At 38.3% G+C, this 144,179-nt stretch overlaps 1 protein-coding gene across 1 annotated transcript; it reads right to left on the reverse strand.

The window, feature by feature from the left end:
• Positions 1-17,036: 17,036 nt before the first annotated feature.
• Positions 17,037-114,371, reverse strand: LOC131986987 (seizure protein 6 homolog). Its single transcript, XM_059352129.1, has 18 exons — positions 114,045-114,371; positions 60,225-60,938; positions 59,638-59,759; positions 44,559-44,751; positions 35,703-35,888; positions 34,602-34,770; positions 33,908-34,074; positions 33,629-33,823; positions 32,728-32,866; positions 25,133-25,329; positions 23,685-23,879; positions 21,752-21,943; positions 20,878-21,072; positions 20,149-20,187; positions 19,931-20,039; positions 19,745-19,841; positions 19,096-19,167; positions 17,037-17,392 (listed from the first exon to the last, which is right to left on the reverse strand). Exons 1-17 carry the CDS (start codon positions 114,127-114,129, stop codon positions 19,141-19,143), a joined length of 3,021 nt encoding a protein of 1,006 aa, XP_059208112.1. The 5' UTR covers positions 114,130-114,371; the 3' UTR covers positions 17,037-17,392; positions 19,096-19,140.
• Positions 114,372-144,179: the final 29,808 nt, after the last annotated feature.

The raw sequence follows: 144,179 nt of genomic DNA on the forward strand, positions 1-144,179 counted from the left end.
CACATGATAACATATACACGATAGTCTCTATAAGCCTTCATGATGTCTTAATGACATTTACAAGTTGGTTTTTCATTACTGAAAGATGATAATTCACAACACATCTTGTGATCAGTATGCACAATTTCAGTGATTACCTTGGTACGTATACATTTATTTGCCATTATTGGGGAATCAGGCTTGTGTGCAATAGGAATGTGTGCATATCATGCTAGTGTCCTTTCCCTGGCACTGCACTCATCTTTATGTACTCCCTGCAACATCAGTATAGTCCCGCAACAGGGATCCGGTTTCCCAAATTATCCACTCTCCCATTATGACAATATTTATAGCAAGATTTCTAATAACTCTGCTAATTATCAAGCAAAAGGGAGAGGGAGCCTAATTAGGTTGTCTTGGAAAGAGCTGTGACAGCTAGAGGAGTGTGGCGTTCTGGGCTGTAAAAGCAAAAAGGTCAAAAAGGCATTCTGTGTGAAGGATCTTTGGAGATACTCATGTTTTATCATTAGGGAAAGTCCATTATCAAAAGCTTAGAACTGTGCAATTAACCCTCCAATCATTTATTTAGGCTCTATTTGTGTGCGACTCATACAGTACTTAACCCCCTTACTATGTAGTTAAGCCAGGGCATCATTAACTTGGCTTGTCAGGAATCTAATCTGGCTCATCTTCTAGGCCTCCACTTCTTAACAGTCTTTTATCACAAGTTAAATTAATAAGCTTTGATTTAAATAGTTGTACCACCAGTGTGATCATGAACCAACAATGTATCCAAGTCTCCATGAAGCCATCCATCCGTTGTCCACCAGGTTATCCATCGCAGTGTTGTGGGGGGCTGTGGGGCTCATTAGGCAAGGCACATTCACACACTAATAGTAGAAATCGAATATTAAGTTCATGTTAGAAAGGAGAATTAATGGAAAAAAATACTGAGGTAAAAGGAAGAAAATAATGTTGGGTAATATTTAACGCAATATTCATGTTTTTGTTGTTCAAAGAAATAATTGATTGTTCAATAAAAAAATAAATATTGATAAAGTCCTACTTACAGATAAATATGTTGAAATTTCCCAGCTAAACTTCCTGTGGAAAGTTTCTGGAAATTTACCGAAGATTTTCCACCCCTTTGCAAGCCTATAATTGACAAACAGCATGTCAATTTATATAAATGTAAATACTGGTTTATTTTATACAACTTGGCATCAATGGCAACATAATCTGTGTGTATTTGCTTTTTAATTGGATGCTTCTACATGTTTTGTAAACGGGTGACACACTTTTTTAAATAGCAATTTTACAAATGACTTGGGATGAATGGATATTCACAAATCAGTTATTTTTTTGGCCCCTCTTCAGCCCTTATGAATGTTGAATTAACATCACATCCAGTAAAAAACTCATAAATGTTCAGAATTGACAAAAATGACAGAATATTGTTTCTACTAAATAGAGACAAAAGAGTTCAGACATCCTTTGTAAAAACAATAAAGAAAATATAAACACTTCTTTGACAGTACATTGTAGATTTTGTGCCATATTAATGTATTCCTAATGAAACATTTTTGTTGAATAAAGAATCACATTCCCTCTATGGAAATTTCCTTCAGCTTCTCCTCATACATCTTCAGCCACAATTGAAACATAAAATGACTAATTATAGTATAATTTGAAAATGCATTTGCTGGTTGGTAATTAATCAAGACACTTGTAAAATATGGTCCCGTAGGGCCTCCTGGTTAACATATTAAAGAACATATTAAATTTTAATGCTTAATTATAAAAAGATCTCAAATTAAATATTTATGACTTTTAATGATTCAGGTAGTGATTTTATTCTTATTTGCAGTGTGTACTGTATGCTGCATGCACAGCTGCCTTTGAAAAACAAAGATATTAGTTGGCACACATACCAATTTAATGATTGTAAAGCTATAAATCTTTATTTTTAAATTAGTAAGTCCTTCAATAATAATTCAACCATCCTACAAATATATTTTTCTTTGCTACTGTTTCGATGATCCTCGCCTCAAATTGGCTACAGTCCAGGTGCACAGCAGTGTGTACTGTATGCTAATGCTTTAAATGTACAACACTTGACAAATGAACTTGAACTTCAAAGCAACAATGGAGTTATTAATGTTTAAATACCTCCAGCAGGGTTAAAGTGATCTGTCCTCTTTTTGTCGTTTTTGCTCCTCGTCACCTGCTGTAAGACATCCCCTCACCTCAGGTCCATTGCTCATCAACTTTAACGTTTATGGGATAGTTTTTTTGAAAATTCAAGATGTTATTAGATGAGAAAACATTCATTTCCTTGTATACAGCCACTTTATTTAGATGCTGGATAGCACGTCAAGCCTCGGTTAAGCACAAACATTTCTTTGGTTTTGGAAGCGGAAGGGCAGACCAAAAAATGAAGTGCTTGCTTAAGATAATTGCTTTTTTCTTTATCTTTTTTTGATGGTTATGAGTCTCTGAGTCCCTCAGAATTTACAAGCAGTGCAGAGCACAAACAAGCTCTGCTAACTCAGTCTTGTTTACCCCTCTTTGTATCTCGTGCATCTGAATTAAGCCGTGTAAAAACAAACTTTACCTTGCATCCAACAAATTCCAAATCAGTAATGTTTGATAATGATTATGCATCACTGTGCTGAGCTGAGATGTGGGCAGGAGGAGCGAGGAGCGACTGAAATCGATATAAACAGCACATTCTTCCTCTCTGTGGCGGAAAGGGGATCTATTATGGAGAAATCATGATTTATGTCAATGGTAGGAGCGATGTCAGGTTGAGCAAGGGATGGTGGTGTGAGCCAATAATGATAAATGCCCCCCATTCACGTGCCCACCCAGCCCCCCAGTACACTCCTCTGTGACCAGAGGTGAAGCTCTCCAGCACTTGCCTTCTTTCCATCCTTCCACTGTGTTGGTTCTCTTCAGCGTTTTCACCAACACACCTCATCCAGTCTCGTGTTTCCATGCTCTCTTGTTATCCATGCCTTTTTTCCCACCACTTATCAGATCTCCTGTTCTTTTCTGTTGTGTTGCCCATCTGTTGTTGTCTCTTCCATGTGATCTGTCTATATGGAGACCAGTTCTACTGCTCATGATGGATTCCAATGATCCGGCGCTTTAGGGAACAAGGAGCGAGGCAGTCACCTTTAAGCTGTGGCTGAGCAATCTGTCTCTGTCAGACATCCCCCATACATGCAACATAGACCAGACAGTGAACAAGAGGAAGAGGAGGGGACGAAGTACAGAAATGGCCAAGATAGTGCACAGGAGACGATCAAATATACTACATGGAGATGAAAAATAGTTTGTCTGGTTCCAACATGTTAAAAAAAACATCATCTTTAAGTTTATTTGAATAAAAATATCAATAGTGCTGTGCTTAATGCACTGCATGGATTAAAAAGTTTATTTGTGTTGAATTATAAGAATAAATTAACAGGAAGATTCTAATTTCAGTTGTATTGCTACAACACGCTACAATGCATCCATTTTAGTATAATTAGCTATCAGTCTAAAAAACATGATTGTGAGTGGATAGCGCTAAAACGTTGCATTACATAAGTCAGTGACATTTTTAGAGTTGTAATGATTTCATTGTAGTTTAGTTAGTATTGAGTTATGAATCTATAAAATCTGATAGAAATGACAGCTCCATTCATGACAGAAGTACACTGAATTGGCCATCAATGGGAATTAGCATTAAACTAAACAGGATGTTATCATTTATTAACACATATCAATAGTGGTGTTGCTCTGAAATGATTTTCTTTTGAGAGCTATTTAAAATGTATTGGAAATAAAGCTCAGTGATTACTGTGGCCACTCTGACCTGTGTTTGCATGTTCTTGCAGGTTGCGCCTCCTCCTAAAGTCCAAAGCAGGTCAGGTAAAGCCGATGCCTGTAAGACTGACTGTAAGTGTGAGTGAGTGATTGTCTATCTGATCGACCATCCAGTGTCTGCTGAGATAGACCCCTCCACTCACAGCTCCACCTTACCAATGGAGCTCAATAGGAATAAGCAGGTTAAGTCAATGAATGAATGAAAGCATTGTATCTTAAAGCCAACACTGCTTATGCCTCACCAAAATACCTGCTCTGCGCACATTCAGCAGGTGTCTGTTGTGAATGTGTGATAGGATCTTCCTCACTGAGTGGTAACAGGAGGCCAAGAGGCACCTAGTGTGTAATTGACAGAGACAGATAGCAGTCAGATGTGATTAGCTCTGGCTAGGCAAGCAGTCCATCGGTGGCCCGGCTGACAGAATAAAACAAGACAAGTGCAGAGGCAGCAGTGGTAGCTGTTTAGACAAAGGACAAACAGCCATGCAGGCATGCAGCATACTATATCTCCCACAAGATTACTGAGATGGGATTAGAGGTCTTAATTTCTGCTCCTATTAAATGATTATTACATTTCTCCCGTTGAGCAGTAGAAGTTCATTTTGACCTAACATGATATGTGCTTTACTTTCCATTACTTTGCACTAGGGCTGGGCGATATGGTCCTAAAAGAATATCACGATATTTCAGGGTATTTTTGCAATTAGGATTTTCTTGATGATATTACAAAATACTGAAGAATATATAGGAAATATGATTTCTTAAAAATAAAAATCAACATTAAATCTAAAGTGAAGTGTAAACAGATGCCATATACAAAAAAAAGTACTCTTGACTCTTCAGTGCAATTTTGACACACGTCTTCTTAACTTGTGTATTTCCATTTATGTAACTTTATACTTTGACTTCACTACAGTTTAAATACAAATATTCACTACATTCACCTGCCAGCTTTAGTTACATTTAGGTACATTTTGTAGCTGGTGCTTTCGTTCTTTTCGACATCACTATGTCAAGAAGTAGGAATGTTGCCAATATTGTGATGTGCATTTTTTAAAATATATATATAAAAAATATACTTGTATTATCATGAACAATATGTTATGGCACACCCCTACTTTGCACCTGCTGCATATTCAGTATCAGTAAATACCAGCTATATGCCTCATATTGACTTGGTATTTTGACCTCCTGTTATGCCGTCTCCAATATGCAAATAGTCTAATTTTCTATATTTAGATAACCACATTTTGGTTTTCACAACTATGAATTTACATGTTAAACTGCCCCAGTTGATTGGCAAACAGCGGAAATAAAATCAACTTAACATGCCGAGGTGCATGAGTAAATAAGACAGCCCCAGCCTCCCGCTCCCTCTCAGTATTTGCAGTGTTGTACACAGACACCTCCCTGTGCTTAAGCTTCTAGCAAACAGGATTGTCTGCTGCAAATTTACATATAGGATGGATAAACTATGATATCTAATGCACCTGTGTTAAAAACAGTCCATATAAGCTATTACATTTCAAGTATTAGGGGGAAAAAAAGGGATTTCCTTCTCTTAAGCTCTTCAATAAAAGTCGAAAAAAGCCCTGACTCATTTAATTTGTCGTATGTTTCTAAACAAAACAGCAACAAAACATTCAAGACCCCCAGTAACTGTGTTGCTTTATTCATAAAGCACTTTTCATTCAGCCAAAAATACTTCACAGAGCAGAATTGAAACAACACAGACATATTTATATAAAAATAAACAACAATCTGACATATACGTATAACTGATATCCTCCCTGATCCTCGCACGTCAATTTAAGGTGACAGTCTACTTTTTTACCCACTTACATTAAAGAACTATTCAAAATGGTGTGGTTATTGCAAAAAGAAATATTTAAAAAATATTTGTTACATATAGAAACAATGTCTCTCTCAACTCTGCAACCTTTGACAAGATGTAGACAACCCTTTTTTGTTTTTTTTCTATCAAGAATTACTATTAAATAAAGTCCCTGTATATGTGTAAGTGTTGGCTTATGCGATTCATTTATAGTAATGTATTGTAATGTATCACATTACAGCAGGTTTCCCTATATCTCCTATCATCCCCTTTGTTCAATTTTGTATCTTTTTATTTTTTTATTTTTTTATTTTTATTTTTTTTAAATTATATCTGCTTACCTCTGTTATTCTTATTATAGGCATGTTATATGTATATACACTGAAAATCTTTAAATAAAATATTTTTGAGAAACAGCAATAAATGCAATATTGCAAGATTAAAATGATCAACACAATAACAAGACAATGTTAAAATAAACACATAAATGTCAGTAGAATAAAGTAAACACCATTGGTAACAAATAATGCAAAATGATTATTAAAGCTCAATAACTGGGGCTGTAATATCACTTCAAAATAAAAGCCTCATTACAAAAATCAAATTTTCTTCTTAAAAATACAAAGAGAGCTTGGCTTTTTAAATCAATAGGCAGTGAGTTCCATGTCATTTCATACCGTATCACCCTATTTATAAGTTTAAATAATAACAAAATGAATGATATATCTAGCTACAATTTTAGGATAAAGCTAAAGAATAATCTTGTTTTATGTACTTGGTAATTAGAGTTATTATAGTGTAAAGATTAGACTTGTAAGTTTCATGTATGCGGGTGTAGCCTGAACAATAGCAGAGGTACTGGTGCACAAACAGCTGACAAAATGTCTCTGCTGAGCAGGAACATGATCTAAATACTAATCAAACATCATTTACAGCTGGCTTTATTTGAGGCTCCTGAGAGACTGTCCCATCCCGCTTCTTCGCCATGGTAACCAGGGATTCATTTCAGAGGTGTCATGCTGCATTATCATCTCACCAGCTCATCCACTCCCCTCCGCCCTCTGGCTCGCTCGCTTTTGTCCCCCCTCTGTTCAGACCCTTCAATCTCAAACCTGCCCAGCATCCTGGAAGGAAAACATCTCCTATCTTGCTTCAGCTCAGATAATACACCAGTATGATCTCTCTGCCTTACACACACACACACACACACACACACACAGGCACTTGCAGGTGCACATGCATATAGAATAGACTGTAGACACTTTTATTTTTACATACAAAACACAGTTGCTTGAGCAGCTACAGATATCCAACCATCATGCCGCCTGTCCAAGCAGACCAACATGTAATGTTGTCAGCACATTTAAATAACAAGGGGCACATCTGAAAGGTTCTTATGCAGGCTGTGCTGACAACTTTCTAGTTCCATCTGAAAGTTGCCAATCATAGCTGCTTTATTCACCCTAAATATTGTGAAGATTTAGGTTCAGGAGCAAGGGTCATACCTCAGCAACACTAGTACATTCTCCCCTATATCCAGTCCAGGCTTAGCCCAAACCTTGGGAGGACAGGGGAGATTTTTTTCCTATTTACAGCAGCTATATGTACTATTTTTCAAGCCATGGGACAAAAGAATGGCTAAAAAATCTGGGAAAAACATGATATTTTCAAGGGAAAACAACTTATTCTGTAGTGCAAATGGTTCATTTTAAGGTGAAATTAAGAAGTTATTTTGATCAAATATTGCAATTTTAAGCTTCTGTTTTTTTTAGTTTTTCAGACAGAAGTCACACATGATCTGTTCAAGGACCGCTGGACAGTTGAAAATCAGATAATGATGCCTGATTTTACAGGTAGATAAGTTTTGTGTTTTTCTGGCGATTCTTTTTTCAAGAAAGCATATACTTTTCGATCCTGCTGCTAGGTTTAAGGGTTAGAGGATAAAAATGTAGATTTGGAGCTTTTGACATTCGTGGCTGGAGCCCCAGAAGCAAAACCCCCCCAGCTCCGCCCCGATCTGCCTTCCATGCATCCAACTCAATTTTGTGCATACCTCTTCAATCTCTCCTCCGTGCTTCTGCAGACAGACAGACAGGCTGATGGGTCATTTTCTTTCTGACACTCCACATGGCCATCCGAGTCCAACATTTCCTGCATTATTCATCCTCACAATCATCTCCACCCCCCCGCTACATTAATTCATTTTAACACCTAAATGCTCCCTTTACACTGTTTAAATCTAATCATTAAGTGCCACATGTCATTGCCAGTAAACACATCACTTCCACTTTACATTTAAAAGTGCAAGTTTGTTCTCCTTTCTACATTCCACTGGTAAAAACACATTTTTTTTGTGCAGGAAAAGGTCAAGTTGAACCATGGTAGGAGCAATGTGAAGTCAAATCTCCTCTGAAATGGAACACATCTGATATCAGTGTAAAAGTAGAGATGATAATCTTCTTGCCCTTCATTCTTTCATTTAAACAAATCACATGAATCAAGATGAAACTGTTCTTTTGGGGCACATTTTCATTTCCCACAGTGCTTCAGTTGAGAATGTCTGCTGGGTCCTTCCCTTATAAGAGACATAAAACATAATTCAATATGTAAATAAATGCAAGAGATGGAAATGTATTTTTCTGTATGACTAAAATAAGCCATGGCAGCAGTGGGTCCAGAGGTTGGAGATGGAGATAACTCAAGCACTTCTTTGTTTACATGAGTCTCAGAGATGTGAGGGCATTAGGGAAGCCCTGACCCCCTACATATGCTGGAGAGTGAGGTTTGGCATCTCGCCACATCAAGCAACACCAGAGGCGTGCGGAGGGTTTACCCTTTGTTTTGTGCAAAATGGCTTCCTGAGGCTGCAGTTTGTAATAACAAAGACAGCGAGCCCTGTCTGTGCGATATGACATGGCTGCCTGCCTCATCAGCCATCACTCCCTGGGGACTGTAAAAAACAGTAAAGTATAATACTGGAGAATTTGAAAGGATTAAGAAGCCAATGAAGAAATACATTGTTTCATATTGAAATATTCAGGAGGGAAAAAAATTCCGGTCCTGTCTTTTACACAGTATTTCACTTATTTTCAATGCTGAAACAGTGAAATGAACCACTGAGTTCCTGCAAAATTATTAATTCAATTAATTATGCTGTATTTTCATACCTGCACATTAGCCCTCAAGTCATTGTTATGCTATAAGATATTACACACAGTGCTTCCTATTTGAGTCCTAAATGCATGCATACTATATTTATGACTATGTTTATGTTTATTACAATATGTAGTCAGTGGAAATAAATATAATAATTGCATGAAAATTGTTCCATAAACTGTCATTAAAAAGCCACTTGATGTCTGTAGGTGTAATAACAAGACAATAGACGTCTAAAAAATAAAACCTAAGCACAAGGAACAGAAAGGTGGCCCATGAACTGCAGGTCTGTGTGAGCAAAGTTCAGGCTTGTGAGGGTCAACAAACCCCAGCACCAAGCTTCATTTCCCCTGCACCTGCTGCTGCCTTCTGAGCTGCTATACTGTCTTAATGGCACGTTAATCAGATTAATAGAATCCTGCTTTAGGGAGGGAGAGCTTCCTGTCAATCTTGGCCAAAAACACAGAAGTAAAAAAATGAAGGAAGTCTCAGTGATAAATCTGATTAAACTTCAAATGTAAGATCGAAACGGACAGGAAATATTTACATTTTTTTTTTTTTCAAAAATTAGAAAGGGATGAAATAATGCTACATTGATTAATCTGTTCAGCAGTAAGACTGGTGGAAGGGAATAGCTGGTGAATCAATCATCTGGGAACTTATTGCTAATATTAAATGGCAAACCACTGGGCCTTCCCTCTATAAATATGTTCACCCACGTGTTTTACTGAGCATACATGCTGCTAAAAATTCCTAACTGCTAAAACTGGATGCATACTGTACACTAGAGCTTTTTGAACGGGTCATTACATTAAACTATCTCTCATAATTTTCATCCCACAGCCCCATGGTAAGCGTACTGTACGCCCTGGGGCTGCCGACACAGACAGGGAGGTCTAATGGTCTGCAGTATTAGTGGGTTAATTGCCATGTCCTGGTCTCCATTGGATTGTGAGTAGGGCGTTTTAGTTTAATTGTGAACTATCCTGTCCTGTAAACCCCCACACCAAGCAGCCCAGCACTAGTGCATGCTGGTATTAAATGTAGGAGATGGTCTTCATGATGCACTTGAGGCAGCTCAGTGCCTTGGACAACGATGTTGGTAGAAGACTACCACCTACTGGCACCTTAATATAACTAACCATACCATGATAACAATGGAGCAATGGATTATTGAACAAAATCTGGACTACATAACACAGTAAAAGTTATTTTATGTACTTGCCGGTTGTTTATTTTTACAAACAGAAATTTGACTTCACACTTTGTGGGCATTTAAAAAAAAATCCAACATACTATACCAAATATGTTGTTTCTTTTGTTTTGGACACACTGCACTATGACTGTTTTTTGACATTTTCAAAATAGTATACTTTGTCATTTGTTTCTTTTTTTGGACACATAATACATTTATTTTTATTTATTTTTATTTTTTTTACATCCTATTACAGTACAGACATATGATACATACTGTCCATGCATATTGGACTAATATTACTTACTGTACACAGAATCTATTTAATTTTAAAAATAAAATTTGACAAATTCAAGCTTAGTTGCTATGACTGGAACTGTGTTTAATTTGTAACTGTCTCATTAAAATGTCAAAACTCTCGTGTTTTTACAACCTCCTGCATTAACTCTCAGAAACAACCAGTTTTATAGGATTGAACCAAAAACTATTGTTTTGGGTTGTATTTGAATTGTTCATTGTGGATATTAAGCCTCAAAATTCACTGCACCTTATAGGGAACTAACAATGTGGGAAAAGGAGTTGAACATCACAATTTCAGAAGAGGAATTGTATTGTATGTGTATAGCACACCAGAGTTCCACAAATTCACATAGCTGGAGAGAATTTAATTGGAAAAATCTTTTTCGTTTCTGTATCACACCGAATATAAAAAGTAAACAACTCTCAAGACAGCAAACATGTCGAGGAAATGTGGGCATACAGATGCTAACCATTCAAATATCTTCTGGAGCTGCCTAAAAATAGAGTCATTCTGGGAAAGAGTGAATGCAGTATTGAATGAGGTATTAGGGTATGGAGTTCCCAAAAAATGTTTAGTGTTATACCTAGGGAATATAACTGATGTGGTATTAAAGGAAGATAATAACTTAGCAGTATTGCTCACAGCTAGCAGAAAAGCTATCACAAGAAATTGGCTTGAGGTGGACCCACCCAGACACAGTCAGTGGTTAGATATAGCACAGGAATTATTTATAAAGGAAAAAATGACCTATTCTATAAGATTGAAGAAAGATGAGTTTAACAGAAAATGGGAACAATGGATTAGGTTTCAACATGAAGACATCAGTGATGTATAATTAAATTGATGATAATGTAAACTGGTGAATTGAAGTGTTAAGTAAATAGTGCAATGAAATGTATTACTGGATGTAAGCTGTAAATACCTTGGAGTTGTAATTAGTTGTGTTATTTTGTGTTTCATTTATATATTCAAAAGTCAATAAAAAGCAAATTGGGGAAAAAAAGTCTATCTGGAACACAGCAATAATATCTGGTGTAAATCTAAAACACTTGAATGCAGACTGTGTTTTTTATTCACTATTGTTATTCTATAGTTATCACACTATAGTATAGTAAGTACCAAAAGTAATCAGGGTTGCATAATTACGGGAATTTTCAAAGTTGGAAACTTTCTGTGGGAATTAACACAAATTTATGGGAATTAACAGGGAATTTACAAAACTGAAGGTTGGCCCTTAACAGGGGACTTAAATATAGTTGGGAAAATATATTTTAGCACCATGTTGACTAAAACAACCAGATTTCATGCAAGTACATATAAAAAATATATATTTGGAAAATATTGGGATACGTATATTTGATGTATGGTATCAATGTTTATCTTGCAAATAGCACATGAAAATGTATTCATACAGTAGATAGATAGTTGATAAGTTAGTTGTTAAATAATCTATAGCTAGCATCATTTAATTGACCACTTTATCATGATGCTGTCTACCTCAAATGTAATGCTGTTTTTTCCTGCCTCCTGCAAAATGTTTTTTCTTTTGAAGACCATAACTCTTTATATATCTGCTCATGCTATTGCATTAATTTTTTTTTACAAGCTATCTTATTCTACAGAAAAATGCACCTTCCGATGGAATATTTCCAAAATTCCCAAGCTTAACTTCCACCCCTTTGCAACCCATATGCAAAATGGCCCATTCAGAATGATGTTGTATTACTTTATTTGAACTATATTGTTGAATGAATGTGTACATGAATTGAATGTTGAAGCTAGTAAAATTGCTCACTTAAATGTCTAGAGAATGGAATTTCTTAAGAATGCTGGATGCTGAATACCTGATGCTACACTGCAGTGAAGAGGGTGAAGTAGTGGGAACAAGAAGTTGAAGTCGTCTGAATAGCTGGAAAAGTGGGAATGGGTCTTGTTAGTATGAATGTCATTCAAAAGTAGGATAATGCCAATAATGTGTTAAAAATTGTGGAATATTTGAAGTATTTTTGTATAGCTGATGCTACATTGCAATGCTGGCTAAAATGGGTAAGGAGTTAGTTGGAATAATTGGAAAAATGGGAATGTGTTAAATTAGTATGAATGGGATTGAAAAGTTCACCAATAATATTTAAAGATGGGGAATATATGAGTGGACCATATTTCTACATTTGTTCAGATATGGTACACAGAATTTGTGTGAAGTTAGAAATGTAAATGTTTCTGTGGAATTCATTGGGTTTGGGTTTGGTCTTATCCGATGCATCAGCTTCACAGTATTATCTTTGTTTGCAATTTCTCTTGTAAAAGTAAAATATCAGATTTGTTTTCCTCTGTACACCTGGATACAGATCTCAGGCATCAGCTCTGTGCTCAGATGTTATTGCAAACTGAACTGCACGACCGATTAGAAGTCAGCCTAGTCTTGACAAAGTTCACAATCTTTTTAGAACAGACTCACTGAACACAAGTGAAAAATGGTCACAGACCCACACTTTGTAATCAGGAGGTAAATGTATGCATTCTTTCATGCTAAATGTGTTAATCAGATTGCAAATTGTGACATTTTTAACACAGAAACTTAACTCAGAAGAGAAAAACACCAGACTGACAGCAAGTATCTGGACAGTTGGGCTGTGAGCGCCCCCTGGTGGATATTTAGAGTTATTGACTGGCCAGCTGAGAGCAAACAGACCTGAGGTTTAGAAACATCTGCTGCAGCATAAATATATGAAGAAATAACTCACTCACATGTCATTGATGTGCTGACAGTATTTACTGTCTGCTCCAGTTGTTGTTCCACCACAACAGACAACGCTGAGCTGAATTTGGAGAAAAAAAAACTTAAATGTACAGCAAATATACCACACAGTTTGCTTACATACTGTATCATTTTTTTTTGTTGCGTACTTTAAAGTTTTATTTTGAATCGATTTACTGAAAATGTGCTATAATACCTGCGTTGACGCTAGTTTGACAAAATGAATATAGCAGTTCCCTGTTGTGACCACACAGTCTATGGACCACACGCAGCCAACCAGGTTCAAATCCCTCGTAAGGCCTTAAGATGAGCTGTTTGGCATTTTTTGAACAAAAACACCTTTTTCAACATACTATACTATGATGTAGTACATCAACTATTTTGTTTTAATAAGCAAAATTGACATATTAATGCTTAGTTGCTATGACTGGAACTGTGTTTAGGCCTACTGGCTCATTAAAACAACAATATAGTCTCGTGTTTTTATAACCTCCTGCATTTACCCTCTGAAACAACCAGTTTTCAAGGATTGAAGCAAAAACACTTTGTTTTCTGGTCAGTGTCTTATCTCCCTGAGCAACTATTGTTTTGGGTTGTATTTGACTTGTTCATTGTGGATATTAAGCTTCAAAATTCACTACTCTTCTTTTTGGAATAGACTCAAATTTTCTGTACCTCTCCAAGGATGTACAGTAGGCCAACACAGGGAACTGACACACTGAACACAAATAAAAAATGTATGGCTGCTTTGAAGTGTTTTAAGATTGAAAATTGAGAGACTGACAGCAAGAACAGTTGGGTTGTGAGCGCCCCCTGGTGGATATTTAGAGTTATTTAATGGCCAGCTGAGCGCAAACAGACCTGAGGTTAGGAAACATCTGCTGCAGCATAAATATATGAAGAAATAACTCACTCACATGTCATTGATGTGCTGACAGTATTTACTGTCTGCTCCAGTTGTTGTTCCACCACAACAGACAACACTGAGCTGCATTTAGAATTTATGGGATCAAATAAGGGAAATTAATATTATGTCGTTTTTTATCGTTTCAAGTGTATAAACAGGGTCAACTACTCAATTTCCGTGTCGCATCCACAGACTGGAGATGTGTGTCCATCATAAATCTTTATTATATATACACAAAATATTTCCACAACTAAAAAAACTTCCACACGTGCAAATTATATTTCTGTGCGCAAAATGTTTTCTCACATTGACAAACTATTTCTACAGCTGCTTTAAAACAATTTTTAGTCATTCACAAATGTAGATAAAACAGATAAGCTCAAGAAATTAATTACCCTTACTTCGTCCCATTTTATATATATATATATATATTTTTTTTAAGATTGATTAGCTGGTTCTCATAGCACATGAACTGACAATAGAGAGATGATATACCAGTGTGGTTGCAATGGCTGATGATGCATACATTTAATGTAAAAAGTTAAAATTGTCCTCACTTCATTAACAATTTATATTTTCCTACTTTTGCTTTATTATATATTTTTATTACATCTTGGTGGTATTCTTAATTTCTGTAACAGCGGACACTGATTCGGTCTGTCAGTGATTAACATATGGACAAAGAGAACGAGATGACACATGCAGGTCCACAGTTGTGGTCCTTTTACTCAACCTTGACTGACTGCAAAGGAAATTTACATTTAAATGGCTCAAATTGCTTGGTGCCTCCTGCATCAGAGTGAAAGCTCAGCTGAAACTGCGTCTGGCTGCCCCCTAAACGACCCACTGAGACAAACCAGCATGCACACGCACAAAAACAAAAACCTTGACATGGTCATAAAACCTTTTGGCTGCACTTCATATAGTCAATATCTGCGTCAGCTGTATTCTGGCATAATGTAGCCTACATTTTACCACAGTGCCAGAGCCCCTGGTAATAATAATGTGGCAGGACACATTGAGATCATCCAGATGAACATACTGTAATAATTACGACCTGTAAACATAACCAGAAACAAAGTAGAATGTGGATTATAACTTTTCCAGTGGTAGAATGTAACTAAGTACATTTACTCAAGTACTATACTTACGTACAATTTTGAGGTACTTGTACTTTACTTGAGTATTTCCACATATGTGATATTATACTTCTACTCCACTACATTTTAAATCCAAATTTTCTACTTTTTCCTCCTCTACATTTTGCCAACAGCTTTAGTTACTATTCAGGATCGAGATTTAACATAAAAAACATGATCATTTTAAAATGAGTATGCATGTTTATCAATTAAACCACATACAAGTATATTAAGTTGGTAAAATGAGCCATCAGTAAGATGCTGCTCACATGCATCAACAATAAAAATACAATGATATAAAAATAAAGTTGGAATAACTTTGTCTTCAGACGCAATCCTGTGTTAATTGTGGTTTCATTTTTATTGTGAAATGTTTGGAAGAGATTGAGTAATAAAGTTTTGGTTTTAAAGAAGATATACACTTTATCTGTCAAGATTAAATCACATTGTCACAATCATTTCAAGAGGTAAAAAATATTTAATTCCAACTTCATGAGCAACTGTGTATAACCATGTATTTACTCATTAATAAGTCAATGACAACACGTTAAACAACAATTTATTTTATTATTAATCAGAGGATTATAGATATGTGAAGGTGATTTGGTTTCCTGGGTGTGGTTGCACCAGCTATGATGCTGAAAGAAAGAGTTATTAGAGTATAAAGGATATGCACAAAGGATATGAGGTCTATCTACAAATTTAATACAAGTAGATGCACCACATCAATGTGACCCGGAAGTAAAACCCCATTTGTTACATGAGAATCTACCCATTTTTTAATTTCTTGATTGAAATGCACAAACCAATCTGTTTGACTCAAGCATCACCAGCTAAACCATGTGCTTACTTTATGCTAGCACTAGGTTTTATCTCAGGGTCTGATAATGCTGAGGTGCAACCACATTTTGAAACACACAAATGAACATAGTTCTACTTATCTTTTGAGGCAGACTTTACAGTGTGACATAAGAACAAAGGTATGCATAGCTGATGGCTCCCATGTGAAAAGAATGTGTCCTCTGTTGCTATGTGCAGCTGGAACCACACATTAGCTCGTAGGAAAATATCTGTCTATTTATTGTTTTTGTTTGTAGAAGAGAAACCATGTGATGGAAAAGACTGAACACAGTGTGGTGTGCTAAGAATGTCAGGCCTACAAATACAAAATAATAGATAACGAAAGATATAGTTTTACAAACATTTTCACATGTGATTTCTCAGGTTATAGTCATGTCGTGAGGCACTCGTATTGGACAGGCAGTTTATTTACAAATAGCAGACTCATACACACAAAGAAAAGAATAATGCCAAATTTTCAAATAATGTTGGGCGATGAGGAATTTACGGTGGCCCTGAGAGCTCACAGCGCTGCAACTTAAGAAAACACATGCAAATACACAAAACACAAGCAAATTGAGAAAACATTTTCATCAATTTGACAACACAAGTGCAGCATTTAGAAAATGCGCTGCAAAGACCACAACACAACACAATAAGACCAAGACCGACTCGGTGCCATTGAGAGAGACCAGCTAAAACGTGTATCATTCATTTATTTAATTTGTTTAACTGCAATGTAATTGATAGGGTCTAGCGGGCTAACGCTATATATCACCACGTTATAACATGAAAATATCATTATAATGAAATAATGTGATAATATCACAAGTGTGTCCAGACGTGTGCATCACTTTTAAGTGTCCTCTGGAAACACTTGTGTTGTGTTGTGGTTTATTTGCAGCGTTTTTTCTTATTGTGTTGTGTTTGCAGCGTCTTTTCTAATTGCTGCGCTCGTGTTGTCAAATTGATGAAGATGTTTTGTCACTTTGCTTGTGTTTTGTGTATTTGCATGTGTTTTCTTAACTGGCAGCGCTGTGAGCTCTCAGGGCCACCGTAGGAATTGGTATCCAACAGATCTTAACAATCAAAGCATCACTTTCTTCAGTCTCTAATTGCTACTGGATAGGGCATCAGAAGTACTCAAAAACATACAATCACCAACGGTCATCACCATTTTAATTTATAAAAATATCACCATGGTGATCCACAGATTCACGGATTTGACCGCAGACAGAAATAAATATTTACAGTAATCCACAAAAAGGGGAACATGGAAAGAAATAATTTGGAAACAGAAAGGTTGGAGGAAAAAGATGAGCAGTGCAGAGACGGTCCAAGAAGGCAAAGCTTGAGCAATTGTTGCTTTAAGGTCTCTAAATGGACACCTCTTAATCTTTTTCATATGTCCTGTAAAGACCAGACAAATCAATCTGTTAAAAAAATTCATATAGGTTGGGTAGTACCATTTATGATGCACAAATTCAAATAGAGAAAAAATACAATATTACAATATTAATACAAATATGTTCTGTGATTTGACATAACAATAAATGATACAAGATACGGTTTATCAACATTGTCTTGCACATTTTAATTCACTTCGAATGAAAAAATATACACAAACAAATTGGTATGAAATAAAAAAAATAATACTTATGACAAGAGATATTGTTGGATACACATTTGGATTTATCAATTTTATCATGGCAGTTCTTTTCCAAAATGATCTCTTTCCTCTAACTTATCTGCTAGCAACTAGGTTTGCAATATTTGGGATTTCCAAAGTTGGAAACTTTCCATGGGAATTAATGGTAATTTTTGTGAAAAAAGCGGAATTTACAAAATTGAAGGTTGGCCATTAACAGAGAACTTGAATATATTTGGGGAAAATGTATTTTAACTTAATATTGACTACTTAATTTTTGAATGGGTGGGGTAGGGTGAGTAATATTTAACTAAACATTCATGTTTTTGTTGTTCAATGAAAGGGTTGATTGTTCAATAAAAATAAAAGGAACTTGATAAAGTTGTACTTACAAATGAATCTGTTGAATGTCATGTCATTTTGATTTTGAATATTTCCATAATTTCCCAGCTTAACTTCCCATGGAAAGTTTCTGCAAATTTACTGGAAATTTTCCACCCTTTGCAACCCTACTAGCAACTTCAGTCATTTTCTTAACAAATAAAAAAAAATACATTATAGGCAATACCTTAAAGTGCTGCTTATAAATGCTAATAAGACAGTCACACATATTCAAATGTTATTGTACCATGTTAGCAGAAACATCGTCTTTACTGAAAGGTTAGAATGATAGAGATGCAAGAGGGAAGAGGGGCAAACAAATTCAAATAAAAAAAAGTTGGAAATAGTAAGTTAACCCTTAATAGGGCACTCATTGAAATACTTGCAAATTCCAAATTTCAACCCTAGAGAATATTGGAGGATATTACATTCAGCCAGAATGTGTAAAAAAAAAAACATACAGACCCGGGGGAGGGGGGTAATATTTGAGAAAAAAAGTTTACGAGATTAAGGTGTCAAATCTACGAGAAAAAAATGTGCAGATTTATGAGATTTAAAGTGATGAATCTGCGTGAAAAAAGTTGTTTTTTCCCCACTTTCGTCTCGTAAATCTGCAACTTTTTTCGAGCAGATTTGCCACTTTAAATCTCTTAAATCTGCACAGTAAAGTAGTAAATTTGCAACCCCCCGGTTTGTATTTTTATTTTTATCCATACTTGGCCTTAATATGCCGTCATAGTCAAGTTCTCCTTGTACAAATCCATGTGGTTCTAGGACCTCACAGAGAGACATGGGGACCCCATTTTGATATCCACTGAAGTTACCAAATATAGTTCTTCGCCGGATAAAGGGTTAAAGCTTGCTAGAATTAAACTGTTTTTAAAAAGCTTTAAAAGTGTTTTTTTGTATATTTATGGTACTCTATGAATTCAAAATGTTTTTTTGTCATCCAGTGTATATAATAGAAGAAATAGCAGAACGTTCAATCAGATCAGAATGTGTCACAGGTTGGGAAACGTAGTGAAAACAAAGGGTCAGCTGACAGTGAGTGGGTTGTGCTCTCAGCATCAGAAGGAGATCTCACCTCATAGTTCTTCAGCAGTACAGCGAAAGTGGACAGACTGACTGTTTAGTATCTAGAGTGAGTCTGCCAGTGCTAAAGGAACATGGGAAAGAGACAAGAGGACGCATTTGAGACCAGTATATGAAAAGAATAACAAAGTAAACACAACTTACATCCACATATTTGCTATTGACATTAACACCTTTGTGAAGCTATTTACTTCAAATCTAATACAATCTAAGAATGAATAATACTGTTTATAACAGTTTGTGCAGACAAACATAAGAAACAAACATACAAACCGTATGTGATTTCAGTATACAAGATGACACATTTATATGACAGGGGTATGACATGACATAGCACGCTGTGAATAATGAACACATTACTCTCACTCCTCCAAGTTGATGGAAATCCGAGATACAAAATGAGTTTGGTGAGGAAAAAATGTACCTTTCTCTCTATTTTTAGGAGCAACATCATCAGCTAAGACCTCTAGCTTTTACTGATGACAGACATGGTGATGAAAGATGAGGTGGAGGAGGAGAGGTGCCCTCTGCTGGTGAACCACAGGATGACAACAGGATGACAGCCAGACGGGAGAGGATCATGACAGCACACTGGTGTTCTGTGAATCCACGTCTTGCATGTTCATGACATCTGTACTCACTCCGCTCTCGTACACAGGGTTGTCGAAAGCTGACTCTTCCGTCATGTTGTCATACGGCGGTGAGGATGTTGACATTCTGATAGTTTTTCCTTGGAGTCTGGGTAAAGAGTACAGAAACAGTGAACATCCTGTAAAAGCTCATTTGAGTTCAACCGAGATAAAAACAGTTTTTAAGTTGCTACTTACTTTGCAAAGTAGACATAAATCCCAAGGACTACCACCAAGATGATTGTAGCCGGAATAAAAACAGCAAGGGCGATATTGGTTCCCTCCATGCTATAATCCATATTCACAACTAGAAGGGGAAAAACACAAAAGAAGGTAATGTTTCTGTGAAATATGCACAAAGAAGAGAAAAGAAATATCAATATTACTTTACTGCAAGGTTTCAAAACAAGACTCACCATCTAGCCTGCGTTCGTTCACATATTGGGTTGAAGATGCTAAAAAGACACAATTCTCTCAGTATTTGTAACACAAAGCACAGTGCATTCTTAACACTTACATACAAAACAAATCTTTGCATTCACAAGCAGCAACAAACCAATAGCACATAATAAAGTCAAGCCTTTAATGGATTATTAGACAGTGGGCCTATGGGCAAAGACATGTAAGAGCCCCCTCCCACTCTTTCACCACAGGAACAAGACTCAAAGAGACCCAGTCTAATTTCATCTATTTTTGACGGTTTTGTGTCTCCATATGGTTGTTTTATGTCTATTTTTGCACTTTCTTATGGTCATTTGGGGTTTTTTTGCCCTTGTTTTAATCATTTTGTGTTGCTTTTGCATTTATTTTTAGCCATTTTGTGTCTCATTGTAGTGACGTCAGGTCTATTTGGAATCCTTTTGCTCTATTTTTAGTCATCTTCCATTTCTTTGTGGTTCTTTTTTGGTCTCTTTGTAGTCATTTTGGGTCATTTTTGTTGTGATGTGTTGTGTGTTTGTTAATGTTTGTGGTTCTTTGTGATTTACAATATGTAGGCATTTTGTAACTCAAGGCCCTGACCCCCCCAGGCCCCTGGCTCTGTGCCTGGCAGGCCCATTAAGCAATCTATTCATGAACCTAGGTCACACTGAATTTCAAAATGTGACAACTGTAAGAACCAAAATGCTTTTGAGAGCATGGTTTACCTCTGCAGGCAGGGGGAGTGCTATTCCACTGTGACGGATGTCCGGGGATACAGTAGATAGAGGCATCACCCTGCAGCTCATAGCCTGGGTGGCAGGAGAAAGTCAGCCTCTCTCCTGCTTGGTAAAAAGCCTTTTCAGAGCTCTGCACACTGGTGGAGGCAGCTCCAGGGTTCCTGCATGGCTCGTACTTTTCAGCTGAGAGGCAGGACAACAAAATATGTCACAAATACATTGTTATGCATCTTTTTCAACAGTAACACTGACACTCATATGAACACAAGGCAACAAGAATACATTATTCAGTATACATGGATAAGTTGTTTGTCACCAAATGAAAAAATATCACAATTTGACTCAGTGATCTGATTTTAATTTGAGTCAGTGATCTCTTTTAAATCTCTTCTTAAAACATACTTTTATCGAAGAGCCTTTCCTGATTTTACCTGAACTTTACCTTCCCTTGAACTGTATTTTAATTGCACATAACTATGTCATTCTCTAACATTATTTTCATGTATTATTTTTATTACATTACATTACATTACATGTCATTTAGCAGACGCTTTTGTCCAAAGCAACTTACAATAAGTGCATTCAACGTGATGGTACTAGACATAGACCATAGGAATCAAGTAAGTACATAACTTTGAGAGCTAACTGTCATCGCTAAAGGAGTGCTATATGTTAAAGAAGAAAAGAAGAGAAAAGAATAAGATTTTTTTATTTTTTTTAGTTTCATGTCTGTTTTTAACTTGTCTTTGTAAAGCACTTTGTAACATGCATTTTAAAAAGTGCTCTAAAAATAAAATTATTATTATTATGTTTAAATCATATATTCAAAGCACTGAGTGTGTAACGGACTCAGGTGACTTACGGGCACACTTGGGCAGCCTCTCGTTCCACTTGGGTGTAGCAGCATCTCGGTTGTAGCATGTGAGGATGCTGCTGCCAGACAGGATGTAGCCTTTATTACAGACAAACTGCACTGTTGATCCAACGGTGAAACGGTTGCCTGTGATCACCCTATGACTGTGCTCCACGTTTCCAGGGTCCTGACATGTCAGGACTAGAGTGCATCACAGAAAAAGAGAAAGTGATGATTATTTGTAGTCATTGGTGATAGCAGAAGTAGTCATAAAATGTTTTTGAAACAAAGGAAAAAAGGATAAATGATGCAGAAGATCTAGAGGTATTGTATTTATGATTTAATATTTGTTTTGTTTATTTAAACTGCTTAAACTGCTTCTGCTTTTATATGGAAGGGGATTTACGTGCATACTCACAAAAATGGCTTCCACAAAAACACTAAGTAACCTTGTGAAAAACACTTTGTGTTTTTTGCATAAAGTTAATAAATTGCAGGTTTACTGCATTACATACCAGCTCTATATTGTTTTTGTGGCTGTAATGTATGTTGTGCTTAAATTTATGGAAAAGTGAGATAAGTCAGATTTTTACTGCTGTATTTGATTTACTCCACATTAACATAGTCTTATCATAACATGTATTCTTACAGGTAGCAGCTCAAAACCAGATAATTTACTGCATTTATAAAGCGATGAAATTAATATTGAGCAGAATTTAGTTTTCGTTTAGTTTTGAGTTTTGGTCCAGCCCTCCACAACCTTCACAGTATCTCATGTGGCCCCTTGGGAAAATTAATTGCCCACCCCTGGTCTGGAGCCACAAAAGGCATCGTACAACTTTTCACATATGCAGTAGACCAGTTATTGACTTTGAGGTGTAAAATCAGTAATGTTCCCCTTTAAGTTAACAGTCGCATCAGCTGCTTCCATTGAATTATATTTCAACTATTAGAATTCAAATAAAATGCCTCCTGCTTCAGATTTATGACTTGGAAAGTTGAAAGAACATCGTTAAGTAAGTGAAAGCTGTAATACTGTTTATTAACACATCTGTCTTATGCGTGTCTCATTAAATCATTTAGTACTGTCCAACATCTATTTGTGAAAATTTGTGGTGGAATGTAACTAAGTACATTTACTCAAATACTGTACCTCAGTACAATTTTGAGGTACTTTACTTGAGTATATCCATTTAATGTAACTATATACTGCTACTCCACTACATTTTAGAGGCAAATATTATAAATCTTACTTTTCAGGTCAATATATTTAACTTGAGAAACTTACACCTCATAACTGTATATTAAGTAATCAAAATGAGCCCTACCTTTATAAAAAAAAATACAGCAATCTGAGTGGGACAATTCTGCATAACAAGTACTTTTACCTTTGATACTTTAAGTACATTTTTATGCTGATGCTTTTGTTCTTTTACTTCAGTAAGTTTTGAATGCTGGACTTTTACTTGTAGTGGAGTCATTTCACAGTGTGGTATAAGTACTTTTACTTAAGTAAAGGATGAATGAGAACTGAATACTTTTTTCCTATCCTTGTGGGCATATTGCTGCAGTGTTTGAATCTTACTACTTTTTGTACTGGAACATAGTCAGTACTGTGGTATTAGACTGCTAAAAAGAGACGTGCTTCAGCAAAAAGACGAAGACTGCTCAAATTAAAATATGACCCACATCTGGATCAGTTTTGCTGTTGTGAATCAGACACTTTAAAATGAAACAGCCTTTCTAAAAGCTAGTGCTCAGCAAAGTAATATGCAGATTAAACTCACCAACTGAATGAGTTTTATTACGTTATCAATTCTACTCACTAAGATTCTGAAGCCGAAGGATTCTGAGAGCGTATAACTGGTGACTTCTTACTCTCACTCACTCTCCAAGTGTGAACAAATGGAGAAAGAATTAGATTTCCTGTGCTTCCTCTCACCTTCCTGACATTTCGGCACATCACCGCTCCAGCTGAGATCCCACTGGCACATGAGGATCTCAGAGCCCACCAGCTCATACCCTGGATAGCACTGGTAGGTGATGACAGTGCCGTGGATCAGGTCAGGGTGGGATGTGCTCTTCCAGCCGTTGGTGATCTCCGGCAGCTCAGAGCAGGTGTCGTTCCTTGGCACCTCTGTTGGTGTTGGAGCAGTTGTGTTGGAGAGAGGACAGACAGAATGGAAACTGGAAAATTACAGATGGCCTAGCTATTTATGTTGACACAATGAGGAAAGACAATGGTACTGGGAAATAATGTTACTTCTGCTGTGTAACCTTCATTCATTATATGGGATTGTAAAGAGACACGACATGTTACTCAAGGAAATCCTGACACTGAAATATAACAATCTCTTCTGCAGGGAATGAATAGAGCGGCAAAATTGTCAGCTCTGTGTTCACTAAACAGCAGCAGTTTGGGAGGACAATGTAAATAGAGGCTTGTGATGTGTGCTGGGAGGAACACAGCATGTGGTTTGGCAGCAGTCAATCTGTGCCTCCCTAACTGCAGCATACGGGGCCAAGAACACAAAGCATTGGGCAAAACCAGCTGATGTTGAAGTGTACCCTATTATTTTGTTTCTGTGTTTGTTGTTATCTCATCCTGTGCACCTGGGATAAGCCAGAAGACAGACAGAGGCACATCAAGAGAAAGAGGCAAAGAGAAAGGAGAACAAATAGACTATTTTTTTTGAAAATTGGCAACCTGCTCGGTTCTACTGTAGGTATGACAAACATTTTGCATTCTACGCTGGGTACCATTTTTTGGATTATTGTCAATCTTGCAATGGGAATTTTACACTAGGTATCATACATTTTCTAATGGAAAGCTAAGGACTACAGCTAACAAAAGCTAAAAATCAAGTTATTATATTTCTTTTTAAATCCTAATTTAATCGGAACCAGAGTTGCACGCTGAGAACACTGACCTTACCTAAGACCAATGGTACATTGCTCTTCAGATGGTCCGATTTCCCAATTAACAAGTCATATTTTATTTTAATGTATTGTACTCGTATATATAATTTGTCACATCGTTTATACAATGCGTCGATTGCCATTTCTAGAATTTGCGTGACAATAACGAGCCAGGGAAATGGATCAGGTGAGGCATCAGATATGATCGGGAACTGATTTTTGTGATTATTTTAACAGCACATGAATGCAGCACAAATGAGCAATCTCGCAAAGTGAAAAAAATATTTGTGTATCTGCCCTGTGATTCAGATTTGTTTCAAAATGGTATAGATTTCCCCTTAACCCATGCTCACTTCTACTAATTTTTATGAAAATCGGGCCAGTAGTTTTTGTACAATCCTGCTAACAGACAAAACACTACAAAAACGTAACATCCTTGGCAGAGTCAATAAAACTAAATGACAGTCTTACCAAAGAAGTGGACCACAAATCCGTTGTTGTAGCCATAGATGTTGGTGGCAGGATCCGACTGAAATTGAATAGTGACATCAGCCATGGACGTATAGAGCTTGAAGTGTGTCCGTGTGCCACTGTATTGGCCAAGTATATTCGCTGTCAGGTCATCACCGTCATAGAAGGTCAGCAGGTCATTTTTACCAATATGGAGACTAGAAGAGACATAAAAAAAGTTAAATTTCTTCCTTATGATATGAATGAAGGTGTGCATGTAAATTACAGCTATACAGAATGCCCCATATCTGTCATTATGTGGTATGTTTGCTGTGTATTTAGCAAAGAGTTTTAACAGTTAAGTGACTCATATCTTCCTCGGAAGATGAAAGCAAAAGCTGATGGAATAAGACGCTGTCAGCACAACATACTTGAAAAATATTAATTCTGTTTATATTGGATGGATCTGATGTGAAGTAAACACTAAATAATTCATGATGTGTGCTTCTTCACCCCCCCATATTCTCATGAATATGTACTAAAGTGTACATGTGCAAATATATTAGCATATTATAATACAATATTATATAATATTATCCTTTAGGTGACTAGATCTATACAAAAAAGCAGCAAGGCATGACAGAAAGGGACCAAAGGTCATGTATAAGTAAATAAATATCTAATAGATCATTTCAATATCTAAATGTTAGATATAATGTTAATATAAAATTGAATAGGAGGCTGCAAAGAAACAGTTAGACAGAATCGCTGCTGTCAATGATTAACTTAAAAATACATTAACCTTTTCCATTTGGAGATTCAAATGTCTATGCCCTCTCTATAGAACATCAGTAAAGCCTGACATTTATTTACACGCTGGGGATGGAGAATGATAAAAAAAACACAGGCTACAGAAGTTGTAGCTCCCTGCTGATATAATAAGCAGGGGGAACATGTTGCTCTTTATGTGCCTCAAGGCGGATGTCAAACTAGCAGTGCACATTGGCTGTGTGATTGTTTTGTGTTATTCTCACAAGCTGTGCTGAACAGAACTTAACAGCTATAATGGCAACATGTCGTTCTCCATGCATGCATGTCATATGTAGGAGGTCGGCTTTTATAGCTATGAATCACCTGACCCTTGCATAAACTCTATAAACCAGCATCTGACAGACATATATAAAATGCCAGAAAGGTGATTCACTCATGTGACTGGGTATTCAACGGAGAAATAGAGGTTATAGAGAGGACGAACGTTGTCGGGAAAAAACATCTTCAAACATCCATATGTCCTCATTCTAGGAACCAACAAAGTGTGTCTAATAAAAAAATAAATCATCCTTTAACAGCAATGTGCAAAGGCATTTATTGATATGCAAATGGCAGACTAAACAGCTGAGTCCTAATATTCATGTTTTACTTCATATGAGTTGTATAATTCTCATTCACATCATCAATATATATTGTAACAGCATCTATGTGTGGACTGTAAATTACTATTCTATCTTACTGTATGTAACATGTACAGTGTGGCTGACTTTGATTTATATGTTATCATGTATCGTAATCAATTCAATTCATCATATAATGTGTTAAATATTGTATGTCATGAGTAGAGCCAGGAGGATTAGCCATGGCATCAGCTAATGGGGATCCCTCAGATAACTTAATTAAATCTTTATCTTTATCACTTCGGTGTAAACCCACAAATGTTTTTACTCTCTGATTTTTGCCTTAAGAATGACTTCTCTAAAACCTCTATGTCTACATTCATCATGTTGATTGCTTTGTGAGCTCACGGATATGAATCACCTGTCTGACACACTATGTTATGTGATGGCTTTTTTTTTTTAACTTCAATTTGTGCTGACACATTGATGCACAGACTTCTTGCATTGTTGTGAACATTGAAGCTCTTTTTTCTTTCTTCTTTCCCAGGCATTTTCAGATTGATCATCAGAGCCCATGAGACTAGACCACTAAACATGAGATCTGAGTATGCACAGACAACACTGGCGGGACTTTTATATCTTTGTTGGTGCAAACACAGTAGTGGGAGTCTGTGATGGAGCTACTTTATCTGTGATTGACAGATTTTGATTATGATAGAAGGAAACGAATGACCTGAGTCTGTTTATCTCTTTCCAATATTTTACTCACAACCTCCCACATGAATTTCCACAATAAGAAAAACAAGCATGCAAACAAAATGCACCATCTCCAGTTGTTGTTGGTTTTTCTAACCCAGACTGGGAATAAATCCACCTATTCATGTTGACTGTTGGCATTAACCAGTCATATTCATGGAGCACTAGTTGAGCCTAGCAACTGCAAAAAAGCAAATGCAAATGCAAATGCAAAAAAAAAGGAAAAAGGATGGGTTCAATGCAGAGGTTGAATTTCCCCATTGTGGGATTAATAAAGTACTTAATCTTAATCTTAACTCCCTGAACACAAATGACAAAGACAATACCAGAATGAGTGAATTCCACTGTTGCCTTGTGCAACGTGCTAGTACTGAAATTCATCGCCAAACCAGAATTTCATCTCCTCCTGACTGACACACATAATAGATGCCAGCTGCATGAATGGGAGTGAAAGAGGTACTGAGTGACAAGGTGCTGCCTCTGGTTAGTTTGACAGCTATGGGGACAATTTACAACTCCATGTTCTGCAACAATCAGCGGCTGTGGTAAAAGTGACAGGAATTCCTATGCCAGCTTCCATTTCAAAACCACCATGAGAACACTTCGTATATATATATATATGCAAATGATGCATCTTAAAATGACATTTGTTAAATTGTGCAAAAAAGAAACAAATTAAATTCTCACTCTGTAGGCTCCCTTTTGCAACATCTTTTTTTTTTTAAATGCTCCATGGATAAGATGCACCCTGCACACACTTAGTGACTGCATGGAATGACAGTTAATGGGGATTTTATTAGTAGTAGTCGGAGTAGTAGTGCCACAATAGTTGAGGCAATAAAACATAAGTGAAATCCACAGAGGAACACCACAGCCCGATTGTTTGCATCCTGTATCTCCACATCTTACACTTCACTTGTATTCAAGCTCTATCCTCCACCTGATGGCTCATGTCAACAACACCTTATCATTGCACTGTATTTCACCTTATCTCCTCCCAAAGGTCTCCCTGCATTTAGACTACCCTAGAAGGAGAGATGTGGCTCTGGCTGTTGGCAATCTTTTACCGTGTGATTACCTGCAGTCTCTGCATTACATCGAACTCGACACAAAAACGCAGCACCTGCTGCTCTATTTTGCTACATACAGTACAGGGTTAGCCGTCCTCCAGAGGGTTTTCACATGGATCTATTTCTTCACTAGGCCTACTTTTACTGTAATGGATTCTACTCTCCTTCACATTGATGTATTTTATCACACCCCACCACAACCTGCATTATTTATCTTGTTTCATTAATCTGTGATAGAACTCAATAGCACTGCTGTTGATCTTCCTCCTTTCCTTACAACCGTATACCACTAACATGTTTTTAGTCTTGATAGAATCGGCTTACATTCTTCAGTACCTTTCAGAAGTCAAAGCAGTTCAAAAGCCTGTGCTTCATGTGTCTCATCTTCAGAGTTAGCCTGAGAATTGAAATGTGTCTTTTGGCCTTTGTCATGCAAAATCATTTGGCTTTGCCATGCCACAAACCAAACTAAATTAAGAAATGTGTCCCTTCTTCTGCAAAAATGTACATCTGCAGTAGTTATTCCACAACGGATATAAACAATGACAACCTTGATCTGATGGTAGATGCAATGCCAACACTGCAGCAATATCGGAAAACATCAGATTTATAGCCGGCAGCATTGGAAAATCGTACACTTGCCCACTTGACACACTGTAACCTTTCCTCCAGTCTGGGTTCCTAAATAATCTCCTCAGTCGCTCTAACTCATCAACGATGCTGCAGTCTAGCCTGGTTTTAAATTTTCCCCGCTGACCCCGTCCAATCGCTCCACTGTCTGCCTGAAGAGCTCTGAAAATCCTGCTGACAGCACAGAAGAATGCCAAACACACAGTGCCTTCAGTCCAGACTTGCACAGCACTCTGTGGTGAGTCACTACAGGTCGCTCAGCTGCCTTCTCTGTAGCAACCTGGCAATCACTCCAACCCAAATGTCACTCCACCTGGCTCTTTTAATAGTTCCCCCTCCAGATAGTAAAGCAGTGACTCCCTGTGTTATGTTGCAAACTGAAAAATAATCTTCTCAAGAAATATTTTTACTCCGTCTCCTGTGTTTACTGGAGTTTATTCTTGTCAGGGGACTACAGTTCTGGCTGAGACAATACTTTTTTTGTTTTTTCTTAAAGACAAATAAATTGAAACTCAGCTTTTGTTTCTTTTCTGCTGTATGTTGCTATTGAGAGGCACAAAAAAGGCAAACAGTCAAAAATAAGATTGGTACAGGTCAATAATCAACCTTAAAAAAAAAAAGAACAGAGAGAGTTCTGGGTGTATAATTGGACGGTGCCTAAATGACTAACTACAACTAAATTGATCCCTGAACAACTGACAGCGAAAGAGATGACAAAATGTCGATGTGTGAGAGCGATTTTGACCACGCTCAGAGAAAAGGATGCACAAAGCCTTTTTCAAACCAATTTAAAGGCAATACTTAGGAGCTGTCCTGTTCGATTAAACGTCTTCTTCATCAACGTGACTTGGGTGTTTGTAAGTTCCAGCGGTCTGTTTGGAAAAAAGACTTTCTAAAAACCTCCTCTGCAAACCAATGGCACCAGCTCAATCCTGCAGATGAGGGGATGACAGCTGTGTTTTGTACGAGCCTCTAGGCATTTTGTCACCTTCACTGACCTGTCAACTCAACTCGACAAATATCCAGTTACTCTAACAGAATGGAAATTGCTTTCAATGTCAAGCTTTCAAAAGGCAACCTGCACCATCCCTCCCTACACATATTTGACATTTGAATTGTTCTGCTCAGTGAACAAAGTTTTTCTTAAAATAAAAATGACCATTTACTTTGCAGGCAGCAGACTTGCAAATGGCATGCAATGTTCTGAGTCTCCACAAGAGGACTCTATAAACCCAGTTTGGCTAATCTAAACGGCTCTGCTGCTGTTCAGTAAACTGACAAAAGCATTACAACTGTAAAACAGACTCTCCTAACTATGTTGAAATGTGTAAACACATTAGATAAAATAAACTCTGAATACTAAAATCCACATGTGAATCATTTACCTTGTTGTGTTCCACAGGTGGGGATATCAGCTGTAACCTCTTGTCTCCTGCTCTTGCTCGAGCCATGCTCCATGCTAATTAGCAGAGAGCCAGCCCTCCTGTTTGGCCTAAATTAATTAATCAGTCCTCATTATGCACACTGCTCCACTGTAATTGCCAGCACAGGCACAGTGATGAATGATAATACAGAAAACATTCTCATTAATGTGGAAAAGTGTGTGCCCACCCTCATAATGAGACAGCTCTCATCCACAAGAGCCTTTTGTCACTTCAACACGCATAACGTGTACACACAAACACACAAATTCCATGTTGACCTAGCCTTTAGGAATACTATTCTCAAGATGAGCGGACCAGACATGAGGGTAATGGGAGGGTGTGCAGGGATCAGACAAGCTGTGGGTTTCTACTGCCATGAAGGCCATGCATGACCAACCTTGAGATAAATTAGAGTTGGCCCCAGCACCATTAATTTGCAGCGAGCGGCCTCATGTGGCTCGGATTAAAACAAATATAAGGCTGGTGCAATTTAAAAGGAGATCTCTGAATGAAAATCAGTTTACCTCAAACATACTTGTTTACTCATTCTTGGGAAAAAAAATCCTCTCTGATCTGTTTTTACCCTAGGTGCAGTGGTTGACTTTCAAAATCAGACATTAATCACTGAGTCTTAATCTCCAACTAAAGAACAGAAAGGCAGGCAGGGTCACATAGTCCCCTGTGTGGTATTCAGATGTTGTGTATTTTTTGTAACCCTGGTTTGCCAATATTCCCTTTGATCTGTGAATAATATTTGACTGATGGCTCATATCTCAGTTCCCATAAGCCTGAGAGATAATGATAGGGGCATTGTGACCATGCAGCAGCAGCATTTAACCAGAAACCCTCCACATTTGCACCAAACCATGTGTTGACTCTGCAACAGCTGTAAGTGAATGCCTGCAGCTATTTTAATCTGCATATATTATTCTTTATTGTGTAAAATCTAGAAAAATGGCTGAATATTGTAATGCAATACAACATTTTCTGATTATATCTTTTGTCATTATGATAAATCTAATGTTATCCCAATTTTTATTTGTTGAAATTATCACATTAGTATGAATTCTTATCAGTGTAATTAGTCAAGAAATCCAAATGTACTCTTTAGTAACTCTGATCACTGGAGGAAGTGCAGCTTCTGCTCAAATTATGTATCAATTGAAGTGAACAGGAAAGACTTGTTCTTGTAATTATACAAGTCAGTAGTCATTTGTAGAATGCCACAAAAAGATGATCTGTTATACAAAAAATACCCAGCCACATAAATGTGAATATCTGATTAAATTCTGCAATGATAGCACATAATATTATAACTTGTTGTTATATGCCGATGAACTTATTCCATTTTAATTTGTATTTATTCATATTTTTAAAATAAAAATTTAGTGTTTTCACATTGCTTTTGTCCACAAACACATGTTAGGTAATGTGAAAAATAGAGAAATTGAAAGGGTGCAAATGTCAGCATGCATAGGTGACCATCATGAATAACAGCCAACAATAGCCTCACTTTAAGATTTGTCAGTGACTCAATTTTTCTCCAACCTCAGGCAATATTCCCGCTGGTTTAATTTTAACCTCTCTGCATCCTCGTGTGTGCAAGTGCTTCAGGCATCAGCTCTTGTGCTGTAGTTTTTGTGTTTCCTACAGAATGCGTGTTTATGGAATTATTGAAGGAATCACTCAAATCAGGCAAACAGATTAATCCATATAAGATAAACAGACAAAGGTTTAGTTTCTCTTGAACATATTTGGATAGAAGAAAAAAAATGGTGTAACATGATGAAAAGAAAATAGCAATAACTTGGGTAAGGAAGTCCTGGTGTGTGTGTGTGTGTGTGTGTGTGTGTGTGATGGAAAAGACATTCATCTACAGTGATTGGTGAAGCAGAAATGAGTGTCCCTGTGTCTTTTTTCACATCTGTGTGCATGTATGTTGAATGTGTGTTGCATTACAGTTGGGGAGGCTGGATAAGTGGCTCAGAGTTGTTCACTGCCAGAGCATATTCATTTCAAAGCCAACTCTGAGACACACACCAGGGAAGTGGGAGCAGGGAGGCTTACTGGCTAATCTGGTCAGAGAGCGAGCTGGAAGCTACACAGAATTCTTAATGTAGCGAATGAAAAAAAAAAATCTAATTAGTGACTGCAACCACAGAAACACTTCCCTGTGTGCGTGTTGTGGCGAGTCTGTGTAAGTGAGAGAATAGATGAGAAAGAATCTCAGTGCGAGTGTATGTGTGTGTCCGGAGATAGAGTGTTTAACATCTTGAGGTCAATCTGACCTCTTCTCTGATCCCCCTGTGTGATTTCTAGTCTTACACCTGAGTGCAGTCTCTTACACTTGGATGTCAAGCATGATCCTCTTGTCCTCTTCCACATGGATTCCCCAGATGCAGTCCTGCCCCTTGTCATAGGCCTCAGGCCAATTAGGAGACAGCACCACGCCGGCAGAGTCAGTGATCTCTCCGCTGCACACAGCTGCAGAAAGCAAAGTAAATATCAAATCTTGCCTTTTGTAATGTGCAGAAAGAAACTAAAAATATGTTGATACTTGACCTAAGTGACTTCATAGGATGGAGCCACCATCTCAGTGCTTAATAAAAACAGAGCTGAAATCGAGCGTGCAGGCTCCTTGATGTGAACCTTGTAAAACTGCAGACTACCACTGAACCGCTTGATGACCGTGACCCGCAGGAGCAGAAATTAAATTTTCTCATATCTAGTTTTACAGTAGAGCTTTTCAATTTTCCTGTATGGCAGAATGACCATGCAGACAACAAAGACAGGGTAAGGCCAGCGTGTCATGTGTGTGATGAGTGTGAGAGAGAGAGAGCAGAAGGACAGGAGGGCTCAGTGGTAGCTATTAAGTATGGTGCATAGTCTGTGCAGAGTGCTAGTGTTCATATTGGGCCAACTATTGTATGCTTTTTTAATCTTAAGCACTTCTAAAGTCTGCCCCGTAAGCACACATATCAAAGTACATCATTGTTACAATTTTAAGAGGACATTTATCATGGATCAGAGGAAAGAAGCTTAGGAAGATATAGTTAACTGCCAGTGGTCTTTAATATTTGAATAAAAAAAGACTTCAGTAACTCCTGCAATGATCAAGCAGACAATGAAAGCCTTGAATCCTCAGGTCAGTTATATTTGCCTCGAAGTTCTGCTCCAGTGGAAGCATATTTTTAAAAAGACTTCATATTGCACAATTACTCTAGTGGACGATATCTGTTGACTCACCCCTACAAGCCGGCTCTGTCTCATTCCACTGTGGGTTTTGTGCGTCCACGCACTCAATCACCACAGAGCCTTGCTCCAGCGTGTAGCCAGAGTCACATGAGAATTCAGCCACTGCGCCTACACTGTAGGTGGAGTCACTGCTGCTGAAGTTGCCGTACTTCACAAAGGGCTCATAGCACATACCTTTAGCAAAAGCTGTGGACACAAAATACAAGCCATCATAATAAATGACAAGGTAGACAATACTATTAGTTAACTCAAAGTGCACGATCGACATACCTTCGTATCTGATGGCTGCACCAGTGGAGGTCATTGTCCCATCTGTGGTGAACTCTACAAACAAGTAACGTCCAGTACTGAGCACACCCTCATTGGGCAAATACTCTACCTCATAGGAGTCGTACACTGGGGGAGAGTCTATGTTGTTGCCATTCTTTATCAGCAGCCTAAAAAACACACAGAGAGAAGGAAGACAGTTTTAAAAAAGATGTAAGTGAGCCTTAAGGTGAGAGAAACATAAAAAAGAAGTTACAAGCTATCCGAGAGCTGCTCACTGTTCCAGTTGTGGCTGTAATAACTTTGTGATAACATTCTCCACCACTCGGTAATGAGGTAAATGGCCATGTGTGACGATAGCCATGTGGATCAGTGGTTACTGAAGAAAAATGTAATGCAATGGCTGTTTCCCACCTCTCACTACCCTCTGTAGTCCCTTCAATTCATCCGCTTGATAGAACACTGTTAAAGGATTATAATGATAAAAGGTCCTTTCAAATTCATCTGTCGCTCCCTAAAGATTTGGGTTATTTATAGCCTTTGAGGGTTTTAATGGTCTATCCACAGGCATACTGTTATTCAGAAAATGAGTTCAAAGCTGGGTGCCATCTATTAGTTGAAGACACACGCACACAAACATTCACACTGTACACACTGACTCAACGTGTGATGGATTTTATCAGTTTGCATACACCACCTGTCATCATCTTCTGCCAGAGCCACCTTCTCAAAGTGAATGTGGAGCCGCTGGCCTTCAGGGGCCTCCAGGACCCAGTGGCACGTTAGATTGTTGCTGTAGTTGCCAGGGAAACCAGGAGAGACGATTCGCCCATAGGTGGCATTTTTAATCATCCCCCCACAGGATGCTATATGAGAAGAAGGACAGTGAGAGAACAAAGGGAAAAGACAAAGAGTTGAAGGGTAAGACTAGATGAGAAAAGTAATGACACCAAGTATGGTGGCTGTGGTGGTGGTGGGGGGATTTCCTGTCTGAACATAGATTGCATCAATATCCAGAGGATTGTGGCTGGACTACAGTAGGTGGCTCATCTGGGTCTAAGAGTGTGTGATGTGAAGAGAACAGGGAAAAAGCGGCAGTAACACTATCAGTTCAGAGCAGCTGCAGGCAGGCACGGAGAAAGACAGCAACTGGCAGATGAGCCTTTACCAGCAGGAGAAGGATAGTCATGCAGCCCAGTTCTAATTAAGGCAACCAGGTCCAATGGCCTTGTTTTGCCCCGTCTCCAAAGAATAGCTCCTTGTGCTGCTAATCACATGCAAACACACTTATTTGGCCTCTGAGTGTAACTAATCAACTTAGTAGGAGACAACCCTGCGAAGGCTTTCATTAATCAAAATCACCTGTATTCTAAAGGAAGAGAAGTCTCACAATATACCTCCAGTTTTTAAGTTTAATTTCATTTGCATATTTTAATTGTAAAAACTGCTTCCGTCAGATTCTAAAGAATATTGATTTGACAAAAGTTTCTTGAAAAACATTTGGAGAAAAATTAATTACAAATGCAAGTTTGCTTTAGAAGTCTGCCCCCCAGTCAGTGTTAACTACTAGAAGTAATTGGGTACAAAAAAATAAATTAAATTTCAAACAATAGATCGGCAAGCATCCAAAATACCCTGAAGGTATGAAAAAACCTACCATTCTCCAGATTTAATTTTGTTTAATTACATTTTGAGCTGTTTTGTTGTTGCAGTTCAGTAAGGGGTTACCTCACTGCCTTGAACTACTTCTAGTATAAATGAGCTGACATGCGTCTTGCAGTGAACCAGTTTGCCTTACCCACACATCGGGGCTCCTTTCCACTCCAGTAAGGTGTCGTTGCATTGCGACAGGTGAGCATTTTGGGGCCTTGCAGCTTGTAGCCGGTGAAACAGCGGAAGTAGGCTTCTCCGCCAGCGTGGAGGTGTGTCACAGAAACTTCTCCACAAGCAGGCTCTTTGGGGAACGCACAGCTCAGCACAAAAGCTGGAAAGGAAGGAATTGGAAAAAGGAATGGAAAAAGGGAAAGGGCAAAGGTCACAATTTAATTAAGTAATTGAGTAAGAATGAGTAAAAACATGTTGTAAACGTGTTGTTTCTGCCACCTCTGTGGCTTGTATAATGTGCCAATTTTGTTTTGCCAGAATGTATTGTATGTTTTTTTGTCATCATGATTCCAATTTGTAACCTGCAATGGACCAACTGGAATTTTCATACTTGATTGTGTCTTGTAGTTCCTGAGATTCAACCATTACTTATCATACTATATTCAGTCTTTGGGCACATGGAAGTGTTTTTTCCTGAGATATTGCAAAAAAATATATTGCAAAAACTGTAGTCCATGCCTTCAAAAAGTATGATAAGAAAAAACTCCCTACGCCAAATGATTTGACTTCTACCAAAGAAAATTAAAAATTTCCAATGCAGGCAAGAATGGGTTAACAACCAGCACACGGTTGCTAAAATGCAATTCAATTATATGGAAAGTTAATTAATTTGCTAATTTCCAACCCCACTAATGAAAGTGGAAATAACTTCATGTATGTGGTGTTGATAAAACACTTCATCAAGAGACCCACTTGGTCTAACTTTGATTCACAATTTTAAATATTCTGCCAGTGTTCCAAGGCCTAAGGGAGATTTTCAATGTGAAAAATGACAAACTAAGTTTTTAGATGCATAATTTCCCAGGACTCAATGTTTCATTCTGAACAAAAGTCCAATTCTGGCCAAAACAAATGGCCAACAATGTTAACTGGCTCCACAACATAATCCTCTGTGTCCTGCATTGTGTATAACCCCTGCTGTTGTGTTGCATTGTTGACCATGTTGTCTCTCCTCCAAAATACCACTGAGCACCAATGCACATTTAGATATAAATGGGGAAAAAACAAATTGTTTTTCCATTCTAATATGCCATCTTTTTTCCTCTCTCTCTCTCTCACACACACACACACACACACACACACACACACACACAACACACACACACACACACACACACACACACATTGAGAGATGCTTTATAACCAGCTTTCCATTTTGCTTATAAACACCCCCACCTCTTAATTAATTGCAGTTTACCAGTTCATGCAGTATGCAAATGTACAGAGACATGTTTGCAGCACTAGAGTAATTAACATCACTGTGTGGTGCAGTGTCGAGCCACCGCAAATACTTTGACAAATGGAAAGGCTGCTGATCAGTTGAACATCATATGCCTGTAATGTGATAGCTGGAAGAAGAATTACCTCTGTAGTGGTTGTCAAAGAGTCGTGATTCCAGCAGGCTAAGATCAATGTTCCTGGACTTGCTTTGCATTGTTGTCCTGTCTTTGTTTTTGAATAAATGGTGTAGGATGGGATGGAGTTCACATGGATAATGGAGTGAGCTAACCAAGTCTATAATGGAAGCTATTAAACAGCCTTCTCTTTCTGTCTAACAGCCGCACTGTTCTACCTCATTAGTGTAGGAACTTTAATGACCAGACTAAAACTTTTAAACTTCTGGAAATGTGTGAACAGCAAAACAAGCAACATAATTGGACCCACTATGGACCGTGTTACAATCACAGTGTGATTGTGCACTGGGAAAATTAAGGAAACCTTAAAAGAGCTCCAACTTAAGTCAAACTTTGCAAGTTGCACATCATGTTTCTGCTTAATGGAGTGTATGCTAAGCCTTAATAAGAGCTAATAGAAGGAGAAACCAACAAGGGAAAGGGCATAGTGAAGGGCCTGTCTGTGCTGAAGTTGTACTTGCAGTCATAAAAGCAATTATGATAATCGAGCATGGGCTTTGTGGTGTAGTAACACCTTAATCTACTTATGTAAATATGATTAATGATCATTTATGAAGGTATTTGTTGTTTACAGAATCAACAGCATCATTGAAGAGTTGTTTGATGTAAGCTGTTCTATAGACATGTGTGTGTAAGTCTAACTCTTTAGCCTCTTTATGTTTAATCTTACATCCAGGTGTTCTGCTTGATTCTTATCATGTGGACCATCACAGAACTGTAGCCTATCACAGAGGCAGAAGCCACTTATGCATTAACATTTTTTCTGGCTAACTATTTCACCCGTTTATCCATTAATGTTACTATTTCAACTGTTTAGTCCGTGGGTTAGGAATCGGGCTTGTAACTGGAGAGTCGCCGGTTCGAATCCCGGTACTGACAGGTCTAGGACTGAAGTGCCCTTGAGCAAGGTACCTAACCCCCCTGCACAGCTTCCCGGGCGCAGTAATGTGCTGCCCACTGCTCCTTGCATGGTGTGTTCACTTGTGTGTAAAAAAGGATGGGTTAAATGCAGAGGTTGAATTTCCCCATTGTAGGATTAATAAAGTAATCTTCTTCTTCTTCTTTAGCTATCCATTATTGTTACTTTTAGCTATCTAACTTCATTCTTTCCTACAACCTGCCAATTGTAGAAGTCGGCTACCCCCAGATACAAGTATCAAGTACAAGTAAAGACCAACTTCTAAAGACCTTCTAAAAACATAGGGTCCACGACAAAAAAGCTAAACAATGTTTAGAGCTGAATCATGGCCATATGTAGGAGGAGAAAGTTGACACTTGATACACACATGAATACTTTTACCTATATGAATTCTGCATCTGAATGCAAAGACCTCAGAACAGCAAAAAAAGATTAGACACCCTGCAGTAGGTTCGTGCTTTCATTTCAGGCGGTCATTTGTAGACGAAAAACAACTCTTTAGTGATGTTTTTAACATTACCTTGAAGCTAAATAAGATATTCAGAAATGTTCTTATATCAATCTTTGAACTTGAACTCCAGGGAAAACAGCCCTAAACGCATAATGGCCATAAAGGCTTGTAAAGCTGCCGCCATCCACTGACTTTGGGTTTTCTTTTACACAAGCCACTGCTTTCTACCATAATGAAACAGGCCTTTCTATGCACTAAATCAGTGAGCCACAGGGACGAGGTACACTGCCCCTGGGTCATCCATTCAATTCATAGTTTATCACTAGCTCCAATGAACCTAGCTATTGCCATTATCATAGCAGCATTTACATCCCTATTGAGCATGCAGCGGGAGAGCCAGAGGCAAAAATTGTGGAGCCAATTCCTGAAGTATTAAATTACGTGCGGCCCCCATTCCAGTAGATGTGGTGCTGGGCCATAAAGTCTGATTGTTTTGCCATTACAAATAATAGATCCACGGTGCAGACAGCCAGGAAGATTAGCTGATGGTACTGTTGGGCCACAGCAAACAGATGTGTCTTTAGTTATTGTTTCCTTGTAGAGGAGAGGAAATAGTCACATTGGTGATACCTTCAGTTTCACAGCATGAAACCTATTTTTAAACAACCCTAAACAAAATACCAATATATGTCAGCTATTATGGATGTTTGTGAGACATTCGAGCATTCATGTCAGTAATAACTCCTAGTTTTGAACTGTGATGTCCTGCTTTATCTACAGAGTGTAATTTTGAAAGAGTCATGGGAGCACTGTGAGGTACTAAGTCCTTCCTTCAGTAGTGTTTTGTTGAAATCAGTTCTCTGTGATTCAGAAAATGATCACTCGAACATCCTGTCTGTAGTGGACACTGTTCAAATTGTGTTTCTCTTAAAAAACTGATACTCAAATGCAGTGAGGAAAAAATAGATAAAAGCTTTTGGGCTTTAAATGGCACAGTATGAATTTAGAAAATTGTTTTTTGTGTAGCTTGTCATTACCAATACATAATCATCAGGTTTCTGAACATGGGCTAAATGGTTTCTTTTCACTTTATTTTTGTCAAGAGTTCAAGAAGAACACATCCTGTCGTGCTTTCTTTCTTTTTCTGTCTCTCTTATCTGCGCAACAGCGATGGATTTGTCCTGGCTTTTTTTGAATATTAAGTATTGCAGTTTGTAGTTCTTCCTGCCTTTTCTCACCTGTGTGAAATTCAACGATTTTGTGTCCACAAATATACAATCCATAAACTGTATTTCGGATCCAATAATTAGTTGTGGTTTCGTCAGGCCTCTCGGTCAAAAGAGTCTCAACTTTTGGAAATCATTTTAAAAAGTAAACACTTGGTCTGACTCCTGCATTTGCTCACAAACCTTCCCCATTAACGAGGCTTATTTTGCTGTATGCACATTTTTCATTTGCCAAATCGAGAATGCTGCTCCTCAACTAATAAAGGACAAATAGTGTTGACGAGGGCACAATAGATGAGGTGAGGAAGCCAGTCAAGCTATCCACCTTATTTGGACAAACAAATAAAATGCATTTCAATTTAGGTCTAATAAACTGCTGCACTGCTGTGTTCCACATATTGCCTGAATCTGTTCAGGTAGAGAGCTGGAATGAGATCAAACCTGGCACGGTGAGGGCAGGAGATAATGAAAGAGGGTGATAGAAAACAGAACACTAATAATGAATGTAGTGCCGAGAGTTATTATTATATTTAATGACAGCGTATTTGGAAAATATTACCGGTATTCACAATCAACATTTTGAGAGGAAAATGTCTTTCCAAGGAGAGAAAATCCTGTGCTGATGAGTCAGTGGTTGTGTTGTTAGAGATGATGGCAGTCCTGCAGTTAGCAGGTGACTTGTGGGAGAGAGTGACTCTCACTGTATCCAAGCTATGTCCTGGCTGTGCACCAAAGCATTACCTTTTTTACAGAAAGATCAATAGTGTTGTCTCTGGGAAAGTGATTCAGTTGTAGAAAGTCAGACCATAGTTCTGCCATGATATGGTCTATTGATATTTATGTGGTTGGGTTAAAAACTCGATTTTAATGGTCATTTACTCAATAAAGGCTATTAAAAAGAAATAACTTTGGACTGGAGGCTGCATCTCATCAATGCTACTGAGAAGTTGAGGCAAATTGGTGGACTGCCAGTGGCAGAGGTCTCCTGGCCACCTCACTTGTCAGCCACACTTATTAGTTACAGCTAATCAATAATTCCTGCATAACCTCACTACAATTGGCAATGCCATTGATTATGATATATATATATATATATATATATATATACTTCACTAGATCCTGAATTGACAACTCAAGCTCACCTGTATGTATTAGCAAGTCAGATATGATGGGAATAATTTCACAACAACAACAACAGATTTGTTGTTTAATTCCACCATCAATTTATTTCAGTTCAAAGTTTCAGACCTTTCCTTAGTGAGAGTAAAACTTTGCTACATTTGCATGTGCAGTGTGACAGTTAATTATTAGTAACCACATTGCTCATGCATATAAATGCTTTCTTTTTTAAATAAATGGCAGCATTCCTTGACCCCTCTCTTAAAAGTCACTTTTATTCATAGAATTCTACTTTTTGCCAAAGAACTCTTTTACATGTCAGTTCGGTAATTAACCCATCATTATGCTTTTGGGGAGAATTGTAGTGATTCTATTGAACTGTTCTGTATTTAGTTTGCTCATCTGAGTGCTAACACTTTAGTATGAAGGATCCTTTCAAATTGCCTGCACAAAAAAAATTGCAGTTATTCGCTATTTCAAAAGTAGTATGTTGGTCATTTTTCATACATATTGCAAATATATACATTATTCAATAAAACCAGGAATACTTATGACACAAATCATTACAGTGTAGAATAAATAGCCAGACCTGAATCTGCCACAATATGTTCATATTTATATGATTTCCAAGGTAATATTGATGATGATGATTTCTTTTCTCTTTTATACGTGGGAGTGCATCACTTTGAAAAAGCCAGAATGTGAAGCATCAGCTTATTTTTCTCTGTGAATATACAATAACGATAGTAAGTGAAAAGAATTACCTGTGTATATATACAATGAATAGATGAAAGTGCTACTTCACCAGCAGAGAATACTGATTGTGTGCATGGGTTACATGTAATTTATGTTTTATACATGGTTCTTTGTTAGTTTCATGCATGCTGTTTTTCATATATTATAGCTGCAGTAGCTGTCTCCAGACATTATTGTTAAATGGACAATTGATGTTGTATGAAGATGAGGATATGTGTGTGTTGAGGACAAGATAAAGGAAAGTGGTATGCTCCTCTTCTGTCCCCCACTCTATACATACAAACAGTAAAACACACCTATAATCATGTTCCAAGTATCAGTCTCAGTGCTGATGTTATAGAGGCATCCATCAGTCTGCCATCACAGGCAGAGCCAACGCTGTAGCAGATATTAATTACCCTGAGCTGAGATCCATCTCTCCACAGTTCTGTCTCCTTCTCCACGCTTGTCCAATCACATTTCTCACAGCCCATTATAAAGGACAAGGTGATACTCTGCTTACCAAGGGGAGAAACACAAATTGAAATATCTTATGTGTCACCGATATGTCTAGTCTTCTTCTAGAAATCTGCTCTTTGCATTTTTTCTCATTAGTGTAACTAAATTTGTCCCATCAACCTCCAAAGCAAATAACTCGATGGACGACTTACACCACACAGCTGACTGCAGGGTTTTTATATGCAATACAGAAAGTTATCTATGTGCAAGTGTTTTATAAGGGTTTTATAGGGTCTTAACAATTGATATCATAAAGTGGCCAGGGAAATCTACAGCTGCATCAGACACAATAGGATATATGTAAAAAAGAAGATTGAAACTTAAATGAAGGTTCGATTTCACTTCTTTCATCCTGGCTCACTTTCTGTTCTGTGCTGTCACAAACACATGGTCAATTGCCAATGGGTTTTAAATTCACACCATTATCCCAGTCGTATCCTGCTTCTATTGATATTCAGGAAACAATACAAAATGTTAGAAACCCAATTATTCAAATCTATGTGTATGACTGTTCTGCTTTCTGATTGTTTCTGAAGAATTGTATTTGACTCCTCAATGACATTTATAATATTTCTGTATCAAGATGCAGAGATTATCAATGCCTGAATTCCTTATGGATATCTTGGCCACATTTTATACTCCAATATTCATATAAAAAGACCAGCATAAAATTAAGTACAGCAATTGTTATTAGCGTTATGGATTTTTCCGTCTCTTTTCTGTGGCTTTGTGTTTTACAGAGCTGGGTGTTTTTGACAGCTGACATTCCAGTAACAAACATCTGACGTTACATCCAGTACTGTGGCGATATTCATCATAAAAGTCTGAATAGTTTGATTTCAATTTCTGGGTGCAAAAGTGACCCTATGGTAGATAAAACATGACACAGTGCCCTTGGGGGTTCCCTTGTAATGGAGAAAGGAGATGCAGTGCACTAATTTGTGCCCTTAAATAGAGAAAACATCAGTTCCCTCTACATTGGCCTTGAAAAATGGAGAAAACATGATGCAGAGCTATACAAGCTGCTCTAAATGTTAGAAATGTTCTGCACACATGTGCCCAACCACATGCAGCTGGTGCCCTATTTATCCCCCCTCCTACCCTTGAGACAGCCTCTGTCTGTCCGCCACTGATTACCATTATATATTTTCATAACTGAGTATGTGATTGATGGGGAGGACACACCTGCACACATACATACACAAAATCCTGCTTATGAGTCTTATCTCAGTTTTTCATTTTCATTCATTTCATTTAACATATGATGTTTTGCATGATACATAAGGAACCACTTTATTATTCATGTTCTTTATGAAGCGATGTGAGCAAATGCAGCATGGGTTGCAAAATAAGCAGAAGCCAGCCGTTTCAATTAATAATATGACTGGCATCAGCACCCAGTATGTCTCCTTGTCTGTCTGCAGAACCCTCTCAACAGTAGGTGCATAGTGCAGTTAGTATGACCATTAGGTTTATTTCAAAGTGTATGTACAATTGATGGAAAGATGAATGCTAGATGAATAGGTCTTATTTAACAATACAAAACAGTTGAGGAAATAGCACAGGGAGTCCACATACATTCATCAATAAACCTATGAAATACTGCACACAAAATTTTGCTGACTAAGATCTACTGAAATGCAAAAAGGGGAAGGGAAGGAGAAAAGTACACCTACTGACAGTGTTATATGTTCCAACTATTTGTCACCATCTGTCCCCATCTATGCATCACCCTGTATGATCGGTGCTGACCCCTTGCTGTCATCATTCAGCCTGACCACACAGCAATATTCACACATCCAACAGCGACAGGCTGATTTATCTCACGTCAGCAGCACTGTTTTGATGGTCGCTTTCATTTTGGAGCTGATGAAAGTGCCACAGTAATGTGGTGGAATGAATGTTTTGTCCACCGGCTTCCACCATCAGCTCAAATCGATGGGGCATGTAATTGCAGGCCACTTTGTGTGATTGCTAAGATAAACAGACATTGTTGCGGACATGGAAGATCAATGTCACGCACCAAACAAGCGAGAGAGAGGGAGGAATTTATGGGGAATCATACTCACTGAAAACATACAGTTACTGTTTTTGCTGACAGAATTTGCTGCTGGTGCTGGTCTCTAGTTACTGTGTTGTCACATTTAAGAATTCTTTCTGAATTGTTTTGATCTCTGCTATGGCCCTGCTAATGGAATTCAGCACTCAAAAAACTATCAATGTGTTAATTTTAATGGCAATTTCCTTCCTGCCATGGAACTAGTAAACATGGAAATAGCCTGGACCAGTCCAACAGTTTATATGAAAATAGACTTACCACTACTTTATTATGTATTCCTGCAATTAATATCTTGCTGTTGTATGATGTCATCTAGGTTAGGCTCACCTTGGTAATGTAGTAGGAGGAATCCAGAGTTGTGCTGTTGGTCACTACGAAATCGGATGGAGATCTGGTTGCTCCAGCTGCGTAGTACGAGGCCTCTGATCAAGACTGACTCATTAGCAAGGATGAAGGGTTCTCGGCCACCCGTATCCTCCACTGTCACCTGCTCACCCTCCAACACACTCACATTTAACACCTGAAAAAAGAAACGTACGATTAAACACAGGTCTTTATAGCTGCACCTTGTATGTCATGTATGATGTCATGCAAGCAAACGGTTCACTGACTGTCCTACCCTTTGCGAGGGTCTTATAGAGTCAAACATGGCAGGGTCACAGTCAGTGCATTGTGGGTTTTTTTTTTAGCACATTTCTTTTTACCCTGTCTTTAAAAAGACAAATAGGAGAAATTCATAGACTTTTAACTCCAACACAGAACATAAAAGAAATCCCATTGCACCCATACCTGGTGACTAACTAACTTATGAGGTCTCTGTTCACACCAGATGGGATCTTAATTCAGCACCCCCCACTGTTGTGTTTCCATTTAAAGCCAAGTTTGGTCTAATGACGTTTCTCTGAAAAATGGGTCACCTGCTGTGTTGCTTTGCTCAGTTGTCTACCAACACAGTTGCACAGGGATGTGTTTGGTTTAGTCATTTCTTTGTTAAGCTGCTCCTAAATTGCAGACATGTTTTTGAATAATTGTAGAATCTGTCTGGGTCATTTAGCTCGTGGTTTGTTGAATGATTGACTCAGTCTCTTTCTGTGTTCGCCTTGTGCCTGTAAGCCACTCAGACAGCAGTGCTTTATAACTTCAACAGGTTTGAACAGCATCTGCAGCTAAATCTGGTGAGGGAACCTCGGGAGGATTGCATGTAGTTAAACTGTCTGGATAATGGAGCACTGACACATTTTGCAGCAACATCTTGATTCATTCCCTATAGAACTATAAAAGAGGCGCGTTAATGCAACAGCAGGTCATGGTTATTATTCTGTATTATAAAAATAAAAAGCTTTCACCTTCACTTGTTTTTGCAGACTAGGGATTTCTGACTTACTTCCAAGGTGCCTGGAGGAGGCAAAATGTCTTTACTTACATCTGTGCGGCAGTCATACAAAACTAACTAAAAAAAACATTTAAAAACATGCAACAAAAATAGAGTAATTTATATTAAATAAAATATAAAAACATATATTTTTAAAGATAGATAATTACCTATGTTTTTCTATTTTCTATTGTATTTTTCCCCTTATTTTCCTTATGTTTTACAGACTTATTATCTTACATGCCACTCCTATGACTCCACGTCTCATATCTTGAATAACAAGCACACCATCAAAGCTAATTCAACCACATCAATTTCAAGCTCTCAGTGATATTCATAACATGTTCTGAGAGCTAATGCTGTCATAGGTAGTGGGCTCAGGTCTCAGGTAGGCTGTGAAGCAGAAAAAAGGTTACCCTCCATAGGCCAATGTCCCTGAGGTAATATGTGTGCAGGAGTGTTAGTGCAACAGCCTGGAAAAGCTGAGACAGTGGGCAGGATGAGCACATTGCACAATAGCGGCAGCAAAATGAATTTGGCCAGGTTGGCTAACTGTCACTCAGTCGAAGGGGAGCTGACAATGAGTGCAGAGAGGCTAATGGACACTCTGAGACTGAGCTTAGAGGTGACTTCTTCCTGAATGATCCATGAGGTCAGACGCTTTGATTTGATCTTTATCACAACGAGAATTAAACACAAGACCACTCTGGAGGTTTTCAGACTAAATGAAAACACAGAGAGCAAACACTAGATGGAAATAGTCAAACACTACATATGCCTATGCTGTGTATGTGTATATGTGTGTGTGTGTGTTTTAAATGACCTCTGCATGCTTAATACAAAAAAATCTCAACATTGTAGCGTGCAGAGTTGAGATGTTGCAGGAGCATTAAACAAATGTGCTATGGTGAATAATAATAAAAAAAAATACCACATGCTTTTAGAATCCTTGTTTCTTTGTTTCTCAAGGGCAACAGCAATGACAAAGCCTTAGGCGCAGTCCCCCCCCCCCCCCCCCCCCACTTCTGCTTTTTTGTCTCTGGATTAATATGGAGGGCTTGAATGTGTTGCAAATCAGGTGACTTCAGTTACTTGCTCATCTTATATCTTCATAAATCAACCCAGAAATTCTCCTTCAATTTAACATCTATACATTTAACGAATGAGTTGGCGGTGAATGACAATATTGAATTGAAATTTCACTAACCATGGGTTTGATTTGATTGTCTGACAAATGTATACAACCATGGACAATCAATTCTAAAATTACATCCATGATTGATTTTTATCGATTGGCAGCCTGAATTGCAGTCTTCTATTATGTTGCTTAAACTTGAAACATTTTTCAAGGAACCTCATAGAAAAAGACATGTACTTCACATTATTAAGCAAGGTTGAATTTTCTCTTTCAAGTCAGGTTGTATTTTTTGGGGAATTCAAAGTAAAAAGAAAAAAAGACCAGGGACTATAATTTCCTTCCTCTTTGAAAATCATTCTCAAATTATTATTCCATGATGCGTTTCTGTTGCCTTCACCATTATGTAAAGCTGGTGAGTCAATGAAAGGTGGCTAATATTCCATCACGGTTCATAAATATTCCAGTGAAGCGTCTCTCCCCCCAAAAAAAAAAAAAATCAGGTTAGAAATCAAATGTCTATCGTGCTAAAACCCTCCATGGAACTGGAGGAAAGCCTCTTATCCTTGCTCCATTCACCCTCTCCTTTCCACAGTCAAAGTCGATCATTTTGTGTGCCATAATGATATCAGATGCTAGATATCAAAACACTTCATAAAATGTAATTTTGATTATATCTAATGAAAATATATCTAAATACATCATGCTCATTGGACTGGCAATTTCTACCAGCCATTTCAACAGCAAGCTAGGCTGCTTCTCAAAAAGTATTAGGCAGACTGTTATAAATCATGTTTTATTTTGAATATTCATGGGTTTTTTTTCCAACTCAAGAAAATGATTGTTGTCTCCTGCCGACACAAACTTGTTCATGCTTTTATTTTATATCGCCTTGAAAACTGTAATGCATTTCATGTTGGTATCTCTCAGAGCTTCCTCCACTGACTCATATTGGTACTTGAATCATAACTGGCACCAAAAGCTATGAGCATTATTCCTGGACTGGCCAACTTATGTTGGCTCCCTGTACTGAATTGATTATAAATTCTACTGCTAATTTTCAAAGTGTTAAGTTAATTTACTCCACACTGATTAGTTGACTCCTTACATGCCTTGGCGTTCCCTCTGATGGATGGGGCTCATCCTAGGTCTTAGTGGGTAACTAAAGGTGGCCAGGCATTTGTAAATGAAGTCTCGACACTGAAACATCTATTGAGATCAGACAGGATACATCTTTGACGTAATCGCTTTCTTTCCTATCATAACTAAGGCCCCGTTTACACGAGGACGCTCGCGGGTAAAAACGACAAAATATTTTATCTGAAGTGCCTTTCGTTTAGACGGTGACGGCGTTTTGGGGGTTTAAAAACGCAAAAATCTGAAACCACCTTCCAAAGTGGAAAAGTTAAATACGCTCCGCCGTAGCGTGTCCGTCTACACTGACAAGACGCAAAACTCTGCTCAGATCTGCTCACGTCACGTATGTGTTTACGTCACATACATGCTCCAGTACAGGAAAATAAACAAACGTGGGATTATTTCCATGCGTCGGACCTTCAAGCTGCTCTGGCAGCTCTAGTAAATTTACAGGAGTCTTTCCACCAAATGTACAGGATATGTAGAGATAGTATTAGTGAACAGAGAAGGATCTGGAATTCCCCATCACATTTTGGATGCAGCAATTTGTCGGAGGCGAGCCAGACGGCTGTGAACGAGACCTGGGAGATCTAGTGGATGGTGGAGAACTTCGTGGAAGGAGTAGCTGATGAAAATGTGTGGCGTGAAAACTTCTGCATGCCCAAAGATGCTTTTATCGCTTCAAGTGATGCCGCCTGGCATGCATACAATCGAATTTCACACACTTTTGCGTCACCGTATGCATGCAGATTTCCTCCCGAAAATGCTCGTCTAAACGAGGAATAAAAAGTGAAGACGCGACGCCACTTTTGCGTCTTCTGTTCAGACCGTCCTCGTGTAAACGTAGCCTAAGACTGTGAATATTTTAAGTTTCCCCTGTTTGAGTGCCCTTAATTATTAATCTGAATATATTATTCAATCATACATGATCTGTAATCACTTATCCTAACGAGGGTCCCGTTGGCCCTGGAACCAGTCCCCGCTAATATTGGTCAGGAAGCTGGATGCACCCTGGACATGTAAGACGATCACAGGACTGATGCACCGAGAAAGACGACCATGCACGCTCACGTTCACACCCACAGGCAATATCATTTTATTATTGTTATCATTGTGTTTGTACCCATTTATTTTGATTTCAATAATTTAATTTTCATTGAAATTTTCTCTGTAAAGCAACTTTCTTTCTTTTTCATAAAGAGCGCATTGTATAAGTGCCAAACAGTGGTGGAAAAAGTATTCAGGTCCCTTAAATTAGTAAAAGAAAAATACCACACTGTGAAATTACTCCAGTACAAGTAAAAGTCCTGCATTCAAAACTTTCTGAAGTAAAAGTACAAAAGTATCAGCATCAAAATGTACTTAAAGTATCAAAGGTAAAAGTATTTGTTATGCAGAACTGCCCCACTCAGATTGTTTTATATATTCTAAATATGTTATTGATCCATTTATGTAAGAAGGGTTTTAATTTTGTAAAGATATGGCTCAATTTAACTACTTAAAATACTATTATGAGGTTAAAATTAAAATATATATATATATATATAAAATAACTTTTAATTTATCACGTTTTTATGTTAAATCTCGACCTGAAAAGTAACTAAAACTGTCAGCTAAATGTAGTGGAGTAGAGAGTACAATATTTGCCTCAAAATGTAGTGGAGTAGAAGTATAAAGTTAAAACAGAAATAGAAATATTCAAGTAAAGTACAGGTAGCTCAAATTTTTTTACTTAAGTACAGTACTTGAGTAAATGAACTTAGTTACATTCCACCACTGGTGCCAAACAAATGAAGTTTCTTATTAATCATATATTCTATTTTATTAGTAGCATACTGCTATTTATCTGAATGCAAATTGCACAAAAAAAACTTGTATTTATGATTTATTCAGAAATCCTCACATTGAGCTGGTGCTTATGGCATTGTGTCCATATAATATATGGTAAGCTCTCTGATATTGCAACAACTTATAATCATATCCAGTGAGGTCAAACAGATTGTTGGTTTGTGACCGCTTGGTTTACATACACTAGGGAGGCGCATGAAGGACAGGTGAGCAGATAGTGGACAGTGAGCTGTTGGACTGATGGATAGTTTGGCCCCAGAGGGCCCTATCATCTGTCATCCACCCTGGGACCTGTCAGTGCAGCCAGCAACAGCTGTCCTGCCTCAATTATGAATCATTGGCCATGTCAGGAGACATCACACTACCTTATCTTCACCGGTGCTGCAGCCAAATGCCCAGAGGGACTTCTTTCTCACTGTCTCTCTCTCTCTCACACACATACACACACATCCATGTACATGTGTATGTGTATGTGCACGTATGTACACGCACATACATCTGGACTGTAATGAGAGCAGGCTTATTGTAACTCCTAGCTGGAATCTCTGCCTCAGCAGACACATTTGTGGGACCGAGGATTTGGCTGACCAAGCACACTTCTGCACCAACCACAACATTATCAGACGATGCCATCTAAACATTGTGCAGTTCCATTTTGAGAATTGTGTTGAGAAGAGAAAGAATGCCTGTTCTGTGTTTTTATTTATTTATTTCATCCAGGTTACTAAAGGGGAGCTCTAAACAATGCAAAAAAGCTAAGACTGTCCTTGAGGTCCTCTTTCAAATATCAATCGTTACCCTGAAGCATTTCTTTTTTCCTGCAACGGTTCCAGTATAATATTTCCTGAACTCAATCAAAATGAGAGGACTAGAGGAGAGAGGGTCATATCTCTCCTCCAGCCACTGTCTTTTCAATCAAACCACAATAATGAACAGACTACCCTGCAAGGCCACAATACAATTGACAGGCCACAGCTCAGCTCAGAATACGGAGGATGGGGTGAGATTTCCAAAATAAAGGTTTTAAAGAATATTTTCCGGGGTGAACACCTTGATTGCGCAGTGTGTACCGTGGTCTTTGTAGAATTGGGAGCTGCCAGGCTGCTGCAGAGAACAGCAGAGGTGAAGATTCATCTTATCACATCCAAACAGAGAGCAGGCTGACATGGCTTTTAATCTGTTACTGTAGAGTCACTGCTGCTATCTGACTGTCCACAAAACAGATAAACAAAAAAATCTGTATCATGCAATTAGGGAGTTACTGTCTACTTAAATTGAAAAACTAATAAAAATGCAGTTTGGTCTTAAAAAAAAATATTTCTCATGGTGCTTGGAAATAAACAATCCGTCAAACAAATTAGCCTTTTTACACATGGCATGTCATCTTTATTCACTCATTTATTAATCTATCCGTAAGCACACTGTATGAGTTAACTGTCCACAGAGGCCGACTCTCACTGATAATTTACTGTTGAAAACATCTGGTGGTGCTCTGCAATGAACATTTACACTGACTCACAGGAGCCATTGCTGATGCAGAAATGAGCAGTATGTAATCAAAATGATCCCACTATACATGGAAATTAAATGACCCTGCTGCTGGGGGCAATAAATCAACAACCATTGGACGCAGCAGCTGCAGTGTCATCATTACTATGGCTGATGCAGTGGAGCACACTGGTAGTGTACCGACCTCATCGCTGCCTTTCTCAGGCTCATATTTGGATAATCTTGGCACACCACATCCAGTTGGTGTTTTTGTGTATCTCCTGATAAATTCTTACAGAAGAATTCTCCCTGTGCTCATTATATGGAAAATGTTATCATAATTGAACATTCACCTCTATATAAAACGGCCAAGGCCATTTCCTGTTTGCCCCGCTGTCTAAAACAATGGATCCTTACCAATCAGCAGAAGCTGACTGTTAATGAAAATGTGCCGGAGCCGGTGGCTAAATACAATACTAACTTGCTCATTGTCACTTATGTCACATTTTTATGTAAGATTTATGCTCCTGAGAATGTCAAATGCCTCCACCAGTGAAATCACTTTTCTACCAGCACGGAACAGGTTGTATTCAATTTGTGAACTGTTTGGAGCATTTCAAGCAAAAATAAATTGGTTTGGAATGCGAAAAGGAATTTTTAAAAAATGTCTGGTTATCTTTGACCTTAAGTGCAGACCTTGAATACATCAGTGGGGTGTGCCATATTCTACAGGTAGGAAAAAGAGGAGGAAGTCTTGCATGTGAAAAAGTCTTCTATGTTTTCTTATCCTCAATTGCTTGTCCTTGCTTTGTTTTGGATAAAAACATATATTATCATTATTATTATTATTATTATTATTATTATTATTATTATCAAATGCTTTAATAAACCCACAATGGGGAAATTCAACCTCTGCATTTAACCCATCCTTTTTTTTTTTACACACAAGTAAACACACTATGCAAGGAGCAGCATATAAATGGAATAACAGAACAAAAGCTCACAGGGAATCAATGCAATCCTGCAATCTTTCTGCTACTGATAAAGTCTGTTGTGCATTGTGCAGTGCCCTCCAATAATCAGTCAAAACTAACCCACTTCAATTTGATAGAAAATGGGTAAAAATGATAATTTTCTCAAAGATTATCTTCACCCCGCCCCCAGAAGCTTACAGTAAAGCATATTACATTATGGCTTTCAGCATTTGAAAAACGTTGATGGAATGAGACTTTTGCTCTTTGATAAATCAGCCTCACTCTCTGAGGTGCCTCTTGGGCCCTGACATCTCCATTTATTTGCTGCAGTGTGCATTTTTGCATAGATTTAAATTCATGCATTGCTAATTACTCTTCATATTTTCTAGCATGCATCTTTCCTCTACCAGCCTCAATGTGACACTGAAAGACTTGGAGAGAACATAGTTTTCAGCCAGACAGAGTTTTCTCTCTTCCTGACAGCTAGCTGGGTGGAGGAGCAATTAGTGTCACCTGAAAGCATTCCTCTCAGGATGACTAGGCCCCATGAAAACTCATCTCAGAGAAGCCCTGACACCCTAAAAAGCTCATCAAGATCAAACTGGCCTTCTTTATGTCCTGCCTTACTCCCCCAAGGCACAACATGATGAAGGCTTCCCTCTACCTCATCTCAAGTTGATTAAAGGCAGCAAGCCTCTCTTGGCCTCCATTACTCAGTCAGGCTCGGTTTCTCAGCGACATATCTGCTATGTGTTGCATCGTTTGTGCTGCTGGGGAATTACAGAAACATCTGCATTGTTAAAATGCCATTTTTAGTACTGTACATGAGAGGCGAGGAGGGAGGATCACTGCAATCGTTTTTAAAGGGAAATGTTTTACAAAAGTGTCAAGACTTGGATTCAGTGGAGATTTCACAACGCTTTATTGTGGCCCTTTCATTTGAAGAGAGCGCTAGCAGTCACTGAACACCAACAAAACAAATTTAATTCCCTCCCTCATCAGCCACGCTTGGCCAGGGTCAATGCCATGTGCATTTAGCTTCTTTTGTAAGAAATACTGGAATTAAAATGAGAGTGCAAGGATCAATATAGCAATTCACCCAGCACAGAGAGGAGGCTGTGTGTCAAGTATTGCTTCTGCTTATTAACATGACTATTGATTGAGTCAGAGGAGCGTGGTCACAGAGGCAGCATCAAATACCAATCGTTAACCCTAAAGTCGGGGTTAGCTATAAACACTTAGCATGCTCTGTAACATCTCAATCCTTAAAGGGACACTGCACTGACAATCCACCTTGACTGTATTTTTTCCCACCTGAGATGTAACTCATTAGCACATGCAGCCTTGAGCTCATTAGATGTTTGTTTGGAAACATCTGAAAAATTCACTCATGTGAGCATGAAAAATTTGGAGGCTATAATTTTCCCCACTGAGATTCAAGGCATTCGTTTGATATTCATAAGCTTTAATTAAAGAAACAAACAAGTCAAAAGTTTTGTGTTGCCTTTTAACTAATGGCCACTTGCTGTTATAACCAACATAATCATGAGAATAAAATAAAAAAGAATTAATGAGAAAAAAATAATTATATAGATGTGTGTAAATTCATTCCGGTGTCCTGCAGATTCACCACAAGAACTGAAACTGATTGGGACAGGGTAGAGGATAGACAAACAGAAATACTGATAAATGAGAGCAGGATGGAAATAGAAAAAAAGGGTGGAAGAATTGGGAGAGGGATGAAGAAAAGCGAGAAAGAAAATGAGATATACAGTATTGACCTCAAAATCCTCTCTCGCCATCTTTTTGAATGATGCTGCTTTAAACCTGTCAGAAAATGGAAACACTCTCCCAATCAGCCTTTGTGGCAGTGGGAGAAATTGGCCATGTCTGGGCTCATAACCCCTGAAATGTATCAACCACTCTCAGTCCTCCCAACACAATGCATTCTCTTTTAGCAGCGAGTGTGGGGATGTGACCACCATGAAACAGAGCTGGAACAACCTGTGCAGAGCCTAAGACGGTAGCTCCTTGAGACCCAGGCAGGTAGATCAGTGTGCAAAGGAGACGAAGAAATCAGAGTGGGACAGATGGCCTGGAAGGAGCTGATAGCTAGCTAACCCACCGGATTTATTTGATCAAATAAAAACAGATTTTAGGCACTTTAATGCCACAGCCCAGTTTTGAAAAACCTCCATCTGTCCTCTACTAAAACCTTATTGCAGAAGTGCCTGCGGAGAAGAGGAGGAGACAGATACAGTAGAGGACAGAAATGAGATGTGCTTAAGATATCACAAAAAAAAACCTTTTCACATGCGTGACACAGCTGTTTTGACATGGTAATGAAATAAATGACTGTTAGATATAGATATATATATATATATAGATAATTAGAATATGTCTATTTTTATAAATAATAATTCCTCCTGCCCATATATATATATATATATATATATATATATATAAAAAGATTTAAAGGATCAGTCTTATCACCCACCTACGTATATTTCTCATGCCCATATATATATATATATATATATATATATATATATATATCTTATACCACTTATATACTATACTGCGTATATCCTCTGCATTTCTTTAAATATATTTATTCATTGATGTTCATACTACTACATCTAACCACCTATTTAACCTATTTAGCATGCTAAAATATATTTTCTCTAATGTGCAATAAATGTAAATGCTCCCAGGAAAAAAAAACACAAAAAATATATATTAATAATAAATGCAGCCATATAAGTAATTTTTATATGAGCTGTAATTAATGTATGTATGTGTCTTATTTTTTATATTCTTTATTCTGTTTTTTATACCTATATGTCTGTATCTTGAGCTTCTGTGATGACTAAATTTCTCCACTGCGGGATAAATAAAGTCTTATCTTATCTTATCTTATCTTATCTATATTTTGCATCCTAACAAATAATATAATATAGTTTGGGCTCTGTTAAAATGTCCTGCACATATTTATGTCAGATTATTGTCAATTGACTACATTGACAATATCACAGATCCCTTTAAGGTTGTCACAAAGCTTAAGTACTAGGAATTTAACACCTCACTGTGCATGTGGATCCCTGACGTCCTGACATACAGACCCCAGGTGGTGAGACTGGGGTGACACGCCTCTTCAACAGTCCTTCAACAATCCACTGGAGCACCCCAGGGCTATGTTTCGATCCCCCCCTGCTGTGCTCCCTGTACACACGACTCTGTAAACATTTTTGTCTGAGGTAGGCCTGATCACAGATCTACCTAAAGGAAACAGAGAACCTGACCAGCTAGTGGCAGGGCAGCTACCTCCTCCTGAATGGGAGCAAGGAGATGATAGTGGACTTTGGGAAGTTGCAGGGAAGGAACTATGTGCCTCTTATTATCAATTAGGATTAGGAAGACAAGACTGGAATCGGATGCTTAGGAATTTCTACTCGTGTTCTATTGAAAGAAATGGGATAGCCATCGTTGGGATGGAAGCAGCAGAGACAGGACTGCAAAGGTGCTAAGAAGGTTTATTTATTTAGCTGAATCTATAATAACCCAGCCAAATGTAAAATACTGCTGTATTAAATGCAAATACTTTGCAGTGATTCATATTGTTTTTTAACATGTTAATTAATAAAAAAAACTGACTGAAAGCACATCTACTCTTTATCCCTCAATCATAAAGTGTGAATCTGTCCACCACCCTGCCCACCAATGCTATTCACACTAGGTTGACTGGTGAAGGAGCAGTGCTAGGTAATGGGTAGATTTCTATTTACAAGCTTGTTAGCGTGTAACTGGCAGTGGCTGAAACAGTGTTAGTGGTTATGAAACATACAACAATATCTTCAATGTTACAGTGTGTTTCTGCTTTGAGATGGTAGTTTCGGTTGTTTTTTTTACAGCATTTGACTGGCTTTAGAAGTGTTAGGAGGGTATTTACACCAGGGGCTGCAAGAATAAGGCCAATCATTGAGAACTCCAGCTACGCGGATAAAAGCTTTCCATCCCTGTTGAGGTCAGGAAGAAGGTACTGGAAACATCGGACCTGCACTGAGAAGCTCAGGAGAAGATTCTTTCCTCAGGTCCCTTGGATCCTAAATGAGGATGATGCCTTAGGCTTTATTGCACAAATTGAAAGAACTGATGGGCTTACATTTCACTGAAACTATACCTAAATTATTGATTGATTGACTTCTTGACTGTTTGAATATTTAATTATTAAACACCAATGATGTAACACCATTGCAAAAATATCTTTCCAGCGTTTATTGAACTATTAGTTCCTATCCGTGCTAAAAGTTGGTGTTACATCAGCTTCCTAATGTTTGTGCAATTATTCTGCAAATAAATTGTAATGCAGCCAGAATCACCAGATGGGGTAATGCATTATATGCCGTTAGCTGTGGCAGAGGGGTTGAACAGTCAGGTTGAGGGCAGTAAATTCTCCCGATACATTTTTCATCCTCCCTCTCCTGCAAGCTGCCAGACTGCTGAAAGGAGCATTGACTAAGCACAGAAAGGTCCGACCTTACTTATTTATTCCCAACCAATCTATGTGATGTTTGAATGCTGTTGGAAATAGACAGGGTCTCTGAATGGTCTGTGTCTATATATAGATACGTATACAATGTTTTACATAGGTACACTACATCAACATAAATATTTATTATACAGTCACCTCATCTGTCAGTTCTTCTTTCAAACATCTCCCATCCTTTGCCCTTGCAAACTGCTGTTCTGTCTGCTATAATGATGACACTTTCATAATGGAGGGCGGCTGCCAAAACAAGAACATGCACTTCAACCATAATGTCCCTCCCACGGCTCCTCTGCTCGGAAGTGTGGAGCATAAGTTAAAGTTTGGCACAGTATGTGGTATCAAAACCCAGCTGATCAAAGTGAATATTAAAAATGAATTTTTCGATGCATGGTACATCACAGCTTCTCTCAGCTCAACTCACCCTTTTTTTTAGTTTTCCATTAGCAAAAGGTATGAATAGTACCTGGTACCTATTACTATTTTTTTAGTACCAACTAGTAGAGGTTCCAAATGAAACTAGATGGAGGAGTTAAAACACTGCAGACAACTGATTAGCCGGAGAGAATCATCACTAGCTTGACATGAGACATCCTGCCAAACCTGCCCTTTAAAGTAGCTAAGCTACTGCTATATGCTTTAATGTGCTTTAAAAAATAAATAAAAGGGAAGGCTGATTACATATCACCTATAAGGAGCAGTTGAATAAAGTGAGATGTATATTTTCTCTGTTTCTAATATATATATATCTATATATATGACCATTAATTGACAAACTGTCCATGATCTGACTAGAGAAGTAGCAGGGGGCCTCTGTGATCCCTCCAGTTATCGTTGTGTGACGGAGACAAATAAGCTCATCAGAAAAGTGGAAGCAATCAATTCAGCCCCTACAACATCAGCTCATTTTATCTCTCTTTTCTCATTGGATACTATGATTGAAAAGATTAATATCTTCAAAATTACATTAAACATGATGAAAAAATGGGAATCTCACAATGAAATTATCTAAGCTGTTTAGTTTAACAATTTGCCGTGTTTTCTGTTATGCGAATATAAAAGGAATGATCACATTGCATGTTGCTCAGTAAAGAATCTGTTGTTAATCACATTATCTTTACGACAACTACACACTGCAGCCGGGTGCACAAATCTAATAGCAAAATACAAATTAAAAACTGTCTGTTCTTTTGGTGTTTTAATCAGTATTGTACAGTCAAAAAATACAAAAACAAAAAGGATGGTGGCTTCCAACAATTCCTTGTTTTTCAGTGCATTGTATGTGTGATGGGTGTGTGTGTGTGTGAGCCTATACGTGTCTTTAATGTGTCTTATCAAATAGTAAATCCCATGCGACAACAGCTAAATGTGTGCCCATCTCTTCCTACAGGTAAGTGAGTGGGGTTATATTTTGTTGAGAACTAAAAATCATCTGCGTGTAATAACATTCAAAATGTGATGTAAAATGTGTCCTGCTTGCATAATACTTTCTGTGCACACTGCTCCTCCACAAGTCTACTTTCTGATCTCCTACATTCCTTAAAAAACCTTGGGACCTGGATCGCCTCCAGGCAGAGGAGCTTCACACATTGCTGATGAGAAGGTATGACACATACTTGACTTAAATTTCTATCTTTCTATCTTCCGTCGCCAAGAAGAGAGACCAAGGTTGCGCATTCTCTTTAGCCGTGCCAAGCAGTTGTCTGTATAGTTTGCCATCAGATCACTATCAGTTAAGCTGTAGGAGGGAGGGAGACTGTGGCCCCATCTGTTCACATGGTGCTGCTGAAAAGCACGGCTTCCTCCCGTTTCTTTATTAGGCCTGCTTGGTGTATTAGGATGAAATGATCAGAAATTCCCTTCCTAGCCTTGCTTTTTTGTGAGTCTCAAGAAAAACTTTCTACCAAATGCACTGAAGAAGTGCATATATCAAATATGGGGAAATGCATATGTGTGTGTGTGCATGCGCTTGTGCAGGTTAAGTGCGCCTGTGTCTATGCGGTGCAAGATTTACTTACTTTACCCAGAGAAAGCTTTCAGAGAAAAACACACTCTCAAACATATACTCCGTCAAGACTTATCTTAGCCCTCCAGAGGCAGCAAGACAAAGCTCACACATTTTAAAGTCTCCAGTGGTAAATGAGGCGTTTGAGAAATTGCGAATGCCAGAGAACACACACACTGACAGTTAATTTTTATAACCTTTTGTGAAAAGACTTACCAAGCAAACATTTCAACCTGAGACAGACCCCATCACTTGTGCCCCCCCATCCACCCACTCACCCCAGCAATTTGTTGCCTGTCTATCTCCATCAACCCACACAAGACCAGTGAATACTGTAATAGCTAAGACTAAACCAAAATATGTCAATGCTTTTCAGAGCTTGAATGGAACTCTTTTGTGCAACATTATTTTACCTCCGGACAGGTGTCACCGGATTCTGCCGTTCCTCTCAGCTTTACTGAGCTTTATAGGATTTTTCAGCTCATTGTTTTGGTTTTATAGCCCAACGCTTTTTTTTTGGTTCAGTCTCACATCTCGCTCTGATAAACCCAGTATACAATACCAGTCCAGCATTGGGAACGCATTGGACCATTAAGCTGCTATGGAGCTATACTATTTCTTTTGGGTTAGTTGAGACTAAAAACAGAGCTGAAAGAAGAGTAATTTTGGACTTGCAGGGGTAATGCTATTTTAATGCTAATGTTGCTCTGTGTCTGCTGGATATAACCATGTGCTTGCCAGTCAATTTAAAATGTGATAAAATATTAATTCTATGAATTATTTACGGTGCCCATACAACTGGTTAATGTTGCTTTAAAGATTCAAATTTAAACTTAACTGCTCTATTAGAAATGTCATACATAGTTTTGCTAATAAGGGATAGTAAGCCTAAAGCACTGACCTGAACCTCAATGCCATATCCCAGGTAGACCGTAACCAGGTAGTTACACTCCACTCCAGAGTCAAGCTGCTGCAGGATTTCGATGTTACCCTCGGGGTCAGTGAAATTCAGGCTGCATGGCTCTGTGGGAGACAGTAAAAAGGCAAGTTATTCCCTCTTACCCGGACCACTGATCTTTCTGACAGCCCACCTGTGTCACTGTGGCCCCGTAACCTTCTAACTATCTCTGCAGATTTCCTATCCGACACTGCTCATCTGGGCCGTAAGCCCTCTGTGGCCAGTGGAAAGGACAGGCAGGACACATCAGGGAAAGTCAGATTGTTTCTGACACATGAGTGACTCCGTTTTCCCTGGTGGAGAGCTGGATATCGGTGTGCAGCATGTGAAATGAACAGCAGCAATGTTAATGAACTGATGCTTAATTTTCTTGTCCTCAGGGATGGGTGAGTTCAATCTTGAGGGAAGGTACTCTCACTTTTGAATTTCCAAAAAATTATTTGGATGCTGCTGCTATTTATTTCACAACATTGTTTGAATGTTCTGCTCAATACATACTTGAAAGTCAGAGAAAACATGAACACGCCTACCTGCTGTTTGCATGGTGGTGATGGTGGTGATAACCGTGGTGGTACCCTCTTCTTGGGAAGTTGGGTTGAGGAGTGGACGATCAGAGCTAGTCTTGTTTTTAAGTGTTGTTTCTCTGGGCTCCTCTTTCTCCGTCTTCATTAAAGAGGGTGCAGCGGTAGCCTCTGCAGGAGAAGCATGCCAACTATGAGGCCAGATTTTCCCCACTGGGTTTTCAGTAACTGAACCTTGATTATTTGGTGTCACTTGAGTGGTGAGAGAGTCTGTTGTTGGCTCAACCCTGTCTGCCACCTTTGGCTTAGAGGACTTCTTTTGAGGGAAAGGCATCGGTGGCCTTGGTGTTGTCGGAGAAAATGTGGTTAATGGGAAAGTGGCAGCCGCAGTGGCGGTAGTGGCAATGTCTGAGAAGGCCGGGGCGTCCTCGTGGGGCACCAGCTGAGTGACAGGGTCTCCTACATCTGAGGCAGAGACCGAGCCTGGCATGGTGGAATATGCAGCCACAGAGCCATCTCTCCCGAAATAGTGCTGGTCCCCTTGGAAATCCCTTGTAAGTAGGTGCTCATGAAGCAGAAGGCCCTTGAGGACAGGCTGGTGGTTGGGGATGTTCACTGGTGAGACAGTGGTGACAGAGTAGACTTCACTTTCCCTGTCCTGTGGTGACGAGCCCCTGTCTGGTTCCAGTGTCCTCTTACTGATGCCATTGCTTTCATGTGGAGCTAAGAGAAAGAGGAAGAAAAAAAAGGAATATGGTTGTGTTAAGAAAAATATTACAGGCCAGCAAGCGACAAAAGCAGCATACAGTACACAAGAGCAGTATGTCTTTTTGACAGTTTCATTATAGAATCGTCAAGACTGTCGGCCTATAATCTACCAAAATTATGCCTAATGAGGTGAGAGGCTGTCCTCTTGTATAATTCTTCCACACATTTTGTTGCTATTTAAATCAGTTCATTATCCAGTGTGGCTGTGTGTGTGTTATGTGCATGCGTGTGTGTGTGTGGTTTTCGGGGGGAGGGGCAGTGGCATAGTGAGTATAATCCCCTATACTATCCATTCTAGAAGCTTAAATAATAGGGAAAACGCCTAATAGGTTGACATATATAGGTCACTACAAGTAACATACAGCACACATGATATACAGCATCGAATCCTATGTAAGGACACAATTTATTTTTAAGTGTGTCTTCAGTCATCTTTTTTCATACTATACATTTCATTGAACCAACAATCTTTTAAGACTTTAATGTGTGGCTGATTAATACTGACAGTGGTGAGCAGCTTGCAGAAAGCTGGTTTATTATCAAAGACAAATTCCACAATCACACCCTGCAGGCAGTGAAATCTCAGAGCGGAGAAGCACTAAGCAGAAATAGTCTAGTTACATGTAAGATAAAAAGGTTTAAAAAGCACATATTTTTCTAAGGCTAGTATTCTTATTCTCTCTCCTTTTTTTTCGACCTCACACATCACTCAAACACAGTGCCAGGATTGTTAAAAGTTACACAGGATAGGCAACTCAACCAGGGAATAGTCAGAAAACCAGGACAAAGAAAAAGAAAAATACATTATTGTAAGTCACAAGAGACATTAGGTGTTTAAACATGGAACTTTTATATGACATGTCAGTGTAAAAATCAAAACAAAAGATGTTCTCTGTTCTGTTCTTTCTTGCTGTTTTGACTGAAATTAAGTTTGAATAAAACAGCCATAACACACAGTTGGTGTTTCGTAACAAATTAATCACCGACAACAAACAGATGCATGCATTTAATAATTGATTAAACAACAACTTTCAATAATAAGCTATAACACCATTAGGAAGTGAACAACACAAATGTATTAAAAAATTAAAGACGGGAAGGATTAAAGCTGCACATGTTGGCTACACCTGTTTTTGTCACACATATCAGCTCTAATTAATGCATAAAATTAGTGACAGTACAAGAACAAGACACAAGAGAATTTGCTTGTGGTTCCAGATCTTCCCTTATAAAAAGGGACAAACCAAATTTAAACTAACAGTACAGCCCGATATAAATCTCATTATCTAATCACTTCTATGGCAGTTTAAACATCAGCATATCTTTTAACAGCTCAGACCGGCCAATCAGCTCATGCAGAGTAAGTGTTTTTCGTAGCCAAAATGATTGCACAGTGAGTCCAAAAGTGCCATATTTATCCCATTATCTGCTAAATGTTCCTCACGTTGGTTGTTCGGGGGGAAAATCTAATGAATTGATGGTTCCCGCAACTGCAAACCTCCAGACAGTGTAAACATTAGCAAAGACAAACTGATTTTGTATGTCCTTAGTGGCTTTGACAGGACCGCTATCCTGAAATGATCAAATGTTCTCCGGCTGGCTGCCAGTTATACATACTCAGATGACAACACATTTTATTTTAAATTCAAGTGCTGACTGGCTCTTTTAAGGTGTGTGTTGGCAGGATTTGTTTCATCTTGTTAGGATAGAGGTAGAAATACAGCTGGGCATAAAAACAAAACACCATCTTTTTAGGACGGTTAGATGAGCTGACTACAATACAGCTGACTGTGAATTCTTTCTTTCATTTAGGCATCAATACAATCTCAATCTTTCTGGGTTTTTTTTCATTTCACACCATCGAAACATAAAACAATTCTATGTTTTTTTGTATGGTGTAAATAGGTAGGTTTGATAAATATCAAAAACACTGAGCGAGTTCATATAATCCTCTTCTGCGTCTACGTTCATGTGTCTACATGAAACAATGCCGTCTGCTTTGACACATTAATTACCTTGCCTTCGTCCTTCTTAATGAGCCAGAAAAGCTGCCAGCACACTTTTCATGCTTATAAATGAAAGCATGCTGTTGACACAGGCAGCAACTGAGTGGCAGTGAGATATCTTCATGGTGAATCTGCCCAGATGATTAAGTCAAAACGGATGAAAAGAGGTCAGTTGAATGTTTGTGAACATAATAACTGTTAAGTAAAATACAGTATCATGTCATGGGTGAAAGAATATTTCTAAATGCTTTTCAAGGCCAATTTGTTGATATTGCCTTAAAAATGTTTGGAAATTTAATCTCTGTCTCTTAAAAATAACCCTCCATACACCGACACTGCATTCTCAGTTATGATTTGTTGGAACCATATTTGCTGAATTACAGTCAATTTAAAAAAGAAAATACAGTTTAAACACATGGTCAGTGTTGTCGCAATTTGGTTAAGTTTAGGCACCAAACCTATTTGAGTTTGTTTAGGCAATAAAAAAATGTTTTTAGGCTTATTAAATCATGGTTTGGGTTAAAGAGAGTATGTTTTTTACATAATAAAGCCTGTTGTTTGTTTGAGCCATCCATCCCAGCCACCCATTCATGCACATCAATGGACTTTAAACAAAAACGCTTCTGTGCTACATCAAAAACAAACCTTCCGGATAAAATAAGTAATCCTCTAAATGTGAAAATGCAGTTTAATCACATGCAAAAAAAAAAAAATTTAAGTGGCCAGGCTGCAGATTTAGAGAAAAATTGTCTTCTGGTTGAATTTTGTGGCCAGTTCCACAGCCAGTCTATTTTCTATTGTTCCATATCTCCATCCCCATCTGATTAAATGACAAAGCTTACATATTCCACAATTGACTGCCTCATTTTGGCTGTATTGATCACAACCGACAGTTGCTTTTTGTGCATATGAAACAGATGCTAAAATCTGCTTGCCAGGAGGCAAATGTTAACCCTGGAAAACTGACTTTGTCTTTATTGATTCAGGAGACATACATTTGGGTTTTAAGTAAGAAATGACATCTGAATTAATGTGAAAATTAACTGCACCACAAGGTAAGCTCTTGTTGCCTCATAAAACTTATAAAGTAGGTGTAAGTCACTGTAATGTTTTGCTGATGCAGAGTAGTTTTACCACCATCCAGCACGCTAATAAAAATTTGATCAGGCTATTCAAGAGGAAGAGTAAACAATTTTGTTACAAAGCCTCTCCCAGGCTGACAGAATTGACACATGGTTTTACATTATACTGGCAGACACGACAACACCACATTTATCTTTCTTGGCGACAGAAGCAATTCAAAGCCCTTTTGATGTTTTAAGATGGAGGAGAAACATTTCCTTGTAGCCTTATTCTGTCACAACAAGAGCAGCGAAAGCTCTACTATAAAGACAAACTAAGCATATTTGACATGTCTCACAACCAGCGAGAATAAAGAGTGTAAAGGGAGGTCTTCATGAATGATTGAAGTTTATAAGACTGCCACCCCCCTTACTCGTAATTGCAAAGTAGAGAGGAATCTCAAACATACTGTATGAGGAATTATACTTTTGACAAGATTATTGTTATTGCTGCATGGCAACTGGGGCCTGCCTCTTCTTTTGTTATCTTCCTCTCTCTCTATGTCTCTATCTGTGTTGGTCAGCTGTTGACCATCCAGTTTCTGCCCTTCAGTCAGAATATCGAGTGGAAGAGGAGAGTGAGAATGGAGAACTGGGATAAACCACAGTTTCTCATACACAGATCAATACAGGATCAATGTGTACAGGTTGGAGACCTCACTGTGGTGATTACAGAGGAGCCAGTATGCTTCCAAACTCTTCTCATTCCTGAACCTTAATTGGGTGTTTACAGTTGAGGTTTCACAGAATAGAGTGGAACACTGAATATTAAAGTAGCATTGGGTATGTAAATCAATAATCACACAACAGGAAATAACCAGTTACAGTCTCTCTTTTTTTTTTTGCAAAGTTGCATTCCATAGTTGTAAATATAAAGAAAACGTGTCATATTCAAACATGTGTGTGTGACTGATTTCTAACCTTTCCTTAAAATTATTTTTTTTTAAATGCAAAATCCTCATCAATAAAAGACAAAATAAATATTTAATTGTGATATTCCATATTTACACTAACATGATCTTTCAAAATGCAAAATATAATATATCTCATTAGACAAATCATACAATTGTAGAGCATGCCAATCAAATCTGATCATTTTGAAATTTAAATTTGCAGAGCATAATAGCATGCTAATACCAAAATTTGAAAATCATTTATAAAACAAAGCTCCTTGCCAGGGGCTGCACCTCTGGTGGAATCTGATTGGACGACCCTGTTGCCTCTCGCTCGTGAATTCTAAGCATGGCAATCCATAAATCAGTCAAACTTAATTTCCTTTTTAAATACAGGTTAGCACAATTCCAAATGCTTTTCTAGGTGATAATGATAGCCAAAAAGTGTTTTTGCAGTGAAACAATTTGACACTAATGAACACCAGAGATTGATTTTTTTTTTTTTTTAAGAAAGTAATAGGTTAAGAAAGTACTACCAGTACATCAGGTTTGGTTTGATGATTGAGAAGTCATTTTTAACACATAAACACACCCACGCCCATCCATTAATTTGCTGTCATTCTGTCAAATATGACATTGAATCTCACATAATTATAACTATCAATGCTTAATTGAGAGACCAAATCCAGCCTCAGCTAAGTGTCGACACTCAACAATGGTCATAAAAACAGGGACACAGGCTGTTTTTAGAACAAATTAGCAAAAATGACAACCTTGTAGACCCTTATTCTCTATATAGAAACACAGGCAGGTCCTGTTCTCACCTGTTTCCATCTGCAGTTAGAGAATCACACCATACTGCCAGCCAATTTAAATTTATTGTGCTTGAAGGACTCCAATCAGGTATACATGTACTGTAATATGCTGGCATAACCAGGCTACTGTCAGAACAAAGCGATCTTGATGTGCTCTGTCAGGCCCACAGAGTGGGTACCATCATATTTAACCCTTCACACATCAGCAGGTTGCATCAAGTCACAGGCAATGAATACAATCACAAAGAGATGATCGGTGTGAACATGTGTCAAAGTTACTGTACAACTAGTGGGAAAAAATGTTTTGTTGTAGGCTGAGTGCAAGTTACAGCAGCCATAGCAGACCTAGGAGCCGATGTGAAATTTAACATAGCTCACACCTCAGTTAAAGTTAATTTACTGCAGGAGATCCTGCAGCCTAAAGTAGAAGCCATGCTGCACACTCCAGAGGTTATGCGTGTAACTGCATTACATCACACCACACTGAGGCTGGTTAATTACTGTAGAGCTAATTCATAAATTAAAGGTGGTAATCACCATGACAGAATGAGATTACTGTTGTCGTACCCTGAGCAGTGTCACAGATACAATAAAATACAATTTATTGTCTTAGGGGAAATTAACTTTGTGAAATGTTTCTTCTGTGTGCACATTAGAGAACATTTAGGACACGGCAGAGCAAACTAGAGGCCAGATAAGCGTGGAAAACATTAACATGTTCCGAAAGAAACTCTTCTCATGCCCCATCACATCCAGCTATGTAATGTCACCACAAACCTGTTTTAAAACTGAAGTTAAATATGCATGCCAATTTACAGGCCAAAGAGACTAAACAACTCAGCTGCCATTATCTTTTAAAATTACTTCATGCAGTTTTTATATTGTATTAATGGTTAATTGTTTGTCTGATGGTCGATGGATGTACAACAAATTGCCTCAAAAGAATAATAAAGATATCCTTGATCCTTAAAAATGAACAGGATATTAAGGCTCTAATATGATTTACTGCTTCTTGGTTACTTGCACGGTTAAGCATTTTATTATTGTAATCTTTATTCTAATTGTATTATTTTATTCTGAGTTGTACGCATAGTCCCAGATATTATAATGTCGTTAATTGTGTTGTGTTTCCATTGGGTTTATGTTCCATGTTCTTGTGTTTTATGCAGTCCTTCTGCAAAAAGGATTGTCTCTTGCGGGGAAAGATCTGAACTGATCTAACCTGAATTGAATGTCTCAACTGGGCTTCTCATTTGTTTTTTATTCAACTTAACGAAAGTATTAAAGGGCAAATCTGGTTTGCAGAAGACTTTGAAAATGCTAAAGCTTGTTTGCATTCCTATGATTCATCTCTACTGACTAGAGTATAATAAAGTGTGTCCACACATCCTGATTACGTGTGACTGGAGGTGCAACCTCACGATTTGCCCTGAGATTCCATGGATTCATGGCAACCTCTCAGTCGACACTGAATAAGATGACAGAGTGAGCAATCATAGGGGAATCCTCCTCAAGACGGCAACACACAGCCTCCTCTCTTCAGTTGCATATCAATGGAGTCATCAGTGAACACTCAGTGCATGGAGAGAGCACTAATAAGATGGGACAAGCCACACTTGATGCAGGCTGCTGATTGACATCAATCTCTTTATATCCAGGGGCTTTATTTCCTTATTATTACAGAGAGCCACTAGACAAGCAAATCAATAAGCAGCTTCCGCTGGGCTCAGATACGAGGCCTTCAGATTGCGCTACATGACTCCTTTTAGGGTCCTCTGTGGAGCTCTGAGCTCATGAATCCATTCCAACATGAGGTGAACATTTCCTAGGAGTGGCATTTGCTGCGATTCCTGCAGTATGTGCACATTCTACACTTGTTTGCATTAGGCCATAAGGAAAGACCATAGGAAATAATGAGGTGAAACTGATAAATGATTCCATTAGTTAACTTAATGAATTGATAATTTAATTTGGTTTGTGGGTGTCACAAGCACATGGACATAAATAATAATAAGAAAAAAAAGGTAGCAGGAGCAAGAAAATGAAGAAAATCAAATCAAGTGAGCACTTGCTGGAAGAATAAAAAACAGAGTAGTGCGTCAATTTCCAATCACTTTCCAATTTCAGAGCATCAAACGTTCCTTTTACAGTCTGTCTGGTTTTTGACTCGTGAGGATAACCGCATATTGAAATGAGACACACTCTTATCCTTCATCTGCCCTTTGACTTCATTGAGCGGAACCATAACTTTTCCCTTTCATTTATTACGGCCTGTCTGTGTTCCGGTTCATTGAGCATTGTCCTTCAGACAGGCTTTAAACAAACTGTGTCTTAATGGTGCTAGGAAGCTCGTAAGACCTGACCTTTAAGCTGGAGCAGAACAAAAACAGAGCTACCCAGCCTGCTATTTGCATGAAATCCACTGTAAAGCACTGAAGCTGCAGGGGGTAAATGGGCCAACCTAAAAGCAAATCTGAACTCTGTGCTGAGGGGTTAAATGTGGTTTAATTGGCAATAATTTCTGTCATTTTGTAAGCTGAATAAATTGGAATTTCTGGTGCTACAGTTATACCTATTTTGTCTTCTTCTTCTGTGCATCTTTGCTTTACCCTTTTCCTCTTGATATATATATTTTGTTTTGTATATATATACTTTTTTCTACCAGAGAACGTAGGAATGAATGAACGCATGTCTTGTGGTACAAATGCCTGGTATTAAAATCACATCATTTTCTGTAATCATGGCAAAATCTGTTTTATATAGAAGCCGGATCCTTGTTGTATTTCAATTTACCAAAGTGCTGCATCCTAGAAAATACTAGGAGGAATGTCTCTTTTCACACTTCATTTCCTCCCATTAGAGTAATTTATCTTTTCATTTTCTTCTCATTTACTCCATGGTGGAGTCAATTAAGAATAGAGCTGTGGGTGAAACAAGACATACAACTTTTAAATCTGTAGTGGATTACCATAGTGTGAGGAAATTGCAAAATGTGTTTCAGCAGTAGTCCTGAAGATAATAAGTTCTGGATTAACTAAAAATATATTAAATAACAACAATTTAGCTCTGTTTTGGCTGAATCCTGTATTATTACTATTGTCAGACCCCAAGTGTGTACTTTAAGCTACACAACTATATACCATTTCAGTGTTTAAAAGAAAAGATATATAAAATGACAAATACAGTCATGCTATACCCTAAGGCAGAGGTGGAGATACTATGAAGGTTGTGGAGGGCCGGACCAATACTCAATATTAATTTTATAATTTTGAAAAACATAGTCAATTATTTGGTTTTGAGCTGCTAGTAAAAATACATTTTATGATAAGACTACGTTAATGTGGAGTAACTCAAATATGGCAGTAAAAAAAAAGTGACAAATCATTATCTCACCTTTCCATTTATTTTAAACACAACATACATTAAACCACAAAATATATATATATATAAAGCATGTATGTTATGCAGTAAACCATAAATGTATTAACTTTACGCAAAAATGTTTTTCACAAGGCAATGTTGGCCCTCAAAAATATTTTGTGCAGCCCCCATGGTACACTTTAATACATAAAACTGTAAACAAGATTCCATCAGGTTTAGAATGACAACTTGTAGAAAGCTATTGGTAACATCACAACTAGTAGCACCTCACGAGTGTCATGGGAATAGTGCTGCTACACTTAAGTCAGCCATTTCACTGGACAACTCAGAGGCTCAATGTGAAAGTGAGAGGGAAAAGCCACCAAGGAAAATCTGCTGCATGATTGAGAAGAAAGGGAGGCTTCAGGAAAAGTTGGCTAACTCTTATTTCATCTGACCCTAGGGAAGAGATAAACTGATCTACCATATCTGCAAACAGGTAATTACAGTGCTGAAGAAATATAATGTCAATGCTATGCCAATGTTATGAGACCAGTCACAAATCCTACAAGAGTGCAACGTACGATTAAAGCGTACAAGCAAGACTTATCTGCCCATCAGTCAGTCTTCACAAATCTTCTAAAAAGTAGTGAAGGTGAAAGGCAGGCAAGCTTTGTGTTATCTCACAAAATTGCAAAGCGTACAACTGTAGCAAGCTGTTCACTGACAGAGAGAGAGAGTTCATGCTGGACTGCTTAGTAAAAGTGGCCGGTATCAAATATCCTGAACCTGTGCAGCTCTCAGTGATATGCGGACTCCCTGAACTGGCACTCAGTCATTGAAGATTTGAGCTGGGTTCTCTGAGGGTGCTGGTTGTACATCTGTCTCCCCACACAACACAAACATTAGTGGTGCATTTAAAAGCTACTTGATTGATGTCACACTCTCCATCCCTCTTCAAATCATTCCCCAGCTCCATAACAAATCCATCAGTCGGAGGAAAATACTAATAAAGCAGCACACTCTCAATTTTCAACCTTTTCTGTGTATTTAGATTGACATGCATATGTACATACACTTGTCAATACTCTATCTCTCCAACAGGCTCCTGTTGTATCACTGAATCAGTGACAGAAGAACACAGAGGCAAGAAAGATTAATTTCAGCCTCAAGAACTCCCTCATTTTCTTTAGCAGACAGAGAAGACCATCTGCAAAATTAAAGGGCTGGCAAGATACATCAAGGACTGTTGTCTTTGCTTTTTTTCCATGTTTGGCTTTTAGCAACAAGTACAATGCTCGTGTGTTCATGATAATAAAGCAGACTTGAAAGGAACTGAGTCCTGTCAATGGTTTGTGCAAGCATGGCAGTATGTGGCCATAGAGACGAGGTTAAAAGTAGGTTGGGGGGGGGCTTGCTTGGCACTATTTTCACTGCTGGTTTAGTTGCCTTTTATTGCAGCAGAATGAAAGAAAAAACAGACAAAGAAAGTTCAATTCAAAGACACCCTTATTTTTTTTTTAAGTTTAATTATTTCAAGGTAGTATCTGTAACCTTTTTGTTGGAATAAAATCCAACAGCAGACCCTGCAGCTCACTTCACTCTAACACAATTATCAGGATAGTTTTCTTCACCAGAACATTCATGAAAACTACAAATCTGTTGCCTTAGTCTCATACTCTGTAGGAGTCTCCTCCTGCAGAGTCACCTTCCTTTGAAATAGGCCTTCTGGCATTTGCAGCGAAACCGTCTCCGTGTCTATTTAAGTCCAGACTTAAGATTCGTTACAGTTTACCTTGTGCCTTCATTTTCCCCTGACCAGCTGTTCCGTTTGTCTTTTCCTTTATAGTGTGACATACAGCACAGCACCATGCCTGTGATGGAAGCCGCCTGGTGCGCTGGCACAGTACATGCACAGCTGGATAGCACACAGATACACAGAAACATGCTTTAAACCCCAATAACACGTAACTCGTGTACTATTTTCTTATTTTTAGTATGTACTGCAGCCACACTAACAAAGTGTTTTCTGTTGCATGCAGAAATATTGGAACTTTCTTCTTTGTCATTACTAGGGTTGGGTGGGGGGTCAATTTCCAGAAACTTTCCATGGGAAGTTAAGCTGGGGAATTTTGGAAATATAGAAAAATGGAAATTATGAAGGTTTATCGAATTATTGGAAATTAACTGGAAATTGGGGGTAATTTAAACAAACTGTATAATATCCAAACATAAATATAAACATTTTGTTTTGTCATAGGCAGACATCCATGCAAAATAATACAATGATTTTATTTAGCATTTATTTGTAGAACTAATCAAGTTTTGAATATTTTATTGAACAATTAATTATTTCATTGAACAACAAAAATGTATATTAAGTTAAATATTTCTCATTGCCCCTGACCCCACCCATTCAAAAACGTAGTATGTTGCATGAAATCAGGTTGTTTTAGTCAAGATTTGAATTTCAAAATATATTTTCCCCAATTCCCATAAATTTCTATTAATTCCCATGGAAAGTTTCCAACTATGCCTAGTCATAACATAATTTTGTTAAATTGTTCTTACAAATATACATATTTACACATACATATCTATATTTCCATATTTTATTCTATTGTTCACATCTCTATTTACTTTAAATGTATTCTATACTTCATATTTATATTTGTTCATATCTTTATTTTCTTAAGACACCAATTGTTTTATTTATACTGTTGTATATTCACTGTAGCATGCTTTTTTCTTACCTTTTTTCATTTACAGATTGACTTTCTATTACATTCTTATACAGCAACAACTGTAACAAAGCATTTCCGGCCCGGGATCAATAACAAATTTCTGATTCTGATCTGTTGACCCTAGAAGTTTGACGCTCTTTCTCATCTATGCTGCTGAAAAGCATGCAGGCTTGCATACTGCAAAATGTGACCGAATACAAAAAGATATCCTATTTATTTATTTATTTTTGGCTCATTGCATTTTTTTTTATTACTTTATTGCAGGTTATGAGTGAGATTACAAATATTAGCAGCTTCATCACATATTCAATTCATCCTGCCACATTTATGCATTTTTTTACAAGAGGCCATGCCAAAAGAATGAAAAAATAAGTAAATAAATATTCATGTTTAATTGTTTGCTTATTCAGTTAATTATTTCACTGAGGAAAAGAAAGAGAGGAAAAGAGAAAAAGAAAATAATAAAGATAAAAATAAAAATTATAAATGGGGCTCATTGCATTTGAGGTACTATTTATTGAAACATGAACATTTTTCTGGCATATCCTACAGTATGGTAGTATTGGTTTTGGTATGTACCTGTAATTCTCCTGTAAATCAAACCTACAGCTCATATACTAAATCTTGCTCACCATCACCATCATTTTTCAGTGATAACTCTAAAGTGGACAAAGCGAGCCATTAAAATGGTCTGTGGCTTGTTTTAGTATGATAATAAGGATGGTGATTTATGCTACTTTTCTCTAAAAACGAGGCTGAACATTTGCTGTGATATCTCAAATTGTGGTTTTAGTTTTCTGATCTTTTGCTTCGGGCCAGTGCTTTTCATTTCCATGCTGAAAAGGAATAGCTTGTAGATAATCATAAGATGAATAAAGATTTCTGATAAAGCTACTAGGCTTTCAGACACAGAGAAAATATATCTATCTGTCATCTATTTTCAGGAAATAACGTATGAATTTCATGAACAGCTTTCACTTTTTTATGTCCTTAAATGTGAATGTAAAAGTCTATGGATGTGAAGGAAAAGGTGATCACTCTAATAGCACTGGGAAGCAGAGTAAAAGCAATTGTATTCAAGTGTGAGCCTTGACCTTTATGTATTTACAGGATTGGTTCAAAGGAGGTGGAAGAGCAGACGCTCAGACAAAAATCACTTTGGCACTTACATCTACCAAACTGAGCACAAGGTATTTTCTGTATACTCTGCTGTTGCAAGCAAGAAAAATAGAGTGGTCAAAGACACTAAAAAAGAAGAGAAAATTCAAGAGGAGTAGCAAGACATTGTGTTAAAAATTGTTTTATGTTTATGAAACTTGAATCTCTTGTAAGAAAAGACAGCCGCAGAGCTCAAAAGAAAGACCCACCATTTTCATTTTTCCAAGGAAGATGTTATTTTCTTCTCTAAACATGACAGACACATGCTGGAACAGCAGCTGGAGCTGGAAAATTGCATCTAAGTGGAGTGACGACATGCACCGAAACAAAGAAGGGTCTTTTGTTCTTGCTTTCATTGGGACTACTGGCTTGTTTCTTACAATGAAGCTTTCTTTCTTTCTATTCTAAAAAACAGTGGACAGCCATCATGAACTTTTTCCACTTCCACCACCAATTTAGTGGGTTATTATGATATTCACACAGCAGTATTAGTAACTGTAGTATAGCACTTATCAGCCCTTCTTTTAACAATGAAAAACCCTTTCAAGCATTTGAAAATGTAATTGATTCCACACAACTCTTGTGATCTTCTTACCGCATCAAATCTCAGCAAAGCAATCATGAAACAAGAAATAGAATATAAAACACAAACAATAATAAACTAAATCCTAGAGGGAGTGACGAGAAAGAGAGAGAGAGAGAGAGAGAGAGAGAGAGAGAGCGCAAGAAAGAGAGAAAGATGTCTTCGAGCGGAGGCATTTTAATATGCTGGCTGCATGTAATGTTGAAATTAGTTTTATGCGTTTTGGCAGGGGGATGCCAGAGAGCAAAGCCAGGTGAGGGCCTGTGAGTACACAAGTCTGAAAACATAAATGCTGTAAACCAAAACACAAGCTGCCTATTGGGAGGTGAGGAGAAACAATATTAACACTGACAGTGATAGATGATGCTGCTTCCTGTAGAGGTCTGATAGATACAGAGCCCTTTAGAGCTGAGCACCACCACATCCTAGTAGAAGGTGTATTCCAAGTGTGTTTCACATAGGCAGCTTAAACCTGCATTTGTAACTGAAAAGTGTACAAATCTATTTGCATAAACATAGATGGGCTTTTTTTATTTATAATTGCCAATTGATTGTAAAAGTAAATGTTAGATATACCTTAAACACATCCATAATGCACAGCACTGCTTGAATTCCCTCTGAAGAGTAATATTTGTTGATATCCAATCTTGTATTCGTATGAACTACCACTGTCAAGGTCTGTGACATCATCAGGCTCATTGCTAATAGGTAATCAGCCTGCACATCTGGTTTATATGTGGTTATCAAACACATCTACCTCTTCCTGATGGTTCAATTTGAAATAAAATCAAAACCTTGAAACAGCAAACATAAGTCTTTGTTTTAATAATTACGATGGTTGCAAAAATACAAGGAATTTTCAAAGTTGGAAACTTTCCATGGGAATTATGGGAATTTATGGGAATTAGCTGGAATGTATGAGAATAAATGATGAGACATATCTAGCTCAACATTCATGTTTTTGTTGTTCAATGAAAGAATTAATTGTTGATAAACTTCTATTTACAAATAAATCTGTTGAAATGTCATGTTTATTTTCATTTTGAATATTTCCGAAATTCCCCAGCTTTACTTCCCATGGAAAGTTTCTGAAAATTTACTGAAAATGTACCAGACATTTTCCACCCCTTTGCAACCCTACTAATTTCAGAAAAAAAACAAAATTTAAAGCCAACGATCTGTAATCTATTTTGCTACAAAGCAGTATTTATTATTATATAATGGAGGTTCACATAGTTGAATGGGTGTAATCAGCGGTTATTATTAAGTATGGGCCGCTCCACCTTCTAGTAGATCCAGTAGGTTGTTGTAATGAGCCCATTCAACGGACTGCTAATATTAACCTATATTGTTAGCAGCACCCTCTAGTGGCCAAACCAATTACGAGCAAGGCTAAGGCGGAATTACCTCCACGGAGAGTGACAGCGAAGGCAGAAGCAAGGAATCAGTGTATAAAGCATGAAAAGTTGCTCTTAGGGCCACTGGGACAGACAAAGACTTTCACCCGGGAGACCGGTCAGTGGTATTTGAAGAAATTTCACGCAACTTCAGTGTGTCACCTTTTACGTTTCCAACGTAACTGGCAACCATGTCGTCCAGGGACATTTATGTGCATTTGTTTTCACTTTTTTCAAACGCTTCTATGTATAAGAAAATAAGTAAATTAAAAGGCAGATCAACAACCCTCTATACTGCAACAATAATATATTAAATTGTCTTCTGTTACTACACTCTGCAATTGATGCCGCTATTCACCACAACAGTTCTATTCAATAAATCAACAGGCCACTTGTTGTATTTTTAGTTTAGAGCAACCCCCTTCAAATTGTCCCGACATATAGTTTAAGTGTGTGTTTACAGCATGGGAAAAGGTTAACAAGAGATAAGGTCCTAGGGGATAAAATAGCACATGAAATTGTCATTGATAATAAGAAGAGATATGATGACTCTGCTAAGCTGTGAGGCAGATAAGACAGAAACAGAGAGTAATACTTTCACATTTTAGCCTTGACATTTTTGTCATGTTTTTGTTGCTATATGGATTATGTAGTTTTACATACATTTCTGAAGTAATTGAAGTTTTCTTTACATCCTTTGTAAGATGTAAAGTTCACGCTTCCATGCTGGCACCATGAAGGCTACTGCCACTGTACTGTAGCTTAGTAATCCTGTATCCTATGTAATTATTCTGTACATGCACACATAATTACTACATCAAGGACAAAATATGAACATGCATATGAAATCCGCTTAGCAAAAAAGCTGCAGTCACTAATAAATTCTCAACTGCGACTTTATGTGCGTATGTCTGTCGTCAAGAAACGCATTAAAAGCAGTCAATTCATAGCACAACAATGTCCTCTACTTATATGAAAAAGTAGCATTTGTAAATGGCCTATCTTGAAAAAGAGATCCTGATCTCAAGGAGACTTGAAGATAAAGGATTAAATAAATAAAACTAATCATAATTTCTTCTAATTTAAAGCCATCTGAAGACTTGTATGACAGATACAATGTCACTGTGGTATAAGTTTGGTTGAAAAAGAAACATTTATTGTTCATATTGATTTATAATACTCTGGTTGTTCCTTTTTTATTAAAGCAATCATCCATTTAACAGTAGCTGCTTTAAATAACTGCAAAGCACAGCCTCTTGCAGCTTATTGTTTTAATAAACTGTGACTGAGAGCAGTGTACTCACGCATGATTGAGAGACTGCAAATATTCTGCTCTGATCTTATTTAAACTTCTCACAGAAAAGGAGGGCTCTGCCTCGTGGAGCAGGAGCACGTTATTATGAGGTGCTGTAAATTACCACACCAGGTAATTGGGGAACATCAGTAGAGCCAATAAAGTCGAAGCACTGGCAGATGGTAAAAACAAAACCCAAATGATGAACAGGTCTCTTGGTAAGCAGCTGTTATTCCTTGGACAGAAACTTTACATTAGCACTGCTGAGTCCATGTGTAAAATCCCAAAAACGCCTATCTGTGCACAAAAGTTGCAAAGTAGTTTTTCATTGGCGCCTGTGTAATGAAAAGAATCATCACAGTTTATAAACTTTTTTTTATTTTATTTATTTATTTCTGCGCTTTATAGCTTCACCAAAATTGGATTTCAAGCCTGGCTACCCTAAGAGGATCTACAAACACATGTGGTGCAAGAGCAAATCTGTGTGGAAGAGCATGGAATGAAAAAATAAAAGGGTGAAAATTAAAGTGGTTTAGCCTGAATGGATTTAAGGGGCTGGAAAAGACATTTTAGTGCCCAGTCATTCATCCTTCTAACATCACTGTTAATATACATTTTTAATGGTTTGTCTGTTCCAGCCCAGAAGAAATCTTGAGGCATTCATCAGGAGGTGTTGCACTCTCACCCTGTTGTTGTGCAGTTAAACTGTTGTGTGGGTGGTATTAAATGGTTGCATCATTCATCCACGTCTTCTAATTATAGATCCCTTCAAGCGATGACTTACTAATTTAAAACCATACTTTATTAAAACACAACCCTTCAGTTCTGGCTCAGTTCTGTCAGACATCCATCTAGCCATTATACATAATTAGTCTTAATTATATCCTGATAACCTGATTTAAAATCTTAAATATGAACATGAAATATTTAATAACTAAATAAACAACCTTTGCTCAAAGGTACTTGACATCACGTTTTTGCAACTGACCCCTCCCCTCTTCAAACTAGTGAGAAGAGCCCAGAGAAGAAGAAATAGAGAAGAAATTGTTAAATAGTAAAGATTATGCTAATTATGGCATATATGAGTGACACCTGTGGTTAATAGTGGCAACAGTAGCGACTTGTGTATCTGTTTACAACATGCCTTGAGGAAATGCACTGAGCTTTGAAGACAATTAGCCAAACAGTGAAATTATGACTTCTAGGTCTATCTTGTGATGCCATGGGTCCAAAAAGACTAAAAACGCAATTGTTTTTCTTATATACATCAACATCCCAATACATACATTTGAATAGAGTGAGTGAGGTGACATGTCAGGTGGTATAAAGAGCGACAAAGTCCAGAGGGAGGAGTGTAGAACATGATGAATGTAATAAAAATCTGCACTTGACTCCATTGAAAATGTAATAAAACCTGATAATGTAATAACTTCCAGATAATGTAATAAAGTGCATTTCTCAATAATGTAATACACTTTTTTTAACCAATAATGTAATAAAGTATAACATTAATGGGAGGTTATTACATTATCAGGTTAGCCTTCATTTCGCGAGTCCTGATAATGTAATAATTCCCCAATATTGTAATAATTTAACAGCAGACCACCCATTACTTGGGTTCAAGTGGTGATACTGTGTAGGCAACTGTAGCTCAAGAGCTCTAGCGCCACCAACAGGTCAAAGTTGAATGTTTATTAACTTTTGACCCGTTCATCCGTTTTCACAAACGAGGTATCCATGACACACGAATGCATTCAACAGCTTCTTGAAATCTAAAGGTGCTTGGTGTTATACTTTATTACATTATTGGTAAAAAGTGTATTACATTATTGGGAAATGCACTTTACTACATTATCGGGAAGTTATTACATTATCAGGTTTTATTACATCAAGTGCAGATTTTTACTACATTATCGGGGTTATTATATTATCGGGAATTTATTACATTATCAGGCTCTACAAGGAGGTTAGATGGTAATTCAAATCCAGAACTTTCACCTGTTTGATGAGTTTTTTTTCATTTATATATTGGTTATGTGCATGATTACATGACATTATGCAGTGTAACAACATCTCATACCTATTTTAATCCATGATCTCTTCCTAAACCTCACTAAGTAGTTTTGTTGGGTAGATCTGGTGCCTAAATCTAACCAAGTATGTCTATTGCCAATAAATAAGCCAGCAGTTTTAGTCTAAATCTATCAAAATAGTTCCATTTCATAATATTAAATAGTACTGTCACATACAGTACTGTGCAGGTGTGGAAAAAATGCCTAGAATTGATGCCTGTTTGAAGGCAAAGGGCAATCACACCAAATCTAAATGTGATTTAGATTTTTCTTCCTTTCACTCACTTTGCATTTTGTTAATTGATCAAAATGAACTATTAACATTTCCATTTTTGAAAGCATTCTTATTTTACAGCAATTTTCACACCTGTCTAAAACTTTTGCACAGTGCTGTAAGTTGTTTGAGATTCATTAGCAAACAATCATTCATTCAGTCATTTAGGTATGAGGATGTTGCAACAAAAGGTGGATCGAATAAAAAACAAATTATAAATAGCCAAATGTGCGTCATGAGCAGCATAAATCGCTGACATAATCATCACATCAGCAAGCTCCACAGAAAATAAGTTCTTTTCAAAACAAATGTGGCATTTTTAAATTTGTCACTTCATCATATTTGTCCCATTGGTGTCTCTTGTGTATTCCTAACTGAAGCTTAAAACAGCAGCTGCAGCTCTGGAGAGCTATATACTCTATACCCAATTCCAAAACTAATACATCTAGCAAATGTAATTTTACATCCACTGAAAACTAACAAAATAAATGATAAGAAACTATTAAAGCCTATTGCGCTCTTTAAAGTCCTCATGCAGCCTACCGTCAGGAGGACGGACTGCAGAGTCTCAAACGGGTCGTATAGATTCTCAGTACCTCAGTCTCAGTGCTAATCCTTCCTGGTTACAAAACAGACATTAGTATGCCCATGCAGAAATCCTTTTGATGTAAATCTGCTGTATCTTAATTCCATGTGAGGCGCGGTTATTGACAGGATGCCATCACAACTGAACTGAACTGAAAGAACAGCGGGTCAAGCCTTAATTGATGGGCGAGCAATGACACGTCCTTAGCTGAGTACAAGGGAGTGCTTCTCTCATTTGCCTCTTTCATGTCTCTTTGTATGCTCCTCTTTCAACCCTGTTGAGAATCCTGCGTTGCTCCTCAAGGTCTTTAAAGACAGCAGGTGGTCACAACACCCACGCCAGCACTAACCCATGTACCGTCGCACATGTAAGAGCCATACATCAAAGCTGATACTCACATCTGCAGGTGTTTGTTTATTCCGTAGCTACGCAGCACGACAGAAGATGAACAGGGCTTCATTTTAGCATGCTGGAAACATTAGTTCTCTCCAGCTATAAACACACACAAGTCCTTCTTTCAACTCGTGTGTCGTGATCATCTGTGTTTGGATTGTTATGCTGCAAAATCAAACCTGTCAGCCACAAAACTGCACTGTAGAGCGTAACAAGAGGGTTTGATTTGCCCAAAAAACATTGTTTGTTACCATCCATGTAATCTTTTTGCCAGCTTGATAGCCTTTCAAGGATTTAGCATAAAAATTCCGGCTTGTTTTGGTTTCTTTTGAGATAGAGAATCGGTTAACCATGAGTTGTAAATCAGATTCATGATATCTCTCTGTGACAACCTTAAGTTAGCTGCTCAAGATGTTCTTATGTTTGACCTGTTTTGCTATTCTTTGCTTGCTGTTGCTGTTAAACTCTACACTGCAGTGTCACCATGGTAAATTCACGTTTCATTAACATTAATTCTTTGAAACCAGGAAGAACTCCACCCAGTTTTAGCTCAAACTGATTCGACTGCAGCACTCCCTGGAAGTTCATGGCCATATGACAAGAATATGGGACACAAGCCTTTCTGTTCACATTTGAAGTTTAACAGAAAAGTTCAGACCGTAGCAAGAAATAAAAATCCTGACATGACTTTGTGTCCATATATAACAATGAAAACCCTTATCAGCACTGATCAGTTTCCTCTGGCAGGTCTCACAAACATGACCCAAAAACTTCTCTCTTATCTGTTTTCAAAGTGATGTGGACTGACAGTAGCAGTATCATGCATGAAGCAGGGTGAATAATTCAATGTATTTTTTAAAAGGACAAAAGACTAGGGGAGAGTGACAACTTGTCAGCAGGAGATAAACTGGGCGAATGAATAAGATATGAAGAAAATAAAAGTGTGCCAGCAGATGTAGGTAACCCAAGTGCCAGGCACTTTTCTGCAGCATCCTTTTAAATGTGTTTATCCCTGTACTATTCCTCTTTTTTTCTTTTTATTGTTGTGTGGAACACACTTCTTCCTGTATATTTTTCAGTTGCTGTATGTCAGAGCACATAGTAGCTGAAGCCGAGGCAGGGATTTCTAGTTCAAAAGGGGTCATGTGGAGAGAGGTGAAAAGATGTTTAACGGTGACTAACATTGGCTGCTAATGCCTTTGGCCACTATGTGACTCACTTTAGCTCCCGTCAAAGTGAACTCTGACCAAGTGTGTCCAACACGGCAGCCATGCGCGGGGCTGAAAGGGAGTTACATGGACAAGACAGGAGGGAAAGGGTGCGGAGCGTAACTAAGGGAGCGGCCAGGAGGCAGGTTCTGCTCTGATTTGACAGTTTATGGTCAGTGCATTTATCACAAATGTCATCCTTCATCACTGCTGAGTTGTACCACAAAGCCTGCATTATGAAATATATAGTAAAGGTCTGGGAAAAGGCATCAGTGACATGGAAAGGGCTCAGTATGGAATGAGTTTCTGATGTTATTTGTTGTAAACTAGTAACCAAGTACTGTCCAAAAACAATGTAATATCCAGTAATAAAAAAAAAACAGTGAATTATTGATACCATCTACAGAAGTACTGAAATATGAGCTGTTTTCTTAGTGAGGCAGAAATATTTCTGCAAAATCTTTGTAGTAGAAAACCTAAAGTATACATTAAGTGTTAAGTGTTTGGGTTTATCGCTTTAATTATCGCTTTTTATCTTTAGATGAAGTAATATTTAAATTTGAATATTTATAGATCCATAAAGCTGAAACATTTTTACCATTCAGTTAGTTTTAGCTCTTTCATTAACATCTCAACCCAATTTACAACTTCTTTCTTTGAACAGGGACATATATGTCATGTGTGCAGCTTGCAGATCAGGAAGTACAAACGTCGTTTGAATGAGTTTTTTTCAATCGTCACTACACTGATTGTTTTCTTCCAGTCATTTTAACGTCATACTTATACACTGACTGAGGGAATCTCTCGGTCCATATGGGCTCTCTGACCTTAGGATTTAAAGGGGCAAAAAACCCATGATCTTTCATATTGGATTTAGACGTTTTGTTAATCCATAAAGGGATTATGTTGGATGTTCGTGTAATCAGATATTCTATGTCTAAAATCCACTGCCTCTCTTTTAGCAACACATACTCATACCTAAACAACAGAAAAGGTCATTTGCAAATGACCCCCAAAACAACATGAGATACAAATATTAAAAAAATATGAGATACAAACAGCATGACAGTCCTGCATGGATTCATCCATCAAATGACCACAGCTTCCTCTGAACTTTGTCACTCTTTATACAACATCACATGACTTGCTTTGCCCCAACCATTACCACTAGAGGTCATAAGAAAAGGGTCATAATAAGCTGCAAGTACAGATGGGGTAGACTGCTTATAGTGTTACAGCCCAGTAGCACAGCCAGTGTGATTTTCATAGAATATTTTATTATAATCAAAATGATCTCTGGCATGATATGAAGCACATTAGTACATGAGGTACTAATTAAGTGTAAGGAGTCATCTCAAGAGCCTGGATTATGAGAGTCAGTCTCTCATGGCTCAAATCATCTTCTTTGAATTCCTAATTGAATTTCATGGTAGCAGCATTTTTTTTTATAATAGATACATAACATTTTGGAACAAACCCCTTCAATTAGTACTGATAGCACTCAGAATTCTGTTTCATTTCATTTTTCGGAGTATGAGACATTTAGTCTAAAATTCGCTCCTGCACTTTTTTTCATCCTGCTTTTAACTTGATCATATGTATTTGTGGTCTCTCCTACCATCGTTTATTTCTGTGAAATATGAATGTTGAATAAATGAACTCTATTACTGAGAATATGTTTGTGATAAGGTCATTTATGGGCCTTGAAATCCATGTTACCAAAATCTGGCCTCAAATATGATGCATTTTCCAGTACTGCATGTACATTCACCAATGAGTGGGGCAGTAAATGCTTACAGCCCCAAAGTAAATCTGGTGAATGTGTACATTTGCTGCTTAATCTGAGTCGTCACAGTGGTGCAAGGTTAAGCGGTCTGTAGCACCATGGAAAATACAACCCAAGCCTAATCCCTTAAATCTTGGCAGATCTACCTGCACACGGGAAAAACATTCCAGCCAGCATTACTGGAAACAGATACTATGTGATACACATTGTCCCATTGTTAAATGTTAGATTAGCTCAGCCTCCTGTGGAAAGAGCTTTCCCATTTGGTCACCTGATGTTTGTCCCATCTTTGGCAGGAATAAATGAAATGGATAGATAATTGCAACCTCCATTTAAATCATCCTATTGCTAACCGTATACTGTGTAACCTGAGTAAATTATGGATTTTTTCAGTTTCTGTCCGTGTGATTGTATAATTGAGTGCTTAAGGTTTTTCTATTATTTGACAAGTGACTTTGCAGTCACGTATAAAGCCAGCCTTTAAAAAGGGCCTGAGGTCTTCGTGGCACAAGCAGTCTGTGACTTAAATGCTTAAATTAGAGAGTCGCTGTTTAGAGCTTGTTACAGCACCACTTGTCGTGACGACAAAGTCAGCCAGCACCCTCACACAGCTCCAGCCACCTGTCTGCTCTCTCCCGGAGGGAGGTGAATAAGCAAGCGGTCCAACACATCAGTGTGTCAGTGCTGCGAGCGGTGCCAACCACAAGGTTAAAAGGACGGCAACCTTTATGTACTGCTGTTCACAAAGAGGTTATGCTATTTCTGATCTGAACTGAGTCTGAAAGAGTTGTTTTTTCATTTTTGTAGCAACCTATCATCATAGTTTGCTTGCTTCTCCTGGTAAAATAATTCAAACTAAATCAGAGATTTTGGCCGACTTAGAGCCTGACACCTCTTCACCCATATTTCAGTATTCTGGAACCAAAATACAAAAACAATTTCTCTCCCCCCTAAGGCAATATTTTAAGTTAGATGTTTTTTGGGTAAAAATAAAATTAAATATGAGCATGCAAATGTGTTACATCGACAAGAAGGATAATGAAACGAAATGAAATATTCATGAGCAAAGGTCTATTTAAAAAAAAAAAAAAAACATTTAAATAAGCCTACTGAGTCCTCCTATTTATTAATCAATAGTCTTCAATTTTTAGGTGTCAACATGAAGAATAAAATAAAGATGGATATTTGTGCACCTGTACTGTGAGATATTTTCTCCTGTGAAAATCTTTCTCTGGAAACTTTGTTTTTTTCCCATTGGGATTAATTAAAACTCCAGTGGATCTGTACTTTTGCTATTTGCTTGACAATTTGAGGATTCTTCTGTGACACTATCCTTAGCCAGACCCCCAGCCGCTCACTGCACTATACTGTAGTTTCGGTCGATTCTCCCCGCCATCCTGTATCCATCAAGCTTAGCGTCAATAGTGCTGATGGCCGACTCCCTGGATCGAGGTCTGTGGATGAGAGATGTGCTGCAAAGTGCCAGACTGGCAATCAACTACTTGTGAAAAGGTTCAGTCAGGGAGCAGAAGCTCTGATTGGGATATTTAACATACAATAAATACTAAAAGTGCCTTATGTTGCTTAAGGCTGGCATTATAGTATGTATTTACCTCCACACCATAAAAAATATATGACATACAGTTTATATAAAAAATGACCAAATACTACTGGGCAGCCAGGCAGTCTCACTTCTGCTCTTTTACATGCTGCATCAGGATACAGCATCAGCCATGACCTGCCACCTGGCCTGTAAAGTGCTCCTCTTATCAGCTGGGAATTTATGTCAGCACATGTAGTGCAATAGCTACATTTACAGATAAAACCATCTATCTCTCTCTGGCTGATGGCTGAGGACATAGAGCTTAGGTCATGTAGCTGTTATAGTAAAGAGATAACTGATGATGCGATGACCCTACCACGTCACAGAGATTGGCACAGACAGAGTTTTATGGCCCAGAAAAGGTCACTCCAGCCATAAACAAAATCATGTGGCGACTGAGCGGGCAAGGTTGTTGATTAAAACTCCAGAATTTTGCTCATAACTCCATGGAGAACTTATAAATGAGACAAGGGCTCATCGACCGATCTCACCATCAGTATAACTCAGACACAAAGGGTGGGTTCAATAAGGTGATAAAGCAGATAAACAGCTGACATTTGAGGCAACAAGTGGCAAAAATAGGGCAAGACAAAAATAAAACATACAGGAACGATGGCGCCATTTCATACCATCGGAAAAACGGTCGGTTGCACAGCTTTCCAAACAGGGTAGATTACCGTCATCAAAGATCTTTCAAAGTGCAGACTGCTGAGCTTCACTGAGTTGGCAGCATTGCCGTCTGACAGATTTAGATAAGAAACTGATTGCTTTACAGTATTTTTATGTCTGGTATTTCTTTGAATGTTGTCAATCTGAAGACATGTAGGAAACCAGTCAGGGTCACATTTAAAACAAGCATCTCCACTTGAGTTAAAAAATATGTAACTAATGACAATGAAACAAAAATGTCTGCTCAGAAAGCTTATGGACGCTATGCACTTAAACTAGCGAACTGAGAGAGGGAATTATTTTATCCAATGCTCCCCTGAATGTCATTTTGTCATACAGATATTACCATGTGTAATGTGAGTGCAAGAATGGAAATTACAGTGGTAATAAAAGTCAAGGTTCCACTACAATTCTTAGTTACATGTCTGGTATGAGTGTTGAACATCGAGTTAAGTGTCTTTATCACATGAAGACACACTTTTCCCTGAGATGACCATAATGATGATAGATTGATGGAGACCATTCATAGATCACGCACGCCTCTCTATTACCCAGTGCAGTGGAGTCCAAATGGAAGGAGTCACAAGTTTGGTTGTGAAAATGATAAATTATAAAGCTGTTTGTCAGACATTGAGAACAGAAATTTGCATTTGACTTTGCATACTGCTGATGCTGCAAAGAGATGCACAATGGCATTTCATTCCATTTGTGATTGAGTGCAATTGTCAGGCTATGAGCTGGAGTGTCATAAAATACATGTTTATTGAGCAAGACAGCCAGTCTCAGACAGGCGTAGTTTGTGGGATCTCTAGGTTCTAGACAGAAGCAGCAGAAGGCTGTATGACTCAATCAAAATAGAGCAATTGTCAACAAATCAGATGAAACCATATCTTTCAAAAATCGTACTTTGTAAACTGTGGTAGAATTTGTATAAGTACTTAATTGTAATGGCAAATCAGCAAGACGCTGTGTCTGAACTTGTTGTGCTGAGAATTTAAATAGATCTAACACGACCTGAATCATACATCAATTATTCTATGATAATTTTTTTTTACTTAGCTACAAAAAAAAAACAATAGAAGTGTCAGATTTTTTTCATTTCCAGATAATACCACACACTGGCGTGACCATGATCCCTGAGATAAGGTTTAAGCCACAGAAGTAGATGGCTGTCATTGGCAATCTGTAGTTGTATTTTCTCAGAAAGGCCCTTTGTTCTTTTCACTTATCATCCACTTAAGAAACGGAGAAATAATGTTATCAGGCCTGAAATGTATTATAATTGATTAAAACTATTGAGAGGAACAAAAGGACAAAGAGAGTTTGTAAGACAGACAGTCAGTGATGTTTGGAGGAGATGATGGCAGGAGAAACCCTGGCCATCCAGCAGAATTTTAATTACTGCAGGCAGCAGCACTTCTCACAGACTAATCTCCTCCACAGTAGGATTTATAGGCATTACTGATGCTGACAAAGTGATCGCTCAGGGAGAGATAAAACATTACAAAATAAAGCATGAAAATGGATATGAATAACACTTCCTCCTCAAGGCAAGGTTGTTTTAATGTTTGTTTCACTAAACTCAATTGCTCATTAACAGATTGCTATGGATTATTACGTTCAGTAAGTGTGCGTTTCTGTGAGGTTGTTAAAGCTTAATGAAACACTTTGAATACATTTTGAAAAAATTGTATTACACTGACCTCTAATTATCAAGCGCTGTTGTTCTAAACCAACTTGTATAAAAGTCTTTCAGTGGAATTTCAACATCACTAGTATGACTTTTTTCAGCAGTAAAGGTTAATGCCATTTTAAATCTGACATGAGTGGAAAGTAGTAATGATGAATTCTACACTAGCTGTGATTTCTAACACTTAGAGTCAGGACATCCCCCTCACCCCTCCATTCCATTCCTCTTTCCCCCCTCCTGACATTTCTATTATTGAGAAACAGCAACTCCAGGACAGCATGCTACTGCTGCCGCACTATATCCGCCCCGACTTAATCCTCCTGGCATTTCACTAGCCTGCTCTCCTTCCTCACACACGCCAAACTATTTAATATTTAATCCACTTTAGATGGGATTACCACGCTACGGGTTAGTTGAAAAATTTGGCAGGGGACGGCCTTATCAATGGTTATGATGCATGGCAATTTTTTTCTTATTTCCCTTTGGGTATGAAATGGAACATCAGTTGATTGTGCTTGTTGAGGGTGAACAGGGATTGATGAGAGGTCTGAGTCTGCAGAGAGAGTTCGTAATGAACAAATAAATCAAACATCTCTCCGAGATTGAGCCGGTGTCTCACCGCCTGAATCGCAAAGTCACACCACATCAGACTTGCTAAAGAAGATGATCAAGGGCACTAATTGAATTGCAGCATACACACGTACAGTGCAGCATGCCCCACCCCCGAACAACACGGTGCTATCACCTCAGTGGGTATTGCCTTTAATTTCACAGCCTCAAGTCAATTTCACAGCCTGCAATCTCCATATGTTAATCTACAGAAATGTAATTTCTGTTATTGGTGGCAGTCCTTCGGCCACATGCTCAAGTGCTCACACACACACACACACAAGCACGCACGCACACGCCGTGAACAAGACACCAGACTACCCTGAATGGACACACATACACCCACAAGGTTTAAGTGTGAGAGCAAATATCTTGCATGAATTCAGAATGCATTCATTCTGCTTGTGTAGGAAATTGCTGGCTGGTATTAAAAGGAAAAGTCTGAGAGAAGATAGTTATTTTAAAAAGACGACTTTGGTTCGACATTCACTTTCAAATTGGTTCTATGAGCGGCAAAAGGATATTGTGACTTTGTGTTGAGAAACTACGTGGGAGGGAATAACATTCTGCTGAATTGAACCAACTGAGCACATAACTTCTAGTATTTTCCTTTAAAGGGGAGCTGATGGGTTGAAGCAGAACACTCAAGGTATGATTAACGCTTTAAGTAAAGCTTTCCCTATATCTATTGTTGAGACGTTTCCTTTAATTTTGACACTTCGACGAGCTGTTTGTCTACAGGGAGCCTTGCTGCCAGACTCGCAGATGGGGAGGATGGAGGATCATTACTGGAGAAATCGGGGTACATTCTTGTGTGATCAAAATAAAAGCAAGGGCCCCTCTGGAGGCTTGTCTGACTAAGAATAGAAACAGAAACATCAACACACAAATCTCAAACGCCGTGATAGCAACCCAATAGAACTGGATATAAAGCACTCCACAGTAAACTATCCTACTGTATCTACCACTGCAGCAAACCTAAAGAAATTGCAGTAAAACAGAAGGCAAAGTCATGCTTTCTACAAACAAAGCCCTGTGTTATTTTTTTTCTCAAATCTATTCCATTATGTTACACCAGCTCGTTCATTGTGCTGATTTGCATCTGTCTAAGTAAATTTCTCAAAATGCAATGGAATAATATAGCCACTGTGGTTTACTCAGAGGCAGAAAAGCACACTGCCACACTGCTTGAGTTACAGTACAAGTGTCTAGATATGGAATAAATATTGACATATTTTTTTCACACTCAAAGTTAAGATTACTCTTCCAGTGTATTGCCTGAAGTAATACAGGTATGCCCATGCTTATGCAATGTCTGCAGGCACAAGAGGTTTATGTTTACTTTGCCTCACACTCACCCAAAATCCAGAAGTTATCAAGAAGGAAAAAAGTAAGAATTTGTAGGAAAAAAAGTAAGCTGATGCTATGTACTTAAGATTCCAAGGTACCAGGCTGGTTTCTTGGATGGAAGCTCACCAGTGGTTGCAGTTATGAGCAACATGGACAGACTGATCTTGGGCATTGAAAAATGATTAGGTAGTATGCCTGTCCAGCTTTAGCGTTATATACTGCTTACACTTTTTGTATGCGTTTCAGAAAACATCATCACATTATCACAACACGTCTCATGTGGAATCAGGAACCTGTAGGAGAAGGATTTGGATGTGTCGCCTCCCAGCCTATGTGATTATTGAGAAACTGCGTGAGAGCTCAGCACACCAGCATGAAGAATGAGATTTGTAATGTCGAGATGTGGACTCAATACGACTACACGAAATGTGGGAATGCCCACTGGCCTCCTTCCCCGAGCTTACATATGATAAGCTGCAACTATCATGTCTTGAGCCGCCAAGTTGGTGTGTAACACAGCCTCATCTGGCCAGGGCAGTGGGCTATGACATTTCACCCCCCTGCCAAGAGGATCCCTCTTCTATCTTCTCTCTCCAAAGCCCCCGTGGCCTCTGAGAGCACCGTCAGCATGTGGCAGTCAGCTGAGCCCGATTAAATTAACTGACAAAATGGATTCTACGAACTCAACCTGCCGGACAGATGAACGCATCGCTGACAAGCTTTGAATCCAGGCAATGCAAGAGTCTGATACAAGCTTCCACCGGGACATAGGGATGCAGTGGCTCAAACAGCCATTAGGATGAACATATTCTCAGTGCGACATCAAATACAAGTGGGAAGGCTGTAAAAGATAACAACCCTGCCGTGAGTTTTCCAAGGCTCTGCGAAAGGTTTCTTGTTTCTGCACTACATTAAAGGCAGGGTTGGTTGTTTGACGTAAGTGTGCGTGTTCCCTAGCAATGGGGCAGTGGAAGCCCAGGGTTAAAGAAGCAGGCTTGTGACTGGAGGTTGCCTGGCAAGTCTGAGCTGTGGAAATTAATTAAAAGCACTTTCGTGTGGTTGCAGCAGGCAAGCCCTCAAGCATGAGTGAACGCAATTTCATGAATTGCATATAATCCTCCTTTCCCTACAACTTTTGCCCTAAGGATGTAAATGACTGTGAGCTTTAAGTCAACACACATGGTAAAATGAAATGTAAACTTCCTGTGGAATCTACAAGAACATCAACCATTAGTGCCATAAATATGATGCTGGGGTGCCTTGAGGAAAAGTACACCATGATCAAAATACTCAAGAGCACTAATGGATGTTGTTCCATTTGTTGCACTTGAGGCCGCAGGGCCAGAAATACATAGTCTCTGGGTTGCTTAAAGGCCGGATTTCCAGTTGTTTCCACTTTCACTAGTTTCCAGGTTGTACTGCATATATGCCTGCAGATAAAACACCTATCGGATAAAAGCAAAGTTTGTGGGATCTCTACACACGCTGTTTTTAATGCCACTAATTGTTTTAACACATTAACAAATTTGTGTTGTGAAAAAAATGGTCTAAAGTTGGATGGCAAGCAATGAATAAAGAAAAAGACACTTTCAACAGTATGTTCAGCTACAAATTACTGCCATAAGGGTCTGTCTACAAAACCAGAGCTATATGCAGTTTCTGTTGATGTGAATTGAGATATGACCAGAATACATCTAGGCTAAAATACCATTCACTACTGAAGGACACAACGCATGCAGACAGACATGTTACCCCTGAAAAATCCACCATTCAGCAAGACTTGTATGAAGACCTGACAAATAGTGGAGGAGCTGGGATAGACAGCAGCAGTTGCTCTCACCAGACACTTCTCTCAGCAATCACAGTTAGTGCAGGGTGACAAACATTATTTTGACCTGCAGTGGGAAATACTGGGCATAACTCCAGTTAACTATGTGCGTAACTACAGTGTTGCTAATTGATTTTGAATAATTAATCTGCATACATTTTGAATAAAGCAAGTATATTTGGCCACTCCCAATTTGACTATAAATACTTGAAAAAATCATTTTAAGTTACATCTGGAACAGTTTTAGTCAATTGATAGCTCTACTTTGAACCCTATAACCCATTGAGGCCTAAAACGCCTGTAAAACCTCTGGGCGATTTTAAAATAAGCCCCTAAAACCTGAAGTTTTTCTGGAAATTCAACAGAAGTGTTTTCTGTTTTTTTCATCCTCTGTAGCAGATACAAATGAAATTCAAAAAGTATTTGAGAGCTTATACAAATACTACAAAACGACGTATCCGCTTGTCAGGCTTCAATGGGTTAAAGAACCCTATAGCACTTTCTGTTCTGAGAATCCATGCCCTAGACCCTGCTGTTGTGTATTTACTGGATACACCAATCACTTTTTCTTCACTTAATTTAGAGTTGCTGTCTCCACAATGAGACATCCAGAGAAGAAACCAACATTTGAAACAACCCTCGAGGATGGGTGTGGGTTCAGCCTCAGGGGTTGACTCATTGATTCTCCTCAGCCCTTGAGGCAGGATTTGAGAGCCACTAGCCAGGTTTCAAGGGCTCTCATTACCACCACGTACATGTAAAGCTGTTCACAACTGCCTGAAGCTGTCTGTAGAAGAAGCTTAAATTGAACGCTGCAGTGAGGATGATGGATAGCCTTGTCGGGGATACAGATGGCTCCTGCAGGGGGTCCGGCTCCCCTTTGGGACGAATCAGCTGGGCTCAGGACCACATGTTGACAGCTAGAACCTCTTTGCAGTGCAACATAAAGCACCACAGAGACATCTATAACCACTAGGAGACCATGTACATGTCTGAGATTCTGCTACCACAAGATCAATAAAGCAGCCGACTGTAACACTAACAGCTCCAACATATGTGTTATTCACTCGTGACTGTGCATAGTCATGTGTGATGTGAGACTCCCCTGTGAAAACTGATATCCCAACCAAACCTTCTCTACTGTGCTATAAGTATACTACTGTTTCATGACAATACACACATTTTTTAAATCTTTTTAAAAACATTTCAGCAGAGTAAAAAATATATAATTTCCCTTGCAAAAATGAATCAAATTATATTAATAACATTGGAAACAAACAAAAAAAGGTCTTGCTCTGCTTGTCCCAAAAATACTGGGCTGATTTTTAAAAAACTTGGTGGAAGGGTGAAGCATGGGCCAAGGAAGAATTCATTATGTTTTAGAGCAGATTCAATTCACAGAGCAGATACACAAGTCATCATTTTTCATTTCCGTAAACAATCGAGAGTTGTTTGAGTGTTACATTAATGTAATGTCATAATAATTGTAAAAATGATAAACCTTATGGAATGAATAGTTAAAAGCAAACAAACAATGTATATATTTGCAAATATTTTCAAAAGATTTTTCTTAACAGAACCATACTTTTGGAGGATTGTTATTAGATGCATCAGGTCCAGCTATTGCCCCAGTAAAAGGAAGAAAAGGTGCAAGCAAATATTATAAAAAAAATCAAAACATAATCATAAAGAATAAAGTAATTTAGTCCCGATAGAAAAAAGTACTTCTTTCTGCCTCCAAGAATGTTCAACCTGAGGAGTATTACCTACATGTTCTGCCACATCCACACAGTGCCACAGCCACATAAATAAAACGGAGCAAGTGCAAGTTATAGAGGTGCTATAGAATAGGAAGATCTGTGCTGTGTGTCACTTTGACAGAGAGAGCAGGAGGGTAGTGGGAGATGGAGTGCACTTGTGTGAGTGAGGGCTCCAGGGTTACATGTCTTTGTGTCCTGCCCTTTGAATAGGCCTTGCCCTTCTGGTCATGCTCTCCCTGGCTCTCCTGTCGGTACAGGTAAAGCTAATCAGAGTCTGTGGCATTGGGTCCATGCAGTCAGCTCTGAATAAAACATGGATCGAAAAATTTAATCAAGAGGGGGCATCTGCGGTTGTCTCAGGCTGCTGGTACCAACACTCCAGCTATTCACCACATGTGTCCTCATACTAATGACAAGCCTAAAAGGAGGCAGAGGGCAACCTCTTTTCATAATCAAAGTGTTTTTATTCATGACATGTCTATTAATTAGTTTGGAATAGTCGGCACCATGTGCTCAGGAGAATTTAAATTGGCTGAAGAGGATTTGCCCTTTCCCTGTTGAGCCAATGATTTCTTGGCAAGTCTTTATAACCAGGGAGGGACAAAGAGGGGGAGAAGAAGAGACAAGGAGATAGAAAGGGAGGTTTTGTGTGTGTGTGTGTGTGTGTGTGTGTGTGTGTGTGTGTGTGTGTGTGTGTGTGTGTGTGTGTGAGTGTGTGTGTGTGTGTGTTACTCTGTCTCTCTCAGTGAGTGACTCATAGAGTCTATAAATCACTGCGGGCAGCAAAACTGAATCTGTCAGTTGTGTTTGCCCTGTGACAATGTATCTAAACAAGGTGTGTATATTAGTGAGAAGGCACACATATACTATTGAATTCAAGAAAAAAATTATTCTCCCAAAGTATTACCTATTTTTGGTTACATTAGCTACTTAATGTTAAAGAAAAATACATAACATAGAAATCAGATTAATTAAAGAAAAGTGATAACCTTTTAAAATATCTAGGATGAGGCTGTTCCCTTCTAGAACAGTTTATACTTAAATCTACAAAATGTAGCGCATTCAGCAAAGTCAGCTTATAGTATAGTATAAAAAGTCTAGAGAGGAGGTTGAGATTGATGAATGGGCCAAACAAGCACACTTTCACTCAGGAGACCACTGTCCGTGTCACGTAACCTAACTTACATTAGTAACAACAAGTCCTCCAACAAATATGACCACACAGATTTTTGTTTATAATCTTCAAAACGCCCCACAGGAGCTTTTTTTTTCAATTAGCGCTACAGAACGGGCACAGGTTCACACATTTTACAAGGTTAACAAGTTGTTAACCTTGTAAAATGGTCACAGTTTGGTTAGGTTTAGGCAACAAAACTACTAGAAAATCATGGACTGGTTTATAATAAATCCTTTTTCACTTCCTTTTTACATTACTTCCCTCGTACACAACATAATTACACACATACTCTTTGTTCAATCCATTCGACACCCCTCCTGCCCGCCCAGCAGACTTTCTCTGTCTTCGTGCCTTACCTCCCTCATATTTACTAAGGCTACGAGAGGTCACTCCCTAATAGTAATCATAATGTAATGAGCTGATGTACAGACAACATATGCTGTTGTTTTACGGGGGAGGACAGCCTCTTTTGTTAGCTACATACTAGTTAAACATAGTTAGGTGCAGTGACTCCTCGTGTTGCTGGACCTTTAAAGGACAACACACAAAAGACAATAACTAATAATTTTCCATAAGACATTATGCAAACTGTTGTATGACGATATGTTGCTATGACATTATGCCAATTAGAGACAGAGTGAAGGCCTCATATTACCTCCTGGTGATTGTGAAGGAATATGCTTAAGTGGATTATGGAGGGACAAAAATGTAATTTTCTCCAGTACAGGTACTACATATGCATATTAATGGATAAATAGGGATTATTTGATGGTAAAAACACCTTAGTCTTGAGAGAAAACAACAAGCATGACTTGGATAATTAAATGTCTTCTTAATCTCTATCCTCTGTGTCTCACCTCCACAGAAAAGAAGCTATTAACGTCTGTTTGTGTCTCCTGTCATTAAGGCTGTACTTCAACTTCTTTTCAACTACTGTGACAAAACGCCCCGACACAATAGCTTTTGTTATCTGCATTCATTCAAACTCTGAGTCAATAACACTCCATATTTTAAAACCACAACAATGGTACCTCATAAGCAACCTGTCTCTGGTACAGTTAACAAAGAGGCGTGCAGTATTGACACTTGTCAAGACATAATCAGCAGTGATGTTTTAGTCACGGTGAAGGATGGAACAGGAGGCAAATTGTTTGCTAATTCTCATTTCACAGTCCCAATGTGAAATCAGCCAGGCACTACAGAGCACCGGTTCTTCCACATGCACAATGGCCTGGCTCGCTGCGTAACACCAAATTATCTTTCCCCTGACTTAATTATTCATTAGGCAAACATAATTAATTTAAGAAGCTTCCCTCACAGGAAGTGTTTCAAATAAAGGCCAGAAGGACAGCTTTCTGCTTAATCATTAACTGAACACAGAACACAGCCAAGAACCTGCACGGGTCTAAATGCTTTATTGAATATAATCTCAATCTGTGCCAACAGTTTTTTACAGCACTGAAAAGTTGAGACAGTGCAATGTTTTTATTGGTTCAGCTGATAAAGCTCTGATCACATTCAAGCTTTTAAACTGTATAATAATGTTGGAATAAACTAGGAACAAAACTTCCTACTCCACTTCTGATAATGTTCTGGCCCTTGCTTCCACACATAATTTAGCGGGCCTAATTTTGTCCCACAGTACCTGACCATGATCCTTATGTGTCCAAGGCTGATGTGAGATCGAGACAGAAAGATTTTCTCCTGCAGCTCCCTCTCAGCCAATCCATCTCAACTCCTACACATTTACCAGAAAACCACCCTAATTACAAACACTGAGTACACAGGCACACGCACACAAACTTTGCCCTCCCTTCGTCTCCTTTATCTTCCCTTCCTTCGCTCAATCTTCCCCCGACTCTAACGGAAGCATCTTGGGGAGAAGGCACAGGCTTTGATCATTCTTCTACGTGATTCTGGGCTTTCAGATCAAGAGGCGGTTTGTCTTCAAGCTCACCAAATCCTCAGACAGCCTGAGACAAAGACCAAAACATACTGAAGTGCCTCTGCAGATCCATTTGCGTAATGGCAGAGCTGTCCATCTAGTGTGTATCCGTGCATTGACCCTCTTCTGTTGTACTTCCATGTGCCACTCCATTTCAACAATCATTACAGCCTTCTTTTGCGGTACATTACTGTTTTTATTATTCGACTTCAAATTTCAGCCTTGATGAGACGTCTAAATTGAATAACTAAGGCTTCCCTATCGAGGTTGCGATGGTCGGTATTGACCTTATTTCAAGTACAGTTCCTTCGTGGGATTACTCACTGCAAGCGAACAATCCTCACCCATATTACCATGGAAACAACAAGATTTTTATTCCCTGAGGATCTATTAAAATACTTCTATTCTGAGGATCCATTCATGAGTCAATGAAAAGGAATGTGACACCTCTGTGCTCCTTCTATCGGTGTGTGTCTTGGTCAATCATTTTTGTTCTAAAGCCTTTAAAGCAAGCAAGCAGCAATAAAGGGAAGATGGACTGTTCTGGTCACAGCATACTCTGGATATAAAAAAAAGGGAGTAAAAACTCATTTCTTTAGTGTTGAAAAATGGGATTTTGTTTTCTGGATTTCTAAAATGTATAGCTGCCATTAAAAATGAAGCACACAAAGTTTTGTATAAATGTATAAATACAAATATTGAATAAAAAAATGCTATGCTACATCAGGCAACCATATACCACAGTCTGACATAATCATTAGCAAATGTGGTCATAATAAACTTAACAAATCGGCATTATTATTGCTACCAATTCTAATATTCCAGTGTACTGCAGATGTGCATTAAAACAATCATTTTGAGTTATTTCTGAAACTATAACCATAATCCAAGTACGGTTCATAATGAGTGGGGGAAAAAAAAAACCTTTACAATCCGTTTGAACTTGTGCCTTCAAATGTGTCCTCATATTTGCTTTCATAATCAGTTTGGACAGACTGGATTGTGCTGTGAAATGAAATGTGAGCTCTCAAATCCCATTGGATTATAGGGTGACAAATCCAGTTGGCTCGAAACCTTTTTCTTATCTCCACTTTCATTTACAGTTGAGCGCAGTAAATACGTAAAAAGTCCATAGTTAAGTTTATCAAAGTTAAAAATGGCAAAGAGAGCGGAGAGCAGCTCCACTAATGACAAGGGGGTGGTGAGACAGAGTGCATATACAGACAATGAAAGGAGAGGCTGCAGAATGAAATGACTCCAAAATCACAGCAGACATTTAATCCAATTTGCTTGGCAGCTGGAGCTGTGTAAAATCACATAGTGGTTTGTCCCCTATAAAAGCCATAGGGATGGCTGTATGCCGTCCAAATAGGCAATCCCAAAACACCAAAAGCAGAATTGATCAGCAATCTAACAAGCGAAAGACAGATTCAAACAGAATCTATTGCAGCCGAAGGACAAAAGCAGAAATCAACATGCCGGAGTAAAAACAGGGTGAGGAATGAAGCAATCTTCTTCACATTTAGCCTTTCACAATTCTCTTTTTTATCATGCCATGTAGTATTTGGGAATGAAATCAATGTCACTATCTTTTCCAAAAATTATAACCTGGCTGAGACAAAAAGATAGATTTAGAAAAAATATCACAGACATGGATGACACTCCCTGGAAGTCAACCCGTGCTTTCTCTCGTTTTTGTATTCGTTCCATGCTACTGAAACATTAAACACAATATAGGCAGACTAACACTACTTAAACTATGCTAGCGGGAGCTGTCTCCTCCCTCCTGTCTCCGCATTACCTTTCATCACTACCTCAAATGTGCATCCACATGCAGAGCCGAGGCTCCTGGAGCGGGGCCAGAGAGCGTCCCTACAGCCTCTCAGCAGAAACAGCTTTGTCAAACTCAGTTAGCTGCCTCCGAGGGGGAAACACCTCTTTCCACAGTAATACTCCAACTATTCACATCATGCCCCTGCTTCTGCCTCAGCCACCTCATCAATCCACACAGCAACAAAGGTAAACAGCTTCGCACCTACCAAACAGAGGCCTGTGCTGCTTTGTTGACACAGTGTATGTGCAAAGCGGCTGCATGGTGTGAGCGACTCGCAGGACAGACTGAGCTTCATTTACAGAAGGTAATTGCACTGGAGCCAAGTGGGGCACTTTTGTGATGAGATTTTTCTCCAGCTTTGCTAGAACCTTGTCTAGATTTGTTTACTCACTGGATGGAACTACGTTGACAGGGACATATAATAAGTTCAGGTAAATCAAAACATGGCACCTTCAAGCAGCAATGGTCACTGACATTGACAGGCTATTTACCAACTGTCCTCTTTATTGTGTACACCTTCGCATGAAAAAACATGACACTTCTCTGTTCAGGATCTCTTAAGATGCTCCAAAAGAACACACTGACGAACATAAGCATTTTCAAGGGTAGGGTTTGAGCCCTGCTGGATCCTGTATGCTCTCATGATTTTGTAAAGGCACTCTAGATAAAAGCATCGACCACGAGGTGTATCTGATGTTTTTCCTAATATAAATGGAAGGAGAGAAGATTCCCCACTACTTTGCTTTCATTTCTCTCCCTGTCTCTGTAGCTCTGCTCTTATTCTCACACCCTCCTTGTCAAATTGTTTATAACCTGCTACCTTAGTTGAGGCGAGGCACAATACAGCCGTGAAAACAAAGGATATACCCTCACAGCTCTGATCTCATTGAAGCTGTTCTACTTGTCTCAATGTGAAATCTGCAACTTTAATGCTATACAATGTACATGTTCCTCAGTCTTACTCTGAAATCAGTGTAGAAAAAATGAGAAACGCATTTTTGAAAACAACCGATGGCAAGAAAATCAGCATCACCCCGTGTGTGGAGCTAATGAGAGGCTACGACAGCGTGCTGGAGAAACTAACCCACTCTTTGTTTCAACAGCTGTCCTCCTGTGTTGTAAATTCAGTTTTACTTATTGTGGCCTCATGGAAAACACAGGATGCAGCAGAAAATTTCATTCACAATACAGCAATGGAAAGAGAGAAAAGTCCAGAACCATGAGAGTGGTTTGCAGCAGCATGGACACTTAAAAAATGCCCCCAGATTATCTTTCACAGAATATCTTCGCTCCTCTTCCTAAGGATGCTTGCTGATAAAAATCTGGGTTTTTTGTTCCTGCAGAATAGCCTCTACTAAAAGAAACCAGTGATAGTGAAAAATATATATATATTTTTAAAAAAAACACAGGAGGCCAGCTTAGAGTTCATCTGCTAAAAGTAATAAATCAGAGGAGTTTTCAGTTTAATTTAGACTCCCTCTTAAAACCTGCAATGATTACAACATACACACTATTAGGGACAGATGGATGGAGTTTTTCTGGGCAATAAAGTGCATCATTTAAGTGTTGTTGCCTATTCTAAATATTATTATAGAGAGAAAATCACCAGTTCTTTTAAACTGGTGCATTCCCCAGCAGCCCAACGTGGCATAATACCTCACAGCTAGTCGGATCTGAGCTTGTTTTCTTTTGTAGATTCTGCCCAAGAGTACATGTGCTGGGATAAATGCTCTTGTCATACAATTGGCCTGTTACAGCCATTCATGTCCTTGACTTGCTGCCATAAAGAGACTGACTCATGTCTGACCCAAAAATGATGGCGTATCTTCTTTTGCTGAACCATAAATCAGATTATTGTTGTTTTAAAAGAAATGAATTTAAACTAATTGGGTTAAATACTTAAAGATGGTTTCAGATGAAGGATGAACCATCATCAGTTTACCTCACTTGTATAGATCAGTGATGTGATTAGCCATTATCCATTAAATGTGACACCAAATATCACCATTAAGTTCAGTGATGCATGTTTTAATTTATTAGCAGCGGATAGAAAAATTGACGGTTCAGTTGGAAGACATTTATAGCAGAGGTTAAACTGCTGTCATGGTGATGTCTCTGTCTATATATCTTCTTTTTCTTCATCTGCCTCCGTGTATACGTACTTTGATTAATCATGTTATGGAGACATAGATCTGCTCACACAGTTACAGTATATAGACTCATTTGGTGGCAAAAACCTGGTTCCCACAAGACAAATAATTTAATTTTAGAGTTAGTTGAGTAAATGTATACAGTACCACCCTTATGTCTGTGAGACAAATATGAAGCTGAAGCCAGCATGGTTATCTTAGCTTAGCATACACAGGATGATGAATTGCCATTTCTACATTTCGGCATGTGTACAGATTAAACAAATGAGGTATACTGTAATGTGTTGATCAGGGAGCTTTAGAGGTATCATTAGTTAGCTTTTTAACTCATAACAGAGCTAGGCTAGTTGTTGACCCTGGTTGGTCCTTATGCTTAATTTCTCCAGAGTGTAGCATATTTAGTATAAAGGCTTGAGAGAATATCAATCTTCTCATTTAACCCTGAGCAAGAAAATGATTGTGGGCAACAGGCTTGTTTTACAGCAGAGATTTCAACTTCAAAACACAGCTGTTCCTGATATCAGAAATGACGGCTCTGTTCTTCTAGTGTCCCAGTAAACCATGAAAATATGACGGTGAGTCAGAATGCACAATACTAGGGCCCTGAAACTGAAGCAGCTATTATTGAATTTATAAAATGCAGTTACGGTGCATGATTATGATCGGTTGAGCCGTGTTCTAAGCCATTGTAAAACACTCTATAAACACACATCTGTGACCACATTACATCAGTATTACTGCATTAAACAAATTGTTTCAAAATGTCAGCTAGAGGACACAGGATAGAGGACAAAGATAAAAAAAGAAAGGAGACGTACTGAAATTACTGAGAGATACTGGTCCATTTAGATCTGGCTAGTTTGATCAATCAAAAAGAGCTACATTTCTTTGTAGAAGAATAAATATTCATCAATAAATGAAACCAGTTTCTGTTTCTGTGTGTTCATTTTATGAAACAATACCTCGTATAAGAAGTACTTGTTTTATTAAAGAAAATACAACACGGAAGGCCGTGGTTTACTGTAATTTTAGAACAGCTAATGTTGTTTTAGGTATCTAATAATGCCCTGTAGCTCTTCTATTAAAAAAACAACTGCTCACCATGGTCTCTTGGGACTTTGTTGCTTTATTAACCATGACTAATTTGTGCTTTTCCTACTATGACATGCCAAATGTCTTGTGTAAGAGTCCATTACTCAGCTGCCCATTAGGTGTCACTACTGTGTCCCCCTGTCCTGCACACCTGTTCTCTTTATCAGCCTTTGTGACCTGCTGCCTGCCTCTCCAACTGCACCTCATTACAACCTATTTTTGTCAGATTGCCTTGTTTTTCACAGTTCTCCCGTCTGTTTTTGTCTACCTGTCCACCTATGTGTTTGTTTCCTGTTGTTACCTTTGACTAAATGGGGATTCTTGTGTATTTTTCTTCCTCCTTGCGAATTTACAGTCGTTTCTGTCATATCAACTGCCTGCCTACCTCAGTCTCCTGCTTGGTGTCTGCAAAATTGGGTTCAAAAGTGTGTCAACTGCTATTTCACTTTGGTGGAGATGTTTTCTATTTTTCTTTTTTCCCCCCTTGGTCATAAATGTGTATGGTGCAGAATGCTTTTGTGATTTCACAAAGCTGCCAGGTGATTTCACCTTCTAGGCCAGATCCTGCTGATACTTACATTCTGAATCATGTATGAAGAGCAATGCAATGACACAATGTAAAATCGGTTCAATGTGTTCACATGTGCATCCGCATGTGTCATATGGTGAACACTGGAATTTAAATGAGCTGCAGAGTCCTAGTTACAAGTTGTTTTTGTTTCATCTCTTATTCAGATAAACCACTTAACTCTACAACAGCAGCCAAAGGGTCTGTTAGCACTCTATGATGCAAGGATTACACTACTGAGGAGCCGAGAAATCTATAGAAGGGCAAGTAAATAGGCACGATAATCTGATTATAGAAATAATACTGTGGTGAAAGTTGTGTTTCCATGGCTAAATTTCACTTAACACATAGTATCTTATTGCAACAGTATAAACCGTATTGTGTATTCACATTAAAATAAGAGTAGAGAGGTTTTATGGGCTTGATGCTATTTAGATTAGAGTAAATATATCCCAGATTTACCATTGACCTGACTGTTCACATATTTCCATCAAAGGAATGATCATAGCACTTCAATATTGTAAATTACAGTGACATGGCATTATAGGAACATTATAAATCAATAGGCCTATTCCCACCCATTCTCTTCCTTAATACTTCACTCTACCCTTCACAAACTGTGAAAGCTTGTAAAAGGTCCAGTCTTTGGCAAGGATCACCCCCCTACTGTCAGAGTTTCTGTTTGTCTTTATAATCTAGAATTAATCACTGGCGAGTTTCCATGGACTTACTACTGTACATCTCTACCCCATGCTGCTGAGCAATGTTTAAGAACTGATTCATGGGGTAAGTCAAATAAAATCATGTGAAATTAGGATTTCATATTATCGTATCATAACATTTGCCTATATGTTTTGGATTCAGAGGCTTGACTTGAATATATCAGTATAATTTAAATATCCATTATGCCCAATAAATGTGAGGGACAATGGGCTTTAGCAAATCAGCCAAAACAACCAGAAGGCAACTCACTTGGTGATTAATGGACAATATATCCACACACACACACACACACACACACACACACACACACACTACCTCTTTACATACACACTGCAGACATGCAATCATATTGGCCATAATATGCAGTTAAGTTGAAAATTAAACTGAAGCGTTTTGAAGCTCTCTGCTATCTGCTAGACCTTTGCAATAAAGTGAAATTTTCATTTGAACAATTACTGTTTTGCCGTGATAAAAATATTGACATCACTATCTGTTTGCTTTCTCACCTGGTTCTTCTCACTCTTGAGCTCTCTCTGTCCTCTCTTTCTCCATCCTCCCCTCTACCTCTTTGCACTGACAATCACACACACACAAATTGAACTTGGAAGAAAAGAGACATAACTTGATATTAAATGAAGTGTTAATGTGGTAAATATATGTAAAAGGGATTGGGGAGAATCCAAGCAATAATAGTATTCACTGCAATAAATGTGGCCAAAACACTAGCTGACTTATTTATTTATTTTAACTAATAAGAGGTGTGAATTGATCCATATGAATTTATAATATTATTGTGATTTAATATTGGTTTACTGTGGGTAATTCAGTTTCTAATATTTAGTACTCTATTACCTGAAGCTGGCTGTTTTCATCATTAAAAAGAAGAAAAAAACAGACATTTCCACTGAGTGATTTGTTCCAATGCTTCAACTTACTGTCCATAAATGTACTATCAACTTAGGGGTGTACCATATCGTATCATTCACAACTATACCGGTATATTTTTTTATGAGTAAAAAAAATGCATATCATGATATCGGCAACATTCATACTTCTTGATGTAGTGGCGAAAGGGTTTCCGATTAATTACCTAGACCAGGGATGGGCAACTGGAGGCCCGGGGCCGCATACGGCCCGCACCCTCACTTGAAGTGGCCCTCAGTACAACTCCATGCATTTGAGCATGAAATCTTAAAAGTGCTGTGTAGAAATGCACAAAATTACTTCTTGCAATTAATGTTGGTCTGCTGTTCTTGCACTGATGAAAAAAAAAGAAACCACAGTAAGTGGTTATTTTTTATTTGCTTCAAACCTTTTGTATTCCTATTTATACTGTTAAACATGCATTTGAGCATGGAATATGTTAAGCTACTGCACTGTAAACATATTTAAAGTTGCAGTTTTATCATATCTGGTTAAATGCACGGTCCTATATGTGGCCCTGTGTCCATGAAAAATTGTGGCCCCCTCCAGCATTTAAGTTGCCCATCCCTGACCTAGACCGTGGCGGCCCCTCATAGTCTCATGTGCTGCGCTAACGTCACATTTCAAGCTACTGAAAGTATATTTACACTATTCATATAAAGTTATTTTGCGTTGTGTTGCCGTTGCTCAGCAGTGTCTGTCACCCGTCAGTCTGTCAAAACCCCAACCCCCACCTACCCGTCCTCCTCCGAGACATGCGCGTGCATTCACACTTACACACGCACTGAGTTTACCAAGCTGCCCTCCGCACTGCGCTTCAAAACAATTCAAGCATGACAGAGAAACGTGCCTACCTGTATGTATCAGTCCCGTCCCCACATCATCTCTCCGCGTGTGTCCGTGTGCGCGAGCCGAACTAAATACTATCAACTTGTCCGGGCAGTCAGAGGTCCAAACCATAGACTATAAAACAAACACACTGCTGCATCGTTAGCCGCGAGCTAACATTAGCTAATAATTAAAGTTGTGTTAATCACAAAAAGCTACTATTACTTCCTGTCACTAAACAATGCAGCTTTCAAAATAAGAGTACAGTGTGTTAACAGAATCCACCACAGAATTTACAAAAAGACTGTCAAAATAAGATGTCTTAAATAATTATAATAATAATATATTTCTCAGTATTTTTAATATCGTCAAGAATATAGTTATCGCAAAAATACCCTGAAATATCATGATATTCTTTTAGGGCCATATCATAAAGCCCCATTATATCACACCAAAATGATAAAGTCAAAGCTACTTCTTGGGAAGGAGGTAGCATATAACTTTGGTAATTTTAATTATAAGTACATTTTCATTATGGAAATAAGGAACATTTCAAACACTGAACAAACACTTTCCCAACAGGTCACCACAGGCTGCACTGAAAACCTTCTTACATGTTATGTAGAAAACACTAAATAAGTTTATTTTGTTTGTTTGTTTGTTTGTTTGTTTGTTTGTTTCTTCAGATGGGTCTTCCAGCTACGCCGTTTAATTTGCGCTCGTCAGTTAGCTTGTTTTGCTAACCTCCATATGCCGCGCATTCAGGCATGCTACCGCTGAAAAGTTTCTGGGCAGAGCTCACGCTTGTGGACTTTGGTTCCACATTTTCTGCCTCAATATACCCCCAAAACACTCTATTTGTACCTGACAAATAACCTGAACTAACCTTGACATGCCCTATAATTCATGAAACATATTACTATTATCTAGCTTGAGAACCCTTGAAAAAGATCTAAAATCAACTCTGATTAGGGTTACGGAGGGTTCATCCTGTGGGAATAAAGAAAACTAATAGCTGTTGATGTATTACAGATATCAGCCTGTCTTTATTTCATAAGCTGGAATCTAAAGAAGAGAAGAAACACAAAAATATATGAAGCAATGATTTACATTATAGGTTTACAAAGGTTTACAAAGCTTTTTCTTCAGCATTCGGAAGCAATTAAACATCATGTCACCATCTATTTCACCCACTGTAATGTCAACAATGCACAGACCAGCTTTTTCCACTAAAAGCTATAGTCCAAGTAATCAATGACGTGGTCTAAGAGAGCTCCAGCTGTTCCCTACTAAGTAATCCATTCTTAGGAACTGGTATTCTTTTTAAAGGCTGCTCGCTGCTTTGACAGATGAGAACGGCCACAATGAGCTGGCTCTCCATCACCGGGAGAGAAGCGGAGGCAGCACTGCCTTATAACTGACAGACAATTGCCCGACCACCCAGCAGTTGCTCGGACTGACAATGTTAGATATTTTGAAGATGGCGGTCGATGTTAGAACCTCTAAATTATACGCAAGGTCCTCTGGGACATCACTTCAATACATCTCACTAGAGAGCACAAGGCACACGGCCCTCTGGTCTGTGTTGTCTGGACTGAAGACGTCAGCAGTGCAAAATGCTTGGAAATGGATGTATGGCTGTGATACTTTGTTTCTTCTCCTTTTTTCCCCCTCATGTTTGTTTCATGCTCAGTTCAGTCGGATGCAATAATTCAATGTTTTGGGCTATTTTATGATCAGCTTATCATAGTGAGCACTCGTGTCCAAAATCTTTCTTCCCCCTAAATGACAATGTAATACATGTATGTAAAATGTATAATAATAAATATTCTTTAATAAAGATATCTGTTTACGATAGCAGTCATCTGGTGGCCTCTGCATAGTCATAGCAGTACAAAATTGGTGCACAATTCATATGAAGAAGGTATATTCTTTATTCTAGCTCTAAAATAGGCATTGGTGTTAGAAATCTGTCGTCGGTTGAGCTCTATTAAGATCCATCACCAGCTGTTAAAGAGCATATCAATCTGTTTTCATCCATAAATACAAAATATGTAATTAGCTCTGCAATTTACAATTATTTTTGTATCAATTAATCTGGCTCCTGTTTTCTTCATCGCTTTATTGTTTGGAATACAAAATGTTTAAAACATATTTATTTATATACTATATATAACATTCATCTCTGGAAATAAAATAAAGGCAGCAATTAAAATATATATTATTAAACATTACTCGACCACCACCCACAATTTTAAGATGAAGCCAAATGCCTTCCAAAATAATCCTTAATATTCTTAAATAAACTTAACAAACTGCAATTTGCATTTACTAAAGCCAAGAACTGCCATGCTTCAATTATTTTTCTACTGCCTTATCTCAAGATAATGAAATTATTAAGTTATCTCTTAAATTATCTCTTGGTTTTATTATTTAAAATGTTTCGGTCAAATCAAACAACGGTTAATGCAAACACCCCAGAACCCCCCCCCCCCCAGACTGAAATGATATTCCAGTATGTTGTACATTGTTGTATATATATATATATATATAGACAGACAGACAGACAGACAGACAGACAGACAGATAGATAGATAGATAGATAGATAGATAGATAGATAGATGCTGCTGGGGGTACAATCTAAGTCAAACACTGTACTGTCTCTCTATTTCATCTCTTCGAATGTATTCAAAAGTGGGAAACAAACTGGAATGTGAGTGTTACATAGACTGGTTGTGATAGTTCTTGTAAATTTTTATGAAAATTAAAATTTCATGAATGTTATCGTCTTGAAATGTTATGATGAATTTCTGCTAAATTTAAATAGTTTAGAGTGGCAGGAAATGCATTTTAAAAATTTTGTATTTCATGAGGTGGGACGCCGCGACAGTGTTGGTCCCCCACGATGTTCTCCATGGCCATGGTCTTGACAGATGTGAAGTGAAAAGCAGACGAGCTGCAACTACAAATGCGTTGCGTTTCCCCAGTGTCCTGCACACTTTCTTCGCTTATGTTTGTCTTTGGTTATTTTCAATTACTCACGGAGCTACTATCCTCTTCCTTGATCTATCCACAACATTGTTATCTTTCGCTGCTACTTATAATATGTTTACTCATCCTGATGAATTCAATTACATCGTTTCAGAGGAAATTACTGTGGGGGTGGCTCAGCCTGCCAGAGGTCAGCACTAACTGTGAATACTAAAACTACTCCCCCAAACACATTACACAGCCTATTACCTGCTGCTTTTCACCCAGCACTCTCCAACCCTACATAAGCCTTCCCACAGCCACAGATGAAATGCTTTCTAGATGGGATGTGGCGTGGAGAAGAGGGGAAGAGAGCTGGAGCTGTCCCCAGGCCTAATCGTTTCAGAGAGCCATCCCCACTGCAGCCGCAAAACACGCCAGTCCTGATTAGAGAGGTGTGTACATGGCCAGGCAGAGCGTGAAAGGTGCGGAAAGGAGGCTTGGCCTGGGGGAGGCAAACCATGCCGACTCTTTTTTCAGTGGCCGACTGTTGGGATCGATAAGGCGTAAGGCCAAAGGCAAGGCAGGTAGAAGTAAGCCAGCGACAGACTGCCTTGACAAAGTGGTAGACACCTCTTCATTTAGGGTTTTGCCAGAGGGGTACTCTTCACTTAGAATAAATTAAATGTGTAGCCCCCCCTGGTCTCCCAGAGCCCATTGCCCTCCCTGCTGGAAGTCCTGCCCCAGTACTCTGCTCTGGGAGGGACATTTCATAAGTGGAGCCTCTCTGGGTGCCTGCCTCCAACCCAGAGGAGATTTCTTTCCTTTGCCAGGAATACATGTCGACAATTTTATTGTAAACGTGTTACTCTAACTCTCTGAAGAGATGATTGTGTGGAGACAAAACACAGGCAGTTGGAGAAACCTGTCATATAATTATCTAAACACAATAACCCATTTGGGGTTCATTCAAACTGTCAAAGTGATTAAATAAGCAGGGGGAAATGCTTTCAGAAAAAAGTACCCTGTTTTTACTCTGCATTGCTGTATTTTTATAATGCTTTACTCTACTGCATGGTCTTAATAACACTTTTCTATATAAAAAAAATTGTAGCCATTAAGTCTTTGAACGCTGAATATCATAATTAAAGAAAAAATCCAAATCCAGAAAATCCAAGACTGGACTGTGTAAGTATCACTGTCTTTTATATAATATGCATGTCATACATGAATAGACTAAACTTTACCTGGGAAAAAGTTGAGACAGAATGTGTGTTTTTTGTGTAAATAGTAATTTTCTTGTATATGAATTAAAAACCGGCATTACAGTGTTGTAGTTCTGTTGGTTTTATTTCTTAATGGTCATGTAACCAATCCTGACTTCTGAGTGCACATTTTAATCGTGAGTATAATGTCAATGTTGTTAGCATTTCCTTAATAGATTATATATATATATATATATATATATATATATATATATATATATATATATATATATATACATTTATAATATTATACGTAAACATACAATATGCTAACAGGGCATTCAATTATGAGAAAGTTAAATAAACCTTTTTACATGTTCATTACATCTATGCTGAAAACAGAATATGTTTTGTTAATTAGTTAGTTTCCCCAAAACAAGGACACTAAAATGTTCACTTGCTCTGGGGCAAACAAATGCCAGCCACACTCATCTCTGAGTCTCCCCTAAGATAAAATGAAATGCAAAATAAAACAGGGAGGAGGAATGAGAATCCGACAAAGCAACTGGTTATAAAAAAACACTTATTTCACTATTTATACAACATAGCTGGTTGGCCTCATTTTTAAAGCTGATGCTGCATTTCTACCACAGTCAGGAAATGAGGAAAGCATAAAACCATGTGTCCAACCACTTTATGGTCTCCACATCTGAATTTGAATACTGAACTGCAGATTTAGCTGAAGCACAGCCTTGTTTAGTGAGAGCACCAGACTTTATTTTCTATAGGGTAGAACCAGCTGTTGGAGAACCAATCCAAGAAAAGCAGTGATGAAATCCAAAAAAGATCCTTGCAAAAATACTTCTTTCCTCCGACAAATAAAGCTCCGCACTTTTGAGGAAGAAAATATATGAGGCAATGACTCAAATTAGGATGCATAGAACATTCTCACAGAGCGAGAGAGGCATTTGCACATGAAGAGTTGAAAATGAGTCGCATTCAGCCAAGCTGTGAGCTCCACCTAGGAGGCAGTGAAAGAGACCGAGACAGGCACAGAGAGGGGCTGAGGCAGGCAGGCGCCAAGCCTTGAAGAGGGGCATTCTGGCATAATGACTCTCATTTACCATTGACAGGCCTTGGGAAAGTTAAACTAATTATGACAGCACACAGATGCTGAATAGCCCTTGATGAAGTTAATCACTGGCAATCCAACAAACAGGTGTTGAAGGATTTCTGTTACCACCCCTAGAATTATAGGATGTTCACATTTTTCAAGCATATCTCTCAAAGCAACAATCTACCCTGAAGTGTGCCATCTTATTTCCATGATCCTGGCTCATTTCATGACCATTTGTGAATGTGAACAACACCTTCAAAGCTGGAAACACAGAAAAACGATTGTTTTAACCTGCAATGTTAGCGAAACAAACAGGGAGATGGACTACTGTGTTAAATAAGGACACAAATTGCCTTTTTTTGGAACATGAAATTAACTTTACACTGTGGTTCACAGGTTTCAATACAAAAGCACACCCACGGAAGAGTTCATCCTCTCAATTACTACCAGTGGTGCAATTTTAGTATGTACCTCTTAAAATAATACAATACCACATGGCAGGATATAATCAGTACAATACAATGAAATATGACTCAGTTTACACTGACATTAATTGTGCATGGCTTCTGGTCAGGAAATGTACACACAGGTTAAAAATACATTAAAGACTTTCCATAGATCTACAAAACACATCAGTTATGAAAAGTATACGTAATATACTTAGTAGCATAGGGTCTGGGTCCCTATATAATATAACAACCATTCTGAGAATTTTTAGTTGGAAATTTTCCATGGGAATTAACGGGAATTTATTGGAATAAAAGGGAATAAACAGGGAATTTACAAAATTGAAGGTTGGCTCTTAACAGGGAACTTAAATGTAGTTCAGGAGAATATATTGAGCATAATGTCGACTTAAACAATCAGATTTCGATACAATTGAATATCTGCTATTCCTCAATCACATGCACATAGCACACTGCTAACTGCAGGGCAGCTAATGCCACGTCCCCTAAATGCAACATTTACATGTTGAATGGGACTTTTTTTTTTGGGGGGGGGGGGGGGGGGGGGGGACTCTTACTTGGTTTGAGTAATATTTAACTCAACATTCATGTTTTTGTTGTTCAATGAAATAATTAATTGTTCTATAAAAGACTTGATAAAGTTCTACTTAAAAAATGATTCTGTTGAAATGTCATGTCTTTTTTTATTTTGACTATTTCCAAAATTCCCCAGCTTGACTTCAAAAGGAATGTTTCTGGAAATTTTCCACCTCTTTGCATCCCTAGTCAAAACCAATACTGTATAATAGTAGTCTGTTTCATCCTGTTAATTTAAGAGTGATTTGCTTAAACAGCGTAAAAAAATGTCTCTTTGTAAAATGGATGCAAAATTTTTCTTATACAACCATAATAAATTCAATTTGTCAGATCCACTGATGTGTTATCAACTATGAGCTATGACGAATAATCTTGTGTTATGAAACAACAAGGATTTAAAGAATTCACCACACACACTCTGGAAACCAATGTCAAGGAGCACTCTGTCAAACAGGAGGAGTTCATAACTCATTTTAATGAGCTTTAGGATACATAAAGCATCCCATTCTCCAACTCCCCGATTGCTACAGATCATTGTTAACAGGCGGAGATAATGTGTAAGCATAAAGATAATAGGCTCAGCTGAATGTCATTAAACTGTGTAAAACTTCAAGTGCCGCACCAAGACCAACAAAAACTCTCCACACTGAATGGATGCGTGATTAGCTATTAATTATCTGTCAGGATTTTATCACATGCACTGATTATTATTGAGCTGCTGTAACAAAACGAATTAATTAGAAAAAAAAAAAACAACTGAGGATTTTTTTAAGTGAATGTAGATTCAGTGCACTGACTTTTTCCCAGTGATAGCGACAGTTTTAACTAAAAAATGATGGATAAGATACAATCACTATATGTTCCTTTAACATTAGACATATTCAGTGTATGCCCCGTTAACATTTCTAACATGACCCAAGGCTGCAAGAGAAATAGCAGTCGCATCTGATAACGTGCTTTATATTTCAGTGTAAATTTGATTGATACCTTTTATGACAAGTTCAAGCTGTTGCCTTCAGGTTGTCTATCCAAGTGAATGTTCATAACAAGCTATGTCACATTGTCGCTCAGAGATTCACATTTAGATAATTAAAGGCCTGTAGCGTTCTCACACAGCAATAACTATTACTTGTTGCATTTGGTAATCACATCCTCAAAACACTGCAGCTGGCTGCTGTGCATAGGCAGCTTCATTTATCACACACAGACCAAACCAATTCAAATTTACCATTATCTTCCTTTTAATTCTAATGGAGTGAGCACGGTGTTATTTTAATAAGATTCCATGTTAATGAATTTATGTATTTCTTTCTTTATTTTTATTTTTGGGAGGCTCGAGACAGATTCTATAACAGAATACAAATGGAAACAAAGTTACAGCCTTAAAAGAAAAAGTAAATGTAAATGTGAACTCCACACAGAACTACTGAGTCACTATTCCATTTCCACAAAGGAGAAGGCTGGAGGACAAACTAAATGAAAATGTCTCACGAACAGCAAGGGACAGATTTAGGGGCTGTCCTTTTTTTCTAGTTGTTTTTTGCAGTTAAAGGTGCACATAAATGTTTTTTAATACTTTTAATGATCCTCCTTCAAACTGTGACCTCTAATTAATGGGAAAAACAAATTAAAGGCAGCCATGACTAATTAATTTGAAAAGCAATGTTACTACTTACAACTATGGTTGTTGTGCCGACAGTCTTGTGATTTTATTTCTTGACTTAATCAGTGGCTAATTACTTCCTTCAAACTTACATTTCTTTTTGTCATTTGAATGTTTTTCTGTATATTTCATGCTTGCCAAAGAAAAGCCAATGATAAAAGTAAAAATAAAAAATAGCCTGAGGTTAGGGCAGACTTTGCAAGAAATATGTTCTGTAATATGCAAAAAGTCTCAAATCCATCTGCCTGTACTTTTTTAAATTTAGACTTTGACAAGTTATAAGCCAATAAAATCTAACATTAATTATATGAAATAAGAAGGAAAATCAAGGCAGTCTGAGAAGACAGGACTATGCATGTCATCTTAACAGTTCAGGGGAATTTTTTTAAATCTTCACAAGGCCTGAATATTTCAGGTCAATCACATTCAATACATAGTTGACTATAAGAAATTAGTCTCACTATTTGTGTCTTTATATACTGAATTTGCACTGCAAATAAAAAGTGTAAGGAGCAGTGCAGCTTGGATTTAAAAAAGGAAAACGCAATTAATTTCTTGACATTTTGATGACCCTAACAACAATAAAATATGTTTTTTTGTCTCTAGGTCCTGTGCTGACTGGAATGGATATGCTTTGGTATTCCCTGCTAAGTAAAAGACTGAAGCAAGTTCCCAAGAACAGGCTGTGCCACAAATGAGAGATTAAGACCTCTAACACCCAAACAAAACCTCTCTCGTTCCCATATATGTCCACACATTCAAAACTTCTGACGAATGGCAAAACATCATATCCACGAGAATGAAACATGTAAATGGCCAGCCTTGGAGTATGTACAAAGACGTGAACATTTGCTGGCTAAGCAACGGCAGAGAATTCACTAATGGATGCTGTTAAATTTTATTTTGCTCTAAAAATAGTGCACTGTGCATTTTTTCCTCTCCCTGGAGTTTTGAGCAGTGAGCGAGCAGTGCAGGTGTGTCCCTGGGATATGTGCAACTGTGACTCTGAAAACACTCAAAAATTCGTACATTTTCTACTTATAAGCACTACCGTAGGGTATGTTTACTCATAGAAGAGAATCAAACATTTTAACCATATAGAATGTCTTCTGAGGTTATCCTGAGGCTCCACAACAAATAACTGGATTTGCAATTTGCTCATGAGGACCTGAAACTCTGTACTGATTCGATGCAGCACCTTTCCTCCACTAGATATCCATCAGCAGATGTTTTGTTGATAGTGTAAACTATTGTTTCAGGCACTGGTCCAGAATTGGTTTTGGATGGGCTGAGATGTAATGACTAGACCAGCCCAAGCAATGTGAATTAACTCACACAATTATTGCATTGCTTAGTAATAACTTGTGCCTCATAAATGTTTTCATTTTCAACAAAAGCTTCATTAAAACACTGTGGAGAAGGTCATGTAGTCAATGTAATGCTAAAATAAAATATGATGTGATATTTGTATTAAGATTGTGATGTGTGTTTTCTGTTCTGTTCTTTTTTTTACTATATATATATATATATATATATATATATAATTAACCTACTCTAATAAATAACTTATATTAAAAAATATACATATTTGTATAATTACATACTGGACCTTGGATGGGGCTCATGCCTCTGTCCAACTACTTGACAAAGAAGAGATATAGATCACTACAGAAAGGGAGGTGGTGGGTGATAGAAAAACTGTGCAGACAAGCTGAAACACAGGTAGACCAACCGAATACATAGTTAGAATGATAAAGAGAGGGCAGACGCACAATAGAGAAATAATTAGGACAAGGCCACTGTGCATGAATCCGCTGCCGCTTCCCACAAGCACTCAACTGTGTCAAACAGCTTGGTCAATAATCTTCAGCAATTCCTGAGGATTAGAGTCTTATTACCGAGCACCGTCTGTCACACAGACCTCAGTGCCCAAAACAAGTCTACTTCTTGACTGTTTACTCCGGATTTCAACAAATAAATCAGTATCCCCATGGAAAATTGATCACATTAGGTTGATTCATAATAATAGTGTTAGTTAATGAATGTCTTATCAAGTTTTATTTCCCCAAGTGGGTTGTGTTTTCATGCTACCGCTGTGCTGGGTGAATGTGCTTGTGTTTGTGTGTGTGAAGTTAGAGCAATCTAAAGAGGTTCTGTAAGTTTTGATTGACAGTAAACCGTTATGTAACTGACTGTTAAACACATTTTACCCAGTGGCAAAATATGTGGATCTATAAGTTCTAATTAGCTGTGTGTAGTACAGTATGCAGAAACTTGAAAACTGATTTTGTTTTATATATTGCATGCTTTTAATTTAATATTTAACTTATTTCTGTAGTTAGAGAAAATAAGTAGTAGTTGAGAATGTGTCCATATTATTATTAGAGGTGATTTGTTAGACTGTAAGTTAAAACAGCAAGCGACGTGATATTTTCATCTTAATTTTGAAGATTTTTGGTAAGAATTTACAAACTTAACATGAAATAGATAATTCTGCTCATGCACTTGTAGATCTGACAGCCTTTTGTCATTGCCCGGCATTCAGCTCTTCCGATTCTCCTCGTTTAGTTTGACAGAAGGAAGTATACGGAACAATCCCCACAAGTACCCCCAAGTTCTTACCTTGTCCACGTATTTCGGCCACGGCGGCAGCGAGAAGCAAAACCGCGAAGAGGGTCTTCAATTGACAGTCCTGTCTCATACACATGTCTACTAAAGTCGAGGTCGCTCTTCGCGTAGCTACAGAACACGTCCTTGTGTTGAGAAAGAATACTTCCAGGGCTTAAAAAAACAACAAGCAAGCAAAGCGAGAATTTAAACGTCTGCAAAAGACAAACCGAGCCGTGCAGGTTGCTAAATGCACTTCCTGTGTAATTCGCGGAGTAAAGACAGGCGAGAATTATCAAGTGAAACGCGGAGGTCCCTTTTTAATTTGGACGCTCAGTAAGAGGATTCCTGTGTGTGTGAGCAGTCGGCACATGGAGAGAAAAGGCAGCCAGGCTTCAGCACCGCGGACAGCTCCTAGCGTCAGCTCAGGGAACAGCCTCACAGTAAGTTGGGGGGAGTTCAGATTTTCTTTGAATTTCCTTTACATTATTTGAGGGTTTTTTTATGAGTCATTTTTTAGGGCCCAAGAACCGAAACGGTGCGAGGACCTATTGAAATTAGTATGTTTATCATTTATTTTTATTTTGTTTTATCATTCAAGTGCATTTTTGAGGGCCTAAGCAAGTCAAGTCAAGTCAAGTCAAGTATAGTTTATTTGTCCCAACTTGGGCAATTTGTTTGCAGTCTAGGTGTATAAAATACATAAAAAACAATACATTCCAACACAAATACATACAACAGATAACAGCCTCATTATATATATATCTAAAGATAAAACAAACAAAACAATAGTGCAACAGAAGGCAATTCCAGGTGAAGTGTCAACCACATAAGTCCATGCACAAAAACTTGTGGAAAATTTGCAGACTTGTCAGAAGTGGCAAAGACTGATGTTTGATATGGGCTTCGTACGTGGGCGTGGCAAGTTGGCTCTATAGCGCCCCCTACAAAGTCAAGAAAAATTAGCCCCTCGGCCAGGCTTCACATAGACAGACGAAATTTGGTAGGCAAAGGTAACATGCAGAGACTTACAGAAAAGCCTCTTGGACCCATACCCCAAACCCGACAGGAAGTCGGCCATCTTGAATTGAATATGGAATTTTAGGCACTTTTCGCCATTTCTACAGCTCGTACTTTAACAAACTCAATTTGCTTTGTACTAATATGTATATTAAGACCTTTGTGATTAAAAGTTATTAAAAGCCAGAGTTTTCATTACTGTATCAACCATTATCCATCATCATGAGAGTCATAATCAGGTTAAAATGTACAGAAAATTAGACTTTTTGGGAGGCATTACCAACATAGTGCTGCTGTTGTGGCTACGTTTACTATAAGCATCACCAATGTGTTCATGTTTTTTTATTCTTATTTATTATTGTATGAAATCCCTTATATGAACACTTTCAAATTTTTAAGACGTGCAAGAGCATATACAAGTATAAACATGGACAAAAACAGACATTGAAAACAGTTTACATACATATATTGGTTACACATTTAGAAAAAATAGTTACAAGGAGCATTTTGAGAACTCGTTGGAGTTATTTCATTTTTGAGGCATTTAAAACCAGTTTCTCAAAGTTTTGTTTGAACATGCAGTATAAATAACACTGAAATCTTCTTTGACCTAACATAATAATAAATGTGCTCAGATGTGATCTGAGAGCAGAAATGTTTTGGCAGTTTTTAAAGTAGAGCTTTCAAGATAAAATAAAATAAAAATATATACAGTTCAACTCCCCTCTGTCAAGAAGACCGGCCCATGTTTTCATGCTGAGAGAGGAATTTGTCATTTGTGATAAAATGTAGCACACTGTGATACAATATAGTAGGCTTTAAGGTGGAGGTAGAGGTATATATGCATTCAATATCTCCATAAAAGACAGGATTGCAGATTAAAAATTAATCTTTCAACTAGCAGATTTGTTTCTGTGCAGAAATCCAGGTTTTCCCGCTTTCTAGCCAGATGCCTATATATTTGCATGCTTGTATGCCATTTTCCATACCATTTACATTTCTGATCCTACATTTAGCATACAGCATTCTGTAGTTTTTAGCATACATGAGCCAGGACTGCAGCTGAGTGGATTTCTTTTAGACCCACTCCCAGTAAAGCTCAGACCCTGCTGTGCATGACGAACCCTGAGGTGAGACGGCCCTCAGGTGCCGGAAGGAAATAATCACGGCATGCTCTGAGTCTCTTAGGTCACTTTTTCCCTCCGTCTCTAGGTTCAGTTTATGTCTCTTGGCTGGAATCTATTTGCCAGTGATGTATGTCTGGCCAGAACCCTACTTTAATGAATAAAGTGGGGTGCCTAAATTGGTTACTGCGGGTAAAGCATAACCGGTAAATGCAGTATTTGTTCAGTGCAGCAGCAAGCTGTGACAAAGATGTAACGTACAATGAAACAAATCCTTCCAAAAGACCTGAGGTTAGTTTTATGTGTAGGCAGAGATTTACCAAACTGAAGCATGAGCAAGACATCGAACTTCTACAACCTCTCAGGGCTGCTGTTGTGTGGCTGACCTCTGACCGCCCTGTGGAATAAGTGAAAAGATCAATAAAGCATTACATCATTGTTCTTGTAGCTAATCAGAGGAAAGTAATCCATTATACACTCTCTTAGCCGGTAAAGTAGTTGCTACAAACTGCTTTCATTTATTAATAATCCCATTATCCAGTCTGAGTATGACAAAAGTGATTATCCGGAAATAACTAGTCTGATAAGTTTGTTGAAATATGCTCTACCCTTATGAGATCAAAATGATCAAAAAGTATTAGGAGATATTATCTACTATGCTTATCATTACACCCCCTTTAGTTATCTAGGTCATATTAGCCTGTTATATCAAAAGAGGATTAATATAGCCAGTGAAATAATTGCTATGTGCCTATTCTACTCATACAGTCTCTAACTTCCACATAATGAACTGTTACGGGTAGATATGGTTCCCAGTGTACAGGAGGAAATAGGCAACAAAACATATTACTTTCTGGGATGTTTTGCTGCTGTTTTGCACCATGTCACCTGAACAGGGGCTACAGCAAGTGACGTGCATTTAAAAGCAGTCTGTTGTGCGACACAAGAGCAAAACAGTATCAAAATAAAAGCAATTAGAAGGCAAGAATAGAGATGGGGAATGGGAGTGGGGAATAAAAACACTGGAAGAGAACCAGAGTCACAGGCGTCATTGAAGACACTAAAATAGTATGTGTAAGCAGATGTTATTTCAAAACAAGACCACTCATTCTAAAGATAAAAGCAGTACAATGGAGCCGTGTATGTCCTGTATTACACCTGTGAAGTGTCCCTTTACAAGCCATAAATGTGATGTGTTATCATCAGTCCATAGATCAATCTTAGACTTTTCTGTCACTTAAGACTCAGCTGCCTTTTTAGAAATGTTATTTCAGAAATATCATGTCAATGTCATTACACACAGACTCTTTTTCTACTGTCCTTTGTTCTCTCAGTCTCCTTTTTTTGTTTTTTAATGTTGACTTTTCTTTCAGGTTCTATTTGACTTTGTCTCACTTTGCCTCGCTCTGTCTCCTCTATCACTGTGCCAACGTCTCTCTTTTTCTTCTAAATTTATCTCTGTTTCCCCTCACATCCCCCCAAGCATGGGACACTCCTTGCATCACTCCCGTACTCCCACTGGCCTGACTCAGAAAAGGCTCTAATAGTGCAACTTTCCCTTTAGTGAAGCTCGGTGGGGCCATAAAGCAGCCCTGAGGTCTAGTTGGCAGCCAGATGGTTTCAGCCGAGCTTTCATTCTGCTAATGGGTAGGGGGGCAGAGCAGTTAATGAAAATCAGACCCTTGAAATGAAATGACCAATGTACCAAGGTAATGAGGCACACATCGGCAGCAAGCCTTTACATGCATTAAGGTAATCTTAGATGGCAGGATTATGTAAAAAAACATCTTATTATGGCTGTTCATTAGATAGCTAAGGACTGACTGATTATTACACAGCATGTTCAGCTCACAAACACGCTCCCACTGACTCAGAGCACTGTCTGTGATATTCAGATTGACTGGCTTAGCTAAGTGCTTCATCAAAGCAAGGATGTGTGCCAAATGCTATCAATGAGTCTCTGCCCACGTAGCATTACAACCCACAAATTACAGCCCATATTACAGTCAGTGACAGCAACAATATCACAGTCACAGTACTCACAAATGCATGCGGGGCTAATCATCGTGCATTACATTCACAGTGCACAACCGTGACCCCTTTCAGCCAACAATCGCAATTAGAGTACTGGCCCAAAATCTGTTCGCTGTTATTTACTGCCATTTGTCTTGCATTAGGTTATGCCAATCAGACCTCAGCTGCTAGAGGAAGATTTAGGGTTTGAAACTGAGGGATAATACTGGAGAGTGGAAACGAAAATAATATATATGCCTGAATCAAAACGGTTACTAATAGTTTATTTCCTAAGCAAATTAATAAAGCCTTTGTCTGGTCCTTGATTTGACTGTGTGTGTGTGTGTGTGTGTGTGTATACCAACAGCTTTAATTATTTAACTATAGTAATCATTCAGAGAAGTTTGATGATAGAATACAGAACGGCATGTGTCTGCACAAGACTTTTACCAATGTGAATATTGATTTCCTGGTAGAGTTTCTTTTTATGATTGCTGGAACATGCATTTTTGAGTTTTGTAAAGCAATTCTCTACAACAAAGCACAATTCAAGGAAACACATAACACATTTGTCACAGTAGGAAATTATTTTTTTAATATATTTTTGACATACGCATAAGCTGATAGTTATTTTCCTTTTAAATGCTGGTAGTTTTCAAATACAACAGTGACTGTTTTGAAATTCCTGTCAGCATCATCACTAGATTTGTGTCTTTTAACCACAAGCACAAGGCTTCTTTCACAAAATAATGCAGGGAAAGCTGCCAAGCTGAATTATCCATGGAATAGCAAAGAGAAAGCTGATATCATCTTCTCTCTTCTTTGTCTCAATTTTTTTTCATTCACTTCTTGTACGCATATCCTGTATATAATGTAATAATGTGTCATTACTGGTTTTAGTTGTTTGACAAGGCTTAACGTGTCATCTGTAAAAAGAAATATGTGATTTTAATGACACACTGTTTATCACAATCTGTAAAACTTCACCTCAGAATATGTAAACAGGCAGAACACGATAAACAGGCTGAAGTGTATAATCCATATCCCTGATGAGGAGAGGCAGGCTAATACAAGACCAGAACAGGGCTGACTCATTCTGTTCACTCGTATGCTTCTCACCTCCACTGGAACTGACATTTCAAGGTTAAAATATTTTTTCTTCCTGGCTTATACATATTGAATAGGCAACATTGGCGAAATAATGATGATGCTCAATGAACATAACCACATTACTTATGCTCAGAGCCCGAAGATGTTGTGTTTTACATATCGGAGTATTTGTGGTAACAACCAAGGGGCAACATCAGGTCTGAGTAGTGGAGCCAACGTGGAAGGGCCTTCAACTTGCATTCTCTTTGATGGAAAATTTGCCTTTTTATTCGATTTATTACCTGAGTAAACATTCTCATAATGAGTTTATGTTCTCAATCGCTAGTTCAAGTATTCCTCAAAACAACATGATGGTTATTTTTATAAATGATGGTCCTATTTAGAATGAAAAAGAAAATAAAGTAGAGTATACTTTAGGGTATAGCTACCTTGTGTGGTTTCAGTTCATAGAAGATTATTGTAACATTCCGTCACTTAAAAATGTGTTGTTCAGTGTTCAGATGTAAAAAAAAATAAATACATTTCCAATTGCAGTCTGATGTTCATTTTGATTACGGATGCTCCTTGTTGACTAGGGTTAGGGCTAGTGTTATTATTGTATTATTATGAGTATATCATTATTATAGTATAATATTATTTTTGTCTTATTTAATAAGCATTAAATGTAGTGAGTTTGAGATCCAGATTTTTTAATGCCAAATGTGATGTGAGTGATCCATGATGGGTTTTCTAAATCATCATCTCAATTTATTTCTTTGATCAGGTTATGCTCTGAACACCATATTGCTTCATATTTGTTACCTGTTCTCAGATTTTGTTACAGCCTATTGGTGAGTCTGCAACACTATTAATGCTCCTCAATTGTGGAAAAAAAAATCTATTACAGGAGAATATCTGTAATAGATCTGTTACAGGAAATAATAGACAATTTCACGTTTACTGATGTGTATCTAACAGCCAGTGTGAACACTAACAGCCACGGACATATTGAATTTGTGTTATCTTTAATATATTGTTTTTCTTGCTGTCCTATCCTCTCTTTATGCTGGTCCTTGCTACAACAATGACCCAATTTCCCTATAAATATCAAGTTTGTTCTCAACTTGCCCATGCCTGTGTAGCATAAATAGCTCAGTGCCATTTGTAGCATTGTTCTTCTTCTTCCCCCTCCCCTTTGTTGTGCACTTCCACCTAGTAGAGCCCAGCTAATTGCACACTCCTCATTACCTTGTATTTGAAAAGAGCTCCCTCTGAGCGAATCAGATGCGCAGTAGACAGTTTTTTCAAAGCTATCTGTACGCATTCATTTTATGCAGGGGAAAGATAAAGGGGTGGAGGATTACAAGCTCCATCTGACCTTTGACCTCAAATTGTGAATTCACAAACTGCTTTGTGGATTTGTAACTGTTTTGTATGAGAGTGTTTGGAGACTGCAGCAGGAAACATTTCTCTTAGCTAGCCATTTTCTTGTTTCGACGGCATACTGTGTCCAAGCAGGGTGTATGGTTGTTGTGCTCGCTCTGCTCAATCTGAGTCCCAACAGTGGGAATAGAGTAGATGTGACCCCAAAGACCGAGCAGCATCTGTTAACCCCCTGATCATTGCTTCTATCTGACGGCTAGGCTGGAGCAGCGTCTGCCCAGTCATGCGGGGCCCTGCCAATAGATTCAGCAGACTATGGTAATGAGCCCGAAAGGATTCCCAAGCTCAGTGCTGTCACTTTGATGACTCCAAAATTAACACTGCGTTAGAAATTCTCAACACCTGCTGTAATAGCATTCAAGATAGAAGAAATATGTCTTCTGTAAAACAGGTACAAGAAAATTAATGTAACCCCTCTTGTCAAATGTAATTAGAACCATAGTGGCACAGATATGGCACAGTGAATATTTTGAAAGGATGAAATTATTGCTGCAGGGAAAAACTGTATTTTGCCCTGATAACAGTATTCTGTGTGCTTTCACGGAGGCATGTGTTAAGAAGGAGTTTTCTGTCCATAAAGGTAATAGAGTGCTCAGCTGGAAGGGTTTGTATACTACCAAACACTCATTTACACAGCAACACACAAAGGCAGAACAAACACTGCACACACACTGCCACCATGCAAGATGTTATGGCAGGAACAGACACAAAAATTAGCATTTTCTCTCTCTGACACACACACACACACACACACACACACACACACACATACACACACTCACACACATAAACCGTTCATCGGGTGTGTGACATGTTGTCCCAGACTTTTACATCCACATCTTTGTTCACGATTTCTCCTCTTCCGCACACTGTGTACCCCTCCCTCTCCTTGACCTTCTCTTTTCATTAGTCAGAGTGTGTCTCATGCCCCTGAGCATGCTGATAGTGCACTGCTCCAAGGCTGCATTTATCAAGATGATAAAGCACTCTCAGACAACAGCCAAGTATCTCAAGGCTAGTGGCCGCGGTACCTGACAAGTGACAACAAGTCACACAAACAGCTCCACCTTCATCCTCCCAATCTCCCCCTCCCTGTCTCCTAGGTGCCATATACCATGCCTAGTTGGTCACAGGTTGTTGCCTTATGTCACATGAGCCCCTAATGAGAAGTTAAGTGCAGATGAAAGCGGGTGACTGCACAAGACAACAGATCTGCCCCCGCCTACGCATGCACACACATAAACAGCTCACAGCACACAGACGTCCATTGCGCTGTGTGTCTGGAGTTTAGCGACATCCTGTTAAACCATGCAGGCCCTGAGTCACACAAATACAAGTCTCGCCACTTTTAACTTCAGCTTTCATCTTTGCCTGCTGCTCAGCTCACTTTCCTCAATTCAGTGGCTGCTTTCCACTCTCAGCCATAAAGGTGCCGTCTGCCTCGAGAGAACACGGCTCCTGTTTAGCTCTTACACTCGAACTGACACCTGAGATGACAATGAAGGTATGTTATTCTCTTCAAAAGGTATTAACAAATGCTCTAAAGGGAGGCAGTGGGCGAATTTGACAATGTTTTTCCTCCCTCCCTCACTACTCTTTTTTTAGTCACCGTTAAATTACATTTGGACGTCACTTTTCTATTAAAACACATGTTCAATTAGAATTAAAAAGTACATTGTTCACGGAGAGTCATTTTTAATGAATAGGCTCCGAAAGTAAATTTTACTTTATTGTCACAGAGTGTGATTTCTTTTGTTCCTTCCAGCTAAAATGTGCTTTTGCTCTCCCTCTCTGTGTCTCACATCTAGACACACACACACACACACACACACACAATTTATCTGACAGTATGACTTAACCCTGTCAATGTAAAAGAGGAAATTACATTACATAAGCTGTTCCGCTTAATAGCCATTTTGTACCGTGCATTTACAATTGTTGCCTCTTTCGCTTTTTTCAGCCCTATCACACATTTTACATCAGTCACACTGCAACAATGAGGTATGGGGTTAATGTCTGATAGGTGCAAATAATTATTTGTAAGTATAGGAAATACAATAAACATAGACACAACATATACCTTCTATTTTTGTAATACATTTTAGCAAGATAAAGCCCACATGTTGCTGTGAAGAACCATCCTGAAACGCTATAATTATAGCTATCTACAGTAAGTGCTGCAACAGGGAATTGCTTGAGTTTTGAGACGTCTTCTACACGTCTTCCACACGCTGCTGAAGTGTGTGAAGATGGCTACACAGAGGTAATAGAGGACCTCTTTGAAGTGTTTCTGAAATACCAAATGTCAAGAAGGAGGATTGATGGTCATTCTATTACATTTGTCATCTGCTCCTGGAGCTGCCAGGTTAACAAACCGTTTTTAAAAGTGCTGCTGTTTGAGTGACAGCTGTATTTTTTCCATATTACTTACGTTTATTTTTTTAATGCATGGGTGTAGATTTGAACACATCTGTAGCGCCGACTGGCTCTTGACACTTCTAGAGAATCTTTGGTCTTGATGACTTAATTTCACCAAAGAACTGTTCAGCCAATCAAAGATAATTCTGGTTGTCGCCCACTGTCGTATAATTTTTCCACACCGACATTGAATCCGTTTTTAATGTGAATTTTGTAACAAAAAATGTTGTTTTTTTTCTTTAGCGTCATGTTCCTTACTATGACTTATTATACATCTCCTCTATCAGCACCATGAAAAAAAGACACGTTGTCACTTTAAATAAGCCATACTAATAAACGTCTCACAATCAAAACAATACTAAAAAACGGGTTTTGATGAAATCGTAAAATAGTGTGGGATCATGGGAGTTGTTGTCTTCATATTTAAATAACCACCATTGACAAATGGAAATCTATTTGATATGACTCAGGCAGGAATACAGTTCATGGAGGAGTTGATGTATTATAATTTTAACCATTTTAGTTTGGTTTTAAGTCATTTTACGTTTAATCTACGGCTACTGTAGCTAATGTTATGTAGCAAACTGAACAATGGGGTAGCAGTTAGTTTCTAATTACACCTTTATATTTGTGGCTCAGAATGTCTGAGTACATGTTTGCCACATCGCCTCAGCTGCACCTCTATACACCCACACTCTGCTTTATAGTCCTGTTCTGTCATAGCTTTTTCTCACAAGGTTGTTCAGTATTCTAGATCATATCTCTCTGTAGATGCTTAACTCTCACCTTTGTCAGTCCTGCTACATGTGAACTGTCTGCTGAATCAAAGACTACAAAACCTCTTCAGAGCTCTACAGCCAGTCACAAGGCTGGTGACCAATGCAGTATTTTCTTTATATTTCCAGCTTTATCTCCAGTGTGAGTATATATATATATGAATGAATGAATGTTCTGCTTGATTCATTTCTGACTTCTCAGAGAAGCCCAGTTAGCCGGCTCACATCTGGCTATAAAAAGGAAAATTCACTTTGTTATTTGCCAAATAAATAACAATAACATTTTAAGTTTCAAACAAGCTTTTGAAAGATTTCGAAAATATTTATGTTTTCTTGTTTTTATGACAGGTGGTCTATTTGTTAAACACTGTATATATGTATTTATTCAGTTAATGTTAACTTCATAATTTGAACTCTTTCTGATAAGTTTGCTCGGTGACATCTCGACAGAAAATATTTCATTCTGTGTGGTGGGGTTTTGCACTTGGCATTGCCTGCTGAATTTATTTGTTTCATGCTTCACTATTTCCTTTAATGTTCCTTCACTGTGTGAGGACTTGGATTCTTAATAGCCTCCTTATGTTAGGCTCTGTGCAACAGTCAACAGGAGCACAATCTGGACCTTTTTTCTGTATTTGTGTCTTCTTTTTTTCTCTTCTCCTTATTCAAAGCATAAAGTGCAGCTGAATTGGCTTCCATGATGCTATTTGGCTCCTTCCCTGTACTATTCTCACGACAGTGACATGATGGTAAGATTCGTAGCATCATTAAAGAAGGCCTTTCTTCCAATTGCAGCAACCAGATTTAAAAGTAGAGGAAAAAATGCAACAAAGTTTCGGCTGATGAAATATCCGGACAAAAAAAGTTTACTCTCACTGGTATAAAGCCTGTGCACGGTATTACTGATCCAATCATATTGCTTTGGAATGTAATCAACATAAAACATCTTAAATTAGCAACACAGGTCAACACAGGAGATTAGATTACCACAATACAAGGATGAAAAAACATCACATTTAATTACCTGCTGTATGTGCACCCTGTTGACAGAAAATAAACATGATTTTCCCATTTTATGCTTTATCCTCCTGAATAAACCTCTAGCTGTATAAGGAATATCAACAGGAACCTCGATGATAAAATACTGTATACTTACCCTCGACTCTGACCTGGAGGCATGACATTTCCAGGGATTGATTTATTTTTAGTTCTGCCTTGTTGATTTCCTCAGAGGTCTGTGTCTTATCGCTGGATATATGACATTACACAGATCACTTGTAATTCATTTTTGTCTATTTTCATAGGAAGCACATTGGGCTAGGTTTGAACCCGCATTTCTCCCTCAATAAACAATATCTATGTGCCCTTGAGCAAACCACTTCACACCTAGCTCCTTCAGCAAAGCAATGGAAAGGGTGATTGTTGTAAGAGGCTGTCAGGTGTGATTGTGTATAAATCTGATTTTAAAAAAAGCTGCAAGGCTCTGTGAAGCTCACCGAGAAAAATAACGCTTTTCAACAAACACTGTCAAAGAATAAAATCTGTTATTCTATTCTGAGATGTGCCTGTGTCTAACTGACGGTGCTTGGCTGAGGCCATGACCTGGTGCAGGTTGACTTCGACCTCGCTGAACGGCCTCAGCTGTGGAGCGATGATCAGTGCAGTTTGGCCAGGAAAAGACGCGTACAAGCAACTGCTCTGCTCTTGCCTGGCCTCACTTCTGCTGGAACAGTTGGAGCGTATTGAGCCTCAACCTTACTGGAGTTTGGCAGGATTCATTCATTAAGAATTTAACAATATTTTCCTTGACCTATTCTTGAACAAGGCACAAGAATAAAAAAAAAAAAACATGTGTAATGGCATTGTTAATGCCATCTGAGAGTATTCAATCAAACAGTAGTAATGAATCACAACCCTATATATGCAGCATGGGTTATGCTGACTGCATTGTTTAATATTATAAAGTGAAGTTCTTTGTTATGTTATATAGTGCCTCTGAGCCCTTGGCTGTTTCTTCTTCTCTGTTTGTGTTTCACAACACTGTATCCACTTCACCATTAGCCACACAGACAAATCACAGAAATGTAGCCATGTGACAACCTCAAAATAATCTATTTCACACACATTTGTATGCACACACACATGTCTATGATAATACACAAGGAATACATGAACAACAAATACATAGCCTGAGGCCATTCAGCATTTTTCATATGTAACATATAGCAGCAAGTGCAGCTACTCTGTCAGAAAGAGCAACTGGTTTATCTGTTTACAGTGCAATAAAACAAACTAGATATGCATAGGGAGGCAATTTGAATCCGGGGGAGAACAGCGGACTCTGCCACTAACAAGGAAGACGACGATGTATGGTATTCACAGAGTGTATATACATGAAATTGGCTATTGCAGAAAAATTGTCAGCCTTATAAAGTGTCAAAACAGATATCCTTACTCAAAAAATAGCTGTATAGGTCGTTGGTGCAAGCAGCTTATTATGGCCCATATTTATGTTTGTTGTTGTTACCTCTAGTGCAGTGGTGAAGAAGTATTCAGATCTCTTACTTAAGTAAAAGTACTAAAGCCAAACTGTGAAATGACTCCACTACAAGTAAAAGTATAAGCATCAAAATGTACTTAAAGTATCAAAAGTAAAGGTATGCAGAATGACCTCACTGAGATAATTTTATATGTTAGCGTTTTAATTTTGTAAAGGTGGGGCTCATTTTAACTACTTAATATACTGTTATGATATTTAATTTATATGTATTTATGTTAAATCTCAACCTGAAAAGTAACTAAAGCTGTCAACTAAATGTGGTCGGGTAAAAAATACAATATTTGCCTCAAATAGAAGTGTACTTACAGAAAATGGAAATGATCAAGGAAAGTACATGTACCTCAAAGCTTTACTTAAGTACAGTACTTGAGTGAATGTACTTAGTTAAATCCCACCACTGTTCTAATTGCTATAGCTATTATGATGAGAAGACAGAAGACAGGCCGGTGATGTAGTATAAAGAGTGACAAAGTCTGCATGAGGAGGAGGCATATAATGTATCAAATACAATGGGGTTTTCCACTCAAAATTGATGCTTTGATAATAAATAAAATACTGAATAAATACAAACATGTGTTCTAAATCCCAAAGAATCCTGCTTACCCTATATGAAAGCCAGTATAGTAAATTGGCAATAGAGAATTTCCATAAAGAGCGGGACAGTGGCATTTGAGCTCAAGGCTCAAACATTGGGTGGGTGTGCTGGTGAGAGGGATGCAGCAAAAAGCAGGTGGAATAAAGTGACCTGGGGGCTGTAGGAGAGGGGGGTGATAATAAGGAATTCATGTGACTGACTCAGAGTGATGGGCTTACCTGGCCATGAATATTTCAGACAGCAGTGAGGTGTGTTATTACAGCTCAGTGGGAGCACTCACAACATGGGGCAAGACATGTGCCATCACAAGATAGGACTGAGCACAAACACACACACACAAACAATGAATTTCTTTTTCCAGCATTAACAAAAAAAACACCTTTCAAATTGCTCATTCATGTTGAATACCTGAATAGCAAAATGTTTTCATCAACAAAATAACAACAGCATCTTCCACTGACATGCTCCCTTGAATCGATATAGCAACTAATCAATAAGCAGGGGAAGGTTTACACGCTATCGGAAGACTAGCTCTGCGAGTGGAGAGAGTAAAATAAATCCATGTGCAGCACTTTACTTGAGTTGGAACAGTCCCACATGCCAAGAAGACGATTAAATAAATATTCTGTTTACATGGACTGGGTGCCTAGGGGTCTGCAAACTAGTACAGCAAAGCAGCTTCACTCAGCCAGCTAACAATCCAGTGCCTCTGGCCATTCTCATATATTCCCTCCATTATTTCAGCGTCTGCCTCGCAAGCCACCATCTCTTTTACAAAACAGTGTCTGGAGATGAGACTGTCATTGAATACTGTGATGGGGAGGCATGTGCTTCTTTAGAGTACCCTAAAAAAAAGTTGAGAAATGCACTTTCAATATATCCAGGATAGTGGGAGGATTGTTGTATATATGGGCTTCACATCAAATGCCTCCAGCATGAACACAATACAGCACATACACATGGATGGAGCTTATGGGAATGAGAGCAACAGCGCTACACAATTTATAGCACTCAATTTTCATGGTTTTCTTACCTCAAATCTGTGTTATAACCTCAGAAGCAGCTTTTTTGCTTTAACTCAGACCGGCAAACAAGAAAGAAATATTAAAAATGCTATATAACTACAGTTTAAGCATGATTATTATGAATTATTCAACACAGTTATGACCACTGTTTGAGTATTTCCTTATTATAGTTACAGTATATTAGGCATTCAGAAACATTTCCTCCTGATGGTGACTTCCAGCACCTTCCAACATGGACACCTGAGACAACGGCGAAGCCCCGAGCAGGGAACAGCCGGTCTTATGCATTATACATTATCCCTTAGTTATTCATCAGAAAGGACGAGTATTAACCTGTGCTCAACCCAGAGAGCACCATTAATATTCAGCAGATAGCCGTTTAAACAGGTCCAAAAATAAACGCTGGGACTTGTACATGCGTTTCACTGGTAATTAAGACGAGTGGTCCTGCAGCCACAGATATAATCACAGAAGGAAGCCATTCAGTGCATTACATTCTGCACTGAATTTGCATTGGGGGATACTAATATCACTTTAAATTATATTTAGTGTCGTGATTTTTTACCTCTGGCAAACTGTCTAACCATTGGTGCATACACTGGACATGTAATAATAATAATAATAATAATAATAATAATAATAATAATAATAAAATGTAACTTTTGAAATGTATATAGCTCCTTTCATACATTAAATACAGCACAAAGTGCTTTACAACAAATAAATTACAGGCACCAAGTGCTTCACATTGAATGGACATTAAAAAAATGAACAAATTAAATACATATTAAAAGCATCCAGTTTATAAAATTGAAGTTAAAAATATAGATCATAAAAAGTGCAGCAGCATATTAAGTACTTTACATTTGTGTGTGTTGGATGACTTCCATGTGTACACCTTATTTATTTATTTATTTATTTATTTATTTATTTATTTATTTATTTATTTATGCTCTGAAGCCAAGAGTCTTACTGTCCTGACAAACACAAATTCACAGACTGGTCTAATCAAAATTAATTCCACAATAATTCACCATGGATCAGACTCAGAGGTTGCTCCATTTGGTTGAGTCCAGTATAAAACTGACTGGGACCAGAACAGCCCAACCCCACCAATTGCAAGTTAAACTGTATTTTTAAAAACATACCGCAAACGTTATCGCATAAAAGCGTAACACAAATACATAAATCGCATAAAATTACACATAGAAATGACATCAAAATCAGGAATAAAAAGTGTAAAATATCATAAAACCAGTATTAAAAAATGCAGCAGAGAGCCAGTGCAAAGTTATCTAAATGCTCGGGTAAAGAGAAATGTTTTAAGCTTTCTTTTGAAAATATCTAGCGAGCTGGCTTCTCTCATATCTATGGGTAGCGTGTTCCATAGGCTGGTAACAGAATATTATATTGTGTAGATACAAGCTGAGAAATCCAACTGAAAGTATCTCACTCATGTCCATAAAACTTTTTTTGAAAGAAATTAAGAAAAGCTTACATGTCAATATATTGGATTGTTTTTATCCCCCTACTGTCTTCTTTATAAATAGTGAAACAATATTTCCTAGAAGCTAGAACAGTTATATAGTAATATTTTGACTTTTAATCAAAGCAACCACACTTTCTGCAGCCTGATTTGGATAAGCCTGATCCTCATTAAAGATGGGGAAAGTGCTCCTCAGCAGTCGAGGGATTCTAATTATCTTATATATGAAACGTCGAAGCCTTCTCTGTGGTCAGCTCTGTCACACATGCACATGAAGTGATGCTAGTGTGGTGATAAATCAGTAGATAAGTTTAAGCTGATATTGCTGCTGCAGCAGCTATTTGTGATTCTCATAGATGTTACAGAAATATTTATATGTCTCTGGAAAGTCCAAACTCAATATTATACCCAGCCAGTTTAATTATTCACTGCATTTCAGGGAAAGCAAAATGATAGTGAGAAACCTGCCAGTGCAACAGAACTGAAGGAGAAAAAAAAGTTAATGAAGCTCACCTTTCTGGTAGAAATACAATTCTACGGATGATTCAGTGAGCTTTTGAATCACGCTGGCAGGCACAGAACACATCGGTTTGAGGCTGGGGAGAGATCCTCGGAGGAAGCCGCCGTCTTTGCTAGCATGAATAGCACCTGTAAAACAGCCAAGCAGGTGTACAATCAACCTGTGTGGAGTGTTCTCGCAGAGCAAATTTTTACACCTGCCAGAATGTAATTTTAAAGGAGCAGCAGGATGCCGACCACTTTATACACAAATCACACTGGCTTTGTGTGTGGGGAAGTGTGTGTGTGAACTGTTTGTGTGTGTTTTCCATTCTCTTCACTCCCATGGACAAAACAAACATCCTACTTATGCCAGTGGAGCTCGAAACTGAGCTGTGTTTATGTACAAAAGAATGATATAGCCATCCATTTTTACAGAATTTAAAAAAATGATCAAATATTTTAGTTTGCAGTGACCATTTGATCATTGGATAGTTTAAATGAAATGGCCCCAAAGCATGGTCACTAGTTTTATGCTAACAAAAGATAATTTCAAATTTTATTTCACACTTTTTTGGAGATTAGAGAAAAGGATTGAAAGTGCCATTAGGTGCATAAACTCAATCCATGTCTGATTCTTTACTGTGTGTAACACTGACACTGAACTCACCCTCGGGGTTGCACTCTGTGGAGTTAAAACAAAATGATTACCACCTGCTTGATATCATTTACATTTTCCTTTTCCATTATTAAATCCAAGTGAAGCAGGAGGTCCTGTATCTGTGAGACCTTTGGACACCGAGGAGAAGAGATACATAATCAGCACAGATAAGACAGGATTGCAAAATGTTAAATAATATATGGTTTTTAATGCTGATAGACTTCAACAGTAATTGGAAGAAGTGCTATCATTCACAAACAGATGATTAGTGTCACCCAATATTCCATGATTGATGAAAAGTCAGGGAATGACCAAAGTCATTAGGATGCATTGCCAGGGAACCATGGATGTCTGTGCACAACTCTGGCATCTAAGCCACCAACAAGATGGTTGGGGAGCCCAACAGGAGGAGCCCTGATGTAGACTCAAGTGGCTGTTAACCCAACGTAAAACATGTGCTCAGGGCAATTTCACCTTCTAGCAGAAGTGGAGTACGTAGTAACTACATTTGAACACAAATAGTCAGCTGGACACCCTTGGAGACATATGGTACATAGGTGTAAACAGCAATGTCTAAACAGGGTCTAATACATGTTGAGATACTTCACAGGATAAGTAAAATTTTCGATTCTTTATCTTATTTTACAATTATTAACATCAAACTGTCTTGAAGATTTTTTTTACTAGTGATTGAGACCATAGTGTTGTCCTGAAATACATTTCTGAGGTAATAAATCAAGTGAGAAGTTTTCTCATTTTGCAGTTTTGACAAACTGGACCCCCTGCTAGCATTTTCTGTAGAAAGCAGGCTTATGGCACTTCCTGGTTTGCCTCCTTGCTCAGACCCAGAGGTTGCCGCCTGGTAGTTACAGAGCCAAAGAGGATTGGATTCCTCAGAGCCATGTTATTCTTAAAATGGAAAAAAAGAGCATCAGATTACGTGAATCAGTGATCAGGTTTTGGTTGCCCTTGGTTTAAAAAGGGCAGCAAAAATGTCAACACCTGCATGCCGCTTGTGTCAACTAGAAATAGGAAAAGTCACCTTAATAATAGAGAAATGAAATCTATCAATTACAGTAACAGATAAGTTCAATGTGTATAATTTGAATCTAATAAAGAAAAAAAATGAATGAAACAGCTTATTAATGAGGCAGTGGCTGCTGTCATGTCTGCAGTGTTGATGCCTGTTGCTACACAGGATAAACAAACCATGGAGGTGGAATTGCAGAAACAGCAAATGTCAGATGGCATTGCTTCCCTTTGTGCATTGTCTTGACAACAGACGTCTATGTCTCCCAGTAGCATTAATGAATAAGAGCACTGATAAATGATAAAAATACTAACAGTTACATATTTGGGCTTTTTTAAAAATGGAATGATGTCTCACTCCGTCATTGTGCGTGTTGTTCAGAGAGCACCACCTCAGCATTAAGAGCAGCATATGTCGAATGACTGCAGTCCTTCCCTTCACTGTTGCCAAGGGAGCTGCAGTGGACATACATGAATACTCAGGAAGATCTGTGAGCAGGACTTTATCCCCCAGCAGCGCCACCAGCTCTTGGCAAAGTAAGAGGTGAGGCTAATGCAACTGAAATGTATCTGAGCAGTGGAGCAAAAGAAGCAGCAGCTAGCTTCTCCATCATTAAATTACCTAATTCCTTCTCTTACAATTTCAATTTTTGTTGCCTGCTCAACCAGCATGATGTGATAAAAATTAGATTAAAAAATTCATCCTTGTGAAGATTTTTGCTTTTGGCAAGCCAATTCATTCTCTCTGTATACTCGCAGTAAGTAAGTGTCAAAACGGTCAAAAGTCAAGGAAGAAATGTTTTTTTTTGTTTGCTTATTTTATTTTATTTTTTTACTTACTTCTTGTCACTGCCTTTGAAGATTTAGTGAGGTTAAAGGAATGGTCAAATCTGCAAAACACTTGGAGCATTTGAGGTGAACTGTTTATTTTGAGCTGAAAAAATAAATAAATAAATAAAAACATTGCAGTCGCAAAGTAGCAGATCCCCAGGGGGAGAGTTGAATGACCTGCCAAATCTAATTTCTCAGTGTGTGTATTTACCAGAGTAGCTATTGCAGGGGGAAAATGTATTGTGTCAGCGCCTGGCACCCTCTCTGTTATGGAAGTTCAGTGACCCATTATTTAGTGGTGTGGTGTGCACTGCAGTGCATGGTAACAGCAGTAAGAATCATGAGATTACTTGATGGTGTACTGCAAAAATATATATTTGATTGTTGTGTTGCAAGGGCTGACTGATTAAGGGTTTATAGACAATAAAAGGTCATGCTGTATTAGGATTTTAACTGAACTGTAAAGTCAAATGTCTAAGCATTCTTATTGTGTAGAAAAGCGCCAGTGAGAAATATTAACCCATCCCACATGCAGACGTAGCATGGTCACCCACCTAACTGGATGTTTAGAGATAGTAGCAGAATACCAGTAATTACAGTCAGTGGTGGAAAAAGTATTCAGATCCCTTACTTAAGTAAAAGTACTAATACCACACTGTGAAATTACTCCACTACAAGTAAAAGTCCTGCATTCAAAACTTACTGAAGTAAAAGTACAAAAGTATCAGCATCAAAATGTACTTAAGGTATCAAAAGTAAAAGTACTTTTTATGCAGAATGGACCCACTCAGATTGTTTTATATATTCTAAAAATATATTGTTGGGTTATTATTTTTGATGTATTTATGTCCGGACCGCTTTAATTTTCCCAAGGTAGGGCTCATTTTTACTACTTAATATACTCTTATGATGTTCAATTTAAAACATGTTAACATGTTTGCAAACATTTCATATCAATTATGGTTTTATGTTAAATCTTGAACTGAAAAGTAACTAAAACTGGCAGCTAAATGTAGTGGAGTAAAAAGTACAATATTTGCCTCAAAATGTAGTGAAGTAGAAGTATAAAGTAACATAAAATGAAAATACTCAAGTAAAGTACAAATATCTCAAAATCGTACTTAAGTACAGTACTTGAGTAAATGTACTTAGTTACATTCCACCACTGATTACAGTTACGTAAAAAGGTGATGCACAGAACTTGATGCACAGAAATTCAGTGATATTTGAATCACATTGTTTACTTTTGTTTTCACATGGAACACAAACCTCATTCTCCTGGTTTAAAGATCGACATTTGTTTGACCAATCCACCACCTGTCCCTCGTACCCTGAGCGGGATTTCCGCCATTTATTATTATAACGGCCGCAAGAGGGCGGAGGAGGACAGTCTAAAACATAAATATGGGTCGTATTTTGCAGCCTGTACAAACTACCTATGGGGTCACTTAACTTTTGAATGGGTGGGGTCGGGGGGGGGGGGGGGTGGGTAATATTAAACTCAACATTCATGTTTCTGCTGTTTAATGAAATAATTGATTGTTCAATAAAATAATTAAAACTTCATAAATTCTACTTACAAATCTGTTGAAATGTCATGTTTTTATAAAATGTATTATCTTGCATGGATGTCTGCTTATAACAAAAGAAATATATTGGGGAAATATACTATATTTGTGTTTGGATATGATACAGTTCATTTATACTACCCCCAATTCCAGTTAATTCCCTTAAATTTACATAATTCCCATGGAAAGTGGGATTTTCAAATTTCCCCAGCTTAACTTCCCAAGGAAATTTTCTCGAAATGTTCCACACCTTTCCAACCCTAGAGACCAGTATCCATCTAGTATGAATAGTAAAAAAGGACTGCCCATCCTTGAAAACCCAGTGCCCCTTACTGATGATCATCTGGGGCCAGCACTGTGAAGCATAGCTGCTGTTTCAACTTTAATGCTTACATACCCCTTTAAAAGATCGTTTTAAAAAGCTCTAATAATAATACCTCTCTCATCCTTGTCTTTAGGGTGCATGAATTCTGCATAACACCGAGCCCTGCACAACACTTATTCTGCATTACCTGACACTGAATTATGTTTTCCACTTTCCACATGTAAAGAGAGTGAATCCCAACTCCACCAAGGAGTGCTCCTCAGTGCAAAGGCTGCTGGAACAAACCTAGGAGAATGTGATTTCCGTAGCACGGACAATGAGGCCCATCACTCAACACCTGCCATGTAGTGCAATGGATCATATTTACACCCAGACAGCAGATCGCGACTGCAGGGACTCGATGGGTTGCGCAGGAAGCGGAGGTCACTTGACCAAACACAACCCATGCAGGCCTGTGGGAAGAAAGCAGCAGCCATATATCATACTGGAGGCAATCCGTCACCCAGACCGCTCGATTTTAGGCAGCCACTTTGAGATTTGCCGCAGCCACCGGCCCTTAAGGGACCAGCTTGTGACAGAGCCTGCTACAAATACACTCTATACCTCTCACAGGCTGGACACTATATATGCTGGTCAGAAGTGTCAGGAGGCAGACTGTCTTCACATTCAAGTGATTTTCAGCGTTTCTATGAAATGTTTACCTTGCACAAACAAAACAGATACTTATTGTCTTCTCTTAGATGGAAATATATTATTTTTTTGTGGTAGGAAGATATCCATGTCTAAATACAGTCTGCAGCAGTGATTCACAGGTGCCGTATGCAGATTGAGCCCAGCATGGAAAATCGGCTTTTTATGGTGCAATCAGGAAAGATCTGGCAGTGGTTACGGAAGTGTAGTCTAGTTCCACAATAACTGGGGTATTTTTGGATGAATAGAAATGAAGCCATGAGTGAATGCAGTTTCTGAGGTTACCAAAAAGATTTATACTGAAAGCCAGAAGATACTCACCAACGTGCAAACATGAAAGGTGTTTTTAGAAATAGATAAAAATATCAGTAAATCATGGTTTAATTTAAAATGAGACTCTGTTACTTATTTGTAGCTTCTATTGTGTTGCAATCATATTGTCAGTGCTACAGTTTGTTTTCAGCCACAAAGAGGATTTTGCCAAAGCCAGACACTTTGAATGTTTGTGCTGGTTCAACAGCAGTCATTTTTTCTGTCTTGAATTGTAACACAAAGCTCTGTAGATTTCCTGTAAAATCCAATAGATGCCACACAATGTAAAATTCCCCAAATTGTCTCAGCGGTGATGTTATTTGTTTAGTGTAATTTTGTCTCAAAATGTTTTTCAACTCAAAACACAATCAATTTACTCAGCACACGATCTTTGCACAGCCTTTCCCAGGGACAGGATCTAATATTGCCTACAATGCACCAACAAGCACAGAACTAGCTGGCATTGCTTTTATTTGCAGAGACCTTCAGGGCTATGTGGGTGGACGGGGTCTACGCTAGTCATTTTGAAGAGACTGACACACACATAGACAATGAATTAACATTTATCTAATCTTTCTTGTGGTCCCCCAGTAATTAGATTCTAATTTTTCAAGCCAGGCATGAAAAAACAATTAAAATTTGTTCAGAATTTATCAACAATTTATCTTTTTTATGAGATTTTTGAAGCTGATGCATGATTATGTTGAGTCTGAGTAGTGGATAGGTGAAAGAGTTGTTTGTCATTGATGGTGTGGGAGGGGAAAAAAATCAAGTGTTTTAGCTGTATTGTGATGCCGGCTACAACAGCTCAACCTCTCTTACAAATACAATGCAATTCACCTTCACTACCTACTTGGTAAAGTGCATTCCTTAGCTGGCTGAACCTCGAAAAAGTCCTTAATAAGTTCTATTCCTCGACATGTCTTCAATCTGTTATTTTCCTATTGAATGTTTACAAGCATTTTCCTTTTTGTTCCTTCTTGTAAAAACTGCAGTACTGCCTCATAAGCAATATTGTACAACAGTTAGTTCTAAGAATTGCAAAGTAAAGCACCATATACCGGCTGCAGACATCAATAGGGTTGCAATTATTTATTTCTAAAAAACATTTTTCATGTCTTTGGAAAAACAGCTTTTCTTTCTGTTGTAGTATAGGAGCTTACTTCTCATTGAAATTCTGGACAGTTTAGCCAGAAAAACAGCAGATAGCAAGAGACGACAGCTCTAAATTATATGTCTCTATATGTGGCCCCATAGGAAGAAGTGAAATAAATGTGTGTGCCCTTGTACTGTATGAGGTCCGTTGCAGGTGGACAGGCGGTGTCGATTAATTTGTGCCACTGGCATGGCGAGGCTCTACGCACAAACAGCACACGCCTTGAGCAGCGGTCTGGAAAAGAGAAAAAGAGCAGAGAGTACACTCAAGCCCTTTTACATCCATGCCCTTCAATGAGCACCGCCAAGGATTAATGCGAGGAAATATTATACATAAATGGATCCACCTGAACTTCCAGTGATGCAGCCCATTTTTACGCTTGCAAAGGTCTCGGGAAGAAAAGGCTTTCCATGCTGATATAACCTTTCTTAACAGCATCACCTCAAGTCCTGATACTGAATAATTCAAAGCCTATTAGTCTGCCATTAGCCTGGACATAAAGTATCCTAGCAACATTGCTAGACTTCAGGTAGGTGTTTTGTCACAGAAGCACTTCTGACTGCAGGTAGCGGTGCACATTAAAAACCTCTTAATGATATCTGTCAGGAAGGGGGCCACATAATGCTCCAAAGTTAGGTTCAATTTTAGTGAGGGGGATAAAAAAATCACATGGGTTCTATGGATACTCCTGAGTCTCCCATTTACAGACATGCACACCTTATGCTGATCATACAGTTTTGGGCAAAAATACAGTATTTTTACTTATATGTTTGAATATTTCTGCATGCTGGAGTCCCTAAATAGTCTTGGAATCGCATACATTGAGTATGACTGGAAAGCTGAGCCCATCCCTATTCATGTAGGAGGATTTTAGCCTCCTGAAAGTTTATGACCAACATTATGCCTGCCTGTCTGTTATCAGCGTATCAATGGACAGATATTCTAAGAATAACTTGACATGTCTTGGATTTCACATTCCTCCCAAATTGATTCACTTTATTCAAGTTCCTTAAGGTATGCATGCAAGGTCAAACATTCAAAATAACTTTAAATATGTGAGAGGAATGATGACCTTCAGCTAGGTGGAGAAATATTCTGCTCCACTGAAAGCAGATGGGACAAAGGGCTAAATGGACACTTTATCAACTGAGAATAATGAAGTTGCAGAAATATAATGATGGATGTCCATAACACATAAAATGCACTAATGATGACTCAGACCATCCACTGCCATGGCATTTTGATACAGCCATTCTTGCCTGCACTTTGAGGCAGAGGGATTGTAAATGTCAGTGGCTTGTCACTCAGACTCGGTCCCACATGGCCAGTGCAATGGAGCCCGTTAAAAAGGGAAGACCAAATGACAGACCAGACATTAGTATCCTGTCTGGCTCACTCAGTGTCTGACTGTCACTCTTTGGATATGTTTGAGGCACTACTTTACCACTTTATGCATTTCCAAATTTCTATTCAGCTTCTGATTATCCCCCATTCAACACCTCACTGCTGGATGTTGATTGGTTCTCCCCCTTGAATAACTGTTTCAGGTCTTCCAATTGGCTGTGGCTTTAAATTGCTCTACCTCAATTTCAGTGGGGTTAAGTTGAAATGAAACAGAACTGATTTCTTGGGATTCGGGGCTCATATGTGAGTAGATTTGTGCATCTTCCAATCACTACAGAAATGAAATGTTGAACCTTTGAAAACCTCATTACAAATATCAAACATCCTGATATATAGAATTTATGTTTAAAAAACAAAACACTGGTCTAGAGATCAATCTAGTTTTTGACACTTTTGTTGATATTTATCAGAATTAGTGATTTTATTATTATTACTGTCTTCTTATCCCTTTCCTATCCACTGTATTGTTTTTTTTGAATATTTGTATGTGTTTGTATGTATGTATGTATGTACTGTATGTATTGTCCATTTGTATTCTTTTTCACTTTGTGTTTTTTTGTAAAGCGTCTTTGTGTACTTTGAAAAGTGCTATATAAAACTGATGCATTATTATTATTATTATTATTATTCCTAAGTTAGGTCTTAATTACCTGTGGACATTTATTTAGCTGATACTGATAAATAAATGCACTACAGACTGACTTTTAGATTTCAAGATTTGAAATGTATGTTTATGATGCGTGGTCCCTGTCAAATATATGTAATAAATAAATAAATAAGTTTGTTCAGTATGGAGTGAGAGCGCTGCAGTCGGCAGCCACAGAACACGCTTCAAGGGCAATTGCATACCGTCAATGTACATCCACTAAAAGTGCTTGTTTATGCCAATGACAAGCTCAGATTGTTTTTATAAGTGTCAACATTACGGAAAGCACCCTAAAGAGGAGAATGAGGAGAGGAGAAGTCTCTCTCTGAAATCTTGTGAGGGATGAGTTGTTGCTGGAAGCGAGAGTTGCATAAAAGAGTGACGGGCAAATGTTCCTATATTTGAGTACAGTAAGCGCAGCTGTTATCAAAAGCATTTTCAATGTCATGCCTGAATATTTAGTTGATGGCTGCCGGTATTCATTTGAGCCAGAGGAGAGGAGCTCCTGTGTGTTAAGCAGCAGACGAGTAGAGAGAAAGGCAGTGGAAGGTGAAGCAGCTGCAAGGCCGCGAAGCTTTGGGAGGCTGGTGGTGTTCCTTTGGGTGCTGAGAACCTGAACCTCACAGAGGAAGAATGCCGACTTTGTAAAGAGTGGGCCGTAGACCTGCGCCGATATTCAGATTGAACTTCCTCCTGAGTGACTTGTGGTTAGACACAACAAGAAAAGGACCGGAAGATGCAAAAGGTAAAGAGAAACATTTCATTCTTGTCTCAGTTTGTTGTCAGTAAATTATTTATTCTGTGTTTCTACATTCCTGCTCAGCATGTATTGATAAGCTCAACGTAAACTTGATACTTAGGAATGTTTATTTGAGGAACGACTTGTGTCGCCACTGACCACTTGGGTGGGATGTCAGCTAATACAGGTTGAACATATAAGCTGGCCATATATTATGTATGTTGACAACTTTACCATGTAAGCACAATGTGGAGCAACTTTCAATGTACCCTCAATTTCTGGGTAAAACTCCACTTCTTTGACCACCTCCTCATTTCAACCACATCTAGAAAAAACGCCTCACATCACTAATATAATAATAATCTGAGACTTCTTGTGGTAAGGCAGGCACTTTTAGCAGATGTAATGTTGCATTCTCTGCTGGTAGCTTCCAACAAGATCTCCTAAATGACAGAATAGGTAGTTTGTCCGTACCACCCATAATGGCCCATGTGAGCGATTAGCAGCTCACAGTAAGTACGGAACGGATATGATCGTTCTAAAATTGAGACTGGTCTCCCCTTAGAAACGACCCGATTGGTCATTTGGACAGGCAGCAAAAGTGGGCTACAATAGATTTCCTCACTACTTCACTTCCACCATTTACATACTTTTTTTTTTTATTTTTATTTTTTTTTTTTATTTATTTTTTATTTTTTGTATCAACATCTCCAACCTATACAAATAGGTATCCGCTTGGAGTTGGAGTTTCACCATTTAGACCCTGCATTGCCATCAATTACTGCTACTACGCCCGCTATAGGGCAGCAGAGGATCGTAAATATGGCTCACATTTTCTGCCTGTACAAACGACCTATTATGGTCATTTTTGAGGGGAGACCAGTTTCTAACTTCACAATTCCTCACTATCACAATTACTCACTAGACACAAAAAATAGAAAATAGGATCCAGGATGAAAAATACAGAAATTTCCCTTTAAGATGTCTCCAGCTAACAATTCTGATATGGTCTATTGCAGCCATCCAGATCTGGTATAGATTCCAGCAGAACTGTGACATTTTCACTCTGAACATGCCGAGACTCAATGACACAAAGCCAGTGGAGAGCCAAATGGCCACTAGGCTTTTCTGTTAGTTTAAATAAATTCCACTTTGCAGACGAATATGCTCCCTTGGACTTTGATGCAGTGCAATATCCTGAGGTTTGAATAAAGTGACTCGGAATACACCGATGACTTCCATCTGCTCAGTGAGTTATGCTTGTAAATTCTGCAATTAGATGCATAGTTAATTCCTGCTATCTATCCGTTTATAGCCCGTGAGTTTGGTGGCAAAGACCACCAAGCTGTCAAGTGCTGGCACCAAGTCGAGAACATTTTATCTCTCAGCGCAATGACTCGTGCTGTGACAGAGCTGAAGAATTTATTAAGTGTCTGGTAAAGTCACCATGCTGAATGTTCCCACACTTTTCAAACTTCACTCATTCTCTGTGGGATTAAAGACCCCAGCATTCTTTAGGATGAATTAGTTTCAAGCTTCATCAAGAAAAATATTCTTGCGGAGCATGAGATTGCCAAAAGAATGTCTGAAATAATTAGTGACGGCTACTTGAGGTGTAGTCGGGACAGGGACGACCTCCTGTGCATAAATGTGAAGACCATGAAGTGGAATTGGACAGCTTGGCAGCAGCTCTCAGAAAGCAGCACAACCTATTGGTTCGAAACTGGGTTTTGGAGATTCAAGGTTCATTAAAAATAGATCTGATTACAGTAATGTGGCTGCAGAGAAAATAGAGAAAAGACCAATAATATAAAAGCAACACAGTCGAGGGATCTGATGGTTTGACTCTTGAGGCATGGTAGATTAGATATTGTCTGGAGTCAATATGAAGCTCTGTGTTTGCGCTGCATTGTCCCTGGGGGTTGCCGTTTTTTCAGGTAAGAGCAACAGCTCAAACTGTGCTGCTCCTGTCCCTTCCATTGACTGCCTCTTCTTCAGAGTAAGGCCTTTTCACTAATCCATCACTCCATTAATCAGCACAAAAGGGAAGTGCAACTACAGCAGCAGCATCCTACACAGGTCTCTGTCACCACCACACGTGTCAATCCTTCTTTCTGTTTGGACACGAATCAATAGTGACAATGTTGCATTTCACAAAGGAGATGGGCTAACAAGAAAAGAGATCCAAGTGATGCAGAACACTGTTGCAATAAAACTGCTTAGTCATGGGCCCTTTTGTGCTTCAAAAATAAAGCTTTTTAGGTGTCGGAAAAGAAATATGACACTTCTCTCTCTCTCTCTCTCAGCACTGCATCACTCAGCAGCTGAGAGCTAAAGTAGGCCAAAGAGTAGGAGGACTTTGATATTCTAACAGGTGGGTAGGTGTTGTTCCAAATCTAAGTTAATTAAAAGCCAGAAATCTCAGCACATGCTGAAGCAATTACAACGAATCCAATCATATGCACAAAGCACAAACATTTTATATTATCTGCTGTGAGAAAAGACATTTCCCATTTAAATGTGAATTGTAAAGCTGAAGAGTATACTGTTTATAAATTACACACTAGGTCCCTAAGGAACTGTATATATGTGTGAGTTTATTTTTTACCTTCTTGAATTTCTTGTTCATTGGTGAACAGTAGAGAGTGTCAGGATAGAGGGAGAGAAATGACATGCAAGAAAGCTCCCTGGTCAGATAGGACAAAGCAGCATTGTGGAAAAATTGGTACGGTTTTAAAACACAGAGTTCCCAGGATGCCTTTGTATCTGTTGTCTACATCTTAACAGGTTTCCACCTTGCAAAGCTAAAACATAATAGCAATGGAAGGTGAAAGACGAAATGAAATCACACCACGGTGCGGAAGCAAGTGCTCGAGGCATTTGGGGAACAGGTAAATGATCTTTCGAACACTTTCCCACTGAGAGGCTTCGAGGAAGGACCATTTGCGCCCCTTTCAAATCCCTCAGATGTAGTGGACTGCTGTAGAGTACATCCTAAGTCTTCATTTCCCCCTCGGCCACACATACACAGACACACAAAGACTCACCAACGACAGGGGCAGCAACTCTCCTTTGGCAGGGACACTAAGTACTGAACAGCTCTGAGCACAGCAGGAGACTTTGGCCACCTGCATACTGTGTGGCAGAGATAGAGAGACAAATCCAACACTGAAATTGGTGATAGACACTAGGACATTTCCTTTTTCCACTCCAAGGATTTCAGCAATTTGTTTTCAAGGTCTAAACTGTGCTTAGGTATGAGGAATAGCATTAAACAAAATAAATCAAAGATTTCCCATTGCTGTAGGTTCATTTTTATGGTACAGGATGAGAAAAAAATGCTTGTATTTTTCCCCAGGCCCAGCAAAGACCTATGCAAAATGTAAACAATGTTTGAGCTTACCTTTGAGCCTTGTTACAAGGGCCAACTACTGTGCAGTGTTCATTAGAGTGGAAATGATATGTGCAAACAAAGAGAGGCTCCCAAGCAGCACACTGCTGCGTCTTTTCATCTCTGAATTGCAAATGAATGCAGCCTCACCTGGTCCCTGCAGGCAGAGTCCCAATGCCTCCAATCAGTGCTTTATTGACAGCAGGCATCCAGAAGAAAACGGGGAGCGCTAATAGCAGAAGATGATGCCTGATAAACACGTTCTCCCCCCTAACTGCTCCCCCCACATATTTTACCGCCTGGCAGGGTGGCCTCCAACCAAGGTCAAAATGTGGAGATGCTTGGCGAAAAGAGCAGCTTATGCAAAGGAAAAATGGCACACAGTTATATTCAAGAGTCAGTTCAGACTCAGTTTGGCTGTTCTCCATCTGTTTTGTAATTTTAAAAGGTGCATCTTTGTCCATACTGGCACAGAATGTGAAGTGGTTTCCATGAATATATCAGGAAAATATGCAATTTCAGACATATTTCAGATGAAATGTAAAAGATAGGAACAAACAACAGTCAAATGTTCTTCAGAAAAAGCAAATAAACGGTATGTGCAATAATGTTCAGACTACTTGCATCCTGTATTATTGTATAGGGCAGTGCTGTCCATGGAGGCACAGCATTAGACTTCCAGTGCAGCGAATGTCTACGGCCGAACCATTCTGTCTAAATAACAGGGAGGGTGGCACGGTAAACACAGACTTGCTTGGCTTTGTCGAGCTAATGACTTCCTGCTCCAGTGGCTTGTGAAACAGTGTTAGAGCCAAAATAAGTAAAATCGGGAGTAGAATTTAATCTGTCACTCAATGGAAAGCCTTTAAGCAGAAACATGCAGCCACCCAGAGGGTGCACGCAAGTGAAATTACAGCAAAAGCTCCCTGGCACAGAGTGAGGCTCCAGAACAGGTTGTGTATAGGAATGAGGACTACAGATTGGTTGGATAAATAGGGGATTCTTTGAAGCAAAACAGACAGAGTGTGAATGTCAACCAAGGTGGTAATCTAAAACCATCAATCCCTTTGAATCTAGGTAAGCTTCACCTATGTAGAATAGAGATTGATGTGGGGAGGAAGACTGCGCTTGCTCTCGGTTTTTGATCTTCCTGAATTCGCCCCAAGCTTGGTTTTGAACTGTGAAGCTGTGCAGTGCTCATTTTTAACAACCAATGTGTTGCAAGGTAGTGTGAGCAATTCAGTTTTCCGACGGCTCAGAATTAATCATTTCAATGAATTGTTTGTTTCCTGTGTTGTCTCCTAGGAAAAGTGGATGGGTATGAGACGTTACTCTGGGGTGGATGAGCTAA

The sequence above is a fragment of the Centropristis striata genome, chromosome 15 (assembly GCF_030273125.1).
Source record: "Centropristis striata isolate RG_2023a ecotype Rhode Island chromosome 15, C.striata_1.0, whole genome shotgun sequence".
Taxonomy (NCBI): Eukaryota; Metazoa; Chordata; class Actinopteri; order Perciformes; family Serranidae; genus Centropristis; species Centropristis striata.

Excerpts from the sequence above, each read along its gene's own strand:
- LOC131986987 (XM_059352129.1), bottom strand. The coding sequence starts at position 114,129 with ATGTGTATGAGACAGGACTGTCAATTGAAGACCCTCTTCGCGGTTTTG. Across the intron at positions 23,880-25,132 it reads ATTTGTGGTCCACTTCTTTG|AGGTGCCAAGGAACGACACC; the intron begins GTAAGACTGTCA and ends CAACACCAACAG. Across the intron at positions 19,168-19,744 it reads ACCCTGTGTACGAGAGCGGA|CACTGGCAGACTCACTCTAG; the intron begins GTGAGTACAGAT and ends ATGTTCCTTTAG.